At 38.4% G+C, this 144,179-nt stretch overlaps 3 protein-coding genes across 3 annotated transcripts; 2 read left to right on the plus strand and 1 right to left on the minus strand.

Annotated features, from left to right (window-relative positions):
- The first annotated feature begins 21,689 nt into the window (after nucleotides 1-21,689).
- On the plus strand, nucleotides 21,690-84,070 carry LOC128019909 (citramalyl-CoA lyase, mitochondrial). Its single transcript, XM_052606257.1, has 8 exons — nucleotides 21,690-21,824; nucleotides 57,706-57,916; nucleotides 71,249-71,437; nucleotides 76,333-76,434; nucleotides 77,018-77,111; nucleotides 77,349-77,516; nucleotides 82,097-82,221; nucleotides 83,167-84,070. The coding sequence occupies exons 1-8, from the start codon at nucleotides 21,781-21,783 to the stop codon at nucleotides 83,260-83,262; spliced, it is 1,029 nt and encodes a 342-aa protein (XP_052462217.1). The 5' UTR covers nucleotides 21,690-21,780; the 3' UTR covers nucleotides 83,263-84,070.
- A 13,354-nt stretch (nucleotides 84,071-97,424) lies between these two features.
- On the minus strand, nucleotides 97,425-101,758 carry LOC128019903 (zinc finger protein ZIC 5-like). The gene is made up of 2 exons (XM_052606245.1): nucleotides 100,316-101,758; nucleotides 97,425-98,916 (listed from the first exon to the last, which is right to left on the minus strand). Exons 1-2 carry the CDS (start codon nucleotides 101,370-101,372, stop codon nucleotides 98,471-98,473), a joined length of 1,503 nt encoding a protein of 500 aa, XP_052462205.1. The 5' UTR covers nucleotides 101,373-101,758; the 3' UTR covers nucleotides 97,425-98,470.
- A 3,148-nt stretch (nucleotides 101,759-104,906) lies between these two features.
- LOC128019905 (zinc finger protein ZIC 2-like) lies at nucleotides 104,907-109,338 on the plus strand. The gene is made up of 3 exons (XM_052606246.1): nucleotides 104,907-106,472; nucleotides 107,864-108,027; nucleotides 108,370-109,338. The coding sequence occupies exons 1-3, from the start codon at nucleotides 105,494-105,496 to the stop codon at nucleotides 108,562-108,564; spliced, it is 1,338 nt and encodes a 445-aa protein (XP_052462206.1). The 5' UTR covers nucleotides 104,907-105,493; the 3' UTR covers nucleotides 108,565-109,338.
- Nucleotides 109,339-144,179: the final 34,841 nt, after the last annotated feature.

Genomic DNA, 144,179 nt, shown 5'->3' on the forward strand with positions numbered 1-144,179 from the left:
TTTTCACATCCATTAATAATTACTGTAATCTGTGTCTTAGGTGCTGGACCCCTGTGAGGTTGACTGAGACCATTACCCTGATAACTGCATAAAATGTGGAATAATACCCAAATTCAAATGTGCAGGATTACAGGTCACATTTTATGAGCAAAGTCACATTTTGTTGTGAATGAATAATATACAGTAGCGAATTAAATGATTCTTAATTGCTTTCAGTATTTGCTGTAAAATATTTGCATTTGAAGTCCAGTTCAAGTGAAAAAAGTTATTATATCTAAACCTTTTTAGGAGAAAATTCCAAGCTCATTGTGATTTGAAATATGAAGGAAACTAAACACAGTAGCTGTCTTTTTTTTTTTTTCGAAGAAGAAGAAGTTGCTGGCTTCTCTCCCTTTTCTTAACGGACAGAAAAAGGTCAGATTTCTAAAAACTGACTTTCATGTGTGTCATATGTGGAGTCATCATTTTCAGTCTCCCAAAATCTTTTCTGTCACTTACCAGTGCCATCAACACCTACTACTGCACATAACATGGATGACTGTCCTTTGTTTGCTTCACCCTAAATGTTCTACATTCACTGGGCAAGATTCCATTGTGGTAAAAGCTCTGTAATGTTATACACTTTGCAGTCAGACTAACCAATATCATGTCATGTCAACACTTTAGTCTGACTATGTGCTTTTTTTATTATCATTCTGTATTTGCTTAAACAGATAATGTTTGTAAATCAGTCAGGTCCAGTAGATGTGTAATTGGACAATTGTCTTGGCGTTGTGCACATGTTCTGAAAGGCAGTGGTTAAGTGTCAACATATTCAAACATCTGATTGCATATAAAGTTAGGCCATGTATAAAAGTACTCCTCACAAAATTGTGCAACATAGTTTAAGGGGACAAAAAAACAAAGCAAATTTTGTCAACAGGAAGTGTCTGATTATACTGAAGCGTGAAAGCTAATACAGACCAAGCTATTATTCTGAGATGCTGTTCACATGAGAATGGGTGTTGTGACCTGTGTGAATTGTACTTACTTCAATTACAGTGTAAAAACCAGCTGTTACTTCATTTACTCGCCTTCTTTTCATTCCAAGCCCATAAGACTTATTTTCAGAAAATAAATGAAAATACTGTTGTTTATTGGGAAATTAAAGCTGTTTATCAAATAAACCAATCATGTATCTGTGGGGATTTCAGCAACCTAATGTTTTATATCTTAAATTCACACAATCATGTATCTATGATAAATAATAAATTAATAATGACCACAAAAAAAAAAGAGAAAAAGATAAATGCCTCTGGAATTTCAGCGACCTAATGTTTGATTTCTTAAATTCACACAATATATGGTCAAGGATCCTAAAACTAAATAAAAGACCATCAATGATAAGAAATGTAATGCCATTTTTTCAAAAACAAGGTATGAAACTCTCCACTCTACAGCTATCCAACCACATCTTCACACGTGCACAGACACTTCCTTTGCTGTTCGCACCATCATATTCTCATTGTATATTTTTTCCCATCATGTACAGTCATAGCTAAAAGTTTTTAGCAGTGACAAATTTTGTTTTGCAAAGCTTAAGCTGCCGTGGTGTTCATTGTTCTTAGATTGTGTAGAGTGGTCAGATGCATTTTAAATAATTGCTAAAAGCTTCATTGGTCAAAAATGGACTTTTCAAAAAAACAAAGAGCAGCTAACTGACTAATCATAGCAGCACATGTGAAAGTATGAATGAGTACTTGTCAAGTTAAACCCCCTTTTTCCAAAAAAAATTCTGAAATTCTGTGAGAAGTACAAGGATTGGACAGCAGAAGACTGGGGCAAAGTTATTTTCTCTGAAGCTCCCTTCCAACTGTTTGAGACATCTAGAAAATCGATTGTTCAGAGAAGAAGAGGTGAAAGCTACCATGAGTCCTGTGTTGTGCCAACAAGCATCCTGAGACCATCCTATCCCACACGTATTGCTTTCAAATCAAGGGAGAGGCCTCTCATAATTCTGCCCAAAACACTGCCAAGAATAAAGAATGGTATCTAAACGTCCTGCAAGAGCAACTTCTTCAAATTATCCATGAGCAATTTTGTGATGATCCTTGCATTTTCCAGCATAATAGAGCACCATGTCAAAAAGCAAAAGTGATAAAAGGAGTGGTTCGCAGATCATTACATTGAAATTTTGGATCCGTGGCCAGGCAACTCCCTGGACCTAAATCTCATAGAAAACCTGTGGTAAGTCCTCCGAAGGTGAGTGGACAAGCAGAAGCCCACAAATTGTGATGAACTATGTGAACTAATAAGGCAAGAATGGATCGCCATCAGTCAGGATTTGGCCCAGAAGCTATTATCCAGCATGCCCCATCGAATTTATGAAGAACACGAGTCAACATTGTACTGTAAATATACAATACTTTTCTCCCAATAAAACCCATTAAAACGTATGATATGCTTATCGCTGTTTTCTAGTATACCATAGAAACTAGTGCTGTGTTCGATACGATGATGTATCGTGCTTAAAGGGGGGGTGAAATGCTCGTTTTCACTCAATATCCTGTTAATCTTGAGTACCTATAGAGTAGTACTGCATCCTTCATAACTCCAAAAAGTCTTTAGTTTTATTATATTCATAAGAGAAAGATAGTCTGTACCGATTTTTCCCGGAAAAACACGACCGGCTGGAGTCGTAACGTGTGGGCGGAGCTAAAGAATCACGAGCGCCAGTAGGCTTTTGCGTTGAGAGCATGTGGAAGCTGTGACATTACCGTGAGGGAAAAACCATCATCCAAAACAAACCATGGCTTACAGTCAGATTCAGCCGTTTATTTATGATCCAGAATCAGATCCCGAGGCTGAAACTGAACGAGAGCAGCAGCAGCAACGACTCGCTCCGAGCGGGGCTTGAACCCTGGTCTCCGGCATGGGAGGGGATGCACTAACAAGGAGGCAGAGATATTTTAAGCAGTTTTACTCACCGCCTGCGGTTCCAACACACGATCGTGACCCTTTTTCGTTGGGATTGCATCATCTTTAAGAAATAAACGATATGCAAATCCGTCGTCAAACTGGGCCTTGTTTGTAAAACAAGCATCTTCGAAATGCAGGGAACAAACAAAAACACTTGCACAACTCCGTTGATGCTCTGTAAAAATAAACTCCATCCACTGGTCCCTTAATGCTGTTTTTTTTTTTTGGTAATCTGTGCAGGGTTGTCTTGCCCTGGCAACCAAAAACACACTTCTTTTGTGACTTTTCGCGACGCTCTCGCTCTGATCAGTGAATCGCTCTGATCAGTGAAATGTCTGTGCTCAGCCTCGCTGTACGGGAGCGCGCGCTCTTTCGGCAAAAGTGCCCTTAGGACCCATATAAGGAAATTCCGCTCCATCTAACGTCACACAGAGCCATACTCGAAAAAAACTTTCCGAAACTTGTGACAAACCGGAAGGAGTATTTTGGGAACAAAAATACTCCTTCAAATGTACAACTTAATTTTTGAAACTTTGTCCATGTTTAGCATGGGAATCCAACTCTTTAACAGTGTAAAAAACTCAGTATGCATGAAATAGCATTTCACGCCCCCCCCCCCCCCCTTTAATTTAAAAAAGAACACCATTTAAAATTTCTAAAAATAATGAAAAGAGAAAAAATATATTTTATAACAAGGTTTAATCTGGTTGCAGAGGAACACAACAGGGTTGCTTTATATAAAGAGACGTAATCCCAGAAACAGGCTCACACTTGCATTCTGGGAATTTAGGTCACAAGAGCTACAGCGGAAACTGAGTAATAGTGAATGTAGAGGTTTGATATAATTTAATGTTTATTATTCTATTTGAGATTACGCGTTGGAGTGGTTAAGGCTAACTTTACATTATTTGCCCTTTGCATGGCCGGTGTGAAAAAGTAGCTTTTTTCAGTGTTCGAAGGCTGAAAAAACAGTTGTATTTCCTGCATGCCATAGCATAGCCCATAGCCCTTATTAATGCATGAAATAACTCTGCTTTTGATTAATGGTATGTTGATACAGTAAACATTAATCATTACTACGCAATCTTAAATTGAACCATACAAACATAAAATAATATAAAATGTCTAACTTACATTCACTATAGAACTCGGTATGATAAAAAACTCAAATAAGAGGGTTTAGTAATTGATGTCTGTAGATTTACTGTAAATAGTGGTTTACATTAAATTGTGTAAAGACAGGGCATTAAGTAGGCTGTTGGAATGAGCTGCAGCATTCAGTCGCAGCTGTGTTCACACTGCATGATGGATCGGCAACAGAAGGTTTTACACTGCATAACTTTACAATAGGAAGAATCGCAGACAACTCTGTCTGGCACGCAAACTACGTTACCTGCTCAGCCCACCGGTCTCAAGTCCCACGGAGGAGATGGATGGATATAAAACATGAGCGACGACAGTGAAGGACGAGAGAGGACCAGGCCTGGCCTTTAGTTTGTGTTTTGTTTGTGCGTGGCAGTCGGCCCTGAGGGGCTGTCGCACTGTTTTGTGTTTATTTTGATTATTAAAATGTAATTTGATTGTCCGCCGGTTCCCGCCTCCTTCCCATAATTATGGAGTTTTTATTGAAACACCTTCGTTCCGCCTTCTCTCGAGACCTTATGTAAACAAAGTCATGCCCATGACCCCGGAAGCGGAACGTCACGCGCTATAAAAGGCGAGTTAAACTTCCGGCTCGTTCTCTTTACCTTTCTCGCCTTAGAGATCTGGTGCAGGTAGGAATCGAATTAATATTGTTAATTCTCCATTCAATTCATCACCCAAAAGTGGTGCAGGTGCCTAGTGCCCCTGTGAAGTGTGGTGTTTTTATTTTATTTTTATATTTTTTGCTATGTATAATTGTGATATTGAGGGTTCTACATACTAACCATTCAATATTTCAATACAGAAACTCAATTCTGCTATATGTACTTAAGAATTGAGGTTAGTTATTGTATTATTCAGATATTCTAAGGCTAGTTTCTAACATACTAGCCATTCAATATTATGTGTTATTTCTGTTTTCTTTCAGAGTATCCACCTGTAACTAATGAATATACTTCATTAAAAAAAAAAAAAAAAAAAACATTGGGGCCCTATATCAATGTCTAAACGCCCAACTCCCACCCTACCAGCGGAGGATGTCAACACATGCACTCAACTACAGATCCTGGCTGCTATTCAGAGTTAAGCACAGAGGATGGATCGAGTTGAAGTTCATCACGTTCCTCCACCAGCACAGAAAGGTAATCCTGAAACTGACGCACGAGATGAGCTGATGTATCATATATTCTTGCTCCCCACTCGCTGGTTGATGATGCACAGCAGGCGGAAGGAGGGAGCCAGAGAAAAGGGCCCCATTCAGATTCTGCCAAAGTGGATGGAGAATCAATCGGGAAGGATGATTTTTCAGCAAACACTCTTGTTGCTAGAGTATTTAGTGCTGCAAATTATTTGTTTACAGCCTTCGGTGTCTGATCCAGCTCCTGTCGGAGGTGTCTGGGAAGGCATACCTCAGACTAATTCTCCATCTTGCATTCCAGTGGCAGATGATTATACCTCCATGTTGAAGACAGCATGGAAGAAACCAACTCAGAAGCCTCAATTCAATGCAGGCTGCAGACATTTGGCCAATGCCCATTACCAAAAAGAAACTGGACTGGGGGATATGACACATGTGGAACAGAAAATAGCATCATGGACTACTCTGGGATCAGCTTATGCATCTTCTAACCCTCGCTGTCCCAAGAAGGAGTGTGCGAAAACTGACCGTCTAATCTCACGATCCTTTAATGCCACGGCACGTGCAGATCGGACAGGCAATGCTTTGGCTATCCTCTTGGCAGCTTTACGGAAAACAATAAGGGTAGAGCACCAGGAGTCTAGGAACCTTGTTTGATTGTGCTTTGTCAGCCCACTCACAATTGACACGTGATTTGAGGGAATGATATGTCTTCAGCTGTTTTATGATTTGGTTGGCACAAACTTTGTTGCCAGAGACCATAAGAAGCGAACTGATGAATCTGCCGGTAATTCCCGGTCACATTTTTAATTTAAAATTCTCAGGAGGTGCTGGATAGAGCTGAACGCTCCATTACAACGAGAGAAGCTGTCCAGCGGGCTTGTCATAAACCAGCTCCAGTCTTCAGACCAAGATCTCGAGAAACACAAATACCACAGCAACCGGTTTGGTCTAGACACACAAGTAGCAATCCTGTTAGTGTTCAAGGGCAGAGTTTTCGTAACCAAAGACAAAATGCCACTTATCCCCAGAGGAAATTTCAGTCCTGTGGGGGAGCACAACAGAGAGGTTCACGAAGGGGTGGTGGCCCTGCATAGGGGTCAGGGGCTGGCCAATTGTACCTCTCAATTTTCACGGGCCAGTTGGAAGAGAGTGGTCCCCTCCATTTTCAAAGGTCAGTATGACTATGCTACTGTTAATTATTTCATAATTCCAAAAAAAGATGGTGGTCATCATCCCATTCTAGATCTCAAGCACCTCAACCAGTACTTAAAAATTCTTCCATTCATAATTAAATTCATACAAAGATGGTAATGCAGTCCATACATGCAGGAGAATGGTTCACATCCCTGGATTTAAAGGACGCATATTTCCACATTCCAATTTGTCCAGAGCACAGGCCCTTTCCCCGGTTTGCTTTTCAAGGCCAGGCCTTTCAGTTCCAGGTTCTACAGTTCGGCCTGTCTTTGGTACCGAGAGTTTTTTCCCGGATGGTCTCAGCCACCCTAGCTCCCCTTCAGCGGCGAGGTATCAAAATCCTGCCATACCTGGACGATTGGTTAATCAGGTGATCAGAAACACAGAGGAGGTACTAGCTCACATTCAGTACCTGGGGTTCACCGTGAACTGGGAGAAGAGCAGTCTCCGGCTTCAACAGCAATTGAAATTTCTGGGGCTATATTTCAACTCCATAACAATGGAAGGATGTCTCACTCACCAGAGAATAGACAGTCTGGAGAAGGCATTAGGTCACTTCCATAAGGGAGGTTCGTGACAGCCCACAGAGTTCAGAAGCTGGTAGGACTTATGGCAGCAGCATCAGTGGCGATTCCCTTAGGCCTACTTAGGACCAGCCCAATACAGAGATGGTACAATTATTTTCATCTTCACCCGAACAAGGGCAGAAGAACAAGGCTGTTGGTGACAAAGGCCTGCATTTGGGCCTTACTCCCCTGGAGGGACAACGACTTTCTCTGCAGGGAAACCCCACCGGGCAATCTTCCCCACAGAAGATCAGTGGTAAAAACAGACGCATCACTGACAGGCTGGGGAGCTGTTTGGAAGGGCAGGTCAGTAAGGGGTAAATGAGATCCCCCTTTGTCATCAGAACACATAAATGTGCTTGAACTGAGGGCTGTTCATCTTGCTCTCAAAGGTCTGTTACCATTTTTTCACTACAAACATGTGCTAGTGAGAACAGACAGTACCTCAACGGCTTACCACATAAATCACCAGGGGGGGACAAATTCACTACGCTGTCTCCAGGTAGCAAAAGACCTGCTGACATGGACACGGCTGTCTTCACTGAGAGCAATCCACATCCCAGGAGAAACAAACAGGGCAGCCGACATTTTGTGCAGAACAGGGCCTCTCCCAGGAGAGTGGCGGTTGCACACGGAGGTAATAGCCCAAATTTGGACTCGATATGGGACAGCTCAGGTAGATCTCTTTGCTTCCAGGGAAACGACCCATTGCCTGGAATGGTACTCCCTCACGGTACAAGAAGGTAGTTTAGGCTTGGATGCTCTGTCACAAGAATGGCCGACAGGCTTATTATATGCTTTGCCCCCATTTCCTCTGATTTCCCAGGTCCTCCAGAGGATCAGAGAGGGTATTGCACAGTTCTACTAGTTGTTCCACCCTGGCCAGGAAGACCATGGTTCACGGACCTAGTTCAGCTGATACAGGGTCCTCCGTGCCAATTTCCAACAAAAGGAGATCTCCTATCCCAAATAGATGGGCAGATTTTGCATCCAAACCCGATGGCACTGTGACTGTGGCTATGGCCTCTGCAGAGTCCGTTCCTCAGCAGCTAGATGAAATGGTACACGAGACACTGCACAACGCCAGAGCTCCACTCAGGCTAATTACTCCATAAAGTGGAGAATATTTTCAGACTGGTATTTAGGCATGAGTGTTAATAATCTGCTCTGTGCCACTTGTCCTTAGATTCCTACAAGCTCAACTGGATCAAGGAAAGGCGGCAAGTACAATTAAGGTTTATACTTCAGCCATTTCAGCATCCCATGGGGGAGTGGATGGCCAGCCATTAGGCCGACATCCCTTGGTAGGTCAGTTCCTGAAGGGAGCTTGTCGGTTATGTCCTAATCGCACTTTGCGGGTACCCAATTGGGATTTGCTTTTTGTACTACACTCTCTCACTAAGCCCCCGTACGAGCCTATGGCAGAGGCAGATTTAAAAGCTTTGTCTCTCAAGATAGCTTTTATCTTGGCTATATGCTCTGTTAAAAGGGTAGGAGAATTGTGTGCGCTATCTATTAGTGAGGATTGTTTACATTGGAGGCCAGATGGCAAAGGGGTAGTGCCCTGGCCCAACCCTGCCTTTTTACCAAAAGTGCTTAATTCTCAGTTCAGAAATCAAGTTCTGGAGATAGTTCAATTTCAACCCCCTTCACAGGCAGATCTGCAGAGTTTGCTTACCCTTTGTCCAGTAAGGGCATTATGCACCTATGTAAATTTTACTCAGACCTTGAGGGAGTCTCTTTCACAGCTTTTTGTTTGCTATGGAAGGACCAGATTGGGGTTGTCGCTTTCTAAGCAACGTTTGTCGCATTGGTTGGTTGAGGTTATTTCCCAGGCTTATTCGGAAAGAGGGTTAACAGTTCCTATGGAAATATGGGCCCTCTCATCCAGAAGTGTAGCTACTTCATAGGCCGCACTTAAAGCAGTTTCAGTGGGGGAGATTTGTGCTGCAGCATCCTGGTCTACACCATGTACATTTTCAAAATTTTACAGGGTGGATGTAACTGGCGCAACGCCTGTTAGCAATGCAGTTTTGATGTCTGTTGCCCAGTGAGGTTTTAATAGTTCAGAGTCTGTAGTTCCTTGCGGCCCTGTTGACATGAGTCATCCTATTAGGCCGTAGTGACGGTTAGAGTGAGGTCGAAATTCAGTGCGGTGTGACATAGATTCACATTCTCTATACGGAAATATCTAAATGTACTATTTATTTTTTATCACCCTGGCAACCATAATGCACACGCTCTCTTTCCACTGTGGATAAACGCTCTTTCTTTCTGAAAACACCTGTTAGCTTGACGTTTAATTCAATATGCTATTTTCAGAAAAGGGTAATTCATCAAGTGTTCATTTATGAGAGAGAGAGAGAGAGAGAGAGAGACAGGGGCGGTATACATGAATTCTCACCCGTTTGCCGCTTTTCCATTTTAACAGTAAAGGTGTGGCTTTAATTCCTTTTTAGAAACAATGATGTTTCCAGTTCCTTGTTGAGAAAGATAGTGTAGCTCTTGAGTGATTAAACTATTTAGTTGATAAAATTGCGTGGCAGGGATAAGGTTTGATACTGAATGTCTGCGCGCGTGTGCAGCATGACCTGTGTGAGCAACTGAGCGTATGTGTGCGTAAGCGACAGAAGACAACACATTAGTTTAGAACTCTTCTATTTTCTTTTTTTTTCAACTTAGAGAGTGTGTTAATTTGTGAAATGATAACCTATCAGCAATGTATTATATTATTTTCAATATTCAATAGTTCATTGCGATATAAATTAATTAGAATGAGTACATTAAAATGTATGGCCTTAAAAACAAGATGCAAACAATCAGAATATTTTGGGGAGTTCCCAATGTAAACATGAAACATATACCATAGCCTATATTGTACTCTGATACAGTTACAGAGGCCCTTCATAATAGAGATCAACTGTTCTGTCAATAGTTAGAAATGGTCCTATGGAATGCAGTGTACAATAAACAGCTGTTTTGCTAACTTCTGCTGAGGTGTAATTCAGTGCAGTCATGTATCATGATACATATCGTACCGTGGCCTCTGTATCGTGATACGTATGTGACTTTGCTGGTAATTCACAGCAATAATAGAAATGTGGAAAAATAATCTGCAAATACTGACGCAGCAAACTTTGCAAAACACAATATTTATGTTACTGCCAAAACTTTTGGCCATGACTGTATAACTAATACTGTTCTAATCTAATGCTTCTGGAGGATGCTGAAATGGAAATGTAGCTTAGTGACTTAGTGATAGTTTTAACTTCCCTGTTTTAAAATTAGATATATATGTGTACATATTTTCAGTGTCACAGTACTTTCTTTCACAGCTTAACATGTAGAGACAGCTATTATTTTTCTCTGCATACTGAAGACATTCATAGGCAGATTTCCACTGAAATTTTTAACAGAAAGAAAACCTTTTAATTATTTCTGTGACCACTAGAGGGAACCAAATTAACAGTAATAGTTTACTTTCTTCACATTAGCAGAACTGCATCTCATTTAATCACTGCATGTTTAGCAAACTTTGGCTCCCTAAACTGTAATACAAACATTGGTTTTTCCCAGTGTTTTATTGCCGAATATGAATTAGCTGATAAGCATGGAGATTATCAAATTCAGGTTAACAGGATCTATCGGTAAAATTTTACTGAGACGCAGCAGAATTTTACTCGTTTACACTATATAAAAACTGGTGGAAGTCCACATTGTCCGTTTAAGTTAAAGGTGCAGATAAAAAAATGTTTTACACTTAAATAAATAGTATTTGAATAAAAATGTGTTGAAAATCATGAGATGAATACTGAATCATATCAGCAAGCTTAATACAAGCTTAGAGCGGGTAGTCTCATAGCAGCTGACATGTTGAGATCACATGACAAGACGAATTCAACTGGTTTTTACCTTGGTAGACCCAATGTTATTGGACATTTTCACTGTGCAGCTTTAAGGTAACTAATCTGAACTTCGAATGTAATGTTGTCCACACATAGCCATTTAGATTCGAGTCTCAGCCGGCCCGGGGTAATTATGATATATCTCTACCTCTCTCCCATGCAACTGTTCTTTTGATCTTCATCTGTGAATTCATCCAGGCTGAATGATAATGACATGCTGAAATATCACTTTTTAGAGGCTCTCTGGGTGTTTGAAGAAGAAAAGAACGACTCTGTCGGGCTTTGAAGCTGCCCTGCCCCTTTCAGAGCCGTCATCTCTCCCGCCAGCCCTTTGTTGGTGGCGAAGCTGGTTCTTTGTCAGTGGTCTCATGTGGCTTGTGTCCATTACCATCATCACCAATTACACATGGCTTTTCTCGGACGCGCATCTCTGCTGGTGTCACTCATTTACACTCACATGAAGACGTCCTGCGTACCTTTAGCTGCTTGTCAAATTTAGCACTTTGTTTCTCCTCCTGTTGAATCTGTTTTTTTTTTTAATAGGAAACAAATTTGGTGCGAGGTGGTAAAAGTGCTCTGTGTATGTGTGTTTGAGTGCAGATAAGGCGGCCGGCAGGCCCTGCGTTGCTGTGTTTCAGACTGACAGTGTCTTTCAGGCCTGGCTCTGGGCTGTGTGTAGACTAAAGGCAGGTCTGTGCTTCTCAATTGCACTCAGCGGGGGACAAGTGTTCGGCTCTCAGGGACGCCACAGCCAGCTGGCTTCACATAGATGTGTGCCCCGACTGTCTGCCCTGCAGTGTGTGTGTGTGTGTGTGTGTGTGTGTGTGTGTGAGAGAGAGAGAGAGAGAGAGAGCATCTTCTCGATTTATGTAAAAAAAAAATGTTTGATTCACTGTGTGTAGTAGTTTTCTAAATCGTTTAAAGGAACTACAAATGTCACTAGTGGATTCATTTTGGAGAGATCCTGAAGCAGTTTGCTTTGGTTTTGGTTGGTGGTTTCACAAAGTGTTGGTTTCACAACACATTCCATGAATATTATACACTTTGGTATCCTGCAACTTTTATTAAAGCATTGGAATGACAAATAACATGTTTTACTTTCTTTTGTGTATTTAACAGTTATGATTATACAGCCTACAGCAGTATCATAATGTGACATCTATAGAGTTGGTGTTCAGTTCAATATAGTAAAAATCATTTAGATTGAAAACAGGTCCCTTTGGTTTCTTTTCATGTGTTTACCCTTTTAACCATTTTGACATTAACAGTTGGGTAATTGTGCTGCAATTGTGGTTATTTAAATATACAATGTGGAAATAACTACAATGACTAGATTAACAACATAAAATATTTTGTGGTAGCCTAACCAACATAAAATTAATCTGAATTTTTTCATCAAGTTCATTTACTGCATCCCAAATTTTGGTCCCAAACTAACTAGTCCCTACTGAGTGACAGCTTAATTTAGGCAGCATTTGCATCCCTGTTACTTTGAAACCTTCTTACTACAATTTTTCTGTTTAATATTTTTCTGTTTAATTTGTGTGTGTTTTTTTTTTTAAGAGCCTCACACCCAGAGCATGAACATGTTGCAAATTCAAAAATCTCTGTCATATAAATCATATAAATGTCATATAAATCCTAATATTCAAATTCCAAACCGATTAATGTTGAATTGAGCAGGGAAATAATTTTCTTTCAATTTGATCCTTGAACTACAACTCGGAGTGATTTCTTTGATTAGAGTCTATGATGTTGTGTATATTATTATTATTATTATTATTATATATTCTTTTTGGAAGTATGGTTAAAATATAGCTTTAATTTAAGTCATTTAAGACTCAACTTTTGCCAAATTACCTTGTTGTTTTTGATAGATTTATGTCAGTGGGATTTTTTTTTGTTGCCTTTTGAATTCTCTTTTCCCCAATTGGTTTAGTTTATGTATGCTCATTTTATAAGTTATAAAACCCAAAACTGATCTCTAATTCTGCTTATCTGCCTGATAAAAAGACAAGTTTATGAGTAGAGTAGTTTATGATTACTAGCTGTGTCCGATTTGGTTTTCATTTAAAGAATATATGGTGAATCAACATTGTGTGTTTGAAGGTGTTGCCTTTGTACTTTGCCTGTATGGAATAGCATATTTTCAGGTAATTTGAGACAAACCCTGTATTTTGAATGTATGTTTGGCTGTTTTTATATTGTTTTATTCACAAAGAGTGGACTAATTATTCCACTGGGGCTGCGCTGGGGCTAACGGAGTGACAGTTGGCGTTATCGGAGTGATCGGTCTGCTTCTAAGCCTCTTCTTTAACCATTTAACATATATTAACAGTAATTGCTGCCACAGCCACAATTATGTTTTGTAAACCTTATGCCATTTTCCAGGAGGATGGTCAGCAGGAATGCAGGGTGGAGGCTGGCGTAAAGATGTCTTCTAAACCACACAAACACACTTTTCATCATGAATATCAACTAAAAAAACATGTCCTCTGGCCTAAAGTTTGGTCACACACAAAAGCAATCTCTCAAAATCTCAAGGTGGATCTGTGTTTTAAATCTGTAACCTGTCAAAAAATTTATGTTTAATCCCACCAGTAATTGCTGATTTTGCTTTCCCGTAACAGAGCTGTATTCAGACCTATAATCCTGGATGTATCTATCCCAGTGGTTTCTCAATTTATGTTAATAATGTTGTTTTTGCTTTTAATAGTAGCATTAATACATTTACGATAAACAATTTTGGTGCTGTTTTGCGTCACCACTTGCTGTCAAATTTACTATTTTATTCTACACTGACTGTGGGCAATTATTATTATTTTGAATATTTTCAACTAAACTAAATCTTAGTCAGCATTTCCCGCCCTCATGTATGTAGAGGGGACACTGGGTCACCATTAGCTACTCTGAACAGATGTGACTGGGCCTCTAAAGGTTGGCGTGCAAATGCTCTCCCCTTTTGTTTGTGTTTTTTTTTTTGTTTTTTTTTTGTGAAACTCACGTAATGTACTCTGAGGTTATTTAATAGTGAAGAGAGGAGTTCCGTGGACTCCAGCAGGTTCTGCAGCTGCCAGATTGTACAAGCGTACACAGTGTAGAGATGTGTGGTGACAGCACGCCGCTCATTAAACCGAATCAACATCAGGGGGGTGACAACTGGACAACTCGAGCCTCACCCGGTCAATCGGCCACTCTTTGTGTTCTCCTTGCTGGTATCAGGTCCAAAGCGGGCATGGGTTGTACTCTCCGGGCTGTGCTGGTAATATCTATTTCAATCCACTTCGCTGCCTGACACGCAGAATTCCACGTGTGCCAGGACGCTTTCAATACGGTATTGTGTCACAGCATCACCCATGTCTAGATCACTTAGCCTCCAACGGGCTCGCCCCGAGCCATAGAGAGTCTCGTTTATGGAGGCACAGATGTAACAGATGCGTGTTGATCTATTCATAGGGTGGTTTATATAATTCTCTCTTTCTTGCAAGTAATGTGTAATCCCTGTTAAGCTTTGTGGGCCTTTACAATTCAATTAAGGTTTTTCAGTTACCTTGTGTGCGTGTGGAAGTGCTGAATGAATTCAGTAAAACAGACTATAGGCTTATAGTGCTAATCATAATGAGACAACCAATAAATGCTCTTATATAAATCTGTCTCTTCAATAAATTTTTTTGAGGCTCTACCCATTGTAGAATCTTATTAGTCCAAAAGCTCCACAAATACCTTTATGGGCTTGTCCCAATACCCACACATGTGGTCTTTTCACTTGTCCACTTGCCTACTTACATGACTTATTTCCTGTGTTTGGCCCAAGTGTTTAAGTGGGCATGAAGACCTCAGTAGTGTGCAGAACATTTGATTACACAATGGGACATACTTGCAACCTAAATGCAAGCTTTATTTACAAATGTAGCTTTTCAATTATTTTCAAGTCAAGTGATAAAAAGACATTTACAAAATACACATACAGTAAGTACATTTTAATAAATAAAATTGGGTAACACTTTAGTACAGGGTCCAATTCACACTAATAACTAGTTGCTTATTAGCATGTCTATTATTAACATATTGGCTGTTTATTAGTGCTTATAAAGTACATATAACGCATGACATCCTTAATCCTACCCAATATCCTGAACTTAACAACTACCTTATAAAGTATTAATAAGCAGCAAATAAGGAGTTAATTGAAGTAAAAGTCATAGTTAATGGTTAGTTAATAGTGAGAATTGGACCCTAAAATAAAGTGTGACCTAAAATGGTAGTACCAAATGATGTGTAATTTCTAATTAATTTAATATACACTTGAAAGTCCATAAATTCTCAGAATTTCAAAAAAAAAAAAAAAAAATCATTTAAAAAATATATATATTAGTGTGGAATTGAGAAAAATAGCATCAGCTTCATTTTCATTCCTCTTGACTAACGCCCTTTCAAGTAACATTTGAGGATATACCACATGGTGTTGTGTTTTATATTATAAACAGACTTTGAAATGTAACATGTTCTACATGCTGATACTGGAATGAGACTAAATCAGTAGCTCTTGTTAAAATAAACCGTGGTATTTTTTGTCTTTTGTTGTTTGCTTAACTGTGTCTGTGTTTGCAATAACATACCACAGACATAGTCCTCATATTATTTCTGCAATATGAATGTTTGTACTGTGTGCAGAATTCAAATTTTATGCATGCATGAAAAGTGTGTGTGAACACATTTGCAGTATGCAGAGTACAGAAACGCTGTATTTCACAATACAGTGCTCAACTAAACCTTTCCTTTTCATTGTAACAAATAATTTTTTTAATATAACTCCAGGCAAAATCTGCTTCTTTACTTCTGCCTCTTAAAAACACAGCCATGATATAAGTGTACTGTGAAGTTAGCTGTATGGTACTATTCTATTCCAAGCCTCTCTTTGTAAGTGGACTCTAGTGCTCACCTTCTTGCAGTGTGTGGACACTCAGTGGCATTGATTGGAATGAGAGAAAATGGGAATAAAATAAATGGTGCCAAATTAAACCCCATCTGCTAAGCTGTTAAAATTTTCTGAAGGGCAAATAGTAAGTGTTGGTGAACATTTTTAACGCCTTGTCAAACTTCTGACTCCTGAAAAGCCCTTAGTGGTATAAAATAATGGAAAACAAATGTTCTACTGACAGCTTTCCTATGCCCAGGATGGGAGGATATTTATATCAAAAAGGTGTGAACATAAAGAGCTTTATAGACCAGCAAGTCAGGTTATAAGGGTGTATTGAGGGCCTCAAGCAAATTTGGTACATTAAGCACTATTTTTACTATTAATTATGTTATTTTATTAGCTGATGGATGGACACAATGAAAATACACTGGTATAGTGTGAATTGGTCTTTGTTTGGCTTGAGGAAAAAGAAAAGCTTCAGTAACATATAGGCTAAATGCAGTGGTGTAAAGTTGTTTATCCTCTAGGTGAGGCAATAACAGAAAGTCAGTTTAATATAAACTGCATCTTATTTAAATTATATTGTAGCGTTATGCTTATTTTTGTAAAGCTCTTAAAACTTCATGAACACACACACACACACACACACACACACACACACATATATATATATATATATATATATATATATATATATATATACACACACACACACACACACACACACACACACACACACATGAAATAAACTAGATTTGAACACAGCCACTATACAAAGCTTGTACAACCATCTTCCCTTCTTATGTGGTATAATATATGCTCATACTTTTTTTTTTCTACCAATTAACAACTTTTCGTTCTTATATGGCTGTCAAGCTAACATTAACAGTTCAATAAGCATTTGAGATTTAGTTTTTCCTGTCTTTACATAGTTTCTTTGATTTGAAATAGTCACTAGCTTGTTTTTGTTTTTGTGTTTTCCTTTAAATGTCCCCATCTTTTACATCCTTTACTGAAAAAAAAAACGTTCAAAAATTTCACAAAAAATTCAAAATACAATGCATTACATAATGCATTAAAATAAATATATATATATTTTTACATTGACTACATACTGTTTTGTACTAAATTTTAAGCAAAATATTCACAATTTTTGAGCTGCAGATATGATGTTGCGTCAATTCAAATAATACATTTGGAGTAGAATAAGCCCTCAATGATGCCTACAATAATTAGACCCAATTTGTCACATGACCTGCTTTTATGTGTCCAGTTAGTGGAGTAAAACCTATTTTTCACCTTTCCCCTCATCACTGGTGTGCACTCGAGGGCCAATGTATTCACGATTACCCATGGCTTGGCAGTGGGGCATGTTTCCTCGCCCCAATAATATATTAATAATCAGATACTGCCACCACATGTCTTGATGTCGCTGTTTGTTTGTTTTCATAGTTCACGGGTCAGTGGAGTGGCATTTGGTACATGTCCCCTGTGCAAGTTATGTCTGTACTAACTAGCTAGTTGTGACCACTGTGAGGCCATGCCAGTGACCAGCTGCTTTCATAATGTTGACTATGTAAGTGACAGGCATGATAGGGAAATGCTTATGCAAAACTGTGTATGAATAATGGATGGACTCGTATCAATTCATAGATCACATGACCATGGCATAAACAAACATATTGTCCTTGTCTATTTGATGAGAGTGGAAGGTCACCAGAGGAACAGAGAAAAGAGAGAGAGAGAGAGAGAGAGAGAGAGAGAGAGAGAGTAACGACACATGACAAAAGTGAGTTTTTCTAAAGGGGAGGTCAAGAGAAATAAATTGTTTCTTAAAAAATGCAATGAAATTAATGAACATAAAAAATGCAGTACATGCTTGTTCACTTCAAACACGGCAGGTGCTGAACTAACCATTTTCTCATTTGGCTGTTTTATTTTCTGTCTGTTTGAAATGGGCCTGAAACTGCTCATTAATTTAGTTAAATGAGGTGAGAAAGTTGTTTTCAAGGTGGACGGGGGTTGGGCGGTCTTGAAGCATTTCCTTTGATTTTGTTAATGTGCAGACCAGGTCCACCAAAAAACCTGACTGCAAGCAGCTACTGGGTCAAGACCTTACTCCATTTAGTTTGGGCCTCTAGGAGCTAATGTTTTGTGACATTGCCAGTTATGCTCAAATCACAGAAGTTCAAACAGTATGCCTGGATAGATTTGGTGGAATAGCTGATATTTATCAGTATGCATACACCTTAAAATATGAATATATCGATTTTAGGCTACTATTATGGCCAAAAAGAGCAGATGTGACCAGTACCTCTGCCACAGATCAATATCCTTGTCTTTATGCTAGAAAAGCTCACAAGATACCTTCACATGCATTTGTCTGTTAAAAGCACATATCTGAATTGTTGCTTAACCCAAACAGTGACCCTGCCACTTGCAATCCCCCCCACCCCCTGCCCAGATTCACCAGCACACAATCCCCCTCGGAGGCAGGAGATATAGGGAGTGTCAAAAAGGGCCATTAGAACCAAACAGGAAACCTGTGGTTCACAAATCAGAAGGCTTGCTCCATGGCTGCTTACTCATCTGTTAAAAACAGAGTGATCTGGAAAGTTTGTATGGGAGGCCTTTTGACAGAGCCCTGCTGCTCTGTCAGTGCAGCACATGCTCTAGGCACTGGCATCCCCTATTGCCTTCCAGGTCATTGGGTAGCCACAGAGGGGGGTCTGCCTCAAGCCCCAAGACAAGTCTCTGATTCGCAGCGTGATGCTTAACAAGGTATCATGGTACATGAGTCGGTAAAACATCACTGAATTGAGGAGCGTGACAAATTGCCATGATATCATTTGTAATACTTAATATGAGTTGTGGAAGAAGGTGGTTCAGCAGCAACAGACCTCATCCTCTACAGGCACCACCAAAACGAGATTAATTGGAGAAGGCAACGAATAAATAGTCTTGGCATTGTGATTTTGCAGGTTCTAGGTGTTGTGACCGTGACATGGGTTGTTTGTGACATGTTGGCCTGCTTTACTTTCAGCTTGGGCTCTTCATTATAAATGAACAGTGATAATGTCACAAATTGCAGCTGTTTTGAGTTAGATCTTCACAGCAGCATAACGCAACACTGTTTTGACAGTTTCAGATCCGCCAAACCCTCAAAAACAGAAAAGGGAAACCCCAGATTTATATATTTGAAACTTCGCTTTTCATATGTTTGCCTGTAAAAAAAAAAAAAAAAAAAAAACTGTGGGGAAACCACTCTAGTGCCACTCTAACTACTTTCAGTTTTAGTATTTACTATCACAAAAGTTATGTAAATGAATACTGAATTACATTTTCATGTTAATCTTGTACTTTTTAAATCCTTAAAAAAATGGATTTTATGTTTATATTTATTTAATTTTACACATATGTGCACATACACACACGCACACACACAATACACATAGGTTAAGTAAATACATGTTTTTATGGTTATGAATGACAGATTTGTGTGTGTGTGTGTGTGAGAGAGAGAGAGAGAGAGAGTGTGTGTGTTTGTTTAACCTGCATTTTCATTTAGGGAATTTTGTTTTGATATTCAGGTATCAGAAATGTTTCAGAAATGTTATTATTAATTATTATTTTAGCATTAACTTACACGTGTCTCTGAGAAAGTTTTAATAAAAAAATAAAAAAACAATAATAAATACAAACTTACTGAAACTCACGATGGATATCTTAGGTCTAAATGTCATGGTTTCATACCAAATCCAGTGACATTTGATGGGATGTACCACTGGGTGGACAATGCTAACACTGGGAGAGCAATGATGGCTCTCACAAGGAATCTTTGCGATTTGCATTTGTCAACATAGATTCCATAAAAGACGTAGCCAAAAATCATGCATTTTATCATGCACGAAACTTATTTCTTATTTTTGTGTTTGATGTATTTTATTAGCTTATTCTTGTTTATTCAAAGACATCATAGTTTGCAAGTATATTGTTCTTGCATAGTTCATGTCAACTGTAGTAGTTAACTAACATTAATGAATGGAACCTTATTCTAAAGTGTTAGCAATAAATAAATACAAAAAAAAAAAAAAAAAAAAAAATGACCAGAATTCACAGTATAATATGGAATATAAATCAAATACAGAACATTTGTTTACTCGAAATGCCAGTTAGTATGTGACTTTTCATATATACATTTTGTCATCCATGTTTTGTTCTTTAATTTCCAGCTTCAGAGTTGGCACTATTTCAAGATTTTCAATGAACCAGACATCCAAGACACCAAACCCTGCTGATTCATTGTGCATTTGTACGAGGGTAGACTGAAGAGACGAGACAAGACGAGACGAGAACAGCCTGAAGAGAACAAAGGAGCTGCTATATTTATATATTCTTACATCAAATCATAACATTCAGCTTATTTCAACAGTCATTATACTTTCCATTATTTTTCACTGCCATCAAATAATGCTGGTGCTGTATCAGTATTAGTATAAAGAATGAAATGGTCCAAATATGATTTGCCATGTGTATGTAAGCAACTTTCTTCAGACAGCACAGGCTGCCTTTTCGGGACAACTGAACTCTGGCTTCTTTCGGGGGCTCTGTGGTTCCTAGGGGAGACCAGAATAGAAGTTGTGAAGCTTGCTGTGATCCAAAGAAAGTGTGCCAAATGCTATCAAAACTGGATTAACAGATGACAATTGAAGTTGATGAAAGGCACTGAGCAAGAAAAAGGGAGTTTCCAAGTAACCTATGAATGGAATTTCAAACTATATGCAATATGTTGAATGTGAGTTCCCATTCTAATCTACACCTGGTATTTTGTGATATTTTTGTTGCAGACCATTTAGTTTTAATTATATGATGCATACAAGAAGTTCTTACAAGCAATGCTGTGCACAGCCATCACATAGCAAAATTTTTGAAACCTGACATTTCCTGATAGTCCCCTGCTGACTTCATCATGGCAAATATTGTGTGTCATTTGTTTTCCATGCATGGACCTGGCTGATGGTAGTAGTAGTAATTCACCACTGCTGTGCGCCGGTTCCTGGAGTGCGCTCTGGTGAGGTGTCGTGCACGTCAGTGCATAGACATGACAATGAGGATCATCACCAAACTGAGGCTATTTTTGGAATGAAGTACTGGCTTACCAGCTCAATGTACACTATACTGCATAAAATAAAATAAAAATAATAAAAATAAACAATATATTTATATATATATGTGTGTGTGTGTGTGTGGTATATTATGTATTATGTAATTGTAAATGTTTCAAACAGTAGTTTCATAATTTTTTCTTATGTGATCACATTGTTTATTTTATTAATTCTGAGTGGCATTCTATTGTCATTATGGGAATCAAAATTTTAATTTTGCATTTAAATCCAATTCTATGTGCATAAAATGTTGTATCTCAGTCCGTTCAAATAATGAGTCAAAGTATGATAACATCAAAAGTTGATTTTACTTCATTAAAAACACAGAAAAGAAGGTCAAGTCCATTGCATTGCGGGATACGATTCCACAAAGTTTTTTTTCTCGTTGTATGCTGCACATTTCTGGCAAATGCATGTATTTTATGTAGCTACAACAATTCTACTATACTGCACAAATAATAGGCCTATAAGCAATGTGGTAGTAGGCCTACTTTCTGAACATAGCCTCCAAACATTGAAGTAGTCTATACTAAGTTAATATATTCCACATTAAAAGTAGAAAATACAATCTAAAAGGGTGAATAATTATATATCAGTTGTAGAAGCAGTAATTATAATTATTGATATTATTTAGTCCAGCGCATATGCAATTGTCTGCGACTTTAAATCAGAAAAGGGCGATTCTTCGTGGGCACATGCTTTTTCTCTGACCAATCAAACATCACTTTCTTTACACATAGCGAGGCTGACAGCCAATAGGAACGTCTCATATGAGGAAGCAGAAGACATGGCGCTGCGCATAGGATGTGCTTACAGAAGAGCGTCTGTGCTGTAAGTTTAAACTTACTGGAGATTTCGCTTCTCTTTACATTATAAATTATGTTTTAATGACACGGGTCGTTTTTTTAAGTGCATTCGTAGTAAAAGGAAGTCCCATATAAGTAAGTGGAGAGAATTAAGGGATAATTTTATGAGTATGGCATTGACACATTTAGATGCTTTCTAATAACAGTTTGTTTGACTGTGCATTTCAAATGAATTGGTTTTGTGTCGAAGTTTATAGTCCTTCATGGATGTCGTTTGCTGATATGTCTTCCCAGAGGTTTCAAAAGATTGAATAAGAAAGCAGAAATTTGATGTAACGTTATAAAAACTATGGTTCCATCCTTATACCTGTTGCCTAGCAAGATGCAGAATGAATGTTTGGAATATCCAAAGCAAAGGAAATATTGTTTTGAGCTAAAACTATTCTGTATGACAGTGATCCTCAAATCTGGCTCGCGAGATCCACTTTTATGCATAATTTATCTCCAACCCTAATCAAATAAACTATACCTGTGATTTTCTAATGATCCTGAAGACATTGATTAGTAAACTCAGGTGTGTTTGATTAGCGTTAGCGATAAACTCTGCGGGAAAGTGGATCTCGCGAGCCAGATTTGAGGATCACTACTGTATGTGATAAAAGAATGAGAGACAGAATGTGTCCCGTATAAAAAAAAAAAAAAAAAAACCCGGCGACTTCATTGCAATTTACATTCAAGCTGTTCAAGTCCCGCATTTAAGTCTTTCAAGAGGAAAATAAACAATGATGATAATAATAATAAATACTACTTGCATCCTTTACTTAGTCATCTATATAATGTATATATTTTGAGTTATTATTATTATTTTAAAGACATTTTTATTTTGGATTAACAAGTATGCATGAAATTGTGTTAAAGATATAAAGAATTCTAGTTAAATCCTGGAAATTTTTATATCATGGTCTCCAAATAAATATTAAGCAGCAGATCTGTTTTCAATATTGATGATAAGAAATGTTTACTGAGCACTAGGGCTGTCTGTGTATTGCCATGAATCTGGCGATACGATACGTATCACGATACAGGGGTTGCAATACGATATGTTACAATACACTGCGATACTGTAAACAAGGCAATATATTGGGGTATTTCTTATTTTAGGAATAGTATATATTGTAAGGAAAGCTGTCATTAAGAAGACCAACATATGCAAACCTTAGCAATAAATAAATAAATATAAATTGTTTAACCAGAACACAGTGGGATCTGCATTTGCAATAATCAGTCCCTGCAACATTTTTTGTTATTAAATCACTTTTTGTGTAGTATGAGTAAAGTTGGATAAATTAAAGTGCTTTCAGAATATTTTAATAAAATAAAACAACATAAAAACAATAAAGCAAAAATCTGAAAAACCAAGCCCTGTGCATTATAAAGAATAATATTCTGAATATATTACAGTTGGTCTGATACCTTTATCTCAAATGGTGTCACAGTTTAATTAATTTAAGTGGGTACAGTATATAAAACAATTGAAAAATATGGATTCAGTACTGTATATATAAAACAAAGGCATAATCTTAAAAACTAAGCCTTGTGCATTATACTGAATAATATCCTGTATTTTTTAAAGTTGGTTTGATACCTTTAGATCAAATGGTGTTGTTATTTAATTTTAATTGATTTATATTATTGCATACATTAAAAGGTTTTAAAACTTTAAATTCAAAAAACAGAACTTTGTGCTATAACAGGAATGTTTTTCTGAACATTTTAGCATTGGTTTTATATTATAATGTCACGTAGTTAAATTTTTTAATTTAAATGGTTAATTTTTTTACATTCCCCCCTAGAAATTAAGCCTTGTGGAACGTAAAGGGCATAGATTTATGACTATCTGAGTTAGTTTGGGCTCAAAACATAACAGGCACAAAGAATTTAATTGGCAAAAAAAAAAAAAAAAAAAAAAATTCTAATGAATTTCAAACGTCAAACTAACTTTACTGCCATCGACGGAAGCACCGCACCAACTGCAAAAAAAAAAAAAAAGTCCCCAAAATGCTGGTGTTGGTCCAATGTGTTTTTTGAAAACCAAAGTCACTGCACCTATTTACCAAGAAATTTTGGAGCACTTCATGCTTCCTTCTGCTGACCAGCTATTTGAAGATGCTGATTTGGACCTGCTGATTTGGGACCTGCCCACACTGCCAAAAGCACCATAAGTTGGTTAAATGACTATGGTGTTGGAGTGCTTGACGGGCCAGCAAACTCACCAGACCTGAACCCCATAAATATTCTATAGGGTATTGTCAAGAGGAAAATTAGAAACAAGACTAAAAATTGCAGATGAGCTGAAGGCCACTGACAAAGAAACTTGGGCTTCCATACCACCTCAGCAGTGCCACAAACTGATTACCTCCATGCCACGCCGAATTGAGGCAGTTATTAAAGCAAAAGGAATCCCTACCAATTATTGAGTACATGTACAAGGCCAACAATTCACAAAAAAGGGTTTTATATATATATATATATATATATATATATATATATATATATATATATATATATATATATATATATATATATATATATATATATATATATATATAATATACATATATTTCTTTTTATTAGTCTTATGAAGTATTTTAATTTGATGAGATAATGAATTGGTGGGTTTTTGTTAAATTTGACCTAAAATCAGCGCAATTAAAATATCAAAGACTTAAATTACTTCAGTCTGTGTGCATTGAATTTATTTAATACACAAGTTTCAAGTTGAGTTGAATAAATGAAATAAATTAACTTTTCCACGACATTCTAATTTATTGAGATGCACCTGTATGCCCTCCAGACACGAATGAATGACTATGAAGTTACATTAAATTCCTTAATATTTCAGAAATGTACAGTGAACTTGACATTTCCAGAGGTTTTTAAAAAAAACAGTCAAAATCACTAAAGCTAATTAGTACTGTACTTCTACATGGTACATCTGTGTCTAATTCCTCTTGAGAGACTTTAATAAGGGACTTCAAACAGTTTAAATGTCAATTAAAAAGAAGGCTTGGTTTTAAGGTCCCAGTAAGCTGTCCATACTGGGTATTGGTCTTCAGGACATGGTGCCAGGTTGCTGTAATTCATAACAGATGAATTTCCAGAGGCGCTGTTCTGATATGGCAGCTATTGTCCAGTGTGAACTGTGACTGTCATGCCAGGGTTTGTCATATTTCCAGTTACCATGTGAATATGCAGTGTGTCCAATGTCAGTTTCAGTGCCCGAGGTCATCCAGGATGATGTGTTTAACTCTGGTAATTAAACCAGCAGTTCATGTTTGTTATCCCTTGAAGACAAATCCATTTGTTCAGCTTCTCTAAAGGAACACATTTCTCACACATTCGCTATTAAATTAGCTTGCATGTACAGTATAGATAACCTTGATTATAATCAGCTTTCTATTTGTTTCATAACTATGCACTGATGTGTTTTCCCACCTCCTTTCACAAAAGCAACAAAGCAAACTGAGTTGGCTTGGAAGGTAATTTGAACACATGGCTAACTGCACGAGTGTGTGTGTGCGCGTGCGCCTTATGGAGAGTCAAGAGCCACTAGCTTGGAAGACTGGGATATCTCACAAACACCCTCATGTCAAAGATGCAACAGCATCCCAGAGGAAACGTGGATTGACGCTATGAACTCCACAAGTGACGAATGTAGCCTAGAGCTTGTCAGTTACACTTCCTGGGCCTGGACCCTTTAAGTTAATGGGCAGCTTCCACTTTCGAGGCCTGCCAAGGCTTTATAGTTTTGCTTATAAGACCATGAAGTGTAATGTGCTACTAAAACTTTTTCAATTAAGAGAACTGTGCAAATGCCCTTGGATACCTGGAAGCAATGGAAAGCAATTTTAGAGGCTTTTGTTGGAATAAATCAGTTCTAAATGCCTTCATTTGCTAAACATTTTAATGAACTTCTCTTTGGGATCATATCCTGATAGGATTTTGCTTATATTTGTCCCCCCTATTTGTAATGATTAACCTTTTTTTAAATGCTTAATTCGTGCCCATAAATATCCCAGTGTGCCCATCACCATTAAGTTAATTGTTCATATTATTTGCTTTTAAACTCAAATTTATGTCTTCGCTCCATGTTTGAATTTTATATCAACTGCAGTGGCAGTACATGAAAGGGATAAATTAGGGTTGTTATTGTTTCCTGTTCTAATATTCCTTGTGTGTGTCTGGAAGGTCTGTGACATTTTCAAACAAAGTCAACAGGACAGATAATTTTAAATCTTCAAAGCCGCCCGATCCACCCCTCATCTGGTGCCTTTTAGTGTAGGTGCAGCCTGTGGCATCCCACAGAAAAATAAATGAGTGCTGAGTAAATAGCAATGTGTTGACAACTCATTTCCACATTGATTGGTGCTGGTAACAGGAGCAGAGGTGTGTGGCCTTAATCCAATTACAAAACAAAACCTCAGCCTCACTGTAACCAAGCATCTTCCAGAACATGTCCTGGGCCGAGTAACTGAAATGTGAGTTATCCGGCTGACCCAGTGTGATCAAAGCAAGCCTGAGGTTGTTTTAGTGTGAACCAAGTAAGCTGGATTCAGTGGCACTCCCTCATAAAGTATGTGAGGTTGTGTTTACATTTCTTCAGTCTTCACATACACGGAAAAATTGCAGATATTGGTTTTGCGTCCATCTTGCTCTCACATTTCAGATCAGTATGTCAATATATCGGTCTATTACAACCCCCAACGCTTAATTTGGGCCTTTGAAATTTGTTACAGAGCATTAACTTAACACATGTTTCTGGGGGAAAAACAAAGGGGAGGTATTAGGATTGGGAGCCAGCTGAGTAAACTGAATGTTAGAGGGATGGCAGTTTGAAGCGTTCTTGTCCCAGAGGTAACTGAGAAGGTCCATACGGCCAACAGATGGCGATTTGTGCTCTGAGTCCTCACCGACCCAAACAAGTGCCTCTGCTCTTGCATTAAAGGCTTTGATCAACGGAGGGTCTCGGCCAGAGAGCGGCTCCTCAGATAGGCAGTGGACTTGCATCTGTATAAACATGGCCTTTCAGGAATGTGTGAACAATGCAACAATAGAATCTTGTTCTAGAGCCAGACCCCTGGACTCGTGCGGTTCACCGATCGAGCTTGTGCACGGATTGAATGAACAGTTTGGGGAATATTGACTGTTTTCAGACATAACAGCGAAGGGTTGTTGAAACTTTGCCTTTGATTCACACGAATTCGAATGTGAGAGTGGCACAAAATTAGTATGATATACTGTGGAGCCAGTTAGCTAAAACTTAAACAGGCTTTATTGACATTTAGATAACATATTTAATAATAATATTCAAGCATTTTCAATTTGCACACTTAGGTAAGCTGTCACCTCATTTTTTAAAGTACATTTTTTCTATTTATTTAATCCTTAAGGGTGCAATAGTAGCTTAATGTACATTCTGTTAGTGCGTATATAAATAAACATATTATATTGCCTTTTAAAAGGTAACACCTCAATGATGGAGTTTGTACCTTCATTTCGGAGTGTACAAACATTTTGCAGTATTTTTTTTTTTTTTCTTAAAACTTCTAATGTTACACATCTCCAAGAATAGTCTAATATTTACCATGAACCAATAAGGTGTTACATTGGGCAGCTTTGTTGCATCTGTGACATAACAGTATGGACCAATTCAGAGAAAATGTTTACTTGGAAACCACTGAGTCACTGTTTGCATCAGGTGAACTGGCTGCAGTGTTAGGTGTATGCGTTGGCTTGCATGATCTGCTGCCACAGGTTCTGCCACGCTTAGTTCATCATATTCCAGCCAGGGCTATGGAGAGACACCTGGACTAGCCAGCATGTGCTGGGAAGGCCATGGTGTATCAATATCATCCATAATCAACATGAATTTTCTGTCTTATACATCATAATTATTAACTTTAGTGCTGAGTTTACAGCAGGCAGCTGATGGAATATCTATAGTGACTTAGATGCAGACTTAGACTCAGGCAGCAGTTCTCTCTCAATCCCCATGGTGTCAGTGTTTGCAACGTTTGATTATTGCCCTTTGCTCACACTTCAGGTAGACAGTGGCGGGCCAGCATGCCAATGAGAAGTTTCAAGTTGCCATTTTAATGACAAGAGTACAGTTGTATTCTTTTTTTTTTCCCTTAATATATATTTATTGTTGTATTAAAAATAAATTATTATTGTACATTTAATAATTTAATAATATTTTATTATAATTTTTAAGACATTTCTATACCAATTAAATTGCAACATAACTAAAATATATATAATTGCATTATAGTATATAGCAGTGCAATTATATTCAATAAATAAATAGATATATAATTCAATATGTATATATATATATATATATATATATATATATATATATATATATATATATATATATATATATATATATATATATATATATATATATATATATATGTGTGTGTGTATATAACACTTGGGGTAAAAAAAAAATAGGTGTGCTACACAGTGATTTATTTTATGTTTCTAATTTAATATTGTTTATCATTTTGAGAGTTATAAACTGTAGTCTTGTCCTACAAATTTGAATAAGTACATGTGGCTGACATGTGCTAAACTCCCTAAATCTACTGTCTCTCCACATCCTAAATCGCTAGAGGCTGCTAATTGTATGTAGAAACACGGAGAAGATCTAATTTAAAGGCCAGAGCAAACAGCACTTACAGTGAAATTAGTCTCCGGCAATGAACCGTGCAATGAAATCATTTCCATCCCTTTTTAATGACTGAATGAAATATTAAAAGAACATAAGCAATAAGAGGAGAAATAATAATAGGAGTAGATTTCCCATGATGCAGCGCATGGAAATGGGGAGATAGGAGCCCTGAGGTTGGGCTGGGCTCCTTCTTTCTATGTCTGTGAGTCTCCACCAAGCCAACCAACGTTCCACCATTTCTCATTAGCTTTGGAAATGAGCACATCATGGTTCAGGCTTCACAGCAGGAGGTTCAAGCGCTTCTTTCAAAGATGTTTGGAAGATAGGTGGCGCTGGAGATCCTAAATATCACCTGCTTGACTTATTATGGCTTGGATATCAAAATAGTGTCTGTTGCTTATTTACAACCCGGGCAAGCCATATACTCTCACAGCGTTTCAAAGTGCTTTGGACTTTTAAAACACCAGTTGTAGCTTCTATAAATTCTTTTTTAATTTTTATATTGGTTTAAGGCTCTTTTCCCACTGTGTTGGATGAACTGTTGCAATCCCGAATTGAGCATTTGGCTCATGTTGCTATGGGAGTATGTTTATGGATTCAATGGTAATTTTATAGTAACTGTTAAATGTCAAATTTAGGTTATTGGACTTCTCTTTTAATAATAGGCTTGTAATGCTCTGGATTTGTGGAGAACAAAGCTCCTGCCTGTAAATGTTTTTCCCCTCAGGGAATTATCTCTATCTTTATCTTTATTTCATCATATGAAAGTAACACAGCTGTTGTCAGATTCACAGAAAGGCTATCCTGCCAGAATGTCATTTAAAACATCCATATCTATCTATCTATCTATCTATCTATCTATCTATCTATCTATCTATCTATCTATCTATCTATCTATCTATCTATCTATCTATCTATCTATCTATCTATCTATATATATATATATATATATATATATATATATATACAAAGACAAACTAGTAATTAATTATTCCAAATTGTCTGTTTAATATTTTTTTTTTAAGATGATATATTTTATTTTAGAAAGAAAAATGTACAAAATTCGACAAACCTCATTAAATAAAAATACTTTTATTTACAGACTATTACGTTTTGCTATGAATGCAATACTGTCTCTCCAATTTGATTTCCAAGGTTTGGCTGAACCTGATTTTTTTTTTCAGGTGTTCACACGTCTGTGGGATTTGGAGGGAGTTAATCAGTGTTCTCTGCTTTCGGCAGACATGTGTTAGGAGCACGATGAACCTGAAAAATCGACTAATTATGGATATCACCCCCGCAATGATTACACCTTACTCCCTCTTTCCTATTGCTACTCATGCTTTTTGTGTCTTTTAGTTTTACCTTTAGGCTAGAAAGTAGTTTGTTCTAATGTCAGCAACTGTGTACCTCACCCACGTGTATTACGCACAAAAGCTTTGTAACAACTAGATTTCTAATTTCTAACAGCTGAAATTGACTAGGTTGCCTAAAAAGCTAGTTCACTATTGGAAAGAAACTCTGCATAATTAGATGGGTCAGGTTCAACTGACCTAAATTACATTATTTTATTTTTTTTTAGAGGGCAACAGAATGGGTCTTAAAGGCTTGTTTTTAAAAGTTTTACTGCTTTTAAATTGGAACCGCACCAGAATGGCAGAGCTCTAATAACCCTAACTACTCTAACACAATTAGTTTGGTTGACCAGATTACTAGATATATTCTTATATTAACTATTCAACCTATAGCAACTAATTGGCTAATACTCTATTGGATGATAAGCCAAGCATAATAAACAATCCCTTGGGCCTGCAAAAGATATTTGTACTCTGAAAGTCGTGATTATTTGATAATATGAAATGATTTGATATGATATGATATTGACTGCCCTTCTGGATGCTCTCCATGTAGAACGTCTGCTCCTGAAAATCTTGTTCCGTGTATCCTGTCCCATTCCCAGAGGGTTGAACCGATATGGCCTTTGGAAGTGGGAGCACGCAAGCAAGCGAGACCGCTACTTGCGCCTCTTAATGGGGAGCGTGTTGGGCGCCTGTTCACATCACTGGGTATAAGGGCCAACACTGCCCTGCTAGTGCTAAAGCTCATTAGATAAAGGCCAAGATCCGGAACTGGAACAGGAACTGGACCGAGCCAAAGACCGTCCTCCCCCGCCCCACACCTCATCACACTCCAGAGAAAAATCTGTGCTCGTAGGACGCATCTGTCCGCATCACTGACCCCCTTAAGATGCTAGTTTCCAGGCTCAGCTGCCTTCGGTTCGGTTACAGTTAGTGCCTCCTGAGTACCCACAATATTTGTTTGGTTAGTTTTTGTTTTGTTTATTGTTTCCAGATGGCAGCCCTCAACTTTGCCTGCGTGGCTTTCAAGTTCCCAGTGAGCGTTTTATAGTCTTGGCTGGAGTGCTTATCCTGTTTCCTAGACCCTGCTTTATGATGGCACCTATTTTTTATTTTTTTGCCTTGAATCTGGGAGCCACTGTCAAAAGCTACACTTTTCTACCGTGAAAAGGTGCAGTGTAGATTTGTTGTGACGCCAAAAGGTTTACCCTAAGTTTAAGGGTCACTTGTGAAGGTAGGGTCCTATTCTAAGCAATTTAGTTCCGTATTGGGAACCGGCCAGATCTTTTTTGTTTGTAGAGGTGCAGTGAAATGTGGTCCTTTTGTTATGGGAAGGACTGATGAGGCTGGAAACCTTTTCCCATGGCTAGATCTGGGCACCGTTAAAGCCACGTCATTTATTTACAGGAATACAGGAGGTCAGTCTCGGCTGTAAACTGAGAGGCGGATGACTAAACGAATAAACCTATCCTTATAGGAATATTCAGGGTTCAATGCAAGTTAGGCTCTACTGACAGTATTTGTGGTTAAAATGTATGTTGATTAAAATAATTGTTACTTTAATTGTAACCGAAATCGAGATCACATTGCTGCATTTGCAGTGGAAGTGGATAGGGCCAGTTTTTGGAGTATTTAAAAGCAGAAATGTGAAAAGTAACAAAGTACATTAATTCTTCTGTTAAAACTTGTTTAATTTGAAAAGTAAAATTAAAAGAATAAAAATAAAAAAATATAAGCAAATCTTTTTTTTCTTTTTTTCTTTTTACAGTAAAATCACACTCACATTGTACTGGTGACTATTCTGTTCACACAGCCAGCATTGTAACATTTACAAATTGGCACCATTCACTTCCACTGTAATTGCCTCACTGTGAAAAGTGGGGAAAAGTGGAAATAATTATTTTTCATTTCATAACTTTATGCTGCAAATGCTGGTGATCAAGCTTAAACCAGAACATATATTTTTAAGAAAGTCTTCATTTCCACTATTGACCGGTTTCCCTTGCATGCCATTCTGGTTTAACCACAATCTCCACAGTCTGTAGCTCGGTTTGTTGGGACCGTATGTTTACATTGCTAAAGCGACTGGAGACCAGTTTCCTGTTGCACGCAGCTGGTGTCATCGTCAAGTGTCATGGTAACAGCGCGATGACGGTGTCAGGCAGGACTTAGCTCATGTCAGTGTTAATCACGAGATCATCATGTTGTTAAGATGCTGAGAAAGCGGCGATACAGTATCGCTTGTAGCACTGTAACATGCTCTGGCCTGAGGCTGACCCCTGGGATGTGGTGTGACCGTGACGTATAAGCTGTTTTTTTTTTTTTGTCCTGTCCGTTTTATCTTTTCCCTGACCATTAGGCGACTTGGGTCGGGAAGGGGACAAAAACTTTAGGCTGCTCTTTTTTTACTTTGTTATCATGTAAATGGTTCCTTTAAATAGAAGGGAAGCCTCATGCATTTAATGTGTTTAAGAAGGGACGTTAAAGAACAACCAGGTTGTCAGTGAGAATGTAACAGTGCTGTGCAGGCTTTTTAAGTTGCACTCCGAGTACACTGTAGTTAATGCATGCTAAGTGTTTTGTCTATATTGTTTTTGACGAATTGCTGATCTTTATTCTAACCTGTTTCTGGGACATTACAGGAAGTCCTTGAATATTTTCACACAATTTTGCAATCATGTAACATGAGTTGGAAAATGTACGTTTTCTGTAAAAATCCAAAAGATAGCCTATTTTTTTTTTTTTTTTTGGTGGTGCATATTGTTTCAAAACTTTTTAATGTTGTCAGTGGTGATGATGAAGATAGCTGTCAAATCTTTGGGGGTTATTGTGGATGCCACATAATATATCCATTAGTCAACATTAGGGTTGGGAATCATTAGAATTTTTCGGTTCCACCAAACGGTTCCAGTTCCAATTCCGGTTCTATTAAAATCATTAAACAACTATTACAAAATGTAAACATTTGTGACACCCCTTATGGGATCCATATGTTGCATACGCCATTTTTGCACTTTGTCATCACTGTAAATCAGGAGTTAGGAAAGGAGTCTACTAATGTTTTCTGAAAATCCAGTTATGTTTTTGGCTGTACATATCGTTCAAAAACCTTTAATTTTTTTCACCCCTTGAATGGTGGACTTTGGGTCAAAAATATTTAACTCTTGGAATAAATATTAATAAATAAATATTGGATACTTAAGAGATGCATGTCTAGGTGAAGGTTTAATCGTTACACAGAAAGTAGAGGTTTATTTGGGAACTAGTATCTAGATCAGTCTGATTCAGCCATCTTTAAATGTTTCGCTTTTGAACTAATTATCACTTAATAGCTAATGTGCCAACAAACAACAAGGCTAATTAATCTCTGATTTTGCTTCTGTGAGAGCACATATTGAATTATTTTAACACCTTTGTAAATGTCCCCAGAAGAGCGTTCTTTATCAGAATCTGCCCCAGCTGCTCAATGCTCCAACAGGTGAGGGTGTCTCGGTACATTTATGGATTTCTTTTTTACTGCCCTTGGAATACTTATTATTTTACCAGAGGAATTTTTTTTTTTGTTTTTTTTTTGACTGGTATCATTTGGTTTATCTGTAGCTTAGAACGTATAACAGAATCACTTTGTTTGTAGTTACTTCTGAACAAAGAAAAGCATTTGCCCACATATTTTTTTTTCTATGCTCATGTCTGAAAGGGTTGAGGGGAACAGTTTGTTTTGCTGAAAGGGTCCTCTAAACGGTTTAACCTTCCTGAGTGGCCCAACAAATAGATAGGCTGAATTTGGTGGTGGCACAACCAGTCTTTTAAAAAAAGCAAAGCCCCTTTATTTGTCTGATCCGCATGGATTTGTATTGCCCGTGATTATGAAGACGTGTGAATTACAGACCAGGTCACTTGAAAGTGACGACCTGGTAATGGCACCAAAGCCTTTGGAGGAACAGCCTTTTGAGGCCTGCTTGTCCCCACAAAACCAGTCCTTAGTCCAGTTGGCACAGCTTTGATCTGTCCGTTTGACAATGAGCCCATCACAAGATTGCAAATTAAGGCAACTGGACACTAAATATAAAAAAATGGATCAAAATACCATTTGGGGGTCTTTCTTGTGTTTGGAGCTGACTGTTTGTGTTCACAGTTGCTAAAAAAAAAAACCCCGTTGCAGTATGTTTTTTTTTTTTTTTTTTCAAATTTCTGGTTTTGCCTTTGGTGGTTTTTGCAACAATTTTTCTAGGGTGTCGGATGTCCATCTCTTGCTGCTGGTAGTCAGACCACAGTAAACAACTCTCAGACCCATCGCCATGCCTTTTAGACCCAGCTGCAGTCATGCGCTACTACCTACAGGCTTTTGCTTACCCTTCTGGGCCCCAGCTGCTGGGATAGGTGATAGCCATGCTCCTCGCCCCGAGGCCGCCCAAAAACCTGAGTCTGTGCACTGTTGCACCCCAAAACCTAAATAGGCGCATTAGACACAGCACATTAAGGGGCTGCTGGTGTGGAGGTGGGTGCGTGTCCCAGAGGCCCTCGTCTCTCTCCTCCTTCACACCTCGGCCCCTTTGCTCTGTCTGGACAGATCAAGGGCCATGACACTGCAAAAGCTGTGTTACAATAACCCCTCCCATCCCCTGTTCTCCCATCTCCATTAACACAGTAACTTACTGATTTAGATATATCTCCACCAGTGAGAAAGGGTGCCCATTGTTCACTACTTTTTCTTGTTACACCATGTTTGATTTGCCATTATATCAACCGTTTTTGTGTCTCTGTTGACCTTTCTTTTTCTGCTTCACTCCCATCACAACATCTTAAGTGCCATATACGTGGCCACAGCACTTTAAGCTATGGAAATACCCACAGTCTCGAGCCAAATGTATGCATTTTCATTGTGGGCTTGGTGAACTGGGGTCTATATAAAGTTTAAAATATATCGTTTTAAAAAAATGTATTATGTTGTATTAAGGAGCTACAGTTTAAAATGTACAGAATTTAAACGATAGAAAAGCTGTCTGAATGTACAAAAATACAAAAAAGAATCACTGATATAATCCAGACAAGCTATTATGGAGATAATAAAGACTAAAGGGCAGAGGAAAACTAACATGGAGATAAAAACAAACTGCCCAGTTTATTCTTACTGACAATTTTCTCCTCTATAATGAAGTGTATTTCCCTGTGGCTCGCATTGTGCGCTCTGATTTTGTGCAAATTCAGTGTCATAGCTGAGAGAGCGCGAAAGATTGGATCAATAATGTGGGCCCAGGATCAGAAAATGAGGAATCCTGTTCCCAAAATAATGAAAAGCAATGATGGTGTCTCTCCACTCATAATGAACTTTACTACGAGCGTACTTGAGCATGACTTTGTCTCAGAGCAATGCAAATGGAATTGCCCCCTGATGGTTTGGAATGCACCCAGCTGGCCTTTAAAAGGTGATAATTGGAAAATACAGGATACAGCCGTGGTCAAAAAAGGGACTTCTTGTTCGACTGCTTTAACCATTGTGTGTTTGATACAGGCGACGGCGAGCTTGCTTTGAGCATGATTTTTACATTTGCATTTTTTTTTCATAGACGTGTCACTAGTTTATGTTAATTTGACCATAGCAAGCTACCTTTGCTGTTAAGTTGTGTATTTTAATTATTTTAGTTTTTAGTTTATTAATCGTTTATTTTTTATGTCCTTGACTGATTTTAATTGGGTTGCACTTTAAGATTCAAACTTTTAGAAGATTTTTATTTTTTAGTGTTGACATTTTACTGTAATTGACCCATTTTACTATTATACATTTTTATTAAACCATTATACGTTATCATATGCTTGTCCTCTGTTTATTATAAGACATTTGTTAGGGGGGAATAAAAAAAAATGATTACATTTGAATTTATTTTTGGTTCAACTGCGCTCTATACCAGGTTAGATTTTTCCCAGGCTTACGTAGCTCTCACAGATAAACGTAAAGTGAGGCACAGAAGAGGTAGAAACATGTCCTTGACTCGCCTCCTTTCTTCTGGCTTTATTGTAGTCCTACAGCAGTGCATAAAGCCAGACAACATTCCTCTACATCCACGGAAGGAAGTCATGAGGCCTGGGATTTTGGGAAGCTTCTGTCCCTTACAAGTCTAAATTGAAACCAGTTCGCTTCTCCTCCTTTAACTCTGTTTAAGGAGGTACAGATGGACTTCATTAGTCGCTCAGTAGTAAGGGCTCAGTTATAATCGGACTCTAACTCGAGCGGTGAATACTTTTTAAATTTGATTTGTGTATGTAATGTGCGGAGTGATGCATTTGTGTCTATTTTTGGGAGTCCTGTCAAAGCACAAACAAGAAGATAAAAGTTATCAACTGACGCCACGCTTAGACGAGCTGTTTTGAAAATGCCAACATTATCCAAACAAAATAGCGTGTGTTAGGTGCCATCCTGCCTGACCTGGGTGTCAGTCTGCTGAAGTTTCCATCATTAGTGCACCGATGTGCCGCCTGTACAGGAAAGCTTCTGAAATATCACATGGAACCTTTTCAAATAATTTCCTCTGAGTCATGAGCCGTGCTGTCAGCGGTTATGTCAGCTGAGGTGAAAAGGCTGGACTCCAGTACAAGTTCAAGATGCTCTGGGCATTGCAAATTCACTCCAGCCAATGCTAATTTATAAAGTCTGTTTTCCTTGCAAGGCACCGTGCTTTCTCAGCTCATGTGCCTGCTCTAAATGTGCGATGTGTATTTTCAGTATTGATGTGTATCAGGTGGCAAAAATGTTGACCAGGTGGAGCGGGAAAGGAAGGGTGGTGGTTGGACACGGCCCATGGCCAAGCATAACAGCTTCCATTCCTCCCGCCCTCCCTTCTTTCATCATACTGATTATCCAGATTTTATTCAGCGAGATGTGAGAATTAATTTAGCTGAGCTTATCAGTGAATTAACTGACTGCCAGGAACATGGGGTAACTCATCATGGGATAACTAATAACTAACTTAATTAAAGTAGCAGTTACTCATTTATAACTTTTTCTAACTTTTTGTTTTACTCACTTTTTCCTGCAGCAAATATTCTGTTTTTGAAATCCACTAATAATTAATTCTATCAAGTATACTGTGTTGCATGACATTGATACATCTAAAATATGTCATCAAGCAATTTTTAAAGCTAGAGTCAGTCACTCTTTAGAAAGAGTTGTTAGTGAAGCTGCTAATAAAAAGTAGCAAACTCCATAGAGGTTTTTAGAGTAGAAATAGAAATCATTTTAACTAACAGAAATAGTTTGTTCATGTATTTATCTGGCACAAAAACATTGCTGCTTTCAGTCAAATGGCATTCCACTGACAGCAATTTGCAGAGTCAAAACCACCTGACATTATTTGGCTGAGAGCTGTGATATTAGTGAAATGTTCTTTCGGATGATTAATTTCAAAAACCTGGTATGAAACAAACAAATGACTGATTCATTTAAAGTCCACATGAAATGAACATTCACCTATATATATTATAGTGAGTAATTAATCCATGCAGATTAATGCATGCATTTTTTCTTTTTGGTAAATGCTGTTCTTTAATATATGAGCTATTTCATGAGTAGTTTATAGTGTCACTAACTGCAGTAGCATATGTTTTTTACAAACTTGATTGTAGCTTAGTAAATCAGCTTTTCATATAGTCTTAAATGCATATTGTAATATTTCGTGGTTTTTTTGTTGTTGTTGTTGTTGTTTTTTTTTTTTTTTTTTTTTTGCATTCATAGAGTTGGTAACATTGAATGAAAAAGATGGACCATCATTTAGTGAGACAAACTCAGTCTGTGGCACTCCGCTTAGCTTTTTGGTGTTAGCACTAATCTGTTGACCATCTCTTTAAAAGAGTTTTAACTGTATGCCTTTCTCCTTAGGATGAAGGGTTGTTTATCTCCCCTGCCCCCTTTGCTTACACACTGATGTAGGCCTTCTGGATTTACTGTGGTGTTTCTACAGATGCTGGGAAGTTTGCTGTCTGCAGAGTCGAGGCGCCTGCTCTGCCATTTGCATCCACCTGGCAGTTTAGTAAATTCATTAGCCAGAGGCAAGAAAACAAACACGCTGCCCTTTCCTCCCTCCCACCTCCACTCTGCCTTTTCCACGTTCGCTCTTTTTATTCCCTGCTGCCCTCCGCTCTGCATTAGTATTCCAGATTCCACGAGATGTTGTATGTTAATACTGTATTCAGTGGTTTGGAATGTTGGATTATATCCGTAGCCTTCAGTCATGTTTCCACTGTTACGCTAATTAAACGAAACCCTGTGTTTACTTTCGAGAAACGCACAGCAGCATGTCTACTGAGCAGACATTTTGTATCGTAAATGCATTTAAATAAGCCCTCAGTTTTGAGAAGTTACATTGCTCATAATGATTCTTCCTGGATCTGTCTGATGTAATATATTCAGCATACAGACCGCAGTTCTGCAGATCCCAGCGGCTCTGATTCAGAGCAAATCCCAACAGGGCGACGCTGGATTCCTGACCCCACATTGGGCCAGACGCCATATATCGTGGTTCTGGAACTTACTTGCTCAGCTTCTCCTTCTGCGCTGCGCTGGGTGAAAATGTGGCAACTATAAACATTGGTTATATGAATTTTCTTGAATAACTGAGTAAATTAAGTTTTCAGCTTGTGCATTATCACCATAGACCACAATTCAGACCCAGAAGTCTGATCCGTGGGGTTTGTCGTTTGATTGTTGGCTAATACTAGTTCAGAAATTAAGAACCTCATTTTTTTTTGCCTACTTGAGATGGACCACAAGGACCACAGTCTGTTTGAGTGAATTCTTAACTAGAATATGGTTGGATTTTAATTACTGTCCTCACATGGTCTTGTGTGAGAGTGGAGGTGGGCGGCCTCGGTGGGTTTGGTGACTCTGTGGTGGAGCAGAAGTAGGTTGGGCTTCAGGAAACTCCCTGTAGTGTCAGAAGCGATCGGGTCTAAGCCAGTATTAATTAAAGGATCTGGACTGGGCTGATGGGAGCGGGGGTGTCACATCACTTCTGGGTCACACACATGTGCACGCACAGACCACAAAAGCAGCCTCAAAAACAGATTCATCTTAATTTACTTAGAGATTTTTAAATTATCACTTTAAGAGCCGCTTTTTATTATGAACTAGAACTATATATCAAATGCCCCCCCCCCCCCCCCCCCCATTTGATCCTGACGTGTCACCGGTAACACTTACACATTTGTGCTGGTATCTGGCTTGATACAGAGCTGGAGCTAAACGGCAGTCATGCGTGCAGCATTTGATTGGCCGTCCTGTTGATATTAGCTGTTTAGATGCTATTAGTGCAGGTCTGGTGGAAACATTCATGCCTGAGAGAGTCTGAATCCTGCATAAAATCGAGTAGTTCTGTAAACGCTCATGGTTCTTGACGGGTTTCACTGACCCAGGGTCAGCACGAGTGTCACAGTCTCTTTGTTAAGTAATGGCAGTGCCCGTTTCTGTGTCTTTTCTGGGTTCAGGGTGTTGTAGAGGAGAGGGGGACACCCATGAAAGAGGCACCTCTCATTTGTTCCACGTCTAACCAGCAACTCGAGCATGTGTGAGTTTATCAGGGCAATTTGTGCCTTGGGGAATGCGATTCAAACCATTTGTCTCCTTTTCCTTTGCGTAAACACATGTCATTTTGTATTTCTTTTTTAATTTGTCAGTCACTCTTGGTTGAACAGCCTTACTAAAATCAGTCATGATTTCCCCAGTTTTTAAAAGCACACACAGGAGATGCTACATGAATACATGCAATACCAGGACATACCACTAGAGGGTATACTTATCAGGCTTTTGTTGAGCCGCTTTAGAGGAAGTGTTTTGGATCGCAAAAGATCAAAACAGTCCTTTACTATGGATGGGTATTTCCACTCATTTGATTTTATATCCAGTACTTTTTAAATGGGCAAAAATTAAAACCAGTATTCATACCTGAAAAAAGTTTGTGATTTCTTTGGATAAAGTGTGTAATTATAGCCATTTAACAGCTAAACTTAATTCGGAATTTGTATAAACAAATGTATATTTCCTAATTTGTTTTCCATTTATTAACATCAATTATGGACTATTTTTTATTCACTTTGAAGCATGATACATGTTAATTACAATGCTAAATTATTAATTAAATAATTAATTACTTATGTTCAATATAGAACATAATAAAGGTCAATAAATATTACAATATAACATAAAAATCAATATTTCCATCTGCCGTCTGGCATTACCATGCAGAAATTAACTGAATTCAAAGTCATTCCAGAGCCATTTGTTTGTGCTTGGCATGTACTGTACAAAACCCAGATGCCCCTCATTTACTGTACCTCAGCTCCAAGCTACTGGACAGATAGGTGTTATGGGAAAATCTTACCTGGGACAATCTTTCCCACTGTTTGTTCTGTTCAGAGAGACACATGGGCTGCCTTCATATCCACAAAGCTGGAGACAGAGTCTTTCTGACCCGTATCCTCCCTGCGCTAGGCCTCTGCCACCTGTGGTGAAGCTAGACCATCCATCTTTAACACACACACACACACACATACTGCTCTTGGCTGTATCTTGCAGTCATTGCATAAGCATCCTGATGTCTTGATGTAAGAGTTATAGGAATAGTCTCTCAAAAATAAAATATTCTGTCATCATTTTCTCACCTTAATGTCATTCCAAAATTGTATGACTTTCTATCTTTCATGGAACAAATACAGAAAATATAGAAATGTTCACACTGCTCGTCCTTTCAGTGAACTCACACAATGTCTAGGGGCGCTCAAAGACAGGACAGCACCTTTATTCTAGTCCATTTAACTTATGCACTTCTTAAGCCATACGTAAGTTAATGCCACTTTTAGCTAAAGATCTGTAGCTCTCAAATCACTTTTGAGCATATTGATGTTGCATACTTGACACATTAAACTTTTAATGCCAATGACCAAAAATGATTGATTATGACAAGCCTTATTGCCAGTATAGCCAATTGAAATGTGCATGCATATACAGTGAATCACAATTTTCTCTCGCATAAAACAAACAGAAGATTTGGAATATGGAGAGTGAGTTGCATTAGCTACTTTTATGGTGTTTTATTGTGCTTTTCATTTTATGGAAAAGACCAGCATGAACATTCTTCAAAATATCTTCTTATGTATCCACCAAAGAAAATAAGTTTACCAGAGCAGTAAAATAAAATAGTTTTTGTTATCAGTCAGGACTTTCATAGCACCTTTTTATTACACTTACTTGATATTATTTGTTTCAAAAAGTATTACATTTGAATTCTCAAAAAACTATTTCTGTTATTTCTATTCTACAGCAGTCATGATATGTCCGACTGTAGTCTATGTGTGTGTGAAGGGTGCAGATTGTTACGGCAGTCAGATGGCAAGTGTTTCGCTGTGTTTAAGAGCCAATCTCTGGCACCAGTGTGCTCATCACTGCAGGTCGCAGTCCGCTGGGCTTTAGTCAGGTAGGCCCTCCATAGAGAGATGACTACAAAGGGCTCAGATCTGTCCATATGGCAGAGGGACAGAGCGAGACGTGCGTTTGAGGTGCTTTGGAGTGCAGCCAGAAGAGTTGAGCCTGTCGAGTGTAGAGGTATGACAAAGCAATGCCTGTCTGGGGCTGCGTGAGTGTGTGTGTGTGTTTGCTTCCTTTGACATGACATATAGGTTAGATTTGTTTAGCCACCTGTGTGTGGGTGCATGCAAGAGTGTGTGGGTGCATGTTGCATTTTTATATTCACACACCTGTATATTTTTGAATGGACACTTTAGAGTATAACTTGACTTTAACCTTTTGTGCTGAAGACATGAATACTTCAAACATTTTTTGAGATGAGGTGTTCTATTACTTTTCTAAGCTATTGGACTTTTCAGCCTGTTAAACAATACAATGAAAATGAGTACAAAATGAGTGATGAATTGTAATTTCCAGTTTTGTAAATTCCAAAACTTAAGTTAGTGTTTATTTAGTCAAAAACTGATAATTGCATTTGGGTAATTGGGTAATTAAAGTATTTATGATCTGCAGAGTGTCATTTTCTACGGTGATGCATTAAACCAGTTGTAGTAAAGTTCTTAAGGAAAGAGCTGTCTCTCAATGTTTTTGCCAAATTTGCATTTTACATATTTAAAAATTTAACACTGAAGAACTTTTGACACGGTGAAGTGCATCCCCACTGCTAACATGTCAAAACACGCATCTGAGAAGAGCTTACTAAACTCACTGTTTTGAAAATGATTTTGGTTGCGTTTCTGAATATTGGTGGCCAAAATATGAATGCATCATTTGCAAAAATGATAGGCTTCCATTGAAGGAGGGATCAAGTTATATCTAGAGTCTGGAATATCATATACTGACAGGAGCTGTGTCCAAAATGGAAAACTTTACGAAAGTTGAAAAAGTAGTATGTCCGAGTTCATAGTATTAAAAAATTAGTTGGCAAAAAGTACCCAGGTGACCTACTACATCTGCTGAAATACTGAAGTGTGCATTTGATGGACACTTTACTATCCCATGAGGTGACAGGAGAAGATTTGTGAATGGCAGTGGAGTTACACACCTGATGCTGGTCAGTCACGTGACAATAACAACATGGCGGATGTAGTGCATGCAAAATTAATCCATACTACCCATATTCATATTATATAGAGTGTTCTAATAGTTGCGAAGTAGGTTCAAATTCAAATGTTGTACCTACAAATGTAATATACACTATTGGACACAAAGTGTATGATTGTTTATTTGGTCTAGGTGACCACCTACAAAAAAACCTTACAAAACCCTATAACCCACATAGAAACACCCTGTCAACCATCAACAATGCCTTGGCATCATGATGGTGAGTCTTGCACTCATTTTCTGAAGAAAATATAAAAATGTCACTTTTTATCATCATTTTTGGTTCTCCAAGTCATGAATGCCATCTACTCTCTTTTGTAGTTCTTTTGAGTGTGTGGGAGTGAGAAAGAGAGTGTCAGGCATGCAGAGCTTCTGGCAGCGACTCGTCAGTCTTAGAACTGCTGCTTAAAACAAACGCTAATCAGTCAGCCCTCTCAACCTGTGACAGTCTCTCTCTATCCCTCCCTGTGTTTAAAGAGACAGTCACACTGATCTCTTGTTCCTTCTGTCTCTTCCTCTGTCCTCCACTCACTGCTGTGCCTAGAACAATCCCAACCGTACCGCTCCAATCACGCTGTTTGGCAGACAATTACTGCATTTGTTTGTCTCAGGCATAGGCTGGCTGTCAGTGAAATGTAGCATTACTTATGTTTGGCTCACCCCATCCACATATTTAGGGCTCAAGCCCGAAGGGGCGAAGAGCCCTATTGTTCTTCTAAGGATTATTCTTCTTATTATTATTTTTTTTATTTTTTATTAAACCTTCCGGGGGGTTTTAGGGGCCTTAACATGCTCAAAAACTCTTGAAAATTGGCACACACATTGGAATCTGCGGCCATCAGGACGCTGCAGAGGCTGGGACCCGGGCGTGGCACAGGGACTCTACAGCGCCCCCTGGAACACCTTCAGAAATCTTGAACCATAGCTCACACACACTTGCATGTATTTATATGAAACTCGGTACACTTATAGATCTCATTAAGCCGAACAACTTTCCCACTTTATGTCTTAGGCTCCGCCCAACAGGAAGTCAACTATTCAGGGCTGTTTAAAAAAAGCATGCTCTGGAATTTGAAATACTCCTCTGAGGTTTTCAACCTGTTCGTCACGAAACTCGGTGAACATGATCTCAAGACATTGGGGATGAAAAATTGCGAGGGGATTTTTGATATCTCGAACGGTTTGCCCGTGGTGAGGCGTTGAAATTATGGCGAGAAATGAGAAACAGGAAATGTCTAATAACGTCCACATACATTTCCTGAATTTGATCAAACTTCATTGGTTTGTTCGTTGTATGATACAGATCGTATATATGTGACTATTAAGAGTCAACGTTATAGCGCCACCAACTGGCAGCAGGAAGTGAGTCATTTTCAAAATGTTTTGAATTTAGCATCTTATTTTTACTCGATTTCCTTAAAACTTCATCAGAATAATGACAAAACACGGCCGATGTAAATCTGTTGTGGGGATATTGATATCTAATATGGCGTTGCCATGGCAACGTGTCAAACTTGAATGTTCTGTTATGGTGAGTTTGAGGCAGACAACAAGCTCAGACTTACATGAAACTCAAAATACATATCGGTATTATTGATAGCTAGACAATGGCAAAAGCTTTTAAAAGGGCGTGAAGGAGGCACGCTATAGCGCCACCTTTTGTCAAAAGTGGGGGGGTTAGTTTTAGCTACAGACACAAAACTTGGTACATAAATTGTTCTAATCAAGACGGACAACTTTCTAATTCACAGTCATAAGCTACGATCAACAGGAAGTCGGCTATTTTGATTTGAATGTGTATTTTTGAGATTTTACAGTTGTGAATTAATGCATACTCCTCACAGGGGAAGTACACTATACACACCAAACTTTGTCTACATGAAGAAAAACCATTGAGGAACTTAAATTGCGAACGGATTTTGGTTAGCTTGAACGGTTTTGTCGTGGTGAATTTTTGAAATGACAGTAAAAAGGGAAACATTAATTGTCTTGTATGTTTAAATTGCAGCTTCCAAACACTTCAAAGCATTTTTTTTATACAAAGATCAAATCATTCTGAGGAAATATGCATAGTTTCACGACTTTACAACACTGTATGGATAAAAGAAAATTAAAAAACTGTCAGACTTCTCAACTGACATGATCTCACTCTGGCCACCCTGTCTGTGTGAGGGAAGGGAGGGGGAGAGGGAGGGGGAGTGTGAGGGGGTTGGTGACTGTGACAGTGTGTGTGGACTGTAGGGAGGGGCTGTCTGGCAGAGAGAGAGAGAGGGAGACCTAATCATCCCTTTAATAATCAGGAAAAAAAAAATTGTATTTTAAATTGTTATTGTTTTTGTTGTTGCTAATGGTGGTGTTTTTTCCTTACATTACAGGTTAAGAAATCTCTTAGGCCTTATCCTTTTCTGTCAGTTTTAAGGATTTAACAACATCCTAAGAACCCTAATTTGTGCTGCAAAAAATAATTTCAAACTCATTTGATACTGACCTATGACAACCTGTGACGTGACATGACATTTATTAATCTCATGGATGTAACAGTAAAACTCTTCAACTGACAGATAAAGCTGCAATGCAAGCAAAACTATTTCACAAATGCTTATAGGTCATTAAAATCATTACAAAACACTAATACATTATTTAAGGATTTGGTAACAATGTAAAATAATGTCTAATTTGTTAACATTATGCAGTATAACATAGTATGCAGTCTTCGTAGGGCACCAACTCCCAGAGGGGGCACCATCCCAGTTGCTCAAAAAAAAAAACAAAAAAAAAAAAACATGCGCCATTCTCCCATCCGCACTCGCGACCGCTCACACCTCATGTTTGCGGCTGAATGTTCGTAATTGATGGATGGACATCTATGCCTGGGTATAGGACATCAGCAATCCGGCACAGAGAAAAGAAAACTAAAGAAAATAAAACAGGCATAAAGTTGTCTTGACATTGGACTTTCTAGAGTCTCAAATTTAGGGCTGGTCTCTAAAGTTACATGTGATATTGTTATACACTTTTCTAACGTCAGTAGCATTTGAAGAGAATGACTTACAGTCATAAAAACAACTGTAATTGTTCATCTAGGTGACAGCTATAATGCACAATTAAATTGAATGTTTGATATTTATTACAACAAACTGTAAGTCATATGTAAATTATGCTACTTTTTCACATGGGCTCAAATGCAAATTTGCAGCTCAATAGCATTTGAGAAGAAAGACTTGCAGTCACAAAACAATTGTAATGTGTTCATATAGGTGTCAGCTACAATGCACACCTTATATACCGCCGTCGGTGTTTGAATGAGTGTGTGAATGGGTGAATGTGAGGCAACTTGTAAAGCGCTTTGGATGGCCATGTGGTCTGTTGAAAGCGCTATATAAATGCAGTCCATTTACCATTTACCATCCTGATGCCACCGGGGTGGCGTTGCACTGATGGCTTGAGCCCGACATCGCTGCTTGCAGCTATATTTTCTCATTACATTTGCACTCGTCATCATTAAGAGTTTTATAATTGATACTAATAATTTTGTTTTAATATATGCTCAATATTAGGACAACTAAATCAATGAATAGAGGAGGAACGTAAATAAAATTAGTAACTGTTTAAAAGTGACATTTGTAACTTTGTAACTTGTGACTGTCTTTGACTGTCCCAAAGACTGCCAAGTAAAATACACTATCAAGGACCAGAATAGTATGAAAAGCATTGTCAGAATAGTCCATCTGCCATCAGTGTTTCAACAATAACATTATGAAGCAATGAGGATACTTTTTGTATGCAAAGAAAAGAAATAACAACTTTATTCAACAAATCACCTCGTCTGATGGCAGATGGACTATTCTGATGCTTTTCATATTTTCATAATTGAAGCTTTTATGGGTTTGGAACGACATGGGGTTAAGTGATTTAATGACAACATGTTCATTTTGGAGTGGAGTAACCCTTTAACTGACTGACACTTCTACATAGCATGTATTGCCCCTTAGCACTTGTTGCCACTCGTCATAAAATGGAAAAAAGACAACACCATGTGTAGCTACTCCATCAACGCAAAATAATATCAGAAATTACATGTGAAAGTGCAACAATACCAACAATTGAATAAAGTTATTTTATTTTAGTTGTTATTTTTTGTATATATTTTGTTCCGTTATAATTACATACCAAAAAAATTAAAGATTAATTTGACTAATAGCAGTATTATTTTCTCCCAAACATTTCTTCTGATATTGGGATTATACCATTACCGAGAATATTTTTGTTTAAGATAATCATATAGTGGAAATCTGATATCATGGCAGTCTTGCCTCCACCTTTCACACACTTTTTCCCTGCAGCAGCTCAGCGAGCAGTCAGCACCTCAAACAGGACGACACCTCACAGCCCCCGCTGTCAGGTTAGTGAAAGGCCCAATCTATTTGCATGAAATAAATAAAACCGATTGCTCGTCAAGTGTGCTGCAGTGGCAAAAGGTTCCTTACTCCCAGATGCAGTCTCCATCTGTGCCTCGACCACCCTGCTCTGTCACGTTACCTTTTAAATTATTTCAATGGAGCAGTGATTTTATAATAACGCGATTTTGTTTTTTTTCCTCTCTCTGTCTTTTTCATAGTCTCCCAATCTCTCTCCCTCCTTATTCTTTTCCTTTCCACTTAAGTTGCGTTCCACTGTGAGGATATTTTATCTTAACATTTGATGCCCCTGCTCAAATCGGTTTGGAAATATATGCGAGTGGATGTGGACTAATTAATAAAGTGTTGGATAATGATTGGTGAACATAGCAAGGGGCTTCTCTCACCATCGCAGTTGATGTAAAGGAAGTGGTTTATTAGCACTTACAGAAGAGACTGACCTACTCAACTTCTCTGTCTCTTTTTTTTTTTACTCTTTGAAAACACCATGTCTACCCTCTCAGTTGAGGGTTGAACTGAAGGGATGGTGCATGCACCCTACACACGAGAACCCAGCGGCTCCACTGTGATTTAGAGTGCCTCAGATAATGAATCCATACACGCCTGTTATTTGCTGTTTTACAGCTTGTTTTATGAAGGTGAGCTCACAAGCACCGTCCATAATGGTTCCTGTCAGTTAAACTGACAGCATTACCAAGAGAAAAGAGCCCAAAGAAAATCAGTGCTCCAGAGAATAGGCGGCCTCTTTATGTGGGCTGCTGTCCTTTGATGGCCATCAGGCTGCAGGCTATCATTTTACATTTTACGCTGACTGCTATTGTCAGGAGACCATTATTGCCGCTGAACTCTGGTTAAATTCACACCTTGCCAGTAATCAATTACAGCGTTGATCCATTAATCAGCTAAAGTGAAAGGAATAGAAAGAGTTGTGGGTTAAAAGTACAGTAGGCTCCTCTTGGTTGCATGGAGCAGTCCACTCCTCAATCACCGGGACCTTTTGACTTGGAATGTGCAAGCTGGGATGTTGTCTGTCATTATCAGCCAGGGTCAAACGGTAGACCTTATTTTGATTTTTCCACTCTATGCTTTTTGCTGTAAGCATACATGACTGTATATGATAAATGTCCTAGTTACTGATTGTTACTAAGGCAAGGTTTACTATTAGAGTGGTAGTTTTTGAAAATAAATAATATATTAGAATACATATAATTATAATACATATAATAATGAAAGTATTAAACATTAGCATGTACTGTACCTTGTTTTTTCAAATCAAGTACAAGTCTATTAATTTTCTAGGTGATCAGATGATAAAACTGGCAGCAAATCATTGCATAGTTTTTCCAGTTTTGGGTCTTTCTTTATATCAAGAGATTCTATGATTCTTTGAATCTTTGAAATATGATTCTTTCCTCAAATTGACAATTACATTTATGTTCTTTTATAGTTTTAACGCATTTTAAAGGGCTAGTTCACCCAAAAAATTCTGTCATTTACTTGCCCTCATTCTGCTACAAACCTACATTCTGCTACAAATATGTGACTTAAAGGATTTTTTTTATATATAGTTTTTGTCTGTTTGACCAGGACATTAATACAGGTTTCAAAATATCATGCCGGTTTGGACTGACAAGAGGGTGAATAAATGACAGAATTTTCATTTTTAGGTAAACTATCACTTTGTTTTTCTTAACAAGTTTCAAATAAAGTAGTTTTAATTGCATATCATAAGTTCTAAGGACAGGCACGTTATGAATGTCTCAAATTTAGTTCTTTCTGAATGCATATCAGCATTAATCTTTCAGGCTCGGGCTGTGGAGCATGCAAATGACCTGGTGAGAGTCAAATCACTCCCTCCTCACCAGCTTGTGTTCAGATGCTCTCAGTCTTGGAGGTGACACGATTTAACTGTAAATGAAGCCCCTGCCACCCATTAAAATGGACAACGGATGCTGGTTCTGGTAAAACAATCCTTTCAGTTCCAACAAAGTGTCGGGAATAAGCAGTGAAATGTTAGTTGAGGGCGTGATAGTTATACTGTAGATGAGACTTATTTATTCATGTGTGGAGTCACTGAGGCCTTTTTATCAGGACGAGATGAAGGCGATCAGCTCTTTAAGAGTCGTCCACATGTTGAATAGGTGAGTGGTTGGGGATGAATGTTTCTCCAGGGGTTAAAAGCTAATTTGTGTAGATGCACAAAGATGCACTTCTAAAGTCCTGGAATAGAACAGAATGGGGCATCAGGAATAGTGACGCTGTGGCAGAGCTCTTACTGTGGGAATGCATCGAGCTTCACCTTTTAGAGTGCCTAAAGAGAGGAGCGACTTCCTCCCTCTTATTCTGTATCTTTCATCCTGAATATTCCTGTCTTTCCTTAAGTAAAAAAAAAAAACCTGTCTTTTTTGCATCTCCTCTTGTCAGTTTCTCTGACTGTTGCTGTGTTCTTCACCTTTCTGGCTATATTTTCCTGTCAGTCTGGCGTTGTTTCTCTCCCTTGTCCTTTTTCCCTCTGGGACAATCTACCACCTCAGCTGTCCAGCAGTTCCTTGTGGGTTTTTTTTTTTTTTTTTTTTTGTTAAGTGAGGAGGGAAGCACTTGTGTAGATTTTTTCGGTTCTTCAGTGTGTCACTTGGTCATGAGTGCTATTGTCCAAGGCTCCTTTTCCCCATGCCCCTCTGCCGCCAACGAGTTGTGTCTTTCCCTCATGATCAGCACTTTTGTTGCCTTTGTTTCTGGCTGTACCTCAGAAGTCCATCTCCTCTTTTATGTCCCTCCTATTCAAGCCAAAGGGAACAGTTGTGCTCTGTTGTGGAGATGTTCCACTGGATTTTCACCAGTGGGGTTTCCTTTCAAACCCTTCAAAGTGCTACAATGGAGCTCCAAAGGCCTGAATGGCTATTGCAGAGTGCACACTCTAAGTAGGATCCCTTATTTTGTTTTCCCGGAGTCAATAAAAATGCTAAGTTAAAAGCTAACCCTGTTGCCCTCACACCCATTGCTTGCTCCCTCCTTTTGATGTACCCTACTCAGTTATTTCTAAAGAAAAATTAATGGGAACATTTTCAGTGTCGTTCCTGCTGTGGAAATTTGAAACTTTTGTTTTTATGACTGTTATTAGCGCACACATCTGCTGAAGCTCTTTCGGGACCGGGCAACTTTCCACAACAGGTCAGCGTTATTATTTTGCTATGGTGTGATGAATTGAATATAGATGTTCCACATGCTGAAGGCAGTCATGAGTCTTTGGTCCAGGAAACAAAAACACCTCTGATGCTTGACAGCTGAGCCGTCTGTAGTCTGAGCCTTTGTGTGGAGAAGAATTAGAGCTTAGAGTTTGCGGTTTGTCAGCCTTTGTCTGTGTGCAGCTTTGCGAAAGAGAGCGAGTGAGCAACCCTTTTCCACAAGGATTACAGGTAGATGCATTGGCTAGTGCACATAACTTGATATGACTTCACCCTCATTGTACAGATTAATGACACATTGTAATAAGGCAGCGACAAGGGGAACGATGGAGGAAGAGAGAACATGCAACTTCTGGGATATTGTTGGCAGGGTCACCCGCCACCGGCTGATCCTGTTACGAGAGGATCAGGTTTGTCTGTCAGCCCAGAGCAGGACTGGAATGGGAGGGAGGTAAAGTGGCAAACGAGAGAAGAAAGTTTCACTTTGCCTCTCTGACTATCATCTGTGCCCCACAGTTAATTTGGCCACATATTTTAGCACCGGCACCTTGTGTCTTCCGACTGGAAAACAAGACCGATCCCATGCTGAGATGCAGCTTTTATTGGGATTGTTTTAGCCTGGTGCCAGGAGGAGGTGGGATGGCAAGACAAGGCCTGGAAATGGGATAAATATTGATGACTCCTTGACCGTTTATTTCTCCACTGTCTTCCGAACTTATTTCATGTTTATGCATTATGCCATTGATTTGTTTTTGTTGTTTTTTTAAACCTTCTGTTTCGTCCACTCCCTCCCACCCCATTCCTAAATTTAATTTATAAGCCCAAACGCGACAGTTCCTGGAAATAGTTTGCATATTAAAAAGATGCTGATTATCGCAGAGTAGAAACACAAATCTTTAATTTTGTGCATTTTAGACACAGCTACGGCTGGCAGACGCTGGAAATAATTGTGAAATCTGCATATTGAAAGAGCTGTGTTTGACAGTGCTTATATGAGATGGGCGGGGGGGGGGGGGTTGGGGGGGGTAAATTGGACACCATATTTATCCATGGTGCTGTGTCCAGGGCTGTTTATGAATACATGAAACAAGGTGGTTCAAAGGCTGAAATTCGATGCTGTAGGAAACAGACAAAACTGAAGATAAATCGTTGTTTATTTTGTCTGGAAATTACTTGTTTTTTTTTTGTTTTTTTTTCAAAAGGCTATTTTATTTTTGCTGCCATCACTTGATTTCACAGCCCCTGTGTGGGGTTTTGAAGAAGATTTGGCTCATTAGTTGTTTTGTCAGCTCAAGATGAAATTCTGGTCTTTTATCATAAAATGCAGATGCTAGTTGCATCATAGGACTGGTGCACTTATTATTTAAAATGTCACCATGGTTTTAGCCAGAGCGAACACAGTGGGCGGTTAAACGAGTGCATTCTTAGTTTGTGCGGCTAGCTTGCAGTATCATTAGGAAAAATATAATAGCTACTTATGTCATTGTTAGTCTTGCGGTAGATCTTCAAATCATGTCTCCTGGTAAGTTGGCATTTTGAAAATGATGGTATACGACCCCATACATTCTCAGACCTCCTTCTTGGGGTCTAAACAAAAGTTTAGAAGAGAAGGAACATCTGAGATTAAATAAGAACATCTGAGAAATATTAATGATCAACATTTATTTTTTTAGATGCAACAGTGCAGTTCGGTAGGACAGTAATAGAGCTACAGCAGATCAGAATCGATGTCCAACGAAACCACCAGAGGTTTTTGTATTCTCTAGGGAATCCAGGCTTGTATTTAATGAGGACCAGGCCTGTCCAGAAGCATATAAAAGCAGCAAAGAGCAGAAAACCTCAGAACTCTCACTAGTAAATCCACTAACTGCTAAGCTAACCACCCTGTTATCATAGCCTTTCAAGTCCAGAAAATTGAGGACTGCAGAAATGTTGTCTACATTAGGGATTGCTGAACTTATAAAACATATATCATAGTTTAATGACAGGGAAAAATGCCGGACAGATGTAACAATAAAATGGTCCAGATTGCATATCTCGGAAGCACAATGTGGATCGGGCCGGTAAGGCCAGCCCTCTCCAAATGGTTCCAGAGCTGCTGTAGTGCGGTAATAACATTTATTGCTTCTTGTTTTTATTGCCCATGGTCTGTGTTGCTTTTTATGTGAATTATTGTAGACCTAATATTGGCCACTTGAGTTACTCTTACGCAAGTTAATTTCAGGGTTTTCTTAGCTAAGTACGGATCCAAATGAGAAGTGGGCAAATCATGTAATCAAATAAATCACTGGGAGATAAGCTCATTTTCCTGCAGTGACTTTCGTGAATGAATTAGTATGTTAAAAGTTGGTATAAAAATCTCATTAGCCATTGTTAAACAGGATTCCGGTTGGTTTATAATGTGAGAGTGGTATGCCACAAGGTTTTATGACTTTCATGGCTCAGTAAGCCAACACTGCAAATTGCTGCTTAAACTAATACTAATTACATCTGCAGTGTTTGCATTGCTATTATATAGCATTATTACACGGCTCTGTGGAATACTTGATTCTGATTGGTCAGTCACGACATTCTGATGTATGTTATTCCACCATAACTGCACCATATACCTTAAATGTCTTTCTAACTTGAACTTCCCGCATGCTTGCAACTACATTATGTTATGATTATGCCATTTTGACTATATGGGGAGCTCAAATATCCAATTTCACATAGAACTACCGGTTTACTCCCAGTAAGTTAATATACAGCCTTTAAGATAAAGCTTTAAATAAGAATCTGCATTGCAGAATATCCTCCTTCGGGCTTATATAAGACCTCTCTGCTTTGCATTGGGGATAACCCTGTCAAAGGGTTATTCTGAGATAACAACTGGCTGGATGCGATAACAACTGGCTGGATGCACATTATCCCTTACCTAATACACCTATAAGCCATGTGAAAAACATTTAGTTTGCAAACATTTTGTTTTAAAAAAAAAAAGATAAGATGTAATTTCTTTGTGTGATGTGGTTCAGAATAAATTCATTTGAATAAAGCAGACATTTATTACTATATATTTTTTTTTTTTCGTTTAGTTGGTCTCTGTCAATCAGTTCCTCCACCTGAGAATTAAATTTCCAAGTCAGAATGAATTATAATACTCTGTGCTGAATAAAAACCCCTTAAAATGAAATGGATTTGAAATGTGCTAAGTGGACTTCGAACCACTGACCTAACTAATTTGAATAGGGTTTTCTTTAATAATTATCCAATTTGTATTAAACCCATTACTTTACATTTTTATGATAATTATGTAATTGAAAAAAATAAGATCCTCTCCAAATCAAAAACTTTTAACTTAATCTTTGCCACCATAAATTATAATTTTTTTTGCAACAGATTACCAAGCAAAAATGCTTCTAGAAATTCATTATTTATGGATTCTAGCTTTAAATAAATAGTTTATGCAACAGTGAGCATTATGTTGTCTTTTCTCATTCATGCTGTTCCAAACCTTTATGATTTACTTTTATATATATAAATTTTAATTGTGGAAGGTTTGGAATGATATTCGATTAATATATACTGTAAGAGGAATGGGAGCGCAACTCCTATGAAATATTTTATTAGAAGCCTGATGATTATGCATGTATTAATATGACCATGACATGGACGTGTTTGTGTCTACAGCACATGAAGACACAGCCAGCTTCCTCCCCTGCTGCACACACATCATCACGCTCTCTAGAGCGGCCAGCCACTTTGCTTTTCAAAACGCCACCCTCGGAGAACACCAAAAAACCTTTCCTGAATTTACCGACTTGTCTTTCCCTCCTCTATATCCTTTAAACATAAAAGAGAGAGTAACAACTAAACAAAGCAAACTCCTATTTTTCCCCGTGGCAGCTAGGTTGCAGCAAAGTGAAACCCCTACTGTGTTTAAAAAGGCATAGAGGGAGAGTAGCTGTGAATGGCGTTTCTCTGTAAGACCCCTTGTACCTCCGTCAAGCGATCTGCTCCCGCTCTCTTTCTCTCTCTGATAACAATCCATCAAGAAAACCCCTCTCTTTCCCATGGAGGTTTTAAAAAAAATCCTTTATGAAATCTATTCTTTAATTATGAGTGCTATCATTTTGTAAGCCTCCTACTTACAAGATAATTTATTTCTGTTTCAAGTGCTCACTTAAAATGGCTTTTTAACATGTTCACCCTGCAGCAGTATGCATTGAATGTAGAAGATTTAATTTGGATCCTCCCTCCCCCTTTTGCTGTACCCATTTCTTCGCCAACCCCCTACACACGTACATGCATAATGCTTTCTATCTCCTCTGCGATCATTCTATCCAGTTTTGTTGTTTGTATTCTTTATTACCAATCCGGGCACTGTAAAGTTTGAGGGTCTTGAGAAATAGAAAGTTCCTCCTCTCTCTCTCTGTCTGTATTAAGAGTGGTTTTGCATATCTCCTCCTCCTCCTTCCCCTTGTTAAGCTAGTGCCACTGACCAAATCCGAACACTATAGTATTGAGAATCCCTGCCGAGTCTCGGTGTACTTAGGCCCGCAAAGTGCTTGCAGCCATAACTACCTGAATTGATTTTAATTGCCTGGTATAGCTGCATCATCTCAGTTGAGAATATGTTTGCCTGGTTCTCGAGGGCAATTGTAAGCATGAAGGATTGGATTAAGTGGCTATTGAAGTGACTTTAGCTTCTTTTGACAACAAAGACTAAAAGAATACTTCACCCCTTCAATCCCTCTTTAAAGTACTATGCTACCCCCTTCTTTTAGTCAGGGTGGAAAGGAATACAGTCAACTGATACTGCCTCTTTATGTGCAAGGAAACAGACAGGCAAAGACTGTTCCCGGCTGTAATTAGTTGTATGTAAAACCAATTATTTGGCGCATTTATTAATGCTAATTGTTTAATCACCCCCGACATACTGAAAAAAAAAACTAAACAATTAAAACGTGTCTGAGCCATAACAGTGGTTATTAGTGTGTGATAAAATGTGGAAATTAAGCCATAAAGGCACACATCTATTAGCCTTGACACAGGGGAACAGAAATCTGACAGCTTCTAGAAGTCATTTAACAGAAAGATTTGTGGCCTTGTCTTAACTTTGTTGCGTTGGGGTATGTAATCTCTCCCAAGTCTCTTTCAAATCACACTGGCTTGGCCCTAAATAGATTTATTCAGCTGTGCTTGCTAAGCCATTGTGAATTAGCATTAGAGAAGAAACGTTTGCTCTGATGTCGTCGGAGATAACCGCCTCAGGTCAGCAGTGCTTATCCATTAGAGGACTGAAAGGAAAACAAACCTTGTTTCTTCCGTTTGTAAAGATTTGGAAGGGAAACTGAAGTCTAGGCTAAGTACTTGAGATTAGCCAGAGGTGTAAAGAAAGATCAGCAAACAAATAGATGGCTACAACAGATCTAGAAAATATGGTTTTTATATACTATTTTCAAGAAAAGTTTAAGTTGAATGTAGGGGTTACCCCGAATTCAATGCTTCGATTCGAGGAGCCTGATTTGACTACCAATCTCACAGTTGAATATTCATGGGGTGTTATGATTATATCATTTTGATTTATATAGGGGAGCTCAAATGTATGATTTCACATATATATATATATATATATATATATATATATATATATATATATATATATATATATATATACACACCCTGGATATATTATTTACCTGATATAAGATGCATTTGGTTGAGTCAAGCACTTTATTGTAGTACTACAGTGATATCTCTTCAGCGCGAGCAGGATGAACAGCAATGCAGAATATTAATAACTTTACTGGGACTGTCATACACATACCATTATAATGAGAACACCATTATAATAAAATGCTGTGAATTTTTAGAGTTTAGCTACCATGTTTCTGCTCGTTGTTGCATGAAGAACGCGTCCACAGAATGAGTTAATTTAGAGCCGTGCAGATATGTTCAGGCCCTTTTTGCAGATAGCCAACAAGTCCTAATATTAACGTTATGTTGTATAAAAACAAAGCCTATTCTGAAATTGAGTTTAGTCCCATTGATTAAAAACTTATCAAATGTCACTCTACTGGTCATCTTCATCGCGCGCAGCTCAAAACAGAAATGCAGAACATTAATAACTGCTGTCATTTAGGCTAACGTTATAAAAAAAAAAGCACTATTGTAAAAAAATAATAATTGTTAGGGTTTTGCTGACATTGTGTTAACTATCTTTTAATCAAAACATAAAACATTATTTACCCTGTTTGTATCTGCGAGGCATTTGTTACTCATTTTCCCTGTGTGTCAACGTCAGTAATTATGGCTGTCAAATGTCTGACTTGACCATAGACTGTATAAAAACATGGACGTAGTGTCCATGAAGTCACCCATATGTTTCCGAAGAGCATTTTCGAAGCCGTCACTCCAGGATAATCCAAAATGGGCAAAAAGGAAACTACACCCAACTAGCACGACGGCCGTAACAGCAGAGGCAGTCCACCTGTTACTCAAGTGGCTGCACCCTTAATTATGCATAACTTTAAGGCTTAATATAATTTAAAGGGATGGGTTATAAAAAAATGCACCCGCCTCACAGTTGTCATGAAGGGCAAAATTAGCTATATAGACCAAAAAAAAAAATTTTTTACCAAGCTGTAAAAAAGGTTTATTGTTGTTTTTTTTTTATGCTGTAAAGTTGAACATTTTAACATGCAATCTAAGGGATTGACTCCCTTTTGCTGCCTGCCTCTAGCGGCCAGTTGACAAATTATATTTTAAGCCGATTCCGTATGGGCTTCATGAGAGAGAACAGGAGGTTGCTGCTTGGATTTGACTTAGTGTATTTTACCCCGCCCCCAAACATACGATTTGATTATCAGTTGAATATCTACAAGATTCAAAAATTCTGATTAGACTATGAAATTCATTAGTCGGGGACACCTCTAGTTTAATGAATCTAAAATGTCATCTGGTTTAACTATCAAGTAAAAAGTAATAACCTATTTTGCTTAAATACAACATATGTAAATTCATGCAATACTACACATTATTCTCAAAAAGAATAATGTATTATATACATTATTCTTATATATTATATATATTATTCTTTATTTTTTATTCTGTTAAGGTAAAATAATAGTGTTTGTTTTATAATTAATCATTTATTCATAAATATCATTGTGTTTTTGTAGCACCATATGATTTACAAACATTACTAACCTTGCCATGTTGCAAAACGTCATGATGATATTATTTCCTGTTTTATTGATTTTTTCCTACATGTTGGTTGAACCACATGATTTTAGATGGCAGACAGTTTTCAAATCTTAATAAAAGTATTTTTTTTTATAAATAACATTATGCTAAAGATTTCTTTTCAAGAATTTAATTATTTTACTTAGCCCTTTTTATTCATTTTTATATTAGGACAGTTGTATTATGAAATTAAATGGGGAAAAAGCTTAATTAATTATATCAAAATTAAATACAGAAATTAAAAACATGCTTCTCTTAGACTAGTTGTATTCAAGTTATTCTGCGTTTTAAATGTAAATTTATACATAAAATGAACATCATTGACCCATATTCATACATCATCAAATCTTGAATTTTCTTTAGGGGGATAAGTCGTCTACTTTTGTCTGCTGTTCCCGGGTGTCAGTCTAGCCAGCGTTCCCATCATACTCCTGGCACCTCTCTAAAGTACATACCACGTCGCGCTGTGCTGTATGTTCCCGGCAACGATGAGAGAAAACTGCGGAAGTTGACTTCGCTGGATGTGGACTGTGCCGTTCTCGACTGTGAGGATGGAGTCGCCCTCAACAAGAAGGTACCGACCGCCCCACCATTTCATTCTTCACCCAACACCTGACTCTGTGAGACATAATCACAAAATCCTCATCATTAAAAGCTCTCTTTTAGCCAGGTGCTGATCCTTAATCATTCCAAAGAAAGCTACCTAAGCGCATTTCTAAAACAAGCACATTTCCGTCCCATTATGTGCCAATAAAGGCAAAAATGCCCATCTATAACATTCACTTAAAACAAGGTGCCCACTTCACACTGAGCAAACAGCGGGACTTCAGCAGATGCTGCAGGTTAAAAGCATTCTCGACCCGCCCACACAGTCAGCCAATTGGCCCTGTTTACCTCTCCATGAAATCGTGATTGGAGCAGGAGCTAAAAGGAGAACCGGTGGAAAGGAGTCAGCTAACAAAGGTTTTTAAGTCATGTTAATAAAGATGATTGATATGGCCAGAGGCTATTCTTGCTTAAGTGGGAAAAACTTTGACAGACAGCCTAAACTGTGACCCCTGAAAAAAGGTGATGGATCCCAATGTTTTCCAACACCCACTAATTTCTTTATCACAACCAAGTGGGGGGAAAGGTCTTAAGAAAGTATCCGCTAAATCTGGCTTACTGCTTTCATGTCTTTTGTGTTGTTTCAGAGCTTTAGTTACAACTTGATCCATCATTGATGGACTTTAAGTGTAAAAAAAAAAAATGTTTGAAAGATAAAAACATTATGCCATTGTTACTGTTTCAGAATACTGACATGTATCAATGTTAAAAGTGTAAAATGAGAAGTATAACAAGATAATATTGCTGAGCCAAAATGCAGTTCTTCTGTGGGGTTCTGCCCAGATAGGATTATTTTGTTGAGGAATATTAATGCTAGGTGATCTGAGAGGGGAGAAAATGGCATTAGAGAAAGGTCTCAGGTCCACTCTCTTAGCTGAGCGGGTTTCTTTTCGCTAGCTCATGTTCCTGTCAGGGCTGAAAGAATTATCGCTCTCTGTAGTCTCCCTGATAAAAATGCTAATAACTCACTCTCAAAAAATAACAATGTACTTTTGCGAAGAGCCTGAAAAATAATCCTATTGCTCCTTGGCTTTTTGATGGTATAAATCTGTCAAGACTAAAAGCACTTACAATCCTTCGCACAAGACTCAGTCAATTTTAAAGACCATATGTTAACTTTAAAGAGCCTGGCATGGTAAAGGGAAAGCTGTGATCAATTATATATTTGCTAGCACGCAACTGCATAATGTAAAAATGAGTTATTAACTCAATAATAAAACATGCTTTGCTCGTCTGCACCCGCTCTTTCACTTCCCACATTCTCAGCTGTTTTCCCCATTCTGGCAATTGGAAATCCATGGGGGTTTTAGTATACCTATAGATAGATGTTTTTTTTTGCCACTAAATGAAACTATTGCCGCAGCTCAGTTACTCTTTTATGGGTCAATGAGGAGGACAAAAAAAGGAATGCATGCTGTACACATGCACATGTTCTGAAGACTTTATTTTTTATTTTTATTCAGGCACTGATATAAGGTCTCCCTGTAATACTTTCAGATGTGTAACACATTCAGATTGTGTCATTATTTAAAGTTATTCAGGTTTCAACCCACATAAAATTACATTTCAATTTTGTAGAAGTATTCCCAAAACTTTTGTTTTATATATTTTTCCCGATATTTGAGCGTAGTTATGTATTTTAGGCTTTTTAGAGTATTGTTCTGTTTGAATTTTTATAGTATCAGCGTCAGACATCACTCCGACGGACAGTTGGCTAAAAGTCTGATGCACAGGGGGCCACAAAAGTAGAAACACTTCAGGAGTGTCGAAGTCATCATCGGATTGGTTGAATTATACAGGATTTACAGAAGACGTGTGTATCGCGTTCTTAAACGTTCCACAAAGGTTCCAGAAAAGTGACATGCCGCCAAAACCCCTTACGGAAGAAGAAAGCCATAGTGTTTACAACTGTGTTGATGAGCACTTATCAGGATCAACTAAACGCTGAATTTTCTAAAGTATGTGAAATATTTCAAGTTTGCGACATCGAATCTTTAAAATACATCTGAGGGTTTTACACACCGGTTTGTTATTGTGGCGACATTTCCACGCCTCGAAACATGACGCTGAAACGAAATGATTTGTGATTGGTTGTTTAACATGTCGGTCAAAAGGCCTCATGGACGGGCCTTGACAAATGAAAGCTGCTATGCGAGACTAGTCTTTTTATAGTATTGTTCTGTTCTGTCTTAGCATCATGCTAACGTCAGACTCTACAGAAATCAGCTGTCAATTTAGTGCAGGGCACTATTTGCATGGCAGAAAAAGTTGCTGCCTAGGTAGAACAATCTGTATTAGACCCTTATGGGGATCCCAAGTAGGCAGCAAGGCAGCTCACTAGATTTTGGCTTAGTTCCTTTTCATGTTGTTTTTGTCCTTTTATAAAAAACAGTGTTAAATTGTGTTAGAAACACAACACATGGCATGTGTATGTTATACATTGATAAATGAGGATGATTTCATAGAATGTAAGTGCTAAAAGTTAGTAGTTTGTTTTAAATTGATGATTGGATCTTGTCTGTGTGCCATAAGTATTATTGTTGTGCTCCCCCACCACCATAGCAAACCTGTGCCAATTTTTTTCCCTGTCCTGCCCGCTTGGTGCCATGTGACAGACGGTTCAGACTACTCTGACTCCCACTGCCACTCAGGACCAAGGCTGAACTCACAGGCACACACTAGCACACACTTAGTATTTAAAAATATCTCTCCTTACTGATAAGCAGGGGTGGGAAGTCACTCCTCCAGCAGGGGCTGATGGCTACACCTGTCTTTTTTTCGGTCCGGGGGCGAGTTTGTTTATTTTTGTTTTTTTGTGGCAGTGATGCCCTATAGACTGCAGCTCAGTTTGGGGCATTCCATTCAACGGCTCCTTTCCCCCTTATTTTTCCATGCCCGCCTCCCCTTTCTCTCTGTAGCAACCTCGCTCCGCACTGCCCCCCTCGCAGCTCCAATCCCTGGAAGTTTGGAACTAATGAACTGACTGCTGAGTTGCCGCCACGGAGCTTGGTCCCAAACTATACTGTACTTCACACTCGATTTATTCTCCAGATGGCAAGACTACGCAGCCCTGCCGGGAGGGGCCACCTCTTCCAGTGAAGTGTGAAAGTGGACGGATGTTGTTTTCGGATCCTCTGTGATCAGCTCCGAGCTCCCTCAAACCACCCGGCACTGTATGTAGAGAACAAATCCCCCTGCTAACGGGCACACTCGAGCTGTGATGGCTGTCTGTAAGTTTGTGTGTGTTTGTGCCCTTGTTGCTTTTGCTGAGGTGCAGTGTCGCTGGCATTGGCACTTGTGTTATCTGATGCACTCACCTGCAGGTGGTGGTGGATGATGCTTGGAATCATGACAGTTATCCCTACTCTACATATCCCTACTTTTTTATTATTATTATTACTTTCTCTACCTGTCGTGCTTACTGTCTCTACATTCCTACCCCTTTTCTCCTTTAGTCAGCAGCGCTAGTGCAAAACATCCTGCTAAGTAAGAGGTCAAATGATTCTGCGCAGTCTAAAAGAAATGTGTTTTCTTCTCAGAACTGATACTTTGTATTATCCAGATCTCAATGTTTTGGGGAGGCTGCTTTAAATAATGGCTTGAGTTCAAATATTTAAACTATAGTCATGTTACATAAAAAAAAGCTCCTACTAAAATGTAGTTAACCCGTTTGTAGCTATTTATCAATTCTGAAATACAATTTTAAATGTATAACCAATTTTATAATTTTATAATTTAGTTTGAGTACTATTTCTTTGAAGGAGTGAAAAATAGATAATTTGTTTTAATGTCAGGAGAATTGTTTTTTGATCAAAAGGCATTTATAAAGTTACAAATGTTTTCTATTACTATTTCTATAGAACATTTAATAATGATGATAATAATAATAGTGTTTCCTGAGCACTAAACCAGCATATTAGGAAGATTTCTGAAGATTCAATGTCACACTGAAGTCTGGATTAATGGCTGCTGCAAATTCTGCTTCCTTTTTTTTTTTTTTTTTACTATATTTTTGATCAAATAAGTAAGTGAGTGAGTTATAAGTGATGTGACATACAGCCAAGTATGGTGACCCATACTCAGAATTTGTGCTCTGCATTTAACCGACCCAAAGTGCACACACACAGCAGTGAACACACACACACACACACGCACACATACACACACTGTGAACACCCCCCCGAAGCAGTGGACAGTCATTTATGCTGCGGCGCCCAGGAAGCAGTTGGGGTTCGGTGCCTTGCTCAAGGGCACCTAAGGCGTGGTATTGCCGGACCGAGATTCGAACCCACAACAAAAGGGTTAGGAGTCAAACACGACTTCGCCAAATGCAGCATTGGTGAACATAAGAGAATTTTAAAAGCCTTAAATTGTACCGACCCCAAAGCTTTAAACAGTACTGTAAATCAAGCCCAGAATAATGTCAATTATGCAGTGGTATCAATTGACTGTAAATGTGTGATTCTAAAAGCTCAAATGTTTTGACTGTGCCACAGCAGATTGTCATGTGTCTGTGTTATGTTGCATCATTTGGTATTTTTTTTTTAATTAGCCCTGGTGGTGGCAGTAGATAAATGATTTTGGGGGGGAAAAAATCTCACATGGCTTATATTTTAACATATGCAACCAGCAGTTCATTTATCAGCTGTGACTGAAAATCTTGCAGTAAAGCTCCATAGCAGTGGCTCCCTGTGTGAGAACGTTTGTTTTCTTTTTCTCGAAGTATACATTCAAGTACAGTATGCATTTTCTGTTTGTCAGGACTGACTTAATACACTTTTGTAGTCTTGGATTTCAGTTTGAGCTCATTTGAAAGTGTAATACTTTGGCTTCCTGTCAACATTCCCAATTTACCATAATCTATGCAACCAACTGTTATCTGATATAGAAGCTTTAAATGCAATGTCGGCATTTTGAAGTAATCTCAGATTTCCTCCGCCACACTCTCACTGGTTTGGTTCAAAGAGGGAACTCCGCAATGCATTGCAATAGTGTAGTAATGCAATGAGGCTTAGTTAAGTCCACATCTCAAATACTGCAAAATAATACAATTTAGCCTTTGAGATCATTTTATCAGGGAGCTTGCTTAAGAAAGTTGTCCTGGTTCTCGTTTGTGGTGGTTGATGTGATCAAATATCATACCAGTGTGGTACCAAACCTGTATGACTTCCTTTCTTCTGTGGAACACAAAAAAATATGTTTAGCAGAATGTTCACGCTGCTATTTTCCATACAGTGAAAGTAAATGATGTCCACATATAGCAAACTCCAAAATATGTGAGCATGCTATATGTGAGGAAAAGACAGAAATGTGCCATGTTTGAAAATGTCCATAATAAAATTGCACAACTTATTTGAAAGCCAAAGGAAGGATTTCCACCAAACCAAAAATTTCTGTTACTGTGCTCTTTTTATTTTTGGACTAGTCCAACAAGTCTACTTCCTGTGCACTTTTGTCGTATGAAAACGAATAGCTTGTACACTCTGCTAAACGTCTCATTTGTGTTTCACAAAAGGAACATCAAGCAGATTTTGAATGACACAAGGGTGTGTAAATGATTACAGAATGTTTATTTTTGGATGAACCATTCCTTCAAGTAGAAAGGGCTCTCTTCAAATAGTGCAGCTGAGGAACGCTCCAGAGGAACACAGGAGGCTCTACTGCCAAGAGAAACAACCGGCGGCGATCTGAGGCGTTCACCCAGAAAATGAATCCCCAGCATTAGTGAACTCTGATAGCCTGTGTGCTGCCAGAAACTGCCTGCCAGTCAACCATGTGGCCTGTGTGTGTCATACATTTGTCATAGGAGCTGTGTGAACGGTGTAGTCATACTAGGGTACAGTTTATTGAAGGGTCAGTGATGTAGGGTGGTCCCAATTGTTGATGACTGAGGAGGAGATTGAAAGCTTTCTTTAACCATCACAAATCTGACATCATCTCTGCTTTTTATGTTAATTAAATATTATGACATGATAGATCTGATGTTTTTGTAAGATCTGGTTTGTGGAATCTGAGGACGTGTGAACACTTGTTTTTTGTTTTGTTTTTCTAATGCATTTTAAAGAGGTAATTCACCCATAAATGAGAATTTTCTCATCATTTGTTCACTCTTGTGTTGTTTTATACTTATGTGTGACTAACTTTCTTCCGTGGAACTCCAAAAAAATATTTTTTGAATAATGTTTGAGATGTGTTTTGGCATACAATTAAAAGATATTTAGAAAGAACTATCAAAAAAATAAGCAACAAAAAAGGTCATAAAATCCATACTTCGGATTTGATGCAACAACCAATTCAGTTTGACATCACTGCCGTGTCATGAGGTCCCAGGAGTGTATAAGCACAAATACAAATGAGAGCCACAGAGGGTAAACTCTTCCTGTAATTTTAATGTTCATGCTTTGTAAAGACTAATGACACACACCTGGCTTCTGTGAATCCTGTGGAAGGAGCCAGAGAAGTCAACATAAGCCATAATATCTCACTCACAATTTGCAGCTACAACATAAAGATCTTTCTTCACGTTTTCAACGGGAAACGGATTCATGTCAAACATAGCTGCTGCATTATATGCAACCAGACACTTGTATGTTATGCCTGATGCACGTAACTAAGATGAGTCATGAGATATGTTTTAAGAGTTTGCTGTGTTTTAGTGATATCTGCTTGATCTGGGGGGATTTCTCGGTCTCACAGTATGATCCATTTTTAAGAGAGGTGTTAAAGACTGGTTTCATTCAGGATAAATGGATACATGTGTTCTGTGCAGAACAATAACACATGATTAGAGATAGGCTTCATTAAGAATATGTTTCAACAAAATTACATAAGACTATGCGTCTTTTTATGTTAATTCATTTAGGATCTATTATACAGCATCACACACTGACTTTTATAATGCACAGAGATAATTTAAGCCTTTTATAACATATTAATACATAATACATATTATGTTAACCAATTTTTATCTAGCAAAGTAAATCGATCCAATTTAGTAGTGGTAGTAGTTTTTCATGTTTTTGATTTGATCTTGATTTTTTTTTATACAGTATTGTTCAAAATAATAGCAGTACAATGTGACTAACCAGAATAATCAAGGTTTTTCGTATATTTTTTTATTGTTACGTGGCAAACAAGTTACCAGTAGGTTCAGTAGATTCTCAGAAAACAAATGAGACCCAGCATTCATGATATGCACGCTCTTAAGGCTGTGCAATTGGGCAATTAGTTGAATTAGTTGAAAGGGGTGTGTTCAAAAAAATAGCAGTGTGGCATTCAATCACTGAGGTCATCAATTTTGTGAAGAAACAGGTGTGAATCAGGTGGCCCCTATTTAAGGATGAAGCCAACACTTGTTGAACATGCATTTGAAAGCTGAGGAAAATGGGTTGTTCAATACATTGTTCAGAAGAACAGCGTACTTTGATTAAAAAGTTGATTAGAGAGAGGAAAACCTATAAAGAGGTGCAAAAAATGATAGGCTGTTCAGCTAAAATGATCTCCAATGCCTTAAAATGGAGAGCAAAACCAGAGAGACGTGGAAGAAAACGGAAGACAACCATCAAAATGGATAGAAGAATAACCAGAATGGCAAAGGCTCAGCCAATGATCACCTCCAGGATGATCAAAGACAGTCTGGAGTTACCTGTAAGTACTGTGACAGTTAGAAGACGTCTGTGTGAAGCTAATCTATTTTCAAGAATCCCCCGCAAAGTCCCTCTGTTAAAAAAAAAGGCATGTGCAGAAGAGGTTACAATTTGCCAAAGAACACATCAACTGGCCTAAAGAGAAATGGAGGAACATTTTGTGGACTGATGAGAGTAAAATTGTTCTTTTTGGGTCCAAGGGCCACAGGCAGTTTGTGAGACGACCCCCAAACTCTGAATTCAAGCCACAGTACACAGTGAAGACAGTGAAGCATGGAGGTGCAAGCATCATGATATGGGCATGTTTCTCCTACTATGGTGTTGGGCCTATTTATCGCATACCAGGGATCATGGATCAGTTTGCATATGTTAAAATACTTGAAGAGGTCATGTTGCCCTATGCTGAAGAGGACATGCCCTTGAAATGGTTGTTTCAACAAGACAATGACCCAAAACACACTAGTAAACGGGCAAAGTCTTGGTTCCAAACCAACAAAATTAATGTTATGGAGTGGCCAGCCCAATCTCCAGACCTTAATCCAATTGAGAACTTGTGGGGTGATATCAAAAATGCTGTTTCTGAAGCAAAACCAAGAAATGTGAATGAATTGTGGAATGTTGTTAAAGAATCATGGAGTGGAATAACAGCTGAGAGGTGCCACAAGTTGGTTGACTCCATGCCACACAGATGTCAAGCAGTTTTAAAAAACTGTGGTCATACAACTAAATATTAGTTTAGTGATTCACAGGATTGCTAAATCCCAGAAAAATTTTTTTTTTTGTACAAAATAGTTTTGAGTTTGTACAGTCAAAGGTAGACACTGCTATTTTTTTGAACACACCCCTTTCAACTAATTCAACTAATTGCCCAATTGCACAGCCTTAAGAGCGTGCATATCATGAATGCTGGGTCTTGTTTGTTTTCTGACAATCTACTGAACCTACTGGTAACTTGTTTGCCACGTAGCAATAAAAAATATACTAAAAACCTTGATTATTCTGGTTAGTCACATTGTACTGCTATTATTTTGAACAATACTGTATAATAATATTTTGTTTTTCATTTTCATTTTACATTTAGTTTAGGTTTTAGCAATTTTTCCATGTGTTTTTGTCCCTTTTTGGTTTTATAGTCTATAGTTTTACTTCAGTTCTACTATAGTTTTAGTTACTTTAGTACATCAAGCTAAACTATATATATATAATTTTGTGTTAGTTAGCATTTAGCAAGTAAATAATTTTTTTTTTTTTTTTTTTTTTTTATGGGTATTATAGTTAGTTTTTAATTTAGTTTTAGTTAACTGTAATAACCCCTCTGTGATTGACTGTGTCTTATAGCAAGTTGCTATTATTATTATTAATAGTTTTTCTTTGCTTCACATGGCAAACTTGACACAGAAAAGTGACTTTGTTATAAAGCTCTGTCTCTGGCAGCAGGTGTGAACAACCCTAATGGCCAACAATCCTTGTACCCCATATACTCAATATAATGCCACTTTAAAAAAATAAAATAAATAAATAAATAAAAAAAAACACAGCCTTTGCTTTTGTAAGTTTCTAGCAAATAATCTGCTCCCTTGAAGGAGGGTTAAAAATATAATATAATATAATATAATATAATATAATATAATATATATTATTTTATAAGGGAAAATAAAACATTCATATAATATTTAGTTTGAGCTCATGAAGTTGGCAGATAATTTAAGGACCTTTGTTGTACAGTTTGACATTTGTTGTGGGGTGGGGGGGGGGTTAAGCCATTTGGTGCCTTATTTGTGGAAAGTGTCATATCTGGGTTACTCATATTAGTGCAACACAGCTAGAAAAACTTATCCAATCATATTCAGCTTTAAAAAGTTACAAAGACCTTTATTTTGCACTGTTTAGTGTTTTTTTGTGTATGTTTGAATAGTATAAAATAATCCTCTCAAGAGTTGCTACCTATACAACTTTGATACAGTACAAAACCCTGAGAAAAACTGAGCTTTGTCATTTCCCTAGAGGCACAGAGATCATTTTGTTCCCACTCTCATCACAGACTTCCTTCAGCGCTTCAGTAGCAGAAGAGACTCTCACATGCAGCCTGCATCACAAGGCTACACTGTCGGCAGTGGCACATAGTTAAGAATTATTTGTTTAGGTTGAAGTTTTCACTGGCACAGCTATCAGATGTGTAGATTGTATTGCTTAAAGGCAGGTTATGATAACAGACATTTCAAGTACTTTGAGAACAGAAATAAATAGCGCCCTTGAACAGTAGCATCCATAGTTAACTGTGAATACCAGATGTTGAATGTGGCCCAATGTCCCATCTGAACGCTCCATTACCTTAACCTCTCTTAATCTTCATGGGAGTCTCCATTGCGGCCCAACATATCACAAAACGCTGAGTTTTGAAGAAAAGCACATATTGTCCTCCTCTCATTATCAAATTACAAACGTCTGTTTTGATTGGCGGAGCCAGTCAGTAAAATGTAAGTTGCCCAAGCAGCACTCTGAAGTAGTAACAGATCATTCCTCAGCCTCACAGTGTGAGGAGAAGTGGTGGTTTTCCAGAGACTGAGAGAATCTAGCGGTGAGCCTTGAGGGACAGGCTTCCCTCTCATGCGGAACCGGACAAATGCAGAATCAGATGCTGGATCTGTTAGTCATTCATCTGGAATAGAGCTCCAGATGCCCGGTGTGTCACCTGTCAGACCATGTCCATGAGACATTGTTTGCTTAGAATACACATCTAGGGAATCAAAGTCGCCATCTCTCACGGCTCATTACTGGAAATATCACGGCCAGTTACAATGAAAAAAAAAAATAATTTACAAAAGTGAGAATTGTTAAATAGAAAAATAGAAAATTGAGTTTCTTTGTGTTCCCCCTCTCACGTTTCTTGCTCCCATTACCAATATTGCAAATGTATAAGAAAATAAGAAAACATGATTAGACACTGAATAATCCAAATGCTTATCAATTTCTTGGCATATTGAACAGTTGGAGTCCAGATTTACTAAAAATGCGAAGGATCTGGCCTTTTTTTAAATGAGACATCAGTGTCTACAAACGTTAAAGTCTGTCTTTAAAGAGTGTTTTGTGGACGTGCTGTCATGATACTGTGTTGAGCTTTAATGATGGACTTTGATGGAAAGAATCAAACCTGTGATTCTCCTGGTCACTCTGTGGGATCCTGGGAGATTGGGGAAGAGTCTTTTGAAGCAACTAGTTGGACAGGTTTCCATTAAGTAAAACATTTCAGCTTTCAAAGTACTTTTAATTCTGGCTCGGAATGGCTGGGTCCCCTCAGGAGCCCGAGATCTTCTTGAGAACTTTCTTTCTGTCAGTTCACTGTGAGGGGAGATTAGTGAAACATAGAAATTCAAATGTTTTGCTGTCAGGAATATCAGTTCAAAGCAACACATAGTTATAAAAAGCAGATACTCGCATGGCATGAAGGTTTGATATAACATTACACAATTCAGTGGTTATTTCATACTGATTGGTCCATTTATAGCTACGCTGTCATCTTTAGACTGATATAGGAGCTTTTTGATGTTGATTTGTTACTCAAAGCCTTGTGTTTTTGCTCAAGAGTGAAGGTTGATATTAGCCATTGGTTCGCCAGTGTCTAAGACACTGGATCAGTCTTGGATTATACTGGAGGATTCAAACTGGATCCACCATAGAAGCCTTACAAATGCTGAGTTATAACTTCATAAAACCTCGGCCCTCCTAATATTACCACTGTGATCTCCAAATATATAATAGGATTTTAAGCGTACACATGACTTCCTATTGAGGATCACTTAGTTGTTAATTTTGCTATTCAGCAACTCCTACCATAAACCGTAAACTGAGGACCACAATGTCAGTTTAGATTCGAGTGTCTAGATTGTGTGTTGGATTTCAACTCTGCAGATGTTGTATAGATGATTTAATAGCTCTGGGCTTGTGTACACTTTCAATTTTGTTATAAAAATGTTGGACAGTGTTGTTATTTTAGATCTAGGTTGAGGGAATTTGAATCCAGTCTGGTTGTGATTACCAGTTCAAAAGAAAGGTTTTATAGTCCAAGCTCGGCTTTAAAGAGGGTTACAGATTTAGACTAGAGATTTACCATCTTTGCATGAGCAATACTGATAATTTTATTTTATTTAGTTTTTTTCTTTATATCTGATAGCTGACATGCAGAACCCTTTTGTTATTATTATTTTTTTTTTTTTCTGTTTGTGCTTTTTGACACAATATGTTATACCTGGATCGCAGTTAGACAATAACACACACTTGTGAGGTTATACATTTGTGAGGTTATACATTTTATTAATGATCATTTTAATAATAACAACAAAAGTAACCATTCTTATTACAATATATTGATAAAATAACAGATCATAAAAGACATCCAATACATTTAAGCCTTTCCTTCTATTCGTTATCTCTAAAGTTTAATTAAATGCCATGTATTTGGCTGGTTTATGCCCATTATGGTCTGGGCTAGGTGCAGTGGTTGAGTCCATCCTTTAGCATTTTAAACGAGTAGTTCAGCTAAAAATGAGCATTCTGTCATTATTTACTTGTCTGTCAACAACAACTTAGGAATTAAAAAGAAAAAATCACTTTTCCATACATTAAAAACTATACCACTGAGCAACCCATTTTTGGGTAGAGGTGCCAGTGGACTTTGTGAAGATGACATAGGCAAAGTAGTTCCTCATTCAAGTTAAATTAACCCCTGAGCCTTGGCCTCCCTCCTCTCTTTCTCTTGGGCTTTCTCATCCCTCTTCTGATCTAACCTGACAACTCCTGAGCTACTGTTTCCTTCTCTTGCTTAACTGAGACCAGATTTGCCTTCAGATGGAGTGCTGTGTTCAGACCAGTGGAAACCTCTGCATTGGGCTGCATCTGGTTTGAATCTCCTGGCGTGTGCTGCTGTTGTCACAGTTAGGCTCTGGAACGTGGCTTTAACTTTGATTCTTCCTCCCTCCACTTCCTTTGGTCATGTGTCTGTGGTGTTTGTATGGAAGACATGTGTGCAAGGCTTTTCACTTTATGGCCTTTGGTGAATCCGCTGTAGTGAGGTTGATCCCTTTCTCTATATCTTTCTCCGCACTGTAATCCCAGGCGCCAACCACCACTTCCCCTGTAAATTTACATAGCGTCCGCTCTTCTAAACTGATGCATCTTTATCTTTTTACAAGTGCACCCAATGCCCAGTTCAAACGATAGGTCCCATGTTGCATTTTTATAGCTTGTAGTTTTCCATATATAACATAATATTTATTATGCAACCTAATATTTATTACACATATATTTATAACAAATGTCCTCCTGTTATTAGGTAAACACAACTCAATGTCCAGTAGTAAAAAAAAAAAGCAAACAATAATCCCTGTCTAACCTTCTTTCGCTCACTTTTCCACATTTGATACCAACAAGCCTGTGTTCTTGGTCAAATAGAGAGTTTGAATTATGTAACACATCCACTCAGGTTTTATTTTTTTTTGTTTTGTTTTTTTTGGTGGAAGGAGTGGCGGGGGGGGGTTGCAATCTTTATCACTGAATACTGCATAAACAGTTGGGTCTTTCATTTTGTGGTGGAGCATGCTTTGGGACATTTCCATTCTTTAATAGCAGCTGTGTTTTGTTGTTTTTTTTTTTTACAGGATGCAGCTCGGAAAACTATCCCAAAGATGTTGGCAGAGCTGGATCTGGGGCGTACGGAGAAGTGTGTGCGGGTGAACTCGGTGTCCAGCGGCCTGGCTGAAGCTGACATGGAGGTGATTCTGCAGGCAGACGTGCTTCCCACAGCACTCATGCTGCCAAAGGTGGAGGATACAGGAGAGGTGCAGTGGGTGAGTGAGTGAGCCTTTTAGCATGTTAAACAAGTAGTTCACCTAAAAATGAGCATTCTGTCATTATTTACTATTTCTCCTTTAAAATACAAAAAAAAAAGAGATTAATATCACTTAAATATCACTTTTCCATACATATAACCTATACAGTGAGCAGCCAAGACTAAAAAAGTAGTCATTCAACTCATGCCATTCAATATACAATTTTCAGTTGTACACATCTATTCAAAAGTGTAGGGTCAGTATGATTTTTTTTTTTAAAGAAATTAATCATTTAATTCAGCAGGGATGCAATAAATTGATAAAAAGTTACAGTAAAGACATTTATAATGTTAAAAAATTAAATATATATTATATGCTGTTGTTAAACTTTCTATTCATTAAAAAAATCTAAAAAAAAAAAAAAAAAAAAATGTTTGACGGTTTCCAACATTGGTAGTAATTAGAAACAGCACATTTTTTGAGCAGGAAATTTGCCTATTAGAATGATTTCAGCCTATTAGAAAATTCAGCTTTGCCCATCAGAAAAATAAATTACACTTTAAAGTATATTTAAAATAGAAAACCGTATATTTTAAATTGTAATGACCTTTCATAATATTACAGTTTTTACTGTATTTTTGATCAAACAAAATCAGTGTCGATGAGAATAAGAGACTTCTGTCAAACTTTTAAACAGTAGTGTTTTCCTCCAAAATTTTATCAGTACATTTGTAAATGTTGAATTGTGCATTGAGGACTCAGATGTTTCCATATGATTGTGATTTTATTATAGGTAATGCGCCATTCATAATAATTTAATCCCACAAGTTGAAGTCTATGCTCTGTCTAATGTGAAAAATGAGACACTAAAAATACCTTGAGTGTACTCTTGCATTTTCCATCCTTTGAAAAGAACACAACACCCTCTGAACTCACAGAGTAAGACAAAACCACAGGCCCTTTCAACGCAATAATAACAATCTTTTCTATTAGTCTGTACAGAGGGCTTGATCCCTGTAGCCAGGCCCGGGGAGAAATGGGGCTGTATATCTTGGCATCAGCTCAAGAAAGCCATTTTAAAACTAGCTACACAAGGCAGATGTCACAAAGTACTTCTTTACCCTGGAAACACAGGGCCTCTTCAATAAACCTATACTTGGGATTATTTAGGTCTGGCATTGTTCAAATACACGTAGGTGGACAATTTAACCACTCATATAGATCTCATTATCAGATTGTTGGTCAGTCAGCCAGTCAGTGACATTACAGATGGTCTCAAATCTAGCAGACATGAACAAAAAGCCACAAAACACTATTTTCTCCTGATCACCTCCATGTATGTGTGTGTGTGTGTGTGTGTGTGTGTGTGTTGCAAGAGGTGTTGAAGATTCTTCTAGACATCTGTTCGTCCATCAAAGCAGGGCTTCCTCTGCCAGGCGGCCCCAGGAGGCCCCTGGTGGCCCCCAGCATAGCCAATACACCAGCCCCCAAATCCCTCCAGCTCTTTTCCCCCAACCAACCAGCCAACCCAGCCCAAATCTGCAGTATTCAGCTACTCTGCATGACCACTGAAAAGACCTGAAAGAATCCACAATGTCTTAACTAGCTAGATGAAGGGAGGGAGGGACGTTGAGAGATGGGAGGGGGTCCCTGGTCTGTTGCTCACAGTTAGCTTAGACTAGAAGGAAATTTTTAACTAGCAGTTTTAATTAGTGCTCATATATTTCCCAGGCCGCTCGATGTTTCCTCACTTTTTAATTGCTGACAGGTGTTCATATTTTTGTCTCTAATTCTTGTTCACTGCCATTTTGTCTATTACTTTATTGCTTTCCTCTGAATTTGTTTTCTATATATATAATTGTATATAATCTATATATAAATGGGAAAAAAAGATGTATTACTTGACTATATTGTTTCAGGAATTCTCTCTACTCTCTAATCTACTCTCACCCACATCAAAAATAAACCCATTTTCAAAGTAAAATGACCTACACCATCAACCATTCACTACCCACTTAGGCACTCAAAATCAATACAACCTCTACACAAACATCACATTTGGTAATACAGTGTGTGTGAGTGCATTTAAAAATGCACATATATGTAGTGGGGTTTAGAACATGCTCTCTGCATGCTTTGCACACGGTTGAGCTCATAGCCGCAGCAGGATACGGGAGATTGTGAGCGGAGAGGAAGTCATGTAGCACTGACCTGACATGGGCCCACTGCTTTGAAAGTGGCGTGAGACAAACATGAAAGGAGAAGGCGTTTCTCTCTTTCTCTTTTTCTCCTTTTTGCTGTCTTTAAAAGCTCTGGTGATTGGACAGTTTGGATATGTTGTCATACTTGGATATACAGAATCCTTACCAGGACTGACCATGGTCATGTAGTTTCTGTAAAAATGCTGTAGTTATTGCAGCTTTTGTTGCTGCTTGACAGATATCCTCAAAGAAACAACAAATCTGTTCAATACGCAATATGTACAAAAAATAGCCATTTCCAGTTAATTCCTCTCAGAGGGACCATGGATGTGTTCCACTATTGGTGTGTTTCTTTGTGCAGTCTGACATGGCAACATTGGGCGGAACTGCTTTATTTTTTTAATGTCAAGTCATTTGCAAGTTAAATAACAACATAGTAAACTGTTGAAAACGGCAGCATTTTGGTGTCATTACGAAGTTGGTATTTATTTATATGTGCTTGCTAATCCAGTGGTGTTAATATATGTTTTACTGTGGAATGAATGAGGGAGCATCAAGTCACAATGGAGCTTGTAAAAGTTGAAGTGCTACTTTAAAATCACTGTAAAATAAACCCCAGCTATCAAATGCTATTGTGTACTGTAGCATTAAATATCTCTGTTATCCCTTGTGTGTTTCTGACTGTGATGATCAGTCAGCGAGTGTCTAATCCAACTCACAACACAGTCATACCACTAAAAGCCTGATTATCTCTCTCCTCCTTCTCTTCTTCTCGTCCCGGTGGCCGACCCTAAATCCCTCTGTTGTTTATTTTCTTCCCTTTCTTCACGTAGATGAGCAGAGGAACCTCCAGACTGATTTGTTGCTAAAAGATGGACTTTCTTGTTTCCTTTTGTGTGAAAATCTTCTACTCTCCCTTTCTGTCCTCTCTCTGTGTGCTTGTTTGACTGACAAGGCTTATTGGACTATAACAGGCGTAACTCTTCCCCCACCCCCTCCTTTTGTCCGCAGACAATTCTCCCACAGATTCGGAGCCGTGTGCATTCTCTGGTCGCCACACTACTGAGTCCTGAAAGGAACCAGCTCGAGTTCTGTCCCTCCCCGTCCACTCCCAATTCAAAACCCATACCCCCCACCCCTCCACCACCACCACACGGTGAAATGAGCACTTCAGCAGGCCGGAAACATTTAATCTGGCTCTCTTTTGAAGAGAATTAATTGAAACTTATCCACTTGCCGCCTTTTTCGCTCTAGTGGCTCCAAAATCTGGATCATGGTGGATGGGGCCGCCGTGGCACTTATGCCGAGAAGTGTGGGTTTTGGCAAGCTGCCTATAGGGACTGGAAAAGCTTGTTACCTGAGAGCGGTATTAGAATTTGTGCAAGTATGGTTCAATGTTGAGTCCCCCTCCGAGATGTGTAAATATTGAAAAGGTAGATCAATCCTGAAACTTCGGCACAGTAAAAGCATACCTTTCGTTTGTTGTCACTCGTCAGTGTCCTAATGGCGCCTCTCTGAGAAAGGCGTGTGACAGGGCAGAGCTTTTAGCTACATAAATGCTTACGTTTAGTTAGTTATTTTGCACAAAAATCTGGGGCTGTCGGAGAGGGCAATGTGGAGACTGAAAAAAGAGATGGTGAGGAAATGGAAGGGCCGCCAAGCCCTTCCCTCTCCCTCCCTTTTCTCCATTCGAGGGGAATATTATGCTAAGCCGTTGGCGTTTTTATGTTGCCATAGCAGCATTACTCCTGCAGGGTTGTGACCTCAGATGATTACAGTACAAAGCTTATTGGGTCTTGAAAACCCCTTTGAAGATGAAAAGTCTTTGATGGTTTATATTTATGCAAATCTCTCAGATATGATTTATCCTACTGAGATTGAATGGGGAGATGATTAAAATTCCCCCATTAGAAAAAAATCCGTCAATGAAGGCATATTTTTTGAGCTAATAAAACAAGTGTGTGTGGGATATTTTGGCCTTTATTTGGAAAACTAGCCTTGACGTACCTGAGGTTATTTCAGAATAGGGGCACAGGGAATAACACTTTTCTGCTTTGAGTTTTTCCTCCTCTTCCCTTCCTTTCACTTCCCCACTCCTTTTATTTTTTATTTAATTTTTTTTTGTACCGGCTTTAAGGGAAAATATCTGACAGAGGGAGCTTTTGTGTGTTTCCAGATGATAGATTTTGGAATTTGGGCAACCCCACTGGCAGTCCACGGCTAGCTGTGAACTGGTCTGTTGGAAAAAATCGGAATGCTTTGGTCTTCAAAGCACCAAACTTCATTTTAAAGCTTTCTTAGGTAAGCTCAAACATTAGCAGGAAAATGAATAGCGTGGAGAAGTGTCGTATCACACGTCGCAAGTCTCACGAGTCTGTCCGCCGGGGGAAGCCGAAGCTCTGCATAAAACTGAAATGAAATGCGCTCCCAGACGGCTCAAATCTCATCCTTTCCTTTTTCATATTCAGTGCTCCTTTCTTTGTAAATCCAGACTGGAACCTGTAGTATATCTCAAGGGCCTCTAAGAAACAGGAGACTGTGTGAATCCTGTCAAGTTTTTGAAGTAATATTTCTTTTTTCTTCAAAACCCTGAGTCAGAAGTTTTTTTTTTAAATTTAATTAGGCATGGCATTTGAGTAATGTTGTCTCTTTAATCTAGATTTAAAGTGTTGTTTTTGACTGTGTGTGTGTGGGGGGGTGTGTCCATTTCAGTTTGTTGACAGGTTCCAGCGAAACTTAAAAGGCAGAGAGCTTGAGGAACCCATCCGCCTGGTCACCTTTGTGGAAACTGCTGTGGGTCTGCTGAATTTTAAGGTAAATAGCAACTTTATAATTTGAATGAGAAAATATAAAATTGAACCATCTGAGAAAAATTTTTTGTCCTCTTATAAAACATGCAGCTCCTTTTTTCCTCTGTTGTGCTGGCTAGACAGAATCCCAGAGCCAAGACAGGGAAATATTGCATAGTCACAGCAAGAACTGAAATTAATTTGGAACTCATCAAAAGCATTCAAGCAATTCCATCTGCTCCGTGCCTGACACGGTCATATCACATTCCAGACTGTCTCTCACTAGTCCTGCTTCTGGGGTTAGTTACAGCCTTGGACGGTCTTCACAGATTTCCCCATTCACGGGGACAGAGATGGGCCATTAATTGTGTGTGTGTGTTTGTTTGAGTGTGTGTAACTTTTTTTATATATAGTTCCATTGTTTTCCATTTCTAAACACAATATAAAGAACAAAGGCATGGACATCGATTAAGGGAGTTTGGGGGAAAATTAGAGTCGTCTAACTGGGTGACTTGATGGACTGCCAAAGTACACATGCATGGACACACACACACACTCTCTCTCTCTCTCTCTCTCGCACATCTCTTCATTTTCAATTTCTCTCGAAGGCAGTGTGTGAAGCACTTCGAGATCTTGGGCCCAAGGCAGGTCTTCATCATGACGGAGTTGTCTTCGGGTCAGATGACTTCTGTGCCAGCATAGGTCTGCTATCTTTTTATTTCACTATTTATACACATTTTTATTTTACATTCACTTATTTGTTGAATGACAGTACCACAAATAATACAATTTCTTTTAATTGACTAATGAAAAATATGCATTTTTATGATAATATGTCATTAATATCCCTTCAAACTGCAAATTGTTATCTCATATATGATGCTTGAGTTTAATAATTTTTGGGTAAAAATCAGATGTTGGATCTCTTTTAACCTGCAGGAGCCACACGCACTAAAGATGCTAAAGAACTCCTGTATGCTCGACAAAAAGTGGTGGTCACCACCAAAGCTTTCGGTCTCCAGGCGATCGATCTTGTTTATATTGACTATCAGGATGTGGAAGGACTGAGGCAGCAGGCCAGAGAGGGCGCACTTATGGGCTTCACTGGTATGCTGACTGCAAAGTCAAATCATCTTTCATTTCTGTTCAATTACTGTATCACATCCTGGCCTGGTCTTCCTTAAACAAAAGGCTCTTTTGGACTCGGATGATTTAGGATCTCAGTAAAAATGCATGCACTTACATATGTATGATTGCAGGTAGAGCATGTACTGGCTTAAACTGAAGAAAATTGATGCACAGCAAAACATGTTGAACAGAGCACTAATAATTGGCTGAAGAGATTTACTTGTAATATAATATTGTAGTTTTAAAGAAATATTCTTGGTTAAATACAGGTGGAAAGCAACAACTTGCTGCTGTTGCTAGAGCACTAATTGTATTTAACCTGCAAAATTTCTCACAAAAATGTATGTACAAAATTAATTACATTCCACAATTATAAATATAATTAAATTTGATTAATTGTATATATGGGTTAGTGGTTAGTGGTTAGAGATTAGTGAGGGTTTTTTGTGTATTTTTTAGCATTTCTCTCCCTACAATTTGAACATCTCTACTTCTCATCTGCCTTATTAGTGTGACATCATTGTTATATTTAAGAATTTTCAGCTTTTTATATATATATATATATATATATATATATATATATATATATATATATATTATATTTAGAATTTTTGTATGCTGTCCATATTGCATTGATTTTTTTATTTATTCCTTGAGCTTTTAATAACATACTACGTATATGAAACTTCAAAGAAAGTTACCAGTTATGTTTAGCAGTGTATGCATGTGTGCATGTTTCTTTATGCATCTGTGTCTGTGTATCCATTACTTACAAGTGTGTTTATGGGAGATAGACGTATGTTCACTGCTCAGCGCTCTGTGGGTTTGTAGCCAGGCAACGTGTGTGTGTGTGTGTGTGTGTGTGTGTGTGTGTGTGTGTGTGTGTGTGTGTGTGTGTGTGTGTGTGTGTGTGTGTGTGTGTGTGTGTGTGTGTGTGTGTGTGTGTGTGAATGAGTCCTGGTGAGCGGGTAACTGGCCACGGGAGGCCAGACACAGCCCTCCTCTGAGCCTCTGTTAATGAATATGTAATTGCTGTTTGCAGAATACACACTGTTCTCCCTGCACATCTCTGTATACACTAGCACTGCCATTCCTCCAGAACACAGCACAAAGCTAAAGATCATTCTCTTTGGTCCTGTCTTCTTTTTTTTACATCAAAGATCATCAATAATTCCATCTAGTATGTTTAATCACTAGGTTTAATTTACAACTGCATTTTATTATCATTTAATAATGATAGAATTGCAACTCGGGTAAAAACCAAAACAAAAAACAAAGCCATTTCATACAGAAACTATTTTAGGAGCATTTATTTGATTAATTAAAAGGCATTTACAACCATTATAAAATAAATTACCAAGATAACCATAGTATCTTCAAATTACCATGATATTATTACTAATGTAAAATAATAATCAATTATTATTGGATCACCTTCAAACTATGTAAAAGGCTTTCAGAATCTTTCTGACACTTTTTGCTTTCTTTTTGAAGATAGAAATTGCTTCTACAGTGCACTAAATTAAAATTAAAGTTAAAATTAAAATTAAATAAGCATGTGATCCAACTAAATTATTTACTTATTATAATTATTTTTTTTCGGTTTGTGGCATCCCAGGTTATCTATGGGGGTGCCACTGCAAGGTTGTATTTCCCCAGCAGCCAGCCCGTGGGTTGGTCGTGCCGTGTTGCAGCCCATCAGCCGGGCGCTCTGTTCAGCAGCCTGTCATTAGGCAGGTGGGATCGGGTTTGATGACTCTCTTCTGCCTCTCGTGCGAGTCTGAATTGGAGCGGCTCCTCATGTAGCATGCGCTGAGCTTACCACCGTTCTGATTGCCACTGCTAGTCTGAGGTCCCTGTGTCGAGAGGCCTACAGAAACACAGTTTACAGTTTACACCCTCAGTGTGAAGTGTGTGTGTGTGTGTGTGTGAATGGGTGAGATTTTGTTTGTAGGCAATTGAAATTGCATGCAGATAAATATAGGTTAGGCATTTTTTTTTTGTAAACAAATCTATCACTATATTAATGCAAATACTGCAAATAGAGTCTCAGAATGCTTTTTATAAATGAAATTGTTAGTTGAAATCACATTTTTTATTTTGAAAACGTATTTATGTATTATTAAAAAATATATATTGGGAAATGTTTCTGATTTTAATGTTTTAAAATTTAAATCCGAACATTTTATTTAATGAGCTCTTAGATTTTGAATACTTTATTCAGGCATTTTATTCATCATAAAAATACTTTTTAAATATTTTTCTTAAAGTAAATATATTCCTATAATAATTGGGCAAAATACTACAACAGAAACATATTCATCAACAGACAAGCAGTTAAATTTGCTACAAAACAAAAATGCCAAAAAATTACAAATTAACAGTAAGTTTTATTTTCTCCTCTTTTATGTATAACTGCACACAATTGTGTCTTAAGCATTATTTCCCTGAATTGCTCATCTGTGATTTGACCTTGACCCATATTTATTTCTTTAGGAGGACTTTTAGTTAACTATATGGTGTTGTGTTATGAATAACAAAAAAAAATGGTTGGTCTCTTCAGTATTTTTTCCAGTATATTAATTTAGGTGTCAAAATAAAATGGTCCTTTTTAATTTTATTCAGTATTCAGTTTATCACTTTTCTCTGCCTTTTTGATAGATTCAGTCCATCTATGTGAGATTTTGAGAATCATCTGACAGTGGCACTCAGCTAAATGGTAGTGAGCCAACCAGACGTAGCCAAACCAGATGGCACCTCCTGATTGGCCAGCTGGCATTGGGGAGCATTAATGATGCACAGCAACCGTCCAATAGCAGCGCTGTGTAAGGGCTCACCACGCCCACTTTGTTCACTTTGTCACTAGACGGCTCAGAACAGACAGCTCCTGAACAGGTGGCAGTCTGGGGAAGAGGCATATTTTGTTGATGTGAGGGAACGACCCCCTGCCAGTCTTTTCTGGGATGGGCATCACAAACATGGACCTTGAGCCTCAGCTTTAGGGTGTTGATCCAACAGGCCGTCTCCTCCAGAGCAGCAGAGGGACAATACACACACACTGGTGATTTTTCCGTCTGCAGCGCTGTTGGCTCAATAATTAACACAGTCACCAAGCTGGTTTGCTTTATTTACATTGAAGTGCATGCTTAGCTGTCATTGGTTAACCCGACGCCCCATTCACTCCCAGCTGCATCATCAGATTGTCGTATCTTGCAGCCTTTGGCTTCGACAATGTGTAAAAGATGCAGAAAGTAACACCTGTGCTGTTGCAAGACTGTGTTAACATATGACTGACATTACGCTGCAATATGTAACATTGTGTGCTAAATTATGTGGGAACTCAATGGATAACACATGGCAGGGGCTGTTTCAGAGGGGTTAACTGGGGTAAGAGCCACAGATGGAGCTAATGGTTTTCTCATGTATTAAATTCTATGGCTGTCAGCTAGCTACCTTTCCGTAATTCTTTTAAGAGACAAGCTGAAGCAAATCATAAGAGATATTTCTCATCACCCAGAGGTTTGAACACGTCTTGAATATTATGGTCCATTCCTGGACAGATGGTATTTTTGAGAATAAGGTTTCTGCCATCATGACCATAATCCGTATTAGTTTCTTATCTGATGCTGTAAAGCATGGAGGAAAAAGAAATATTTAAAAATGGCATCCACATCATTTTAGAACAGACTTGCATAATTAATAATAATAATAATAATAATAATAATAATAATGATTATTATTATTATTTTGTATCATGTATTATTGTATTTATCAGTATAAATGTTAATATGAATAAAATAATACACTAATAGTAATGATGATAATATTAGTTAATATAAAATTGGGTTTAAAAATCGATGGTAGTTAGATTACTGATGATTTGATGTTCATCTGTTTTTCACCCCAGCATTGGATCATTAACACACATAGCTGAACTTATGAGAGGCATCAGTTGCTGTCCATGACATCTATATCTTTGTGTATCTTTGTATGAAGTGTGTTGAGGTGTCTGCGTGTGTGTGGCTCTCATACAGGCTTGTAATAAAAGCAGCAAGTCAAGTCTCACAGAGGCTGCCTCAGATTGGAGTGTAACTAAGCGTGCAGTGAAGTTTCAGAGTTCAACGGGGCATGAGGCAAAAATCGGGATGACACCCATAATTCATAGCATCCTCTGTCCCTGCTGTGTCCCTTAAATTCATTCTTGGTCAGGGAGCTGTACTGGAGGAAGAGGAGCAAATACCCGCCAGGGCCTTTGTTTCTCTGGGGCAAAGCCCTTTAAACGTGGAGGAATAATCTGAGATTATTTTTTTTTTATTTTTTTTACAGAATTTTAGTTGTAAAATTTTTGGCTTGTACATGTTATGATCGGTGGTTTTAAAACAAAGTTACTGAAGTATGGGTGTTTAACCATTCAAAAATATTTAATCTTTATCTTTATTTACTTTTACTGAGACATGGCCAGTTAAATGTGTTTTTTCTCTTTGGAATATTTATGTATTTATTTATTTATTTGTGTGTTGTTAGGGATCGATTTATTTGTTTATTGCACTTCTTTCCAGGAAAACAAGTGATTCATCCCAACCAGATCAAGGTTGTTCAAGATGAATTTGCCCCCAGTCCAGAGAAGATCAAGTGGGCCACAGAGCTGATCGCTGCTTTCGAGGAGCATCAGAAGTTGGGAAAGGTACATGTTGAGTAGTTCCTGAGTTTCCACAGAGATCTGTGTAGCATCAAGGTGTCCTCCATGACGCAAACTGCACTGTAGCTTTTGTCTGAGAAAATCAAATGAGGGGTTGAATATTATAGTTCCTAATTTAGTGCATCATTGAGTCCTGTGTTTTCTGCTCGGTAGGGCTGCGCGTGTCTGAGATGTGCTAGTAATGTACAATCTGCCAGTAATTCCTACGCTAAGAATGGCCTGGGGGTGTCAGCGACTCTCTCCCTATTCGGCTCTTTGGTCACAAACTGAGATTCCAGGACACAGTTGCTCAATTTATTTTGTGTCGTCTTGTATATTTCTATGCCCTCTTGCAGAATCCTCACAGATTTATTACAGAAAATGTTTGCAAAGCTCCCACCTGAGGTTTTACTGCCTCTCAACATGTCATTTTTAGACACTCTTATCACCATTACATTACATTTACATTTACATATTTAGTTTCTTTGATGCATATGTCATGTAATTATTGAAACACTTTCTTCTTAAGAGGTTAAGAAGCACAGTAGGAATATCCATTATGCAAAAAAATGACTTCCAGCTCTAATTCCTGCATCTGTCAAGAATATTTCAATTTTCATTCTCATGATTCTTAGGCTTTTTTAACTCATTGGCAAATTCCCAACCAACTTGAATAAAACCGCAAATTATTTATTCACTACATACCAATAACAAAAACATTTAAATAAATACTTCCCTTACAAAAAAAAAAAGAATTCTAAATGTATTACATACACAAGCTCTCTCCTCCCTCTCCTCTTTTCTTGATTTTCTCTAGGGAATTAATGAATAAACATCCTATTCTTCTTTGTAGTGTCATAGATGCTTTGCAGCTATGTAGCAGGATATGTTCTTCTAGACAATATCTGCCTTTATTTTTATTCAGCCATTGTTCTGTTCTCTTCTCTTCAGGGGGCTTTCACCTTTCATGGCAGTATGATTGACATGCCATCTCTGAAGCAGGCTCAGAACATTGTCACGATGGCTTCAACTGTTCAGGGAAAGTGAGCCAAACCTGAGTTCCTCAGACATCAACATTTGCACCATGCTGGCTGTGCTGTGCACTTCACATCAAGAGCCAAGAACGACCTGTGCATTTGTTTAACCAGCAACAGCGATGATGTTTTAGTTGATGTGTTGATTATGTTATCTTCTGAAATTCCTGGTGCATTATCATCTTATGCATTAGTTTGCATTTGTTTGTGTGTGTGTGTGTGTCATGCCCGCCCCCTGCCTAACTGGTTTCAGGGCAGATGATTGGCCATAGTAAAGGTTGTGCGTGCCCAACGAAAGGGCAAACAAACAGAGCTGCCCTGCCGTCGAGCTTCCATTCAGCCTGAAGGCTCCTCCAGGCCTCGGAACATCAAAGCACTATTTGCCAAGAAACCGGTGCAAATTTACTAAAACCAACATTGAGAGAATGAGCCTGTGAGCCCGCTCTAAATTGCAGGCCTTTGTTTCAAAGGGTCTCAGCAAGGCAGTTTGTTCTTCAGGACAAGGCTTGAATGTATCTGCAGCCTGGCGTAAGCTCTACGCGGTGTGCCACACGCTCACTCGTAAACACGTACACAAAGAGCTCCACGAGGGCCGTTCTATGTAAATATCAGCAGTTTTCCATGGCTTTGTTTCCCAGTCAGTGGTTCCCATCTCTCCATCCAGCGTCGAAGTCACCATTAACATGGCCAAGTGCTCAAAAGATGTGCCGCTGTTGTCCATTTCACCAGTGTTCCTCACACACACTTTGTCAAGAATCCCTCTTTTGAAATAAAGCTCCAGGATGTCATTCCCAATGAATGACCTTCCTTTCCACCCTTGAGGGCGTTGTTGTTGTTTTTTATGTTGTGATTGTCATGAATCCATCCCACAGTAGGCTATACTCCTGGTCCTTACTGCTGGTCTCCCACGAGCTGATGACATATTTTGGCAGAAATGTCTGGGGTGGATTTGTCTGGGATGGGGGTGGGGGGAATGGTTGATGGTTCAGTTGGTCACTATGGTAATAGAGGCTTCTGCGTAAAGTGGAACCGAATGTGGCGTGATCAATAGTGTCTGTAGCGAGCAACTCGGCCCGAGCTCTTTGCCAGCCTCGGGATGCAGACACAAAGATGGAAACCTCTGCTGTGAGCAGCCTGGCATCCAGCCCACACCTCTCTGCCGCCCCCTCTCCCATGCTCTCTGCCCTTTGCACTCATTTATTTTTCATTTTCTTTAGAATCGTCTATTTGGATTTATGTCAGACAAGCCCTTGTATGTGCTCTTTAAGCATGTCTTCAAGATTCTCAATCAGAGCCTGAGACCATGGGTTAGTAGGTTAATAAGCTGAGATTCATCTAGAGCCATCCTGCATTTAGTTAGACATTTATTTATTTTTTACATTTGCTTGTATTTTGTTTAAACACAATTTATAGGAACAGAAATATTGAGCTATTTTACATATATAATTAGTATTTTGTTTTGTGTTCTGCAGAAGAAATAAAGTCATACAAGTTGGGATGGTGAGTAAATAAAGACTTTTGGGGGGGGGGGGGGGGTGTCCCTTTAACAGCCCATGCACACAAAAGATCTTAGACAATTACCTCTGAACCTCAGTCACCTAAGCCTTTGGAAAATAAGTGAGATTAGATTAGACTATTTGATTGTCGATTGATATGAAACTAAAGCTTTTTTGACTGTCCCCCACTTTGTGGGTTTTTGTGCCTTTAAAGCGTCTTAGTAATAACTTTTTGGTGAAGTGAAATTATTTTCAGCAATGCAGTTAAGCCTGATCCATGCACTAAATGCACCATTCATTTTATTATGTTGAAACTGATCTGTGTAACCAAAGATTAATGGTTTAATAGAGGTGCGGACACCGCTCCATAGATCAACGAAATGCTACTTCCTCCCACTTCTTTGTCATTTTTCATGACATTTCTATTATGCATGTAAGTTGACATAATCTTTTCAGTTCACAAGGCGGAATTATTTAAATACATTTACTAGTATTCCCAAAGAGAGTACAATACAATTAACACGAATAGGACCTTACCTAATCTTGACAGCACTCAATTAGGCTTGAAACACAGTCCTGATGGTTATGTGCTGAGATTGCTCTCATAAATTATCTGATATCAACCCAGCAGAGAAAATGAATGTATGCAAAGTGCTTTCAGAGGAAAATTAAAAGGAAACGTTTTACATATTTTTCATTAATCTCAATGGGACCCGTGTGGCAGGGAGGATTTTGCTCGCCTAATTTCTCGCCAAAGGATCTCCCAATAATGACTTCATTGTTTTACTAGACAATATATGACAAACTCATTTCAACAAAGATAATTCCCCTGCAATAAAAATAATCGTTTACAACAAGAGCAGGCAGGAACCATTTTGGAAATAATATGTAATTGAAATGAAATAGAATGTATTGGGTGTAATGAGTGAAAACTGAACACTAGTAAAATGTCTGGCGTTTTTTGCACTTAGGTTACGTGACTTTTGAATTTGTTGGAACATCATTAACAGAGAATAACATAAACCACTGGAAAATGACGCAAATGCCTAGATTTCAGTGACTTTTAAGATTAATAAAAAAATATGTATGCCTTTAGCTCTTTAGAGAAAGTATTAACAAAATACTAAAATTCAAATTGTTATTACTTCTGGGACTTTAACTTTCTTAACACTACCTTGGGGATGATTATAATAATAGTAGCCTTAATAATGGGTGTAAATTATGCCCGCGTTTTTGTTGTCATGGCTGCATTTTATCCATTTAAACGTCTTTTAAAACAGTTTTAAATATCTGTGAAAACTTTATTTTATTCCTTAAATTATTCGAGATAGACCTAAACCTACAAAGAGAGAGCGAGAGAGAGAACAAAATGGTATAATTCTTGTCTCATCACTTATTTTTATGTTTTATTTTGCTTTATTTTAGATGCAATGCAACGTGTTAAAAATATAGTGGGTCATTTAATTACATTAATTTAATTTACATTTAACCTATTTTAGGCTAGATATATAAACTAGGGACAGTCAGAACTCTTGTTTTTATGTTGTGTAATTGTTCTGGTGCAACCTTACACGATCAACAAGGCGCGTGGGGAAAAAAGAACAGTTATTTTTGGACAGTACACACTTGTGACGTCAAGAGGTCAGAACAGAACAAACAAAAGAAAAAAAGTCATCTTATTGAACGCACAGGCCTTCATTGGGTGAAAAAAGAACTCTTGTTTTATACAGCGCACCCACTGATGTCACATTTTCAGTAATGTTCCATATTTTCTGATTAGCCATTCCATATTTTTGAAGCAGTTCTTAATGTTGTGGTGTTCTTTGGCCAGAATACTGAATGTGTGCCTGAGTGAAGGATAGTTATCTCTGAAAAACCGGAGACTTTGAGCTGACTCTTAATTTGAAATGGAGACAGATCAAAGGACAGACCCCGCTAAACCTCCTCTGGTCTTTGTCTGCGGTTGCCATGGCTTCAAGTCGAGGGGCCACGTAAATCAGACTCGTTACAGCGCGACAACAAAAGTCTCCAAAACTTTTTTTAATTTTTAGCTGACTTGACCCCATTAATTTTTATTCATGAAATTTCATCTTAAGAAAATAAATACAATTTAAAAAAAAAAAAAAAAAAAAAAAAAAAGGTTATTTGAGCATTATTGTCTGTTACTTGATACATTTATTTAATATATTGAAATGCATAATATTTCATATGGAGGTGGTAATGATAATAATAATAATTTACCATGAACTGTTCTCGTTTTTAATGGAGATGAATTACTTTATTCATTATTAAACGAAAATTTAAAAAGGATTGCCGTTTTTAACCAGTAGCTATCATTTTTAAATCTTATGTTATTAACATCTTCATCGTCAGGGTTATAGAGCAGATGTGATTTCCACCTCACTGTACGAACAGCCCATGGGTGGATTCCCCAATTATAAGCCCATGGCAGCCCCCTTTCAAATTGACTTTTCCTTCTGTTGTGACAAAATGGTGCAATTGTCGCGTAGCCTCCAGGATAATCAGAGCATCATGGTTTTATGTATATTATGGCGGCTGACTCATTATCACACATGAATTAGAGAGAAATTAAAACAATTCTGCTATATCTTTCATGGATGCGATAAAACAGATAGGCTTTTGAGTGCTGTGAGCTTGCTGTGTGACTTGACTGCTTGGCGCAGCTTGTACCATCTCACCCACTGGCTTTCTGATGAAAGAAGAACAGAACTTTAAGAAGTGTGCCGCCGGATGCTGTCAAAATTGGGGGCAGGAAGAGAAAGGCTGTTCATAAAGGCGACATTTATTGCTTCTTGGCTGTTAGGACTTTTGCGGTTGAACCCCCCGTTGCAGATCCAGACAGACGAGTCGAGAGGAATATATGATCTGTACGCTCATATAGGCCTATCGCCTATCTGTACTTGCATGAAGTTATAATGAGTAACAGGTGCACTGTGAATTAAAGTCGATGCACATTTATAACCGCAATCCGTTAAATATAATTGAAGGTTTGTGGAGTGGAAAAGAATATTGCCAAAAATAATAATGATAATACTAATAATGATACAAATAAAAATAAAAAGTCAGTTTTAAGGTGTCATTTAAATCGTCTTTATTTTATAACTATTGATTGTTTCTGGAACTTACCAGAGAAATATATAGCAAAGTCAATTATGGAAACTCACTGCTAGTGCAGTTCAGTTCAAAAACAGTGTAAATTGTCCATTTGGAAAAGTGTTCATTTCAGCTGAACAGGGAGGCTAGTGCAGTCCTAGTATTTATTTCAAGTTGATATTATGCTTTTCTAGATTCTTCTTTGGATATATCGTGAAGTGACCCTATAACCACCTACACATGCTTGCATCTTTTCGAGCTCGCTTAATTGTCAGGCGTTGAGTCACGGGAGCGCGAGCGGCTGGTTTATCACCTTCCCTTGACACAGGTCCTCTGTGAATGGTCTTACACTGTCCACCCTGTGCCTGCTATTAAACAAGCCATAAGAAACACATAAACCTTTCAAATTTAGACGATTTTATATATGCTATAATGGATTTTATATTGAATAGTTTTTTTTTTTTTTTCTTCGGCAGGAACCTTTTTAACATAATATTAGCGAACATTATTACTTAGCCTATGAATCCAGCAAAAAATGGGATATTTCTAACTTTATCTCGTAAATCATATACACAAATTAATATTAATAAAAAAAAGTGTTATCAATAACTATAAAAAAAATAGCAACATTAATTATAAACACTGTGGAGGAGGACTATGGGTCCGATGGGACATATAAACATGATCTATGTTTCATGTCTCTGATGGTTTGCAGTCACTAATCTACTCTCTTTAACTTTAATTAATTTGACAGTAAGTCCAAAGCATTTTATAATTCTGTAGGCTATATCGTTATTCTTTTTATTTTAGTTTTACTTTATGTATAAATGTTCTCTATTTTTAAGTACTGGGTTCTGATCTGTTTTGTAAATTCTAGTTCTTCGACAATTAAATTGTCAAAAGCTTAATAAACTCGCTCGTAATCGTATCGTAGTTATAACAAATGCTTTACAGTAGGCTAACTTTCATATTCGTGTGCTCCTAACACGTTCGGCGCGTGCCTGTGTGTTTGCACAGTCAAGCTCTTAATTGTAGTTTATGACATCAGCTCTGCTAATCCAATTAAACATGTTTGTCCTATAGACCCAGAACTTTGTGAAGAGTGAACACCCAGCCCGATCTTTAAGGCAGGGCAGCGACAGCTTTCTGACTTTGAATTAGATAAACAGGACCTGATAGGACCTGTAATGCATGGGGAATTATTTCATGCTCGTTTGTAATCAGTAGCTAAGCATGCATGAAAGTATAAATTAATTTATTGAATAACTGGTTACAAAATAGGCTAGGCTTTCTATCGCAACACATATTTTATTTATACAGTTTGATTAAAATGCTTTTGAACGATATAGCCTACAAAAAAAAAAAAATAGTTTATCGAATTAAACCTGAGTGAGCAACTCAAGACATACAGCAGGATGTGAAGAAGAACCTTCCAAACCTGTTGGAATAGTCATTTTAAAAGACACAACCGAAATGTATAATTCCCCAGAGGAAAAAGCACAGATTTCTAGACCTTTTTACACACAAATTCTTATAGGTTTAGCCTATGTCGTTTCTGACAAGTTTTGACTGACAAATTGGACACTCGGCTGCAAGATTTAAGGGTTCGTTTGAATACTTTTATTCAAACGATTTTATTTTATTTTTATTTTGCCCTGCCTTAAAGATCGGGCTGGGTGTTCACTCTTCACAAAGTTCTGGGTCTATAGGACAAAATAGTATTTATTTCTGGAAAGTTTTAAATTAATCTAAATCGATATTTTGCAACGGTTGTTTCTATATTATCGAAAAACTTATAACGATTTTGGTTTAAATGAAGAAACGTATTTATTTGATGTTACTGTGGAAATTAAATACACTTCTGAGTTCCGTTTGAAATATAAGCTGCTAAATTATTTCTTTCGAACTTAAATTAATAAAGGAGTCTAGTTGACAATCTGGTTTTATCCTATTATCAACACAATATTTCCGGAATACAAAATGCGACATCTCCGACACACTTTTGATTTCTTGAGCCACTTGCTTGCTTTATATACATTTATATATATCGATATTATCCTTCAAACTATTAAATAAATACGTAAAAATGGAAGTGGTTTATTTTAAATAATAATGAATTCATTCTTGAGAACAGTGAATTGAATCTGACCAGCATGTAAAGAACACTTGGCACAGTAAAACAGCATAGAGCTCATGAATCATTTTATCACGCCCTTTTTCTTTGCACAGTATGACAACATTTATTTTTCCTTCTTTTATATAAGCTATTTATTTTATTTGTAGCCTTCAGAATTATGTTATGAAAATATTTATTTTATCAGCTATTTTTAAACATAAAAAACAGGTTGCTAAATCAATTGTTGTCTCCAATTTATAACAGCAATGTCCTCAGAGCACTTTATGCATGTTGCCTCTACAGAAGAGTAACCACATGGGGGGAGGAACTTAATGAAACCTCACACCTCAAAGCCCTAAGCTGAAATGGCAGCTTTATTTGAATATACAGAGAGCATAAATATTCCCAATTATAACTCGGAAGTAGCTTTAAACAAACAAAACCTGACACCAAAAGGTATCTAAGATCAAACGAAGTGCTGCCATATAGGCTACTCCCAGTACCCAACAAATTTGAGACAGCGACATTTCAGAGGAAAATGAAAGGAAATGTATTTTTTATCATGTCTGTGTTCCAGCAGGCTGTAGTTGAGCGTGAGCTGTCAAGTCAGGTTGGTTAAGGCACGTGTGTTGTTGGCATGTGGAAGCAGTGATGCTCAGGTAAGGAGCCTCTCTTCTCTGAACCACAGCACAGCTGACTGCTCCAGGAGCCAGAGTAATGAGGGTTCCGCTGGGGGCCGCCTAGTTGGAGAGGTGGCTTAACCCTGCCTGGATGAGGCAGGAGCCTGGGCTCTGCTTTTTCAATCGGAGCCCCTTGCAGAGCTCGCAGCCCACAATGAACATTTTGACAATGCCGGTGATAAGCACTGGGTAATGAAAGGAAGCGTTTCTGTTTTATTGCATGATATTTTTTTTTAATAAAGAATTGTGGGTTCCAAAAAATTACAAATGCCCATATTTTAGTGTGATGATGCTCAAAAGTATGAAGAGCTAAAACAGAAGAGCTATAAAATAACTTACGCGTGAAATAAACAAAAAAAGCATCTACATTTTTTTTCTTCCCAGAATGAATCTATTTAATGTATTCAGCAACAAGAATACATTATTTTATTCACAGATTCTTTCAATAGTATTAATGCAAATTAATTGCAAATAAATTGTACTATTTAAATAATCTGCTTTTGGTTCATGGAAATCTGTCAGACAGGCCAGCCTAGGAATCCTGATCATCTTTATAACCAAATGTAATGCTCCTCTTGAGTCACACTGTCACTTTCTTGGGAATTCTCAAAACAGACAATTAATACGACTGTAAAGAGTATTCTTTTCGTGTCACCAAGATAAATTTGAGCAAGATATGCTGTCATTTACCACTGGTGATGTCAAGAAAGGGGCAAAGGTGACCATCCCCTAAGACATGTGCCTAATTATATAATTTGTCTTGTGAGTGGAACAGACCACTGTAAGGTCTCCACTGGGATCACTTCTTCAGCAGTCTGAGCCTATCATCAGTTTCATCAACCCTCATTTATGTAAGGGCATCGCGAGCGAGCTCATTTATCTATTTTTCCATCCACAGGAAATCGACATTCATCTGCCCATGACATTCAAATTCTAACATCAGACTTCATATCTTCAGGTGACCTGACAGTGTTGTCAGGTTTCTATGAGCTAGAGCGATGATATACGAACCACCAAGGGCACAGTAGTTACATATTCGCTCTTAACATTCAAACTGGACTGAAAAGACTTTTAATTTGAACAAACATTGTAACAAATGTTATATTATTTCTTGTTTTGGTAGATTTTATTGCCATTAATCATTGCATTACATTTATTTATTTAGCAGGCACTTTTATGGCTTTAATAATAATACAAATACAAGCAGGAGCAACTGCTCCAAGGCAGACTATTATAATGGCATAGCAAATGGTAATTAGCTAGCTTAAGGAACTGGCACTGATATTTAAACCAAACATCAGCAATGTAGTCAATAATCTTTTTATGGTAAATCTGAGTTTGTGTCAATTCTGTAGTGAGCCAAAATGCTTATCATGTCTGGACATATGCGTGAGCCTGGATTTGTATTTATTCCGGGATGCGCAAACACAGCACTGTAAATTGCAGACTATGCAGCTCCGATTCACACCTACTGACGGGGAAAGGAAGCATTGCATTCTGGAGATATGGCCTGTGAGCACGCCTAGCGTACCTTCACAAAATGTCACAGCAGTTATGGAAGCAAGTCATTATCAACTCAGGGGGACCCTTGACACTGGTCTATGAGAGATAGTTCCAGTAGTTTAAAGCCATATCTAATGGCCATTCCAAGGTCAGCTTGAAACAGAGAAAGTGGCTTGTGATGTTTAAGAACATCTAGCCACCCTTGTGAGGTCAGCGGGAGGTTCTGGTGGCTGGTGACGCACTAGGGATAGTGCAGGGGATTCCATAGGTGAGCTTACATGTTTATTAAGCACGGATTAGGTCTGCACGGGAAAAATAGGCTGTATACTTAAGGTAGGAGACTTTTAATCTAACCATCAGAGATGTAAAGCACAGTAATGTAAAATCAATTGCATAGAAGTGGACTGGCATTTTGAGGGCTTTGACTGTTCTTCTCTTCTTTTTCTTCATCCCATCCTACTCCTTACACTTGAGACTTGTATATTTGTACTCGATCTCTCTTTTTGTCTCTCTCTCTTACTGAGATGATCCAGCACTGTGATTGTCCAGCTGTGCAGGATGATTTCCTCTCACTGAATGTTGACCTTTTCCTCTATGAGAGATGCTATATTCAGAGGCATGACTCTGGTGTGTTGTTCGTGGTAGTTCATCAGATGTGGATGGTTTAGCATCTACAGGATGAAAAATCTGAATTGGAAGCCTATGCTGTAATAACTGTTACACAGATGCACGGATCTGCATCAAAATATCTTCCTATTTTTTCCTTAGATATTTTGTACTGCCAAATATGTGTAATTATAAAGTAAAAAATAATATCTTTATTTTACTGTATTTTTTAAAATCCCTTATAGCTAATAGCAGTTTTTTTTGTTGTTGTTATATTTAGTTGTGTGTGTGTTGCAGCAGTGTATATCAAGTTATCCAGAAATAATTAATATTGTATAATGTTATGTAAAATAGTAACTTTTTGTTCTCATTAATTTTTCAATTTACATGGTTTTATACAGCAATCAGCAACACTGGCAAACATAACATATGCATATAGCTTTACATTAACTGTGTCCACTTTCCTCTTCAAGAAGCTGGAAGTAAATATGTTGTTGTTGTTTATTTTTTTAGATCAATTTGCTTTTATATAAAACACTGACATCCTTTCATGTCAAGGGTCGGCCCGCAAATGCTTCTGAACATTTGCCACATGGATGGAGTGTTTTTCTATTAGACGTCCAGCCCTGCGTTTAGAGCCATTTAAACAGGACCTGTCAAATACAAGACAAGCAGAGAAGTGGTCGCGTGGCTCTGAGGTTTGGTTCATGTGCTGCATGGGCTGAACGGACCAGGTGTAGAGCTCTGGCTCTTGGACATGTCCGTGGACGACCTTGCTCTCATCACCAAGTGCCTTGGAAAGCCTCCCAATCCTGGGGATCCATATTTGGACCAGCACCAAGTTTGGAGGCCCACAGATGTTGAGGAGAGGCCAGATATTATGACAGTTGTCTCATGCAGACAGGCAAAATGATTCATATGTGTTAGCGTTGAAAGGGTTCTTGAAGAGGAAAGTATATATATATATATATATAAAATCTATTTTCCTTTACATGATCAGTAATGTCACTAATGATGACTTGTGGTAATGCAATCAGCAGTTAACTACTGAGATGTTTTTCAGCAGTTTAATTACACATATTTTTATTATTTTAATATACATTAATATACAAGTATTTAATGTATTGAATATAATTCTTTAAAGCAAACTTTTGCAGTCAGTTGACACTATTACCTTTCTGCTGGTTAATCTTTAATTATATATATATAATACATTTTTATGTAAACTTACAATCTCAAGACAACCGGCATGCATAAAACTCAGTGTTACAAAAGCTACACAAAATCTAAATTGGACACAGGAAAGGTTCAATCTTAACCTAACGTAAATGTCCTAAATGAAGCAAACTCTAAATTACCGAACTTACAAACTCTAAAAATATTACAATATTAGTAAAAAAAAAAAAAAAAAGTAATTGCTGTCGCAAAATCTTCAACACGTTATAATAATTGTGATTATAATGAACATTAACATTATTCTATTGCCAAACATATCATTAGTTAAAACAAAAATGTCACACACTTTGATTCGTGTATTTTAAAATTTGAAAAGTATCTTTATATAATGACTGGTAATGACTTATTCATGAAAGTGTTTGCGAAGAAACGTTTGAGAGATAAGTACAAATAAATAATGATGTGCTCCTGGAGTAATTGATTTAATGAAGTTCCTATGAAACTATTACAAGCGAGGGGAGGTCAGGCGAGCGGCACCCCTGAGCGCTCATTGTCAGATCTTTAACTCAAGCAATCTTTTGGGAAAGACATCGGGGGTAATAGGTGAACTCACAGCTGTCTGTGTCGGGCTCGAGCTTTCAGAGCAAATAGCAAACAACTAGCCTACTCATCCGGCCTCTAACTTAATGGGACGGCAAACTTTCTCAAGAGCCTCATCTTTACATGCACACACGGACAAGCACAACACCTAATCAATAAGTGCGGTAAATGATTCTTAGTTACGATAAAAGCGTGCAGCAACCCTTTTTTCTTCCGAGTTGAGCTCATAAAACATGTACTCACGTTGCGCTGTATAAACACCCCATGGGTTTTCGACCATGCGTCAAAAGTTTTCTTGTCCGCGTTTTAGAGTTCAGTCTCGGAGTGCAGGGAGGAAACACGCAGCCCTGCTGCTGCAACTGGATTGTGTTTTCTCACTTATTCGGGAAACTTAAGATAGTAGGCAGGTAGGGTGCTCGGAAGGGTTTGGCAGAGTGCCTGGAGAATGAATATGTGCCCAGTTTTCTTGCTCTTCAAAGCATACTGTGGCAAAACACTCAACGGATGTTTAAAATACCTGGCATACTTGAAGTTGTTATGATTTTGAAATAGTTTGGAGGAGAACAGGTTTTTTTTTAAAATGTTTATTCGTGCACCATGTTTTTATTATATTTTTTTTGATCTCTCTCGTTGCTGTTTTTAAAGAGTCCGATAATAATATTTGATTTGATTTGTTTAAGTTTTTTTTTTTCTGCTAGAAACATTTTAACAATGTATAAATTCTGATTGAATAACGTTATTTAAAGTTAAATAGTAAAATAATGTATAAAACATAATTTTACGTCACATAATTTTACGAATAAAGATAACATTAAAGTAATTTGAAATGGATTAGAGTTGTATTTCACAATATTTTAGGTTAGATTAAATAAGAAAGCACCAGATCATTTTTTTTATTTTTTTTTTATTTTTTTTTTACTCTAATCTTAAAACTGACAAGTGTACAATATAAATTATCCTTAGCTTAGAGGTTGACCAAACCAAAAGAAACGTTATAATCACCATGCGCAATTCACGTAATACGATTTATAAATTATATTTGTGTCATTTGATATTTGTTGCACTTGTCTCTCTCACTCTCTCCCTACAGACAGTCAAACACCATGGCAAATATTCCATTAGTGCCGTAATTTACCTCTGAGACTTTGCAAGCTCGCAGATGAAATCTGGCAGTGTGAGTTGAACATATGTGGGACGCTCAAATAGATAAAGTCTGAAGTGCATTTTTGCTAATGGTGAAAGTATAGCAAAGTTTAATGTTTTCTTTTGATTGCAAGTGTTTCACGTGCTCTTGGTGCATCGCTTAAGACGGTGCACAATGACTGGGGTACTGTGAACCCTCGTCAAACACATAATGAGAAGCTGAAGGTGTGAAATCTGACTAGACTGCAGTAAACAGCCTCCTCTGATGTGATCATTCTGTCCAATAAGGGCAAAACGGGAGAGAACTCGCTGCGTTTTCACACTGACTTCTGCTTTGTCTTTTGAAAAGTGGCGTCTGAGAGTCTGACTCTGGGAGTTACTGATTTGCAGGCTGCATGTTAAGGTGGACCATGTAAGTGATTTCCACGGGCATTGCACTAAAGGAGAACAAATCGCTGACAAAGGGGGTAGCTTTTCGATTCAATAGCGTCGTTAGGACGACCAAAAAGTATTCCTCAGATAATAAGTTCTACTTCAAAGCGTCTCCCATTCAGCTGTGACTGCTGCAGCTTTTATGAAGTCCCCCCTTTTCAGTCCGAGGGGGCTATCTCTTTGGTTATTTTTCACCGTGTTTATTTTGCACTATTCAAAGGGCACTTGTTTTAAATAAATAGAAGATCATTCTTTCCTTGATCAAATAAGCGTTCGTGGACAAAAGATGGGCAGAGCGCGCGCTTATTTCCGAATTAAACATGCGCGCGAGGGATTTCAGAGATTTGGGAACACAAATATGACAAAAATTGACTGCTCTAACGTAGCATGAAACTAAAGGTCAGTGCGACTGTGTCTTAAAAGTGTTTCCAATTGAAGTGGCCTTTTTCCGGTGCCCGGTAAACACACACGCGCTTTATGAAATTTCCCTTGAACTTCACACTATTTATGGGGCGTTTCACTGACACAAAACACTAGATTTACAATCTCTGGCGACTACACCAATCTGTGTGCTTTATTCCATGGGGTTAGCTAGGTGTTCATTAGCAATGGGAATAAAAATAAAACTTTCTTAGGAAGTGTTTTAGAACTTTCTTCACACACAATGTCCAAAATTCCTATTTGTGTGTTTCTTCGCTGGAAATAAAATTTATTCCACGCCAATTTTAAGGGACAGGACGGTTCTTGGGAGACGTTTTTGCTTTGAGGATTGACCATTTACTGGCAGTTAGTAGTTTTTAGTATAAATATTCAAGGGGGAACCATAGAAATCCTACCGCGCCGTGCAGTCTTCCGATCTGATGTGGAGCTCTTTGAAGTGGTGCAGGACTTGCGCTGGTCAATTCTGGGTCTAGTCTGGGACAGGGACACTTTGAAACTGTTATTGTGCGTTTTAATGAAGGAAATAAGACGGGAGACTTTGTTTCATATTCTCCATACAACTTTCTTCTTATTGTCAGGCAGCTTTTATGTCTTATATTCCCATGAATGATTCATGCATTGGTGGCTTTGTGATATTGTACTTTCATAACGTGTTACGTGATGGTTCCCTTTTGAAATGAGACTAAATAAGGAATATTTAAATTTTTTTTTAAAGTGTTTTGTAGAAATGTGCTGTTTCGTTTGGTTATCCTTACTGTCCCATATTTTACAGAAAATTAAGCATTACTTAACGCAATAGTTTTACTCAGTGAATGATTAGTTTAAATCAATCTGTTGAATTTTTTATGAAATAAGCACACTGATAAAATAATGAAACAATGGCTTCTTTTTACTGAAAACACCATATTTACACGTCCTGCCATTTATTCAAGTTTTCCATATATCTATACACAAACATCACATTTCTTCACGACCTTCTTAGGTTTTAATTGTTTTTTTTTTTTTTTAACCATCAACACCATCATGCACCTCAACAGAAGGAGTTACTACACGGTCCATGCGAAAGATTCTTCACATTATACAGCCTATTCAAGTAAGTCTTTTTACAGGACACTATAAAAAGCATAACTTCTTTTCACCAACATTATATTATTCTTTGGTGTATCTGTACTTCCAGACCAACATTAATACGAGCAAATAAATTACAATGTACAAAACTTGTTCAACCTACGAAAACATTCACAAGCATCAATACCATATACTATTTACAAATCAATCATGGGATAGGCCTGTCAATGACACATTATTTAGTGTCTCAAGGGACATATTTCGTACTCTTTAATCAGAATAGCATTGATTTTGCATAAAATATAGGCATTTAAATATTTTAAATATCACAAAAACCGTGCTTACCACAGTTATTGTATAAACTTTAACAAAGACTCCACCCATTCATTTTTTTTGACACTGACAATATACAAGTAAAAACTTAAAATTATTGTCAAAGTGTAAAACGATTCTCTATGAAGGATTTCTGTGCAACAAAGGGGTGTAATATATATATATATATATATATATATATATATATATATATATATATATATATATATAAAGGCTAAAACAATTGATAAATCTTTTGAGTTCGAGTTGTTTGTTATTTGATTTGATTGATCAGGTAAAAAAAAAAAAAGGTATAAATCGATTTTTCCATGTCTGATATTTCATGCTGAAAGTTACTGAAGGGGATTTATTATAAATTGCATCAATGCTCTGAGCATGTTTTAAGGGCAAACTGGGGGGAACAATCTCTTTCACCCACTGACATCCATAGTGTTCCACTTCTTCGAATTGCAACTCTTGAATTTGTGCACCATTTTTCAACATTTATAATGAATATATTCCTTCCTGTTCACATCAGAGCATTAATCTGGGATCTGTGTGTCTGAAAGTGTCCTCGTCATCGGATTCTGACGTTGGCACATCGCTGGAAGGGGTGTGAAGATTGTTTGGTCCAGCACTCCCTTGGCACACGTACCATTCGTTTAGGTTGGTCACCTGAGGCGAAAGGTTCGATGAACGGTTCCTGTGGGGCTCCAGGTTTGGTGAGAGGGCATCACCGATCGTCGTGGACGAGGGGTGGTAAGAGGAGCCCGTGTTGGCGGAAGGGGGCGGAGGAGACTTGCAGTGAACCTTCATGTGTTTGCGCAGGGAACTCGGGTGTGTGTACGACTTGTCACAACCCCTCACTTTACAGAAGTAAGGTTTATCGCTAGTGTGGACGTGAGAGTGCTTCTTCCTGTCACTGCTGTTGGCGAATTTCCTGTCACAACCATCAAACTCACATTTGAACGGCTTCTCACCTTGCAAAAAAGAAAAGCAGAGCATTTAGATATAGACATCACCTATAATACAACTTTTACATTTTCTTGGTTACAAGAAAATAATGGCTAATGGATAGGCTAATCCATTCTCAGCAAGCACTAGTAATGGATGGTTTCGTTGTGAAAACCACAACATTATCACTGTAATCCCACAGTTGGCTACTTATTTTCTGCTATTACATATGGAATGTTCAGGCGCACCGCATGACTTATGCAACCACTCTGTAAATGCTCTCATTTTCTCTGACTTAAGCTTGCCAAAACTCTTTTTCATGATCGTTATTTTTACTGGATATGCAACTGAGCCGACTACTGAAAACATTTTGGCCCCTCATATGTATCAGATTGCCTGGAGTAAAATAACTGACCTGGCTTAAAAAAGTATCCAAATCATGTCACAAATGCACTATAGTTGTACTGATTCAATGTCATTCCGGGATTTATGAATTTCACACATATTCGCTGATGATTTAAGATAGCATCATGTTGTAAATGTACTCTAGGTGGGGTTGACACGCTAGCTTACATATTCAGGGCGCAGTTTACGTCGGCACGTGTTGTGAGCATAACACACCGGTATACAGTAAAAGAACCTAAACAATACCTGCAACTTCTTACCAACTTGCAATGATAATTTGTCACGTTAGTGCATATATCTATTAAATTTCAAGAATATAATATCTAGTTTAATATCATGCACTCATAAGAATAATGTTTTGTTAGAATACATGAGAGAAACATCAAAAGCAGAGGCCTTCTTTGCTTTGCAAAGATACCAACATAGTTTAGTTAATCAAAATATAGTAGATGTCCCAAGGGTGACCCATTCTCCTTATTTACATTAGTATGGATCTATTCACACGCTGTTTGTAATACCATGTGGCTTTAAACGAGACAAATACGTGCTGAAAGCTAACAAACAAAACGATTCCTATTTTCCCCCGTTTTGTTCCTTTATATTTACACACATAGCACTGAAAGCATTGTGTGCGTTTTTCGCGTTTTTCACTTGATATAAAACTGCATGCATCAAAGATAAAAAAAAATACGTAAAACTGCTCATGGCAGCATGTCTTAAGTGCTTTTCCAAACTTACAAGTATCAAGTACGTTGATATCTCAATGCATTTTCAAAGTTCATGACGCTTAGCACCACCAAGTGCTTGCTTGGCACTGTAAACAAACAATCTCCTGTATGAATTGAGAGTATTTGTGCACGAGTTAGAAGGACAAACAAGTGATTCTGTTCCCCCACAGTATCTAACGTTGCCTATCTAGAAAAATCTGCTAAGTAGCGCAATACTGTTCAATAACAGACACCTATTAAGGTTTTTTTTTTTTTTTTTTTTTTTTTAAGAATGTGATGACTTTTCACTAACCTGTGTGCGTCCTCTTGTGAATCTTGAGATTTTCCGAACGCGCGAATACTTTGCCACAACCGGGAAAGGGGCACGGGAACGGCTTCTCGCCCGTGTGCACGCGGATGTGATTGATTAGTTTGTACTTGGCTTTAAAAGCCTTTCCCTCTCGTGGACACTCTTCCCAGAAGCAGACGTGACTGCTCTGCTCCGGTCCCCCGACATGCTCCACCGTGACATGGTTGACGAGCTCGTGCATGGTGCTGAAAGTTTTGGAGCAGGGCTTCTTGGACGTCTGCTCCTGGTCAATCCACTTGCAGATGAGCTCTTGCTTGATGGGCTGCCGCATGTATCGCAAAAACGCCCCTGTGGCTCCGTGAGGAGCCGTGGCAAGGTTCACATTTAAGTTCATGGAGTTGTAGCTTTGCAGAGAAGAAGATCCATAGTGTTCAGGCCTGTGGCCGAAGTGATCTGGCCTGCCGTAGATGTCCCCCGGTAGACCCAGACGCATCTGCCCGTTAAGGGCATGGTGATGGTGGTGGTGGTGGTGGGCACCTGGGGCCGCTTGCTCGTGCAGTCCAGAGAAAAGTGGATGGGCACCACCTTCCGCGTGCCCATAAGCACCTGTTGGGGAAATGAACATGCCATGGTGATGAGGGGAGGAGGCGGAACTATGCTGGTCGCCAAGTGCATGCATAGTAGAGGCTGAAAGCTCTCTCCTGAGGATGAAGTCCCTGTTGGTGGTGTAGCCTGTGTGGGGGTGAGCCACGGGGAAACCAACTGTGGTCTGAGAAGAGGTGAAAGATGCCGCGGTCTGGGCTTCGAGATGGCTTTGTAAAGGCTGAGAGGGACTAAGTTTGAGAGCATTGGTCTGTGCCATGTGCTCTGGTCCAAATGGAGTGAGAGCCACTCCGGGGTCGTTGCCCATCTCCCCAGGGTGGAGGTGGGCATGGTGGGAGTGCGGGTGATGCCCCCCTATCCCCGGGAAGCCTGTCATATTCTGATGAGGAAGGGCTTGAGTCGATGCCAAATCCGCTAATCTTATCGCCGAATTCCTCTTGCTTAAAGGGGGCTCCATCACTACGATGTCATGTCCACGCTCACCACTATTGTTTTCGCCAACTACGGGCCTTCTGAAACCATTAAAATATATGTATATGGCCGTCTATAGAACTTCCTTTGTCCTGCCTCTAACTCTGCTTGCTCCTTTTCCGACTCTGTCCTCAAGCGATTGGCAGAACATACAACAGTTGGAGGACACAGTGGGGAATAGAGTTTAGAAATGGCACTGCGGGTATTGGACAGATTTCGGTGACTGGCAGTTAAGGGAACGAAGCGATTGGCTGTCTTTCAGCGCAGAGGCTCAGCGGGGTTCCGCCCCCTCACTCTCCTCATCACTGTTCACTCCAGAAAGTTGTGCTCACAAAGTTACAGGCAAATATGGTTACGGAAACACACACACATACACAAACGCACGTGGAAGTATGTTGTTTTTCACTTTGCACAAAACAGTGACACACATGCGGAGCATATTGTGCAAGTCCCCCACACACCATTTGAAATACAGTAATAAATTAAATCCAAACAAAATAAATAAATAAAACGCTGTCATTAATTAATCCAACAAAAATCTAATTAATTTTCTTTCGTCAAATAAATATTTTAATTTAGTCTAAGGATAAAATGTGCATAATGGAAATAAGTTGTGAAAAAAATAACATACAAAAACAAAGACACGCATGATATACCAAACGTACTTGTTTCTAATTGTTGCGATGCCTTTATATAGGAAAAAAAAAAAATTGGATACATAAAACATTCTAACATGTGCTTTTTATTCAACCAAAAAACGATTAGTTTTTACGCCCTAATAAACAGAAATGCAGAGGCTACGTTCATAAACTTATTTTCTAACCTGCTTTGTCTTGATCCTTTTCTCGTAATATAATTTTATATCATCAACATTATCATGCATTTTTTTTTTTATTTAATAAATATAAAAGTACTTTTAAATAAATACATCTGTAATATCTGTGCATAAAAATGTTATTTTAAACATTATAGATCTTCGATCCACTGGGCAAAGAAAATGTTCTCTCTCTATCTTTTAAAGAATAATATGTATGAAACTTATTACTATTCACATCATTTCATTTCGTGTTTGTTTGTGTGTGCTGTACGTGTGAGTCATGATGCACGTCCACGCCCTTGTCCATGTTGAACTCAGCAGGAAGTGTACATATGCCATTGATTTAATATGTCTTAATTCAAATACATGCTTCAGGGCAGTTGTTACCATATTTCAAATAATTATTTCAAAAAACGAATAAAGTAGCAGAAGGTTAAAGATGCCCACCCTTAAGACTTAACAATAATAATAATGAAAAACAATTCTGCTCAAAAAATTGTACATTAAGTACATGTGGGTTTTTATTTTTTTTTATTTTGATGAAGGCCTATACAAAGCACGTGTTTCTACGCGTAAAGGTGCACCTGTGGTATCTAATTGAAAGTGTTTTGATTTCCTGCATAAGCTATCATGTATCAGCTTTATCAAGGGTCTTAATTTAGAAATGAATGGAACCACTAATGTGACAGAGGAATTACAATCTATGATTTCTAATTGAGATTTACGACATCCCAACGTTTACTTCTGAATTATAAAGGACCAACAGACCATATTAAAAAGTGTCTTTAAAAATAATTCAGTCGTTTTGATTGCTGAATAGGCTTCACTTACAATAAATGTTAATGACGAGAATGTCATAAATGTTTAAAACAAGCTTCTAAGTGAATGTGAATTTACACTTATACATTAATGGAAAGCCATAATTCATGTAACCACATGGGTATACAATTCTTCATGGATTGTAATTTAAAGTTTAGCTGGGAATTTCTGCTTTCAAATATAGAGAAAAAATAAATAAAATCAAGGTTAATATCGAGGCAGTGACGCATTTATTTATTTGTAGCTACTAATAAGACAAAATGGTTTGCGCCTTTTCTCGTTTTATCCCCTTCGAACTTTTCCCTTTATTGCAACACGAGAAAAGAACAAAAACTGCGGCTATGTGTTCCTGGCCAACTGCACTGTCTAAATTCTCTTTCTTCTTCTCCCTGCCCGCTGAAAAGGGAAAAGGTTTTGGGGTTTTCTGGAGAAATAAAGAACTTCAGAGAGGTCGGTAGACAAGACTTTGAACTTGGATCAGATCCTGTGTTTCCTGTGGAGAGGTAGAAATAGTCTTGGAAGAATGGTACATAACGTACAAACAGCATGACTTTGAGCTGAGGCACACAGAATTCCCAAAGTTTTATACATCCTCCGCACTATTATTCACCGCTTCAAGCGTTCAGAGGAGAGGAAAGACAAGAAGTGTGTTGTGCGTTGGAAAAGGACTTTATGGGACTTAGGTTCAATGAAATTGTAAGTAAACCTCCTTTAACTGTGTTAACATTTAAATAAATGCTGCAATGCTACACGTAGGACTTTTTCTTAGATCAGAAATGGTCCCTGTCTGGAGTGGCTTATGTACATTGGCCTGGAATCTGTAATGCATTAACCCCATCCACATGTGATAACTTCAGTTGGACAGTTTCGTTATTGTCAGGGAATTTACAGTTTAGGCTAGGAAAAGCTCACATGAATGCTTGTTCCGTGACCACAAAATACCGCTAAACTTTTTAAATAATGCAGATTTCCTGGATCCAGGTTCTCTGTCCATGACGTCACAGTTTTTTTTTTTTTTTTTTTTTAATGTGTATATATATATATGGGAATATATGGCATGGTAATGTTATTAAATCTGCTAAAATACTCAGAATACTCTGTGTGGGCATATTTAGATTTATGTGCTTAACAATAAGTCATAGTGATAAGAAAAATGTAGATAGTCGGCCTAGTCAACAGAGCTTACAGGAATTCTCAAATTTAAACTGTTGTCGTGTTTAGCTACTGTGTTTCATACCTTACGTGGAGTGTATGGTTTTGACGTAGATGAAATAAAAATGGTACATTGTGTTTCAGAACAGCGTTTTGGTGTAAACACGAATTAGTGCGTTCTTCAATTTAATAAAATAATTAAGTGATGTAGTATACAATTACAGCATAGCTACAATGTAAATATGATGTTGATGTATTAGATCTCAATAGGCTAATGTTATATTTATATATGCAAACACGTTTGTTCGTTTTGTTGTTTTCATCAACCCTCAGGGAGACAAGATCACGTCCTTTATTCAAATGCTGATGACCTGGATGCAATCTATTGTTTTAATTCTACAAATGGTGTTGTCATACTTACCTGCAGATCGAGTCAAAGCACCTCGAACGAGGTTTGTGACCTTGTTTTTATTCAACTTAACCCCGTCTGTTTGTTAAAGCACAGTACGGAAAAGTAACGAATTAAATTGTAATTATACAATATATAGTTCTAGTAGCTAGGCCTATTGGCATTTTACACGTGAACCAAAGAGGTTTGGATTTCCACTTACTCTTATGAGCCAGTGTTGCATCAGATTTATTTTTAATTTTAAGCGCTCTGATTAAACGCGAGTATTTTTGCTCTCCTTCTCCCCGAAAAGGTTCTCCGAAAAGTAGGCGGTTATTGTCGGTGGAAGATGGCGATCAGCGATTAGTTGCGAAAGGAGTGCGTTCGATTGGAGGGGCTCCTGGGATTGATGAGGAGCGGCGGCCAATGAGAACGCGTAAAATGAATGACCGGGCTCCAGTTAAAGGGGGCGTAAGAGGAGGTAGTGTCAGTCTACTGAGAAAGAGGGACCCTCTGAGATAAACATAGACAAGCGAAAGAAATAAACATTCAAATTCAAGATGCTTCAAGAACAAGAAAGACTCCGTAAGATAATACCTCATATTTTCATGTAATCCGAAAATATCGACATCGACTCAGTTTAAAAGGAACAGCGCAAAGGAATCTTTTCATTTCACTGCATTGGGGATTTCGAGTAACAAGTTATCCATAAGAAAAAACACGTTAACTTAATACGCAAGATTTCTTTTTTTCTTTTCTTTTTTTTTTTTTTTTTTTACCAATGAGCGGATCGAACTTCATCGCCTCATGTCTGTTTTCAGATTTGGAAGTTAATATTCCCGTAGCGCATTCGATTTTATTTTGTTATATGTTTTGTTGAAGCGCCGTGCATAGACTGCTTGGAAGAGAACTGGTTTTGCTCAACGAGAGCATGTTACTGGACGCTGGGCATCAGTTCCCTGGTTTGGGAGTGGGCACCTTTGCCAGGCATCATCACTCCTCCAGTGAGATGCAGGACAGAGACTTGAGTTTAGCGCAGAACAGCTTTGTCGACTCGGCGCACATGGGCGCCTTCAAACTGAACCACGATCTCTCGCCCGGACAGAGTTCTGCATTCACGAGCCAAGCGCCCGGTTACCCCGCCTCGGCTCTGGGCGCGCACGCGGCTCATGTCACATCATACGCCAGCTCGCCGTTTAACTCCACGCGGGACTTTCTCTTTCGCAGCCGTGGATTCGGGGAATCAACACCGGCGGGAGGCCAGCACGCACTCTTCGGCCCCACTGCCGGATCGCTCCATCACTCTCACACAGACAGCCAAGGCCACATTCTGTTCCCTGGCATCCACGAGCAGCATGGATCTCACGCATCCCCAAATGTTCTCAACGGGCAGATGCGACTTGGACTACCGGGGGAGGTTTTCGGGCGATCAGACCAGTACCATCAGGTCTCCAGCCCTAGGACCGACCCTTACTCAGCCGCTCAGCTGCACAACCAGTACGGCTCCATGAATATGAACATGGGGATGAATATGGCAGCGCATCACCATCACCCCGGTGCCTTCTTTCGCTACATGAGACAGCAGTGTATTAAGCAAGAGCTCATCTGTAAATGGATCGATCCGGAGCAACTCAGTAATCCCAAGAAGAGTTGCAATAAAACTTTCAGCACCATGCATGAGCTGGTCACCCACGTCTCGGTGGAGCACGTTGGAGGACCCGAGCAGAGCAACCACATCTGCTTTTGGGAAGAGTGCCCCCGGGAAAGCAAGCCTTTTAAAGCCAAATATAAACTGGTCAATCACATACGCGTGCATACGGGAGAAAAACCATTCCCCTGCCCGTTCCCTGGATGTGGCAAAGTCTTCGCAAGATCAGAAAACCTGAAGATACACAAGAGAACACACACAGGTAATTATGACATGCTTTTTTGCTTGCGATTGTCAAATTAACTTCTGTTAGTCTTGCATAAGTTTAGGCAAATAGCGGTTTTTACAAAAATAAGCTGATTATGACAGGTTGGCGTATTTTTAGACTTTGAGAGCGCACACTTAGATTGGATTTAGATCTTTAAGAGAAAGCGGATGCTTGTAAATAGGACATAAACAATTCGTGTAAGTGAAGGCGGCTGAAAACGATTAGCCTATATGTCTGATCTCGTACCGAGTAAATGCGATGTTTTGCAACAGTGAGCTGAATTATGCAAGAGACTGTCGAGGGTTTGTGGTTCATAAACTTTAAACGGGTCAAAGGCGACTAGAGATCTCATCGCGTGCGCAGAGCAGCCGTAAATCTTTCCAACCGGTTTGCGTGGACCAATGCTTGAGCAATCTGGTGACTACGTCAGGATTTTGAAATTAACCCAGTTTGTGCATGTTTTTGGCCACGTAACGGTATATTTTAATTGTTGTTAAAATTAGAATCAATGTATGTATGCACACTAACAGTTTACAATTTATATTCATGAAACCATTGAAAACACCACGCTGACAAAGCGTATATGCAAAGCATAACATAGCACTGATACAAATGCACGTACAAATTAATTACAAATAAATACAGACCATTATCAACACAAAAAAGACGACATAGAAAAAATAAGAATATATTTCCTACTTTTGGAATGGGCGATTTGTGGGCCCATTGTTATTCTATCCATTGCACTGACAGTCTGTGTTAGACAGGCCATTACCAGGGTTGCACATTTGAGCAATTTCCTCTTTAGAATACACAAAGGTATTGAGCCTTCTATTTGTCAAGGTGTTAATTGCATTATGATTATTTCTAAGCAAATGGCAAAGTTTTGTGTGGGGTTGACAAAACCTTAACGTTTGAAATAGAAAAAATGATGTTATTGATGTGATTTCCCCCCTTATTTTAGTTTAGTTTTGTCTGTACTGATTGTTAAATAAAGTAAATTCTTTCAAAAGTAATTATCAGCTAAATTTGGTTTTACATATGTATTGTTGTTACCTTTACCCTGGTCATATTTGTAGATGTGGTTGTGTGACCCCCTGTGTTGTTGTATGGCACCTCTGTATTACAACTTCGTGCATGTGATAACCTCTTGAGTGATTTCATTTCAATTTATTTATAATGCTACGCGATGTGTTTTATTTTATTTTTAGCATTTTTTTTCCTAAAATAATTTCATGTAAATATTATTTTGACTCATTCTTAGATTTATTCTGTGTTGTAATACACGCTGTTTTTGATGTTTTTTTTTTTTTTTTTTAAAAAAGCTTAATTAAACCTTCACTGATCACTAACCCTGTGAATGTTTCTACGGGTTTTCTTCTCAGGGGAGAAACCATTTCAGTGTGAGTTTGAGGGATGTGATCGACGCTTCGCGAACAGCAGTGACCGAAAGAAGCACATGCACGTTCACACGTCAGACAAACCGTATCTTTGCAAAATGTGTGACAAGTCCTACACGCATCCCAGCTCTCTTCGAAAGCATATGAAGGTAATTCCTCCAGGTTCTTCTAGAACACAGAATGAGAAATACATTATACTTTTTTGTCACTAAATGTTAACTTCGTGCTACTTCGTGCATTTTTAGCAGTAATGCATTTATTTACAATTAAAATAACATTAACAAACATAATTAAATGATCAAATGCATTACATCATAAGCTAATGCATATTGAAAAAGTAGTCAAAAATGACTTGACATTTTCACTCATACATTGTCATATTTGAACGAGCTATTGATTTATCTAGAATTTACTCTTGATCTGATTTAGCAATACATGCCATTCACGATTCATTCCGAGGATCATTAATAATTAATGTTTTTGTTTTTTAGGTTCACGAGTCATCCCCAGCTGGATCTGACTCGTCGCCAGCGGCAAGTTCTGGTTATGAGTCCTCAACACCCCCTGGTCTGGTGTCCCCCTCCACTGAGACCCAAAGCAACAACAATCTGTCGCCTTCATCAGCGGTCCACAGTTCCAACAACCACAGCAGTTTATCGTCCAATTTCAGTGAATGGTATGTTTAAGACTGTGCCATCACAGGAGGAATCATTTCAGAAATCCAGGAGATCCATATGCACATATGTACAAAACGAACGCTTCAATATTACGCTCTTGTCCAGCAGGATTAATATTCCCACGTGCGCAAAAGCACTAACCATCCTCTTTTTGTACATACTACGCGCTCTCTTTCCCAATGGTTGTAATAGATTTTGTCGTTTTTTTGGTGTATAGATGTTCCTTCAAAGGTAGCTATTTCTCTAACTGGACTTTTTAGTGCACATATTACAATAAAGTTGCATTATCATAATGAATATTGCGATCCCATTATGGCAAACTGATTGTAAACTAAACAACTATTAACTGGAAAGAGTGCCAAAGTCAACATTTAACGAAGACAGACACAATATTTGCTTGTGAATGTATATATTAGTTTGCTGGGCTTAACTTGTGATGTCTTGTGCTTTGCAAGTTTGAATTGTGAAATATATTTGGAAGATGTGGGGCAAATTAATGTCGTGCCGTTAAATATATGTAACTACACCCTTCTTTTTGTAAATATCGGCTGCCATATTTATCCATTTGTAATTAAATTATGGTATTTACTTGCTACAGATGAAACAATATTTATAAAGAATGTTTCTTTACTATAAATATGTACAATTATGGGCTGAACGGGGCAGTTGTTTTGTTATATGTGTTTTTGTTCAAAGTTTGAGAAGTGTTTCTCCATTATTGTGATACAAATTTTACTGCTTACAGATATAATAAATCGTGGTGCAAGTGTACAATCTTCACAATGCGTCGTGTTCTTTCCATGTTATCTGCAGATTGCATGTAAACTTTGACAACTGGCCTTCTTTCTGTATGGGCTAAATAGACTTTTAACCGGAATTTTCACACTGGTCTGAAAGCTAGACGCATTCAGCTGGTAGATCTTGTTGAATTATCTTTCCTCGAATTTCAGCGCTTCAAACACTGATTTCTGAAGTATATATGTCAGCACTTAAATAAAAAGAAAAGAAAAAAGGCTGAAACATTTAAATAGACCCTTCGCAACACTAGCCTACACGGGAATATTGAGTGCAGTATGCAGAAAATGTATCAACGGGAAAACTGATCTGACTTTTATAATCTAGTATTACTATAAACCTTGTTCGAGTAGCCTAATGCATTTTTTTTTTCCTAAAAAAGCATGTGTTTAATTTGAGATATTGCCGCAGCAGCCCTTCCTTCCACACTAGGGATAAAATAGAGTTTGTAATCAAGTGGCCGTGAACTTGAACTTGACTTTGGCACTCTTGTCAAGCTATGGGGGGTAGGGTTTGACTTTTTCCCTACAGAATAAGAGGTGACTGGCAGTTCCTGCGACTTGTTCTCTCGGTTGTAGGCCTAACACGGATTTTCAACTTCATTTCGTGTGCATTTAACTAAATCTAACAGGAGCATTTGACATTATGCAGCAGCAACATCAAGGAACATTGTCGCAGACTTTTTTTTCCGTGTATAATGATATCACTGACAGAACGACAACAATCCTCCAACATGAGTAATTAATAGACTGGAGGTACTTGAGAGAGATCTTATCCGTGCCACTATCTGTGTTAAAGCTCCAGTGCAACGTGTCAAACTTTAGATGGTGAAGGATCAGATTAATATTCATGTGTGTAAAGCCTGGGGGAAGGGATAGGCTGTTGGACGCTTTTCCTTTTGTTGTTGACTGTAAAATCACCACCCGATGACACAGTGTTTTCTGAGATGGGCACATGAACATAATGTATATTCTAAATATTTTATTCACGAGGATATACAACTTGGAGCCACCCACAAGAAGACAGTTGGTCCGTTCAGAAATCACCAGAACACTAAAGATTAATGTGCAGATGGGCTGCTGGGTATAACATTTTCTGGCGTTATTAGCTCCCACTCAATTGGCTAAGGCATGTGTTGGTTATTCGCTGGATATACTTATTCTCTGGTAAGGCATACTTTGACATAGTTGTGTGTTTAGGCGAGGATGGTGTGACCTGAGAGTGAAAGGTCAGCGTCCTGCGGAGCTTGGATGGCGTTTCCTTCTCAGCGCATGCTGCTCTGAAATCGATCCGTGCAGAAAAACCTGTGTACAAAAAAAAAAAAAAAAAAAAATACTGTTAAAGAATGTACATTGCACTTTAAAACAGATTGTTGTGTTTTTTTTTTTTAACATGCAGTGTTTCTGATTTTTTTTTCTACGTTTTTTCCACGCACAACTGAAAACTCGAAAAGTCGGTTGGTTAGTGAACTCAGATCATTATTTAGGATATTTTAACACTGATATGTAATTAACGAAACACATTTTCATACAAAACCATTTTAGGCTAACAACAACAACAACAATAATTAAATTTTTCCATTGTGCTTAAAATGCATTAACGTTATGCTGCAAAATACTTTGGTTGCTGGGGAATTTTTATTTATTTATTTATTTTATTTATTTTATTTATGACACTTGTGTGTGCTGCCAACTCCCGCTCGTAGGTGCTTACAATTTTAACAGACTAGAGGGATGGGGGCCACCTACAAACAAATCATTTGATAACACTATATTGCATTTTCTTTTTAAATATAACCTTCTGCATTGCAGAACAAAAATATTAATAAAAATATATTTTATGCAAGATTTTGTCATGTTAGAAAATGTTACAAATCAACACCAAAATGTAATTGTTCAAAGGCAGAGGAAATAACCTCACCTTTAATAATTAAAGTAATGGCTGCCTTGATTTTCCAGCCGATTTCATTCACACCTGCAGAAATATACGCAGACATAGGCCTATATGCTAGTCTCTTCCCCCAAAGACCCCCCCCCCCCCCACACACACACACCGAGAGAGGGGGGGGGGGGGATTCCATAGTCCCACTGGTTTTCTCACACGCAGAATGCAATAACATTGAACTATGGCAGAATTTTCCCCCATATTCTATTGCTTCTCTTTTTGTTATAATTAATTTTGCACATATTTCCCCAAGAGAGATTCGAGAGATGTTTTGGGATCATATTATTTCACCATATTGCAGTATACTCCTGTCTAACAATTTTAATAGTTGTTTTCTCTTGTAAAATGAATTCTAAATTAAAATATATACAGATAATATATATATTGTAGTCAAATATGACAGGTTATGTGTCAAATGTGTTTTCTGTTAACTAGAATAATGTTTCCTAAACATAAGGTTCATGAAACAGTCAAAGCAGCTTTATCTTTAAGTCAACAAAAAAAATAAAAAATAAATAAAAAAAATAAATGTACATGAAAACGATTACAATTTTGCGCTGGGTTACAGAGGGATATGAAGACAAATTGTAAACAAAATTGTGCTCTGTTTAACACAGAAAGTCCATGTAACCTTATGTGACCTGCCGTGACGCTACCGATCTCTAATTGAAAGTGACACGGTATATTCCACAGTATTTGCTAATAATTTAAATTTTAATGAAATGTTGATAAAATGATATGATAAAATGATATGCAGTTAATTATATAATATGAGTAAAACAATATAAAATGTTTCTGTGGGGAAAAGCGCATTTGTTGACAACTTATAATAATACAAAATAATATATATATATATATATATATATATATATATATATATATATATATATATATATATATATATATATATATATAGTCAAATTAATAGATAAATTACCTTATAAATTACTAAACTGAAAATTTTAAACAGATTTTTATTTCTTAATTTATTTTCGATTTGGAAATATTTTTCTCGACTCGAATCGAAATAAACAAATATTACCTACCCTACTAAAGCGTTTAAAACATTTCCACTTTAAAGCACAAATAAACTTGACACGTTGCTGACAAAATCCTGACTAGCATAACTGAATACAGTAAAATAAATAAAGTATGGCTTCGGAAAGAGAGCTTATTACTGACGGCCACAGCTTCATCCACACTGTAATATCCTTTCATAAATCATGGATGGTTTGAGGAGTGCTCAAGGCTGTTTGTAACTGCTATTATGCATCATCTTATATGTATATTTGAACTTGCCATTGGAGAAAGAAGTGGATGAAAAAAGGATGAAGAAAAAAGTTTGTCAGGTGATCATTTAGAAAATGCTCACATAAATCTCAGTATTTTGCAAACATGAAAGCTGTTGTTTTTTCAATATCTTTATTATTTATTTTAACACTTTATTTTTCTTCTCAAATATAGGGGATGTTGGCTTTGATATTATGAAAATGCATGAATGTCAATTCTTTTGTGTAAATTTGTCTCTTATAAAGTGAGGGGAAAAAAACAAGTTCACATAACGAATTTATGAGTGGTTGAAGATTCACGTTCATTTACTGAGGTTTTATGCACACGATTGTTTGGGGGAAATGTGCCATGGAGATTCACGTTTAATTTTGTGCTTCGAGCAGGCAGTGGTGACGTTAAACCTGTAAATAAACTATAAATATCTATAGCCTACACCAAAAACAGATTACTTTTGGCCTAACATGGAAGAGACATTCCCTGATGTTTTAGAAAAATCTCATATCACAAATAGATTTTGGCCTTTAACCAAAATGACCCATATAATGATATCATCTCTTATGACCAGTTTACATTGCAAATGGTCCATATACATGATCTGAACAGAGAACTCAATAAATTAGGCACATACACATATGTTGATGGACATATTGTTTTATGAGGACATTTATTACAGATAGGTATATAAAAAAAGCTTTTTATAGTATATGGCAAATGTATTATGTACCTAAATGGATTTGTGAGCAATCAAAATAAGAAATAATAAAATTAAATGCACTGCATGACGTTTAAGACTTTAAGAGAGCATGCACTGTAATTATCCTTAAAGGGGAGCTCATGCCTTTTCTATCTTCCTTTCTCTCTCTGCCTGGCTGTTTAGAACACCCCTCTTTTGTAGTATGCTTATGTGGAAGTTTATGTACAGCTCACCTTCCTGTTAGAGACCTGAGACTTTCATGTCTTGAGGAGTGGACGTAGACACAGCCTTTCTCACGACAAATTACTATGCTTACTTTAAGCAAGTAGGAATTGCTGTCACTTCTGGCCTACAGACAAGCAGAAAGCCTAATTCCTGGAGGAAATCCAAGCTAGCACCGCCTATTGAGGACAAACATGACCGAGCCATTGAAAACCTTCTCGGCTAAACACTTTCCTTTTTCTATACGATCACTGTGAATGAGTGTTTTTCACTCATGGGAGTCATTCTGTTGGTGTGAGTCAAACAAGTGGAGTTGAGGGTGAATTACCAAGTACAGTCATGCGACTGCAAACACCATAAACATTGTATTCCTCTTTCAACATGAGCCACATGATGTTTTGCTTGATCTGAATAATTTTTTGATATTCATGTATTACACTATTATGAGATTCTGGGAAATGGCATGGTTAAATCTAGGAGGCACGCATTAAGAATATCCAGTACATTAATTTCAATAATCAATGTATAAAAGTTATGAACAGACAAATATGCCGCTTATGGGTAGATTTTTTTCTCTCCTTTTTTTCTGTAATGGCTTATTGATGGTGGTAGGTGGATTTCACACACACCTACAGATGGACGTCAGATCTGAGTCACTAATTGAAGTCTAATGACGCAAGCCGGTTACTCACTGAAACTCAGAAGATGCACTTAGTATTATTCATCCCTGACAAACCTGCTAGAAAAGGTGCAGCTCCTGTTTTTGAAAAGTATCACTGGACTGCAGCCTACTTTCTTTATGCAGACCCCTCCAGTTTAGGGAAATGTTCAATTTCCTGCACATATAAACATAGAGTCACACCTCTACGACTTTGATCTTCAAACTGTGGTTCTCTGCCCGAGGGCAGCAGCAGGGCTTAAGATGCTCTCAGAGTTTGGTTTTATAAGGACTTAATGACTTAATGGAACAGAATCCCTCATTTTCTCCACCGTTATATTGTATTTGTCATGGAAACCAGCATATGGTTTGGAGTTACCTGTTTATTTCAGCATTTTTATCAGATTTAAAAAGGAAAAGGTCATTAGACTCAACTAGCTGCTCTAGCCAAAAAAAATAAAAAATAAAAAATAAAAATAAAAAAACACCTCAACACTGCCAAACACAGAGGAGGAAAAGTATGCATTTAATGTCAAAATGAATTTGTTTTAGTACTAAATTCAATCGGTTAATGGAGACAGTCAAAGTCTTCTGAAAACTCCGAGATAAGCTGTATCTGAGACTCCCCACATCTCCTGCTGTTATTCTTGCGTATAACGATACTTAGAGCAGGCAAATGATATTCAGGAGAATTCACACGAGCTGACAGAAATGAGTGTTGATGGCTCTTTTCAAAATATCAAGGAGTGTGATATTTTGATACCTTCGCTTCAAAACAATGCTCAAGGCACTGAAAAAGAAAGCATATCTCTGACTTATTGTCATTAAGCTGAACTGACTGTCATTCTTTGGAGACTCTTCAAAAGGCATTGTTCATGTTTATCAATGTATGTCTTACCCCATGAGGTGCATGTGAGATCGCTCCATCGATGTCGTCAGCTTCAAGCTATTGGGTTTGGGAGGCTTGTTCATTGCTCAGGCTAGTGGACTGGAAGGAGCTAATTTGATTGACTTTGAACATCAAGTTTCCATGCTGGAGGTCCATGGTGCCTTGACAGTCTTGACGATCATGGTCAGTGAGCTCATCAGTGGCTAGTCAGGTCGCACCTGACATAAGTCAATGTCTACAACAACAATACACGCTAACGTTAGCTAATGCCCAAAGTGATGATGATCTGAATGAATGGAGCAGACTGAAATTTATGTGTGCAAATATGTATCGTAATGACAGTTCTGAACCTAATGATTCCCTCGTGACCTCAGCTCAAACAAAACCAATGTATTTGGACATGTTATTTCAGAAGAACCTAAATGATGTTGCTTTACCAGAAACAACATTATTTTCATAACAGAAATCTCATTGCTAAATTGGGAGCATAAAATAAGAAAAACTGGAAGCTAATCCCCGATGCATCAAATTTACATTTTAAACAGAACAGAAATCATATCAAAGCAACAAATAAGCAATTTATCGTAATTGTCGATCTGACTTAAATAAATTTAATAGGATTTTTTCACTGCTCAGAAGTTTTATTTAACTAGGTTTAGTACCCTTTCAATAGTCATTATGTCTTGTAGCTGTGGCTCACAACATACAAAGAGCTGTTATGCTCATGGGGACCCTGAGTCTGGCTTGGGTCATGTCATGTCAAAGACCTGTTTCACAGCCCTCTTTCTTACTTTACTGTCCTGTTGGCTGTTGCCTTTTCACTTTCCATTAAATAAATTAAATAAAAAAGTATAAATATATATTTGTTTTTAGAATATAAATATGATATATTTATCACTATAGCATGCAAAGTTTAAATACTAAATATAATTAATATTAATATATTATATAAAATATTTATTTAGGTTTTATTTAATGAAGAAAATGCACAAATGACTGGAAACCAAAAGCTAGAACAGCTAGAAAATTATAATACGATTCTGACAACTTGCATATGAATAAATCCATTTGCATTTACCATGTTAAATGTTTTATTGCATAATACATGCATTTTTTTCTAATGTACTGTATGTGGGTTTGTCTAAAAGCATTATATTAATGCATGTAAAATTACAATTCTGTCATAATTTACTAATTTCAAAATAAGATATTTTGAAAACATGTCTCAGGTTTTTTTTTTTTTTTGTCCATACAATTAAACTAAATTATGACAGGATACACATTTTTGGGTGAACTGTCCCTTTAATTGCCACATGCAACTACCTCTCTGCTTTTTTTTCAGCACATGACATACATTCTTTCACTACTCTCAGGCAGCCATGGTGATAATGAGTATATTGATTTCTTGACAAATCACAAGTGGCAAGAACACCAAGAGATGCCGCGCATCCCCAAACTCCTGGCAGTCATATTTATGGTGGGAAGGACATGGTCGGCTCGCTCATCCTGACAGAGGTATTCTTATTTGAAGCGGCACATCTCATCATCACACAGGTGCTTGTGAGGCAGAGGACGACTTAATAAACATGGAGAGCTGAACACACTACTCCACAAATTGGTGTTGTGCAGGGACATCCCTCCAGTCTCTTGGCTGTCTGGTCTCTGGGATGCGGCCCTCAAAGGAGGTGTTGAAAAGTAAACAGTGCTTAGCTGGAAGGGAAACGAGTGCATTTACTTCCCACCTCGTGCATAGCTCGCGTGGGAAGTCTGAGCGAAGATGGTCCCTGGTGGGTTTGCTGACAAACTGGGGGATCCTACTAGGCGCCCATCCTTCTAGCACTTGACAAATAAATGGGAAGCACTGTTGACAGCTGTTCACAATGATGCAGAAGAGAGGGAATTGCATTAAAAGAGTGACACTCCTGACAGATATTGTCCTGTCATACAAAAAAAAAAGCACAAAACAAAGGGGAGAAAGCTATTTGAAGGTGTAGCGAGCAACAAGCTGTGTTTTTAATGCCGAATTTGGTGCCGCACAAATCCCTCCTCCCCGTCCACAAAGCTCTGTGGTGGCACTTCACAAAATAAAACAAGCAAGCACATTTGAAGAGCACACTCTGTGCCAGGGGTTTGATAAGAGGGGACTAATTGCTGCAAACCGAAGAACAGTGCAGCTTGACAGCATGGTGTATAGCTGGAGGTAGGGTCCATCCTGAGTCAGTATGTGTGTGTTAGATATTCTGTATTTAATTGAAGGACCCACAGTACACTGGGTGAGGCTAAGGGGAATTATTAGGTTTTAACCAGGGGCCTTCTGGGAAAAGGGCCCTAATCAGGAAGCTGGGGAGCGAGTGGAGGCTGATGAGAGTTATGACGATTATGACATGTTAGCACATGTCTGTAGGAAAAGTGGACAGACGATGAGTTAATCAAGGGCTCGATTAAATGGCTTCCATGCTGTCAGAAAACTACCCCCAGCCTCTGTGTCATCGTCTTCTTTTTAGGGTCAGCATCTACCTTAATAACGTGTGTGTGTGTGTGTATATATGTGTGTGTGTGTGTGTGTGTGTGTGTGTGTGTGTGTGTGGTTTTAAGACTTGAATTACTCATCACTTGGTGCCTTATTAACTATTCACGTCTGTCATATTCTAAAACTTTTATATGTGCAAAACAGTGACCTTGAGTCAAAGGCATAGTTCAGATAGAAATGAAAACTCTCATAATTTACTTACCCTCATGTCATTCCAAACCTACGTGACTTTCTTTGATCTGCAGCAAAAAAAATCTCAGTATTTGTATGAACAAAATACACTCTTGAAATGTCTTCTTCTTCTGTGTTTTAACATGAAGGTGAGTAAATGGCAAAACCTTCATTTTTGGCTGATTATAGTAGGTCACATCTTCACTATAGAGCAACGCTAACATTTAACATCCCTTACAGTGTGTGTTGATCTTCAGATTTTGTAAAATTACAGGGACCAGCATAGCCCATTTTGACAAATTATTATTCTCTGATTAGATCATGCTTTTCACCAGAAGGTTGTGTATTTCTGTAATTTTATGTCATTTGTTGACAGTTTATAGAGACCTCATTTCCAATATCAGCGTCAACTTAAAAATAAGCTTTTATATGATAAAGGGCATACATATTAGCTAATCAGTCAACAATGATATCTATAAACATCAATTTAAGCAACTGAAACCACTTTAAACTCATTCCGTTTTTGTTTTTTTCAGATACCCCTTGTTCATGGTCTCTCTTTCCTTATTGTGTTTACAACATTTACAAACTGTGGTTTAGTTTGATTGTTTAATGTGTGGCAGAAATACAGGTTTTGACTGACTATCAATCTTAATGGCATATTTTCCTGGAGAAATATTGAAGAGACAAATACAAGTTACAAATATGTGAAAACAGTTTTACAACGCACAGGTTTCTGCTGTGCCTGTCAATATTTTTTGGCCAACACAAGCATAATAAGCTGAGCTGCGCTAACCAGTTATCCAGTTATGATTTATGTGCAGTTCCGTTGATTTCATAATCCCTAAATGACTTTTTTTTAGTGGAACTAAGTATACATTGCAAACATGTTTACCATGTTTTGTTCTTCGATGTCTTCTCATTCAGTTTTCTGAATGTCTCTTCATTAGCCAGGCTCATGTGTTTCTTAGCATCAAGCTAATTGATTGAACCTCTCATATGTTAATCCTCCATTGGAGGGAACAATACCCTTTGCGCTCGAATTTACTTTTTTTCACCCTATCACTAATAAAGCCAACCTCCCTGCTGATGGAAAATTGCAGTTTACCTCAAGCTACATGGGGCTTAGCAATCAGGCCTTTAAAAAGCACTGACAGGTTAACCTGCTGTGAACAGGCTTCTCCAGGGACAGGCCTCCAATGCAGTATAACATGCAACGCTTCTGTCTGCCAACAAGAATGTTACCAGCCACTTGAGTTAAACTTTTGCAGACACTAGGAAAAACTAGCATGGTCTAAACTTCTGCATGCTCTTTCTAGTTCTAACCTACTTTGCTTAGTTACACTGCCTATGCAGCCCTATTTTTTGCAATCACAGGAAATGTCACACATGGGCATCTCAGTTTCGGGAACCAATGAAAGAACTGGATATTGGTTATTATCACTACACAGCAGTTTAATCATCTCATTGTACTTCAAATGGCGACTTTAAACATAAAATGACTGATCAGTTCTATAACCAAAACACCACTGTTATACAGTATATGTAGTGTGTCAGTCTTAAACACTTCCTGTGCTATAATCTACTCTATAATAACTCTTCACACATTATCTTACAATTTTGGCATGGCCACGTCTTAGTAATGGGCTTTTAGTGGGACAGTTTAGGGTTTTCACAGCATTTGTAGACGTCTACAACAATAGACAGCACATTCACATGCTTGTTCAAGGTGAAGTGACTGGAATACAGCACTCAGAGTGCGCTCTTTATTGTTCACTCTCTAACAACCCATTGTAGGCCACAGAAAATTTAAAATGCCTTCCACAGATATCCATCAAAGACTTTACCATTACATCAAAAACATTAAGTTCTTTTGTGAGACATTTGTGCCTTATTCTGTATTTCACCCAGTCTGGTGTGTATTGTAATATGCTTTTCCATGCTCAGCCACGAGATTTTCTAATGATAATCATTGAGCATTACTAACAACTAGCCATTAGAACCATAACCACAGAGTGTTCCAAACTCCTCCTGTGTAGCACAATGGATCTGCATCTATCTGGGACCTATCTGGGCGACAGCGGCCGGCAGAATTAAGATTTATTGTTTTTGACAGACTTTTTAGCAGCAAAGCTGTGTGCCTTTATCAGATGTTTTCAGAGCTTAACAGATTTGACAGGCGTTTGATATCTTGATGCCTCCTCATGTCTCTGGTTATAATGTTTGATGATGTCAGTGTTTATTTACTTTTTCTCTCTTTGAAGGAATTATATTCTACTTTCATGCACCAGACACCCCTTGTTTAATGTCTAGCTTCCTTTTTTCCTGTTACAACACTTACAAAATTACGTTTAGCATGGTTGTTCAATCTACACCCTAAAAATTTGCAGGGCAACAGATTCCCTTAGAGATATTGACTAATGTCTACAGTAACTGCATCTTTTGCTAGAAATATACTCTTACAAACAGACAGGAAATAAATCATAAAATGTATATTTAGAATATAAAATTATTAAAAAAGGGGTCACAATTCTGAATATTGTTAATAGTTATATATATAAAAAAACATTCAAATCAAATTGTCTTCATTTACTCATAGTTCCAAAACTCTGAATTTTTTTTTTCTACTGTGAAACACAATAGAAAATATTTTGATAAACATCTCAGAGTTTTTTTTAACCGTACAATGGAAGTCATTAGTAACCAAAACTGTCTTGTTACCAAAAAGCAAGACAGAATTTTTTTGCCTTTAATATTTTCCTCCATACAAACCATTCTTGAATCTAATACTAAACATTCCTCATGACTGTTTGGGATGACACTTCTTAAAAAAAAGACAGAGATCGCATGAGCAATGAGTCTTTTTTTTTAACACTTTAGTGCGAAGCAAAGTACGAACAACAGGCTAATAAACACCTTCTCTTCTCTGCCATGTTGATCCAGTTGTTGATAGTGAGTCCTAGAAATATCTCCCCTGAGTGCAATTGTCTGTCACTTAATTAGCTTAAGTTTAGCACCACATGGTCCTCAGTTGTGTCTGTGCATTTGCTTTGGTGTGCTAGCGTCTTTGTAACTAGGTGTTTGTACACACAGCACTTGTTCATTGTTTGTTTTTTAGCATATGGATGTTTTCGTTTACATGTAAGAGACAGAGGAGCTTACGGTTGTGTATTGTCGAGGACCCTGATAGTGTTTTCATTCTGTTGTCGGTGGAATTAATAGCACCTTGTAGTTAACGCTGTGATGTTGTTGTTGCTTTTTGTATTCATTAAAAAACATATTTGAAACAATTTTTTATTAGCATCAGGTGGCCTTTATAGAGAATGCATTGCGGCTAATAGTTGGATAACCGTGCGTACATATACATCGCAAACAAAAATTACACAGAAATTAATCACAGTGTCAGTTGATATATGTACTACTGTTCAAGTAAATTGATATGATACTCTTTAGATTGGACTTCAATTTCGTCGACTCTAACCTGATGCTGTGCAGGAATATTCATTGCATCCTTTTAGTCAATTCATTTAATTATCCCATTCTTCCTGGGGTGCCTGCTAGAATCACTGCATGAATGTTCCTCTTTCTGAAAAATATAAACGTTGTCAGATGTGACCAAACCATATTTCCTAGCCTCTAAATTCAGTCACAAAAAAAACCCAAAAAAACACACACTGTCACACATGGGTAACGTGTTGCAATAGGTAGAATGCCTTTTCATTTCTTTTTAATTTTGCGTACCATTGTTAACAACTGGTCAGACGTGTATTTATGAAAGCATTTTTTTTTCTTCTGTTTTATTCTTTGTCACTCCTTACTCTCTTTTCATCTTCGCTTTGGCTTCCCTGAGGAGCTCTCTTGAAAAAATGCGGCTCATTTCATAGTGTGCGAGTGTGTGTTTCCTCTGTTTCTCATCTCCTCTCAGGTGGTGGTGAAAATGGCGGCCTATGGCTGGTCCTGTTTGGCTGGGCCGCCCCTAACAAAAGCCAATGTAATATAGAGGCGGCCACAGAGGCCATGGGCCAGACGGGGAGCCCAAGCTGTGCCTCTGAAAGGGCCTGAGCCCGGCTGGTGTGGCTGCTTAAATACTCCAAATTCAAACCCCTGGAAAAAGAGAGAGAGAGAATGGAGGCTGAAGAGAGAGAGAGAGAGAAAAGCGGGTGAAGAGAAATATTTGATATCCCACATTAGCTGGTGGTTTTTGCGGCTGGTGCGCGGGCGTAAATGTGGCTGGGGTGGCTGCTGCACAGATATCAAAGGAGGCCGACGGCGTCTGGCTGCGCTAGCGGCGGCTGCTGCAGGTGGCCCCTGGATTCAACCCTCACCACAGGGAGGCAGCTCAGCCCAGCCTCAGCTCAGAGAGAGAGAGAGAGAGAGAGAGAGAGAGAGAGAGAGAGAGAGAGAGAGGAGAGGGAGAAGGCAAATACAGGATTGAAAAGAATACAAGAGATTGAGAGAAGCTGTGGTCCGGTGGTTGGCCTGGGAGGTGGATGGCAAGAGAATTAATTTACTGGGCTCCTCATGGCCTGATCTGCTGGGGCACAAAAGAACCCTGAAAAACCAGGATTCACAAAGGAGAACTCAAAAATTAAGATGATATAATATTCAACACTTCATACATTCACACAAAGTCTATATTTTCATTGACAGGGATATGACGCTGGCACTGTTACTCCTGGTTATGGTGAGCTAAAGATTATGGAAGCAATTGTGAGGGAGAATTAATTATTTAACAAAACTTGAAACAACAAAACCACAGCATGGGGCAATGCAGTGCACCAGAGAGAAGGTCCGTTCTTATGTTAAGTGAGCTTATTCTGCCTTGCTGAAATATGGTATGAAAATACCATTTGAAAATGGCTGATGCTTCCAGATGCTTGATGCATATTAAATACACTGTGCTAAGATGCTGATGATATGCCTTTTCAAAGAGAACACAAAGCTAAGTGATAAAAAAAAAAAAAAAAAAAAAAAAAAACATTTTGTAAATTCTGAGTATTATGAATTATTAATTGAATTTAGTGGCTTAATAACTTAATAAACATCATTTGTATCTTAATCGTAACATCATGAATTTGAAAAGCTATTGTTTAATTCACCCCAAAATTTTCATTCTGTAATTATTTCCCTTCTTCATGCCATTGACAAATTAAAATATTTTGAAGAATGTTTCATATAATAAAAGTCAAAAACAACATTTGAATATATATATTTATGTCCCCCGGAAAAAAAATGAAAGTTAAGTTTGAAACAACAGTTATGGGTGACTAAATAATTGTTTCTAAATAATAATAATAATAATAATAATAATAATAATAATAATAATAATAATAATAATAATAATAAATACACAGAATATATATATATATATATATATATATATATATATATATATATATATATATATATATATATATATATATATATATATATATATATAATTATTAATAATAATATTTTTTGGGTGACCGATCACTTCAATTTATAAGAAAAATGAAAGAACGGAGGTTATGAGCTGGATTTAATTGATTAGAGAATAGGACTCAGGTAAACCAGGTTTTTTTTTTTTTTTTTTTTGCCACATTACCATGTCTCTGAGAAAGGTTGTTGATTGTTGTTGTTGATGTTAATTGTGTGTTGAAAGCTAATGTCATACCAATCATACATGCTCTTCCATCACAGCTGTGTTCTCCTCAAAAGGCTGAATAACAGACACTGTAAAATTTCTTCTGCAAATATTTATAAAGTCTCATATCACAGCTTAGAATTCGGGCAGAGACATATTTTCCTAATATATCCAAATATTTCCACAGTGCACAACATTGAGTCTATTGGTTTGTGGCTGGGTGGAATCTAAAAATGTAAGAATTGTTGGCCACATTTCCAAACCATTCCTCAGTCACATACTACCTTTTTGTCTCTTCTCTCTTTGCTTAATTTATGGTCCTTTTTAAGGTTTGGTAATTCATAATTGTTTGACATTATTTTATATCATGTTTTAATTATGTACTAAATTGGTAAATTCTCTTTCCAGTCTAGAATGAAAGAATTTGCATTAAATTTGTATACTTTTTTCCCCCTTGCTTGTACTTTATAAGATACCGGCAGATGGGTCTCATTATCAAGGGTCACACAAAATCCTAATTAGATTATCAGAAGGTGACAATTGTTCTTTATATAGAGCCAAAAAATATTTTGTCTAAATCATACAGATGCACCAGTTGACACGTTTATGAATGGAATCTTTTAGCTAATTGTGCAGCCAAATAGTTTATTCAAACAGGGTTTTTCTTATTAGATTAAAACAAACATTTTAAACAATGGGGTTTAATATCACAATAGCAGCGATATTCTGACTTTTCTCGCCATTTCTTTTCATAAAATAACCATCAGGTCACCCTTACAAAAGGAAAATATATTTACCAATATATTTCTTAAAATATGTTGTGATATATTGTAATATATTATTTTCCCTTTTTATTTTCTAATATTTAATATATTGGAATACATTTAATAATATATTGATGATACATATATTATATAATATATTGCAAAATATACAAATGATTGCCGCTTTTAATATATTGCAATATATTGGATAAATATAAATATATATAAGAATATATGCCTATATATTACATGATATTTTCCAATATATTGCAATATATTTTTGTTTCATAAGGGCAATCCTTCACATGCTAACACACTCAAATAGAGTTTTAGGGTTGCACACTCATTGCAGGCCATAATACCTGGCTCTCTGCATTAACCTTTTACAGTGATATTTAATTAAAGGTTTAAAGGGCACCCAACACCTGCACCATGCTCTGAATGCAGCCTCTGCCGCTAAGTGATGGCATGACGGAGGAGTGTGGCAATTAGCATGACCTTAAAACCGGCACGGACGCTTTCTTACCCATGCTGTGCAGAGTCTTGCCTGCCCCATGGCATGCTGGGGCGATCGAGATGGCCCCCAAGCTGACACGCTCCCCTGCAGAAGTGAGTGGAACCAGCCCAGAGGTCACTAGGGCAGCTCAGGGGCTCTGGGAGGAGGTGGGAGAGCCCCAGACTTAAAATTAACACCATTTGAATTCATCTGTGAGGTAAATCTAGCAGTGAGGGTGATGTAGGTCTATCACAGTTGATTAATGTTGTCTTAAGATTGCAATGAGAGTCCAAATCAGGCTAGTTTGGGCTGGCTTTTGTGTCATCATTTACTCACCCCCATGTTGTTTTAAACCTGTATGACTTTAGTTCTATTGTGGAAAACAAAGACATTTTATGACCATACAAAATAGTCAATGGTTCAGTATTTTTCTTTTTTTCTTTCAACATCGTTAATTCTTAATGTAATGGCAAAATAAAATGAAATATTTCACAGAATTATTATTATTTTTTTATCTATTTATTTATTTTTTACAGAGGAAAGAAAGTCCGGAATGACATTGGGAGGGTGAGTATATGATGACAGGATTTTCATTTTTGGGTGAACTATACCTTTATTTCTTAAAAAAAAAAAAAGTTTTCCAAGAACTGCATGTCCAAATTTGACAGTCCAGTGGTTCACATTTTTGCTTGCCCTGGCAACATTTTCACTCGCCCTGGCAAAAAAAAAACAAAAAAAAAAACAATGGTTGCTGTTCTCACTGTTTTGTCTTATCTTATATTCTAATAGATAAGCTTATATGACACCAATTACATTTTACTTTTCTTGATTCCAATTTCAATACCACAGCAAAAACTAACAAATATAAAGTTCAACCATTAGTAAAGACAACTGAAGAGTCAATAAATAAGAATTTAACAAAATACAATCAATAGTACAATAAAATATATTGAACAAAGATACACATTAAACAGCGCATTAGGTCATTGGGTTTGTAGGAGTTCGGGTACAGAAACTGAATAATCAGATATAAAACAACATTGCATATTCTTCTCTCATTTATGGAATAATTTTTTTATTTAAAAAAATGTGGTTGATTCAATTGCCTATTTTTTATTACAAACAAATTGCAGATTGATTTTTAACAACTATTTATTTTATTTTTATTAAGCAAGAAACAAGAAACAAGAAAGAATGAAAATGTCTGTAGCTATTTAAAATTAGAAGCAATCAATGCATTTTATTCACAAATGCTACATACATGTATAGCGTGCAATTTTTGATTCAGATTAGTTTTTATAATTAGAAAATTTGAAGCAAAAACAAAATGGACTGAATTGTACAACATGATATCTGGATTAAACAAAAAGAGCAGATGGGCTGAATGAGAACACAAATTCATTCTGACAGCAGGTGGCCCTTCTGGAACAGCAGAGATACTGCGTTTCCTTGGTTACCGCTGTAAACAAAGCAGCACTGCACTAATAAATACTACTTCACTATGCATTACAGATGCAAGATAAAAAGAAAGTGCCACTAAACCTTTCTGAAGACATTCTGTTCCCCTCAGAGATACATTTATATAAACTCACACCCCAATTCAATAAGATTTTCTTCCAATATTTTGTGCATCGAGAATACTGAGCTCATGCCTCCTACAGTATTTTCTCCTCTTTTTAGAAAATGATTGCAATGCAGTTTTTATGGAAGACCGGAACAGTAATCTATAATAAGAAAAATAAAAATAAAAAAAATGGGTGATTCTGTATATAAAAATAAAAATACACTGTATAAATTAAATATCGATTAATCATTGATAAAGTTAAAAAGTTGCTCGCCAAGGCTGGTATTTTGACATAATTTTGTATGTTCAAGCGCAAGACGGCTATGTGGCTATGTATTTTAAATTAGCAAGGCTTTAAACACATGAAAATGATCAACTTTTGTGTTGATGCAGCAGTGGCCCGATTGGTCTGTTCCAATCATCTTTAACACTGGCCCCAGGCCATCAGGCATTCCTTATTACCCTGCAATCATTGAATCATAGTGCATAAATGAAGTGGAATACTGTTGATTTGACGTTCAAGCAAAAGCATCCCCCTCACACACACATCTGCCCACACCTTCCACTGCTACCCCCTGCCAGGTCAGGAGCTCTAGACCCTGGGCTAGCCCAGCCAGGGGATCATGCTGTGCTAATATTTCTGTTAGCTTGAATGGTTCACTGACATGTTGTTTATTTGGATTAGCAAGGATTTTTTTTTTTCATTAAAATCGTGGCACAAGAATGGGAAAGCATTGATTGAAATGCAAGGCTTAGCATCGGTATAACGCACCAATCTGTGTTGACATGAAGAGGATGTGTTGACATTGTTGTGGTGGAGTGGATAGCCTAAGAGCAGGTAAAGGAGAATGGAGAGGGAATAAAGGTGGTTTGCTTCTCTTTCAAGTGGACATCGCATCTGCGAAAGATAGATGTCTATATAGCTGATGGCTCTAGGGTCTGTACTAATTATATACATAGATATAGATGATATAGATTGTCAGGGTTTTGGCAAGGGAGGAACTCAGGTGCAGACAGGAAGTAACTCAACACAGGATTTATTTGACAAAAAGGGAAAACAAAAACCCACGAGGGGGAAAACAAGGGCTAGGGTAAACACTAAATAATTCTACAAAACACAAACTAGGTAAACAAAGACTGAACACTAACTACTAACAAACACTCACTGCAGGACAAAAGACTTCGAGGAGTTTCAAGGACAAGGTACAATCACGAATGATGAACACATATGAGGTACACAAATCACAATGAACCGACGCAAGACAGAGCACACTAGGAGACCTAAATAGGGGAAACAATCAAGACACGACAGGTGGCACAGATGGGACAATCAAGACACGACTAGGTTAACAAGGGGGGCGGAGCAAGGGAACGAGACAACACAAGCACATGGCCCAAAGGCAAGGCCATGTGCTTGTACACAAAACACGGGTCTGTCATGATCCTGCCTCAAGACTAGGAAAAAAATCAAGGACACGAGGGCAGAATCATGACAGAACCCCTCCCTTAAGGAGCGGCTTCCAGACGCTCCTCAAGGGAACATCAAACACGAGACATGACTGACATGACGGACTGGGACACCGACACAAACCAACAAGACATGACAAATAATAACAAAGGCAGACATGAATACACGACGGCAGGGTTAGGGTGACAAATCAAAAAAAACAAACAGGGAAGGGGAGGAGGCGGGACCACAAAGTTCATGGGGGACAGACCAGGGTGAGTGGGTGGGGCAGGAGTTTTAGGAGGACAGGACGAAGGCTGACGACGGGGGGTACGGGCAGGTCTGGGTGGTGAGGGGCGGGGAGGGGTCTCGGGACAACTGACAGGGGACATGATAGGAGCAGACAAGGGACGCGGGGCAAGACTTACGGGACGCGGGGAGACGACAGCTGGACACGGGGGAACAACAGCTGGACACGGGGGGACAACAGCTGGACACGGGGGGACAACATCTACTGGACACGGGACATCTACGGGACACGGGGCCACATCAACAGGATACATGACTACATCAGCAGGACACGGGGCAACACTCACGGGACACGGGGAGGCGACATCTACGGGACACGGGGAGACGACATCAGGACACTCGGGATTTCTGGGGACAGGGTCTGAGGACAAGACAGGACTGACGGGGACTTCTAGGATACGGACAAGACTAGACAAATAATCTGAAAAGGCTTTAGCCGCTAAGACAATTGGCATCTCCTTACGAGATGAGACACACTGAACTAAAGTCTTTGCTGCAGAGTCGGCCGCGGCACTCTCCTGCGCTCTCACGACTGCCGACTTGCATACTGCCCTCTTCTTTGCCGGCTCGGGCACGCCAGCGCTCACCGCTGCTGGCTCGGGCACGCCAGCGCTCTCCGCTGCTGGCTCGGGCACGCCTGCTCTCTCCGCTGCTGGCACGGGCACGCCAGCGCTCTCCGCTGCTGGGTCGGGCACGCCAGCGCTCTCCGCTGCTGGGTCGGGCACGCCAGCGCTCTCCGCTGCTGGGTCGGGCACGCCAGCGCTCTCCGCTGCTGGGTCGGGCACGCCAGCGCTCTCCGCTGCTGGGTCGGGCACGCCAGCGCTCTCCGCTGCTGGGTCGGGCACGCCAGCGCTCTCCGCTGCTGGGTCGGGCACGCCAGCGCTCTCCGCTGCTGGCACGGGCACGCCAGCGCTCTCCGCTGCTGGCACGGGCACGCCAGCGCTCTCCGCTGCTGGCACGGGCACGCCAGCGCTCTCCGCTGCTGGCACGGGCACGCCAGCGCTCTCCGCTGCTGGCACGGGCACGCCAGCGCTCTCCGCTGCTGGCACGGGCACGCCAGCGCTCTCCGCTGCTGGCACGGGCACGCCAGCGCTCTCCGCTGCTGGCACGGGCACGCCAGCGCTCTCCGCTGCTGGCACGGGAGGAGACAGGGTCACAGGACCGGCAGGCCCCCTCTTCCTCCTCTTCCTCCTTGGGCGCGGTGCAGAGGCCACAGCTGGGTCAGAGGCGGGTTGGGGGAGTTTGGTCTCGGGCAGGGCAGTCTCGGACGCCGAAGACTCAGAAGTTGACTCCCATGAAAACCGTCTCCCTCGTTTCATGGGGAGACTGCTGGCTGTGGAGGGCACCTCAGGACTCTGGGAGGGGCTTGCCTGATCCCCCAGGGTTGCCACGGCCAGGACACGACCCTCAGGGATCGTTGGCAGCTGGGTAGGTGGAGGGGACCTCTGTGGCTCCTCCTGGGAGATGCTTTCCCACAGCCGGGCATAATTACGGAGGACCCATTCCCCCTCAGGCGAGTATGGGAGGGTGACCCCCTTCCTGTCGGCGGGGGATGACGTCCAGCACAGCCTCCGGAACTCCGCCTGACGCTGAAGCTCAGAGGTCCTCCTGCCTGCTGAGTTCCTTGGTGGTCGGTTCATTCTGTCAGGGTTTTGGCAAGGGAGGAACTCAGGTGCAGACAGGAAGTAACTCAACACAGGATTTATTTGACAAAAAGGGAAAACAAAAACCCACGAGGGGGAAAACAAGGGCTAGGGTAAACACTAAATAATTCTACAAAACACAATAAACTAGGTAAACAAAGACTGAACACTAACTACTAACAAACACTCACTGCAGGACAAAAGACTTCGAGGAGTTTCAAGGACAAGGTACAATCACGAATGATGAACACATATGAGGTACACAAATCACAATGAACCGACGCAAGACAGAGCACACTAGGAGACCTAAATAGGGGAAACAATCAAGACACGACAGGTGGCACAGATGGGACAATCAAGACACGACTAGGTTAACAAGGGGGGCGGGGCAAGGGAACGAGACAACACAAGCACATGGCCCAAAGGCAAGGCCATGTGCTTGTACACAAAACACGGGTCTGTCATGATCCTGCCTCAAGACTAGGAAAAATCAAGGACACGAGGGCAGAATCATGACAATAGATAGATATATGACACTGATCCAAACCGCTAACTCACAAGTTCACTGAAATTATCTTTGTCATTTGTTTATTTCTGTGAGCAGGAAACACTGGTGCAAAAGATGCAATGAACTAATATCGTCTCATAAGATGATATCTGATGAAACTGCACATGGATGCACAAGTTTTCTAGCACTGCACATATTTGTAGGATTTCAATCAAATTAAATTCAATGCAATTCTAAAATCTCCTTTTCCCATATGTAATGAAACTTTAAATGCCAGAACACCACACACATTACATTTCAATGTTGAAATGAAGGAACGCAAGACCCAGAGGAAGAGGCCTGTTCAGCTAATCAATTCGATATCATTTAAAACACTGACCAAAATGACACACACTTTGATTCATGCTGGTTGTGAGGATGTACGCCAAAAATTAGAAAGAAAAGGAAATGCATGGTGAAATGGAGTTAGTACTGTTTTAGAATAAACATGAAGGCGAAACAGCTTTCCGCGGATCACTTATCGTTTCGCTGCACCATGGGACAAGGTAATGAAATCTAATCAGAGCTAAATGGAAGCTAAGTGGAGGGGGAAAAGTTGAATATTCACGTTCATTTGGATGACAGCTGGGGGAGCCCAGTCATTCATCACACATTGATATTCATTGCATTCTGTAACTCTCTTCTCCACTCCTTCCTCCTCTGCCTTGACAATCAACAGCCTTAGCACCTATTTTTTTTTTATTTAATTAAAGATGTGATTGCAAAGGTGAAAACTTCATTTGCACACATGCAGAGGGAAAAAAAGAAATAGGAAGGGTCATAAGGAGAAAAGAAAGACAAATTAGTCCAAACTTACTAAAAATTATATTTTAATTATATTCAAACTAATAATTAATTAACAGTTTAGACAAAGAATATTAGTGTCACGCCATTGACCAAGAACACAGGGAGCATCAAGTTTGGTCCAGTAACCCTGAACCTGTTGTGGTGCTTGAAATCAGAAGCACTCTCCATGCACGACAAAGGTGAAGCAGGAAGGGAATAATGGGTTGATTTCAGATTCAGTCCTGGTTCTCCTCTCTGCTCAGGCCCCCAGGCTTCACTCTCTCTCTCTCTCCCCCTCATCTCAGCTAGCTGTGCTGTAGGACAGGCTTATCTTAAGAGAGACCTCTGTGTAGCCAAAGAATCCTGGCCTGCCCTGATTAAAGGAGCACTGCTTTTTACCCATGCTGAGGCTAGATCAATGCTGAGATGCTTTCAGCCTGCCTATATGAATTTCGATATTTCCATTTCTTAGTTCTCGCCTTGTTGCACTGTTAGATCATTATTAGGGGAGCTGGCCCTACTCAAGCTGTGTGCCATTAAGCAAATGAAGCTGGCCTGGTGAGGATGAGTGGCGTCTTGTTCTCTTTACTTTTTTAACAGGGCACTAAAGAGCTCTGTCATCTTTATCTTTTATCTCAGAGTTCATGGGTTCTTCTTTTTTCCAATGACCTGCAGATGTGGCATCCCTCTCTAGAAAAGCAGCCATATTATTTTTATGCTTTCCCATGAGTCATTCTGTTTAATGTTTAGCTGTGGCTATACCCAATAAACTGCGTACTCAATCTAAGCATTGTTTTAGGGTTATTTTGTAAAGAGATTTTGTGTTAGCTCTCTGAAGCCAAGCATTCCTTGTATCAAATATCATTTCTAGAGCATAGAATAGCATACATGTTAAAATAATCAGGGTCTTAACACTTAGCCAATGACCTTCGTTGGCACTGTTTTTGCCCAGTTCTACAAGTTTGAGATTAGCATTGTGGCAAATGTATTAAATGAGGCAAGCACAGCTTTTGTAAGTGGATTTGTGAGTACAATGGAAAGTATTTCAATATGGAAAGTCTCTGGCTTGTCTGCCCCAAAATACCATGTTATTGATCCATCAGCTTAATTAGGTTTATGTAAGTACTCTTTATTGCATTAGTATTAGAATGTATGCTTTTGACTTTATTGGTTACTTGGCATACTTTAGATGTTCTGTCAAGTGTAAGTTTGCTGTAAAACCGTTCTTATCTAGCAGCATTTTAATTGCTGTGTCTGTCCGAACAGCCAAAAAGTTCTTCTAGTTAAAATTGCAAATTTACATCCTATCTGCTACCTCAGTTCAAATTCAAGGCATTTTCAATTTAACTCTGAATGGTGCACAACCCTGATGGAGACACCTGTACGTCTCCAGCTGCAGTCTTTGGCCGATAGCCCGACTGCTAGGTTAATTTGGTTTGGCTTCCCACGTCTTAACCAAGTGTGCCATCCAACCTCCCAGCAGTCTAAAGAAAACCTGGACTCAGGTCAAGCCCTAAGCAGTTTAGTATTGGAAATCCTCACCGCTGCTCTTGACATGTTAAAAAGGCCATTTTCATCTTTTGTCCAGAGAAAAGCAGGGGGAAAGGACTCTCTGTAGCTGTAAATAGCGTAAACATCCAGGTAATAGAGGCTCTTTTGTGTTTCCTGGCCATGGTTGTTACCTTGTTATCTATGGCTTTTATGTTAATAATCAGACACTCACCATCTATGCCAACTGCGTGGGCTACCTTTTTATATGCGCAATTGCTATTTTGTCGAGCTTGTTGAAAAGGGGGCGAATCTCCAAAAAAAAAGGGAGGGGTATCTTTGCCCCTGTTACCTGAGGGGATTTTACCCCACCCTGCCCAATTTTCACCTACCTCTGTTTACTTGCAGTCCTCTCCATATGTCACAACATTTACATGTATTTCCTTTTGCTTCAATTTGTATGTGTTAGATAAGGGGAAAAAAAAAACCTAATAGAAGTGCAGTCCCCCTGCAACCACTAAAACCCCTCCGCTGGCCAGCCAATGGCCGTTCACGGCAGAACAAACAAAAATCAAATGGGAGCTATGCTTTTAGCTTTTAATTCTAGCCCCAAAAGTTTCCAGCTGCTTCCATAATTATTACCCTTTAAAGAATGGGAAAATGGTGGTTTAATTCACACGGTGGCTCTTTTTGTCTCTTTCTCCCTTACTCCCTGCCTCATTCTCTCCTTCCTCCACTCTCCACCCCAAACCACAACAGGTAAGCTCTACTGTTAAATGGAGGCCTTTTTTTGTCATTTGGTTTGAAAACCCTCTGGCCTGCCCAGATTATTCTTAGTTGGGTCTCTGTTTCCTGTCGGTATGAAGGAGGTGCACCTTGTGCACAGGGAGAGGAACAATATTGCCTTGTCCCAGGTTCCTCTGACCCCCTGCACTGCCTGTCAGTCTGCAATTGTCATGCAAGGACCCCTTTAGAAACAAAAGGCTTCGATGGGCTTTGTGACTCACCAAGACCCCAGTATTGTTATTGAGTCCCCTGTGAGTATTTGCTCTTGAGCCTATTTCTCAATCTGTAAGACCTTGATGCCGATGGTTTTGTTAATCTGAGGAATATAACTTTAGTAGGTGATCTGCTTTGAGTTGTGCCACCATGTGGGGCTGATTTACATCAAAACTGATAAAAAGCCACCATAAAAATATGCTGAATTAATGAAGATGGCGTATGTTTCAGTTGGATGGTGTGTATCTGTAATTTCCTGTAATTTTATTAGTTTGCTTACTATATATCAGTGTGTATTTAAGGGGTTTGGGGTCAGTACATGTACCGGGGAGACATAGTCCTGCAGTATTGTTAAAGCCTGGGTGATGGATGGCTGTGGTTGCACATGATCCCAGGCCCTGCTGGAGAGGGCACAAAACAACTCGGCTTCATATTGTCCTTGTTCTGTGTGACAATGGGTCACTTGTGGGTCTGACACTCATCACCTGTTTGTCAGCTTCATTCGTATGAAAATACCACCCTGCCACAGTAGGTGCTTTTCCCTCCAGGCCTATATGTTTATTTAGACAATGGTGGCCATTACTAAGTGACACTTGTAATTGAGAGCTTTCCATATCATGCAGAGGTGGATGTCTTTCAGAGATACAACCTCCCACTGAACTTCTGAGGTTATAGGCAAACTGAATGTTACTTAACTATCTAATATTGTAGAAAATCATAGAATAGCATTGTGTGTAAAGTTCAGCCAAAAATACACCATAATCTTAATAAAATAAATACAATATATATATGTATATATATATATATAATATATATGTGTGTGTGTGTTTATTTATATTATTAATGCTATAAATGCTATAAAAAAATTATTTTAGTATTATTATTAGTATTATTATTATATTATTATTTTATTATTATTAGCAACAAAAATAATTTTAACAATAACATTAATAATAATAATAAATTAATATTAATAAATTAATAAATTAACATTGTATGGGTCAAAATTTGAGATTTTTCTCTTATACCAAAAATCGTTAGGAAATTAAGTAAAGATCATGAAAATATTTTGTAAATTCTCCACTGTTTTTGCATCCTCAGAATACAAATTTTCATATAGCTGTATCTCGGCCAAATATTGTCCTATCCAAACAAACTATACATGAATCTCAATTTTGAAAAATTGACACTTAAGACTGGTTTTGTGGGTCACATTTGGCATTGTCTCCCTGGTCTCCAATGTGTCTGAAAGTATTGCATGTACCTTTCATAAGAGCAAACATCTGCTTGTAATAGTGGTTCTTTTCCAGCGAGATTGAGAGGAGTTAGCCTGGTGGAGGTGACTGACAGCATCCCTGGCCCTATTGTGCCTGGCAGATGTGGAGGTGTCACAGTAGTGATGTATTGTTTACACTCACCTGTCTGCCACGTCCTTCAGCATCAGGGGTATAGGCCCGGGCGATGGGAAAGGGGTGGCAGCCCTGCCACATGGTTAACAATATCTTCAGGTGCGTGTATGAACAACGGCGACAAATGTGTCAAACATGGATTGTTCACACAGCAACATTCACAGGTGTGGGGATTTTTTCAGCGAGGGCAGGTTTTTGCCATGTTTTGTATATATGCCTGGAGTGTGTCTGTTTCGTCTCTGTGTTGCCAGTGGCCACTGAATGGCCCGTGCCTACGGCGTAATTAAATTCTTTTGTGAGGACGGAAGTGTTTTTGCAAATGGAGTGTATTTTGCACAACTTTTCATGTTCCTGCTGAGAAAATTAGCATGTTAATGAGCACGTTGTTTACTCAAAAATGTGAGGGAGATTTTTCTCTTATTTCTCTCACCTCATACAAAATTTACAAATTAATAGCAAAAAGAGGAAATAAAATATTCAGCTATGATTCCGTGACAGCTAGCAAAGCCCCATTTTGAATGGACCAACCCCACAGTGTGTTCCTCCATGCCAGAGTGACTAAACAAAGCTGTTACGCTGTCCAGTTCGAGCATGCATCCTTGAGTAATACAGTAATATACCAAGACAAAAACGGAACAACAATGTTCAGTTTGACTGACATCTCAGTTAAGATGATGTCCGCTTGATTAGAATCTCTCCCAGATCCATATTTACTTGATTCTGGTATATAGAGAGAGATGACAACCATCATGTTTTAATCCGCTGCATCGCTCCAGAGTCATACGCTATTCCATTTTAACTACTTCTGCCTGGGCTATTCTCCCCATTGTTGATTTATTCATTATTAACAACCGTTCCCCCCTTTCAGATCAATGTTGCAAAGAGGCCCCCTAAAAATGTGGACGGGAGCTCTCTTCAAAGTGTCCATGCTCGAGTATTCAGCCATCTGTGCTCAGACGCACAGCAGTATCTGCATTAAATAGCCCCCTTAGTAACAAGCCACGGAAAAGCTATCTGCTCCATGATACGTTCAAACCTCATTGACTGTGAAGGGAGACGCATCAAAACTGTTCTGTGTTGCTATGGCAATGGAGACCTCAATAAGTTAATCTTTGCTATTTCTTTCTCCTTTTTTGTGTCCGACTCATTGGTAGTCAAATGTTTGTGTGTGTGTGTGTGTGTGTGTGTTTGTACTATTCAGAGGGCTTGTGCCCCCTCCCCATGTCAGTAGTTTCGTTATGAGTCATTGTAGATGGTTCTTCATGGCAATTAGCATCTAAAAACGTGTCAAAATACATATAGTACTTGCGTTTTAAAATACTGTATGTTTTAAGTCTTACAATCATGCTGGTTTGCTTCAGTCCACATGTAACAGTGTGGACTGCTTCTTGTAGTTCTGTAAATAGCATCTTTGAGTAGAATGCAGTGTGGGAATACAAATGTGGCTGTATATTTGAGTGTAGTAAGGCTGAGTTTGATCGGATGTGCTTCGAGGAAAGTTTTCTTTGATCCGAACACTACCAGGGTGAAGTCGTGAATGGACGTACACTCAAGGAATATCAATGCAGTGCTAGCCGTCTCCATTTCTGACCGCCTGCTAGCATGTGCTAATTCACAACATAGCTCAGAAAACTGGGTATCTGAAATCCTGAGCCTCAAATTTCACATTTCATTCTTTTCAAAATCCACACCTTTATATTCAAATGCCGTCTGACTGCTGACAGTGATGAGGCTGTGATTTTAAATAATATTGTGCTAATGCACGGCTCGTGAAAGCTGGGATTTATTGCTTTTCTAATCATTCCGAGTGTTGTTAGCTGTCGTGATGTGCTGCGGCCTCTGTCGAACACAGCTGCGCTAATGTAATTCTGCTGAGATGAAAGGGACCGGCTGGGTAGTGTGGTTTACTGTTGCTGTGAAACATGGACAGAACGTAGCCAATTAGATCTGCTAAAGTGACATGATCAAGCAGAAATACTGTGTGTGGCTTTTTTTAATGGCTGATGCCGGATCACTTTAATGGCTGCCATGTGCCATGTTTGGTTTGGCCGGTTTCCCGCAAGATGTTGTGCTTGTGTTTTGTGGCTTTTAGGATTGTCAAGATTTCTCTCGTCATGTTTAATGTTTCTCACTGCTGTTTGTGAATGTGGACAGACACCTCATGATTCATTTTGACAATATAAGACAAGACAAGACTTTCAGCAGTGAAACGAAACAGCATGCGCATTTCAGAGAGTTTCCACTATTGTTATTTATTTTAAACATGAGGCATTTCATAGCCTAATGGGCTAGTTCACCCCAAACTGAACATTTTGTGAAAATCATGTCATTACAAACATTGCATTGTGAAACACAAATGATGTTTCGATGAATTAAAAAAAAAAATACAATAAAATGAAAAACAAGAAGACATTTCTCAATAAATTTCCTTTTATGTTCCACAGACGAAAATCAAAGACATAAGGTTGAGTAATATGACAGAATTTGTATTTTTCGGTGAACCATCCCTATAAATCTTTTAAGAAACAGTGATAAAATTGTGGTCAAAAGGGTCACCGCCTCTCAAATGTGTGCGTATATGTTTTGTAGAATTAGAGCAAAGACCTCCATTCGAAACATAAGTGCCAGGTAAATGCATTCGATATTATGGCCCTTGTCTTTGGGGGGTGGGGTGACTCAAGAGCCCTCTTGCCCCATTGTGCCCTATTTAAAAGGGTTTGTGATGAATGTGAGAGAGCCTCTTTTCCCCTACTGCTCTCCCCTGGAAATGGAGATGTAATGACATTTGCAGTTAAAAGGAGCTCATTCACAGTTTGTACAGTTTAAGAATTCAAATGAAGTGTTTTCTCATGCTGTATTGCCTGAAGGAACAGGCGAGAGAGGAAAGCAGATTTCTGAGGATTAGTTCTCCAGGTTCCCTTTATTATGTTAAGAGTCTATAGTAAATGGTGATGGAGGGAAAAGTGAGGTAAAGTAAAGGTTGTGTGTTGGGAGGGGGCACGTAGTCTCCTCTGCATGATAAAAGTGATATTGGACACAGTTTACACACACACACACACACACTGCCACACAAATGTCAGAGTGTGCTGCAATGAAGTGGTTCACGGCCATTGGCAGAGAAACACCTGTTTTCAGCGGAAGAGTCACCCCCTCCAGCCCTTGGTTTGTTTTTGGTAAATAAAGACCCGTGAAGGGAAAGTGAGTGACATTTGGGAGAGCCTCAACTTTTAATTGTGCTTAATTTGTAAGATGTCACAACAGAGATCACAGTTGGCTTAAGTCTGCACTGTTAACCTGCATGGGAAGCAGAATATATATATATATACATATATAATATTTGAATGGCAGTTTTTTTATAACTTCCTCTCACTCAGTATGACTTCCAAAATGCAGTGGGAATTTCTGAGTGCAGGATCATTCAAGCAGAACGATATTAAGTTCCCTAGTTTCGTCTCCAACGTGCAGATCACGTTTCCACCAGGCCTGCATCTTGTTCCGCCCTGCCTTCCCGCAAATCTCTGGGTCTTTTTGAGATGTCAGGGCTGTAATTAACTATTCCCATTGCTACCACAGTCTTACCTGAGCTCTTCTCCAAGATATATGGGCCCAGAGATCTGCCGTGCCACCCACCACACTGTTTCCAGCAAATATCTCCACATGACAATGAGCGACTCTGAAGAAAATGGATAAGAATGAGCGTATATAGCGGGTTTTTTTTTGCCCACCTACACTGTCTATCTCTCAAACATGATTATTTACATGAGAGTGAACATAGCTTTTACCTGATAAGCTTGAGCTGTTAAAGGTAAAGCCTTTATTATCTCGGCAGGCAGCAGAAGGTGTCACATTCATTGGAACAAACACACATGCTTCTCAAACCATGGGAGACAAGATCAGGGACAAATTAATGGCCAAGATGCCAAGGTCAGTGTCGTGCCCCCATACGCGTGGGCTTGTCAAGGTGAGGAGAGTTTCATATGCACACAGACCCACACGTCTTTTCTTTCAGCCACCCCGAAGGACTCATCTCACATCTGTCATATCATCACGGGGGCATCAGGACTGATGTGTGTGTTTATAAAGACTAGGTGTTGTCAGTTAGCTGTCAGCTCTGGGAATAACAGATTAGGCCTTTTTTATACATCGCCACTGTTGCAAATTCTAACCTCCCTTGGAATGAGATCCAGGAACTCATTGTTTGTGGATGTGAATGTGTGTGTGGTGGAAGGGCCGTTGCTAATGAGGGATGTTTTGAAAACAGTTAAAGCCCTAATGATGCTGCTGCAAGAGCAAAGCCTCTTCCGGGGGCCGTGTTTTAAGATGGTTTGGGGCTGTGGAAAAAATTGTTTCACCCGATTTAAGTCTGCCGTTCCTGTTGTTAAAATATTGGGTTTAGAGGCTAATACAAAGAGGAGGAGGTGAACAACCCTGGCATATGTGTGTTTTTGAAAAAAAAAAAAGAGTATTAAGCTCCTTAAATAGCAGCTCTGCGAGTTCTCCATTTTGTCTCAAGAGCACTTAATTGTCTGTATTTGGCAAATTTACCAATTCCTGACTTGTAGCCTCACTTGAATGTCTTTGCATTACTAAGTAAGACAAAAGAAAGGCCTAGATGCAGAACAAAAACACACACACGCATGCAAATATATTCAAAATCCATAGTGGCTGAATTAAACATGCCAAGAGAAAGTTCCCCACCGACAAATTTTGAGATTTTAGCTGCGCGTAGATCCGTCTGCCAGCCAATTTTCCGTCAGGAATCTCTCATTAGCAGATGTTTTTGGCCACAACACACACACACCTCAGTGTGATCTGTTGAACCCTAAATTTAACAAGCGCTTACCAGAGCAGACGAGTTAATGAAAGGAAATTAACTTTTCTGCCAATTTCCCCCTTCTATTCAGGTGTTTTTTTTTTTACTTTGCAATTTAAAATGACAGATACTTTTATTTTGTACTAAATTAACTGATAAATCTTTCCAGTGTTTCATTATTTCCGGGAAGCACATGTCTTAGGTATTAACTGTGGTCAGATGATCTCATTTATATCTCTGTTGACCTGCTTTCCAAGACTTATTGCAGACTTTAACATTTCTGAGGTGTAAGTTTAATGTCTGCTAGTGAAATTTGTATTCCCTTTATTTATTTATTTATTTATTTATTTTTATTTCACTTTCATGTGCATCCTTTTTTGTCCTTACAGCTTTTGAATTGTCAATATATTGAATAATTGTCCTTGAATGGTTATTGTTCAGTCTTGGCATCTATTCTCAACTAAAACTGAAATCTGCTTAGTTATTTTAGAAGTCGGCAATACAGGATGAAGTTTATTTACACCACTGTCAACTGTTCCCTGCATAGCAACAAATCCAATGATTTCCACATAAGAGCAGTGGGGAGACTCGGGTAGACGGCTCCTCCAGAGCCCGCTGAAGTGAAGCTGTAGTTGGGTATGTTGGCTGGTCTCGCCCGGCCGCCCCACAGCAGGTTTGAAGCCTCTTCTATCTTTGCCTCCAATCAATAGAAGGGCTGCTCCCCCTGCTGCCTGTCTCACGCAACAACTTCCTCTTCCCTTACCCCTTTCAATGGCACACTTCACCCTTCACATTTCCTCTCATTTAATCCCTATTTCTTTCTCTCTTTCTGCAGTGAAACAGTCAGGATGGTCCTGATGATACGTGTTTGGTAGTGGCTGACATGAGGAGAGGTCTATCAACAAAGTCTTTTAGGCCCGTGGTGAGACAGAAACCCATACAGGAGGCCTTTTCCTACAGCTGCTGCGTTCTGGCTCTGTAGCTCTACATTTGTGGGATAAATTAACTCATACTGATGCTTGCTTAATTCAATCTCCTGTTAGAAATGTTTCAGCGTGCCAACATAATAACTGTAATCACCTTGTCATCAAGTCCCATTGAACTCAATCATCCGCCTCTGAACTGCATTATTCCCGTGTTTGACAGCCTACAGAGTCTTCATGTTACTTTGTGTTCATCTGATCATCCTTGAGAGCTTTAAATGAACTTTTTTTTAGACCTTTTCCCTGTGGCAGGACATATCCCATGTTATTTTACAAATGGTCAGTTGTCATACTCTTAATTTTACTTGATCAAAGCCTCAAATTAAGCCGCTCTCTGCTGGTAGGCTGTGCTTTCAGTATGTGTTGTGATAATGTGCGAAAGGAACATTTCTAAAGCTGTTAATTAGAATTTTCCCAGAATTCTCTAGCGAACAGTGCTAAAAAAGCAAGACTGTATATATATATATATATATATATATATATATATATATATATATATATATATATATATATATAGTTGTAAAGATGTTAGAATTTATAAAACTCACAGTAACATTTTCACACTTTGACTGCGCAGTTTGTCCAATGTATGCCTTTGCATACTCAGTATATTTGCATGCACTATAAAAGTTAGATTTCAATTAAAAGAAAATTAATCTTTTTTTTAAAAAAAGCTAACAGATCTAACTACATTCTGCATTTAAAAAGTTTGAATTCAAGATAAAAAGCAAAGATGCATTAAATATGAATCAACTGCAAAGACATTCAAAATTTTGAAAAAATATATATTTTTCAAATAAATGCTGTTCTTTTGAACTCTCTGTTCATCAAAGAATCTTGCATCATGCATCATGGTTTCCACAAAAATATTAAGCAGCACAACTGTTTGCAAAATTGATAAGGAATGTTTCTTGAGCAGCATTTTAGAATGGTATCTGAAGGATCATGTGACACTGAATACTATAGAAATTCAGCTTCGCTATCACAGGAATAAATTACATTTAAGTATTGTATGTTTGACGTTTGTTTATTTCAAAAACATAAAAAAAAGAATATAATGACTAATGAGCCTCCAAAGTTTTGAACCATACACATATAAATCAAACTTCACTTGTTCTTGGGATTGTGTGCTTTGCTTAAAAAAAAAAAAAAAATGCCTGATGTGTATTTAATCCTTCAAATATTCAATTACACGTTGTGTCATGTATTATAATGGAGCAATTTAACATTCTGACTGATGAACACAGTGCTGGATCTTCTTTTAATTACACTTTTGTTCTCTTTAACAGAAGAATGATGGTACGATAGCTCTGACATGCTGTCCAGACCCCAATCCATTGATTGTGTCACAATAAGCCCCAAGTGGGAGCTTATTTGGGCCTGGCTACAGCATGCGGGTGTGTTAGGGAGCACAGGGTGGTCCTGTGGACCAGAGAGGGCAGCTAACAGAAGTAAACAGGACTCAGCAGGCGTAGTGTTTGTGTTTACTCTGCTGGAGAGGAGGCCATTAGAGCAAACAGCCAGCGTTTCTTCACATGTTGCTGAAAATCACCCCAACCTTCATTCACTCCTGTTTGGCACTACTAACACCCAGCCAGTGTGCCCAGATGGCCTCGCTTTCCAGATCTCTCACTGTTTCTGCCCTCTCTCCCCTCCCTCCCTGTGCTGTGGCGTCATTAAAAGTGTCTGTGAGCGGGAGGTGTAAAAAAGGGTGCCGAGAGAGGGAGCAGAAAACAATTTAGTGGCATTTAAAGATAAAGTCCTCCCCCTATTTACATGGCCTATCTAATCCAATCTAGGCTGTGTCTGCATTTTTAATTTGCACATTGAAGCGAGCTTCAGAGAGGAACCTAGGCTTAATTAGTTTAGTTATCTCCCCTCATGAATGGATAAAGTTCCCACACTGCTGGTGTTTCAGATGAAGCCTAATTGGATTTTGAGGCCAAAAACAAAAGGAGTAATAAAAGAAATGAGGGTTAGATAACAGAGGAAGATTGAATTGATAAAGTGAAAGGGGAGTGAACTGTAATCACAGCTGAGGAGAGAGAAAAGATGTGGACGAGATCCTTGTTTGAGGTCAAAACCAATGTAAGAGGGTCAGTGACATATGAGGGAAAATCTTTAAAAGAATGAAAAAAATTAATTGGAAAATCTTAAATGTACTCTTTTCTTATTGGTTTCATGTAGTATAAACAAGTACAAAGACTGTGAAGATGTGCAAAAGATGTATAAAAATATATTTTCAAATATATGTGAGAAATCTTAATCATGATTTCAAATCAAAGTTAGTATATAACATTATGTTAAATAAATTCAATATGTTATATAAATGGATAAATATTTAGATATTTGGAAAGTCTCTGTGCATGACATTGTACGCTTGAACTCACACTACCTTTATATTTTAAATACATTTTTCTTGTCATAAATTTTTGTCTTTTAATTGGTCTTTATCTTAATTATATCAGGAGAGTTGTATGTGATTTTTCCGATGTTTTCTATATTACTGAAACAGTTTGCATTTTAAATTACACAAAATTTAGACCACCCCCTCAAGACCCCTCCAGGGGTTTCAGTGCAATTTGCCAGAAATTCCGCATTTGAATATAAAATCCAGGCCTTTAAGAAAAGTAAGCCCACATTCGGTTTTAAAGCTGAACCAGTCTTTGCCAGTATACCGTAATAATACAATTTCGTTCAGTTAGAGCAAAAGTGTCAGCAAGTTTAAAAATCATCATTTTTAAATAGACAACTGAGCCTGAGTAAATCAATTATTGAACATTACCCTTCATAGTGATCTCTGATTCGAACAAGGTCAAGGGAATTATTAATAACCTTCTGTTCTCTTTCACAGACACGTTTACAAATTAGCACTTCTCACAGGCCTGGGACCTGCTTTATGAAGCCGAGTTTTTCGGAGCAGCCTGGAAGTGTGAAAGAGTTCCAGAGGGCAGAGCATTTGGAGAAGTCTAGATAATGAGATTCTTTTGTTAATGCCATTGAACTCGATTCAATTAGTGAAAAGGGCCCATGTTTATGACTATTGCGTGCACAGCATATGTGTGTTTCTATGTGTAATTGACTTTGTCCTCTCAGAGTAAACTTTTAGCGGTTTGAGACATTCAATGTTATTGTCAATCACCAATGAAGAGTCAAGTATGTGTGTCCCTTTTCTATTTCTGAAGATTTTTTTTCTTTTTCTTTTTCTTTTTCATTTTTTTTTTCGTTTTTTTTTTTTTTTTTTGTAGCCAACTGAGCTAGTTTGGGGCTGATCTTGTGTGATGTATAGATTAATTAAATAAGCATATTGATTCCTGTTCTGGCAACACAGAGTCTGGGGTTTTAATTAGCCTACGCTTGAGTGTGTTAAAATTCCTGTCTTATCTGTGTGGAACCAAGTGGAACTGAATGCATGAGGGCTGCTTATCAACTCAAAATCTCCAATAACCTTTTTTTCCCTTGTTTGTTTTAGTCAACTCAAGCCTCAAACTTTATTGTAAGTGTATGAATGATATGCAAACACATTTTTTTTTTTTTTTTTTTTTGTGGTACAAAGA

This window comes from Carassius gibelio, chromosome A9 (genome assembly GCF_023724105.1).
Source record: "Carassius gibelio isolate Cgi1373 ecotype wild population from Czech Republic chromosome A9, carGib1.2-hapl.c, whole genome shotgun sequence".
Taxonomy (NCBI): domain Eukaryota; kingdom Metazoa; phylum Chordata; class Actinopteri; order Cypriniformes; family Cyprinidae; genus Carassius; species Carassius gibelio.

Bases quoted from the DNA above. Each gene is read 5' to 3' on its own strand.
- LOC128019909 (XM_052606257.1), top strand. From the start codon at position 21,781: ATGGCGCTGCGCATAGGATGTGCTTACAGAAGAGCGTCTGTGCT. The intron at 57,917-71,248 runs GTACCGACCGCC...TTTTTTTTACAG, and splicing joins GAGTCGCCCTCAACAAGAAG to GATGCAGCTCGGAAAACTAT. The intron at 77,112-77,348 runs GTCTGCTATCTT...TTTAACCTGCAG, and splicing joins TGACTTCTGTGCCAGCATAG to GAGCCACACGCACTAAAGAT.
- LOC128019903 (XM_052606245.1), bottom strand. From the start codon at position 101,372: ATGGAGCCCCCTTTAAGCAAGAGGAATTCGGCGATAAGATTAGCGGAT. The intron at 98,917-100,315 runs GTTAGTGAAAAG...CTTTTTTGCAAG, and splicing joins TCACAAGAGGACGCACACAG to GTGAGAAGCCGTTCAAATGT.
- LOC128019905 (XM_052606246.1), top strand. From the start codon at position 105,494: ATGTTACTGGACGCTGGGCATCAGTTCCCTGGTTTGGGAGTGGGCACC. The intron at 106,473-107,863 runs GTAATTATGACA...TTTTCTTCTCAG, and splicing joins ACACAAGAGAACACACACAG to GGGAGAAACCATTTCAGTGT. The intron at 108,028-108,369 runs GTAATTCCTCCA...TTTGTTTTTTAG, and splicing joins CTCTTCGAAAGCATATGAAG to GTTCACGAGTCATCCCCAGC.